Source organism: Mirounga leonina, unplaced genomic scaffold (assembly GCF_011800145.1).
Source record: "Mirounga leonina isolate KUSES-001 unplaced genomic scaffold, KU_Mleo_1.0 Mir_170, whole genome shotgun sequence".
Classification (NCBI taxonomy): domain Eukaryota; kingdom Metazoa; phylum Chordata; class Mammalia; order Carnivora; family Phocidae; genus Mirounga; species Mirounga leonina.
Genome location: NW_023270433.1, coordinates 42,491,756 through 42,635,934, shown reverse-complemented (window position 1 = coordinate 42,635,934; position 144,179 = coordinate 42,491,756). Strand labels below are relative to the sequence as shown.

Below are 144,179 nucleotides of genomic sequence, written 5' to 3'. Positions count from 1 at the left end.
AAAGACCCTTCGATTTGCCTGGTTGTTGGCACAAACTGGCTACCCAGGCTGGTCCAAATCACTGACTCTGTCATTCCAAATAAATTTAGATCAATTCTGGTTTTTATCTACAGAATTATTTGTGTAACCAACACTTCTGCTTCTCTTCTGGGAGGGGAGCAAACACCCAAAACTTCAAATCCTTTAAAAATAAAGTGGGCGAGTCATAGCAAAACGCAAAAACAGACGAGGCATTATAATATTATTGCAAAGCAAAGGCTTACTTTCCATTCAGAGGAAATGTCATCACCGCCTGTCATATTTCCGGTTGAAGGCTACATGGGTCTAGTCAGAATGATGCCACCAAGACAAAGAGCAAGGAGAAAGGCAGGCCGAAAGACAGGGAAGGAAGCTCAAGCCGAATATAATGAAAAAGGGAATAACCTTACAGCTAAACAGTTTACTTTTCAAAGGCAGCACAAGGGCAAAATGCCTTGTGCAAAGAGAAAATTAGTTTCCAAAGTGTATGTATTCTACAAAGAGCCAAGTTAATTATTCAAAGCAGAGGCCCATGAATTCCCACAATTTAGTCATTCCATTCTGACACATTCAGGCCCAGCGAGCTGCTTCTTATCACTAAGACTTTGATAATTGGCTTAGACATATCAAATAAACTTTCTGGAGAATTCAGTCGTAAGCAGGTATGACATCCTAATAGGGGTTTTATTAGGCCTTTCTCTGTGCAGTAATGTATTAGCAATCACTGTGACATTTTCTGCTCTGGGGGTTTTTGGCCTTGCTCATTTTTTACACTTGCTAGAAAATAAATTTATTCACGGTAGAGATCTAATCCAGTACACTACTCTGTTTACCCTGGTTTCTAAAGGAACAGGCCTCTCAGAATTAATGAAAAGTGACATATACATCATAGAAGAAAATGCACTGTCTTCAGCCAGGCATAACTGAATAGCGAGAATCCCTTCTGATTCTACAAACTTGGGAGTCAGTCAGTCCAGCTTTCGTGTCCCTTTCCCTGATCACACTTCTCCCTCCCATTTCATCCAGGAAAACAAAACAAAACACATAACCAATAGCAGGGGTAGATTAAAGTCCTCCTTTTTAGCAGCCATTGTAGTTTAAAAAAAAATAATTCCCTGAGAAAATGTCTATTGGATATTCTCTGGGATGTGGCAATTTGCTCCTTTGCATTTAATATTCCTGATAACAAAACAAACAAACAAAAAAAAGTCTTAGTGCTGTATATTTACATACTGAAAGTGTAGTTACTATTTGGGTGGAAATCAGTGTGGAATAAAAATGGAGCCTACCTGCCAGTAAGGGATGAGCAGGCAGAACGGAAGGAAACATTCGGCTTCTTTCTACATTCTTTCATTCTCTTTTGTATGAGAACATTCCTAATGGGAAGACACATAAAGCACCATCAAAGTAGTCATACGTAGTTTGCTCAGAGTGAAGAACATGATGAGATAATATTAAATACTTTTATCACATAACAAAGAAGCATCAACAAGGGTCATCTATGTGAAATCAAGGTATTCTAATGCTAGATATTTTACCACCAACTTCCCACTTTCCCCATTGATGAGGATAAAGTTGATAAGGAAAATTGATAAGGACACAGGAACTCTAAGTAACTCAATCACTGGTCTTCTTTCTCCTTATCTAAGCTCTTATTGGCCTGACATATGTTCCAATTCAGAAACACTGGCAAGATCTAGGGGCATCTGAGTGGCTCAGTCAGTTGAGTGTCTGCCTTCGGCTCAGGCCATGATCCCAGGATCCTGGGATCGAGCCTCGCATCAGGCTCCCTGCCCAGCGAGGAGTCTGCTTCTCCCTCTCTCTCTGCCCCTCCCCCATACTCATGTTCTCTCTCACTCTCTCTCAAATAAATAAAATCTTTTTTTAAAAAAAGAAACATTGTCAAGGTCTACTATCTTCCTCAAAATACCTCCTCTACCTTCTGGATGATGCCTGAAATTTCCTAGTTAAACCTTTAACATGATGCTTTGTTCAATGTGAAAATTCAAGTATTTCTGTGAAATGCACTACATTAAAGTCTGGTCAGTTATTTGTGTCTTCATTCATTCTATCCAGACCCCTCCCCATTCCAAAAGCCTGACTCAGTAGGCCTGGAGGAAGACCTAAGAAGTGTTTTTTTAAACAAACTTTCTAAATGATTCTGCAGTACCCTAGATTTTGAGAACTAATTCCTTGGTATGAATGAGTTGTAGAGCTTTCATGTAAATAGGCTTTGAGGAAAGGAAGTGAACTGAAGTCAACCAATGACTTGCTATACATCAGGAACTGCTCTAGGCAATAAACACATGCTGTGTCATTTCATCTTTTCATCTTCTATGAAGAGGGTTTTATTATTCCCATTTTACAGATGAGAAACTTAATCGCAAAAAAAAAAATTAATAGCCAACCAATGATTGCATGGCTAGGAAGGCTGGCATTAGAATCCATATCTTTAGTAACAGAAGCAATGGTTACAATATTCATAGGCTTTCAGGGATGAAAAGAATGGTGATGATGTCATCTTACTGAAGATATATTCTTAGCTAGACCCTGTTAGGCATTTCCCATGTATGGCCTTACTAAATTCTTACAACTACCCTTAGAGATAAATAATATGAATTTCATTTTATATATGAGGAAACGATCTTAAAGAAGTTCTGTACCTTGTCAAAGTATGCATAGTCATTCAGTGTATATACTATGTGTAAGTGGAGCAGCTGAATTTTGAATCCAAAGCTTGTGTTCATTCCCACAGACGCTGCAGTACGAGCCCTTAGCATCTGAGAGGTAAACATGGTATCTGTGGTAGTCAGAATAATGCTGCCCCCCCAAGATGTCTACATACCTACTCTTCAGACCTGAGAATATGTTAGGTTTCATGGAAAAGGTCAACTAAAGTTGCAGGTGAAACTGAGTTTGCCAGTCAGATGACCTTGAGATGGGAGATTATCCTGGATCATCCAATGGGCCCAATGTAATCACAAGGGTATTACCAGAAGAGGGAAGCAGAAAAAAAGAGAAGCAGAGAGAGAGCAGCGTGAGAAGAATGCTGTCTGATGTTACTGGCTTTGAACATGGCCACAAGCCAAGGAATGCAGCCTCTAGAAGCTGGAGAAGAGCAGGAAACTGGTTCTTCTCTAGAGCCTCCAGAAGGAATGCAGCACAGCGGACACCTTGATCTTAGCCCAATGAGACTCATTTCAGATTTCAGACTTCCAGAACCATAAGATATTAAATTTATGTTGTTTTAAGCTGCTAGGTTTGTAATGATTTGTTACAGTGGCCATAGGAAACCAAGCAGAATCACTCCAGATTAGAGAAAGAATGCAGACTTGCTTCACAATTATGCTAGGGTTGTGCCAGATTTAACTGTGAGACTGGTCATCATTTGTAGCAGAACCCTTGGTCATTCCTCCCCTTCTCCCTTGCTTTACAGACCCTCAGTTGAGGTTGGTTCTCAGGCAACTGGGTGCTTCTGGGCCACTCCCAAGGCTCAGAGAATGGCTCAATTAATCTTAGCTAATTGTGTCAGTTCTCCTCTTACCAGTTAATGGTTGAGAAGAGGGACTTCAACACAACCCTGGACATGAGTCAGGACGGAAAGTCTGAAAGGGGGTTGCTGGAAAAGTTTTCCTTACTCTTTAAAAGGTCTATGAAGAAATTGGACAGCCACATGCAGAAGAATGAAACTGGACCATTTCCTTACACCACACACAAAAATAGACTCCAAATGGTTGAAAGACCTCAATGTGAGACAGGAGTCCATCAAAATCCTAAAGGAGAACACAGGCAGCAACTTCTCTGACCTCAGCCACAGCAACTTCTTCCTAGAAACATTGCCAAAGGCAAGGGAAGCAAGGGCAAAAATGACCTCTTGGGACTTCATCAAGATAAAAAGCTTTTGCACAGCAAAAGAAACAGTCAACAAAACCAAAAGACAACCGACAGATTGGGAGAAGATATTTGCAAATGACATATCAGATAAAGGGCTAGTATCCAAAATCTATAAAGAACTCATCAAACTCAACACCCAAAGAACAAAGAATCCAATCAAGAAATGGGCAGAAGACATGAACAGACATTTGTCCAAAGAAGACATCCAAATGGCCAACAGACACATGAAAAAGTGCGCAACATCGCTCGGCATCAGGGAAATCCAAATCAAAACCTCAATGAGATACCACCTCATGCCAGTCAGAATGGCTAAAATTAACAAGTCAGGAAATGACAGATGTTGGCAGGGATGCGGAGAAAGGGGAACCCTCCTACACTGTGGGTGGGAATGCAAGCTGGTGCAGCCACTCTGGAAAACAGTATGGAGGTTCCTCAAAAAGTTGAAAATAGAGCTACCATACAATCCATCAATTGCACTACTGGGTATTTACCCCAAAGATACAAATGTAGGGATCCGAAGGGGTACGTGCACCCCGATGTTTATAGCAGCAATGTCCACAATAGCCAAACTGTGGAAAGAGCCAAGATGTCCATCGACAGATGAATGGGATAAAGAAGAGGTGGTGTATATATATACAATGGAATATTATGCAGCCATCAAAAGGAATGAGATCTTGCCATTTGCAACGACGTGGATGGAACTGAAGGGTATTATGCTGAGTGAAATAAGTCAAACAGAGAAAGACATGTATCATATGACCTCACTGATATGAGGAATTCTTAATCGCAGGAAACAAACTGAGGGTTGCTGGAGTGGGGGTTGGGGTGGGAGGGATGGGGTGACTGGGTGATAGACACTGGGGAGGGTATGTGCTCTGGTAAGCGCTGTGAATTGTGCAAGACTGTTGAATCTCAGATCTGTACCTCTGAAACAAATAATGCAATATATGTTAAGAAAAAAAAAAGAAGAAGATAGCAGGAGGGGAAGAATGAAGGGGGGAAATCGGAGGGGGAGACGAACCATGAGAGATAATGGACTCTGAAAAACAAACTGAGGGTTCTGGGGGGGGGGGGTGGGAGGATGGGTTAGCCCAGTGATGGGTATTAAAGAGGGCACGTTCTGCATGGAGCACTGGGTGTTGTGCACAATGAATCATGGAATACTACATCTAAAACTAATGATGTAATGTATGGTGATTAACATAACAATAAAAAATAATTAAAAAAAATACCATATGATCCAGAATTCCACTACTGGACATTTACCCAAAGAAAATACAAATACTAATTCAGAAAAAAATAAATAAATAAAATAAAATAAAAGGTCTATGAAGAAGGACTCTTTCTCTTATGGCCTATGGATACTGTTCTGTGTTTGAATTGGTTGTAGAAACCTGGCATATATTAGCAGACAAGCTTGACAATGTAAGTTAACACACTGGGAGCAACCGAGTAGAAAAAAGAAAGATCTGAGTCTTTGATGATGTCATTGAGCCACTGAACTAGCCAACTCTGGACATGCCTAATTCTAAACTTTTTTTATCAGATAATAAATGGCTTATTGTTTAAGTCATTTGAGTTTGGGTTCTCTATTACTTACAATAGAAAGCAACCCAAATGACATAATGGAAAGTAAATTAGTCACCAGTCTTTGTGTAAATTACTGTATGTGGTTTGGTCCTTTTCTGTTCCAGCCAACAGTGACTCCAAGCTGTTCCCAGTGGATGGAAGCATTATAGGTGACCTGCTTAAAAGATCAGTGGTGGTAGGATTATTCAATTCCTGGGTTAAAGAAGCTTCCTCCCTAAGATTTTTTACCCTTAAGAAATCTTACCCTTAGATTCATTCAGTAATTGCAGAAGCCCAACTTCATTGCTGCCAATGTCTATTAGAAGTAAGAAGGAGATTTGGGTGCCATTAGATAACATTTAATCAAGGAACCAAGAATATCCAACTCTTACCCACCTTTCTCTTAGGTGTTGAGGTTATGTGTGCTCGAGCACCAATGATAAAGAAAATGCAATTTCATACTCCTTTATTCATTGGGCTTGGGCCCCAACCCCCAAGATACAACTCTTTGATAAACTCAGTAGGAACCCCTTGGCTTGGGTACAGAGGCCTAGAAGAAATCCTCAAAGTTGAATCTCATCTCTAGCCTTCCATCTGGGGGGGGGGGGGGGAATGAGTTCAGTGGCCCCCGGTACACACAGATGGGAGAAAAGAAGTGAATACTGGGTGTCTTGGGCTTCTGCCAGCAGAGGGTAGCTTAGCCATCTTGCCCAGACGCCACATAGGAGAAAGCAGAAGAGAGTCACCCCTATGTGCTTGATCCTATGTGCTTGATCTAAAGAGGTCCACTGGCCTCATCTGTACATGAAATCTGAACAATAAGATCAGCAATTCCTCTTCCAAAGGAAGGCACAAGCAAATGTGAAGTGGGATCTGGAAAAATATAAGTAAAGTTCCTTCTCAGTATCTAGTCTTTCACCCTCTAAGGCTTTCCTTTTATAAGATAGTCAATATTGCAGTACTCTTAACACTTAATGCCAGTTTCACTCATAACTGACTCTTACTTTCCCCTGTAGCTTGAGCCTTCTCTTGTGAACTATTATATTTATTATTTTTTTTTAAGAGAGAGTAAGAGCACAGGCACGTGAGCAGGGGTGTGGGAGGGAGGGGCAGAGGGAGAGAGAGAATCCCAAGCAGGCTCCACGCCCACCGCAGAGCCCGACATGGGGCTCAATTTCACAATCCTGAGAGCATGACCTGAGCTGAAATCAACAGTCGGACGCTTAACTGATTAAGCCACCCAGGTGCCCCGAATTATTATATTTATAAGCATTTATTTCCCATGGCTCTACTAAAAAGTGAAAAATCATAATCACAACCCAATCCAGACAACATGTGGAATAATAACGCACTTAAAAATCCTTACCAGAGTGCTACCTCATTATACACAGATGGTGTCTATGTGGTGGTTAGCATAGTCATGGGATGAAACAGCTGGTCTTACTGATTTTTTGGCAAAAATTCACTTTAGGGGATTTGGCAGGAACTTTTTGGCCTCTACAAATTCAGCTACCCCGGAGTTCACCAGTGTGCAGTTTGAGCTCTATCCTAATCCACAAAAGACACCATGGACATCCATTCTCCTCCCTCAGATCTTATCAGCCGTGCCAGGCTCTTTTACCAATGTCCATGAAAGCTCATTTTCTCATTCCCACTCTTCATTACAGTCTTTTCATAGGTGAACAGCTAAAATGAACATTCGCCACCTTGGCCTGCAAGTCCTTCCTCAATCTTGTTCTAACTTACCTTTCTAGAGCTAGATCCTATTTCTGAAGACTCTGCTCCTGCAAAGTGATTTTTCTTAACATAGTCTATTATATCCCACAAACAGCTTCTGTGTTCTCACTTCCACACTTTTCCTCGCTCTATTCTTTGTAATGCCTAGCACACTAGCAATGGAAACATCCTTGCAGATGACTCACTCCAAATGATTCATTTTCATCTGTGAAAACTTAGTTCCAGAATTACTGGAACCAGAGAACATATTGTATCAGTTAGCCTTTGCTTTTTAACAAAACCACCCAAAACTTAGCGAATAATGACTTAGTATTTTTTATGATTATGTGGGTTGGTGGGCAGTTCATCTGATGATTGTTGCCTAGGTCCATCATTCAGCTGCAGAGTCAGCTAGACTAGAAGGTCTAAGAGGACCTCACACCCGTGTGGAAGTTGGTATTGCTGTGGGAGGGGTGTCTTGGTCTCCTCTAATGGCTCATCTTTCTGCAGGCTTCCTTATATGGTAGTCTCAGGGCAGTGGTCCATGAAGATGAAAGATGGAAGCTACCAGGACTCTTGTGATCTCGACTGGTATCACACACTATCATTCCCACTACATTCTACTGGCCAGAGCAAGTAACAATGCCAGCACAGATTCAAAGGTATGGAGAAACAGACTCCAACTCTGGATGAGAGAAGCAGCAAAGTCAAATGGCAAAGTGGAATACATACCAGGGTGGGAGGAATTATGGCCATTAAACAATCTTTCACACAAAACAAGGGAGGGACCAGTTGTCGGGTTGCAGTGATACAGAATTCCTGGAATTCTGGTCAAGGACTCCTTAGAAAGTTTCTACCTAGGGTAGAATGGGATGAGTAGGATGGGATCCAGGGCCTAATATAGATAAGCATATCAAGAAGCAGCCAACCAGATCATTACAAAGCTGCCCTGCCATTGCTGAATATGGTTCTGGTGCACTTTGAAAGGGAAAACCACAAGATAACGCTATTACTGAGGGAAGGGCAGGGAGTTAGCTATACAGACGGCCCCCCAGCAGTGCTGGCAGTCTAAGTAAGAGCAGCCCCCATGCTCCTGAGTCTGGTCATCTGCTTTTTACTCCTCCAAACTCAATTGTCAATATGCCAAGAGATGATTAGTACCCTCGAGCCTGGACCATGCTAATCAAACCCATGAGTGGCTCTTGTGTGAAGAAGATTGCCCTAATTTGCAAAGATAAAGAGTCCATTAGAGGGTTTGGCTGCTTGAGTTCCTGCTGTAAAGCCACATGAAAATCCAACTCGTATTAAAAAAATGACTGAGTAACAATAGCATTCCAGTCAGGGGAGCCATGGGGTAGAATGAAAAGACGATGGGCTGGGTTTTAAACCGCATCCCTGCCAACTACTAGTTCTAGGACCTTTGGCAACCTCTCTCTTTAGAGAAAAGTTTTCCATCTCCAATCCTCAGTTCCCCATCTGTGAAGTAAGTATACTTACACCTGGGAAAGTTGCTATAAAAAATAGAAAAGTTCCTAGGACATAGTAGTGTGCAATAAATAGTAATTATTTAAAATAATTATAATGTGCTCAATACTATTCTAAGTTATTACTAAATATGTACTTTATTTCACATAACACCAAGATCTAACTGCCAGGTCAAACAGTGAGAACACCTTGTCCCTTGGACTCTCATGGGACTGTTAACATGTTTAGAGAAATCCAGATCAATATTTAAAATTTAGCATGAGTGCCACCATCTCTGTCAAACCTTCCTGGGTTCTCCCATGTTTCTATTCTCCTACTACCACATATTTGTAAAAATCTTGGAAGCAGAGGCAGAAATGTACTAGAAGTGCAAATCAGTCTCACAATTTTCCATGACCTGGATAAAATGTATTCACCGAGGTGTAAGAAACAATTCAGCTAATCTCCCAAGGATGAAGATGTCACTAATGAAGTTTTATTGTATAAAGCTATAACTGCACTCTTAATAACAACCACATTGGAGGCAATTTGCCCATCTTAACACTAACACACTGCAATTAAGAATTTAGATTAATTTCCCACCATGATTCCAGAGAAGGAGGACCGATGCTCTGTCAAATAAAATGGCAATATAAAGCGAGGGTGAGGCAGACAAATACATAATTCTCTTTAAAATAAAAAAGACTTGTCTAAAATAACATTTCAAGTATAGTTATTTTATTTACCCCATTTTTTTCTAAAGTAATTAGATAACGTATCATCCCTTCTTTATCAACTCTTTCAACAGTTCCCCTCGCTTATATTCTTGCTGAAATAGCAGACCACGCCAATCATCTTACCACTAGCTAATAGAAAATGTGGTCTTTTTCATTTTGTATTTATCCACTCAAACAGATACCTTCCACAAGGAGAGGGGATATACATCTGTACGTCTTTCTTTCAGGGAAACTTCCCGTAATTCTCAAAATATTGATCATAAATGAGCCTGGCTCTGAGACATACTGGAAATTCCCCTGATCAAGAGATTAACCAAGACCAGGTGACACAGAATGAGGAAAAACTCACCAGTCAGCAAAACTCACCAGATCACAGAATCAAAGTGCACCCCGATGTTTATAGCAGCAATGTCCACAATAGCCAAACTGTGGAAAGAGCCAAGATGTCCATCGACAGATGAATGGATAAAGAAGATGTGGTATATATATACAATGGAATATTATGCAGCCATCAAAAGGAATGAGATCTTGCCATTTGCAACGACGTGGATGGAACTGAAGGGTATTATGCTGAGTGAAATAAGTCAAACAGAGAAAGACATGTATCATATGATCTCACTGATATGAGGAATTCTTAATCGCAGGAAACAAACTGAGTGTTGTTGGAGTGGGGGGTGGGGTGGGAGGGATGGGGTGACTGGGTGATAGACACTGGGGAGGGTATGTGCTCTGGTAAGCGCTGTGAATTGTGCAAGACTGTTGAATCTCAGATCTGTACCTCTGAAACAAATAATGCAATATATGTTAAGAAAAAAAAAAGAAGAAGAAGGTAGCGGGAGGGGAAGAATGAAGCGGGGGAAATCGGAGGGGTAGACGAACCATGAGAGACGATGGACTCTGAAAAACAAACAGGGTTCTAGAGGGGAGGGGGGTGGGAGGATGGGTTAGCTGGTGATGGGTATTGAGGAGGGCACATTCTGCATGGAGCACTGGGTGTTATGCACAAACAATGAATCATGGAACACTTCATCTAAAACTAATGATGTAATGTATGGGGATTAACATAAAAATAAAAAAATTTTTAAAAATTAAAAAAAAAAAAATGAAGGGATTTTGCTCCCTTCAGACCCGCATCCCTAACAGGAGGTCCCTGGCTTAGCCTGCTGAGGCTGCCATAACAAAATACCACAATTGGGTGACTTAACAAGAAAATTATTTTCTCACAATTCTGGAAGATGGAAATCCAAGATCAGGGTGTCAGCAGGGTCAGGTTTTGGTCAGGGTTCTCTTTCTGGCTTATAGATGGTGATCTTGCTGTGCCCTCACTTCTTGCTGGGTCTTATAAGGGCAACAACCCTATGAGATTAGGGCCCCACTTTTATTACCTGATTTAATTACCTCTTTAAAGACCCTATCTCCAAAGACAGTCAAATTTGGGGTTAAGGCTCCAACATGAGTTTGGGGGGGGAGGGAGAACACAATTGAAAGTGATGCTATTTAGTCAGGGATTATCTTTTATCTCTGTTTGCGAAACAGCTGGAAGTGTAGCTACTGAGACTTGATATTTGTCTTCCTGCACTTGACTGCCAAGCAAAATCATTTCATTTGTAATCAACAGAATGTACCTTCATGAATTAGCCAGAAAGAGAACACAATTAAGGCTCCAACACGAGTTTGGGGGGAGAGGGAGAACACAAGTCCATAGCAATACTCAATAAATATTTAAGGAAGTAATTGACAAGCAATTCAAGGTATGAGCAAAGGCATAAAAGCATGGAATAATGGAACAACAAATAATCCAGTTTAACTGGCATATAGGCTACTTAAGGGGAATAGTGAAAGGTATGATTGGAAGGCTAGGTTGAGACCAGATGGAGAAGGACCTTGAGTATCATGATAAGCACTTTTACTTTACCCCACAGGTAACAGATAAAGGTTTTTGAGCAGATGAGCCAAGGTTAATGTTTCACTTTAGAAAAAGTATCACGGCAAAAGTCTAGAGAATGGCTTTGCAAGGTGGAGATCAAAGGAAGGAAGACTGATTAACGTCACTGCAGTGGTCCAGTGAAGAATTACTTAGAGTGATTGGTCTTTACAGTGTATCGAAGATGGATATGGCAGATTCTTCTCTCCTTGGCAGATGAGGAAAACGAGCCTCTGCCTCCAAAAGGCTCAGTCTCCACATTAAGAGACTTAGTCATGATCATGTGGATCAGATTGCAGAACAAGGATGCCTAACTCCCAGTCTAATCCCTTCATATAAATATTTTCCAAGTCAAGAGTAAAATTGGTAATTTACACATGGTTTCCATGTCTCTTGGAGGGCAATCTCCACAATGGTTAAGGGTGTGGTTTCCATCAGGTAGCTGGGACCAAATCCTGGCTAAGCCCTGTGCTAGTGTGATTCCATAAGCCTCATTCTTCTTATCTATAAGATGGGAGAGTTTTAGAACATACAATGAGATAATTCATGAAAAGTGCCGGCTGCATATCAAATATCCAATAAATATAAGCCAGAGTAATTAAATGTGTTCTCTCTGATACTCTTTTTTTTTTTTTTAAGATTTTGTTTACTTATTTGAGAGAGAGAGAGCACAAGTGGGGAGGAGAGGGAGAAGCAGGCTCTCCACTGAGCAGGGAGCCCAATGCGGGGCTCGATCCCAGGACCCTGGGATCGTGACCCAAGCCAAAGGCAGTTGATTAACCAACTGAGCCACCGAGGCACCCCTCTATCTGATATTCTTAACTATATATCAAATAGGAAAACATATTTTAATTGTTTAAGTAGCACAAATTTGTTGAGCAGAGTTCTTGCTGATCTCTAGAATCAAATGTGTCTCATAACTGGAAGAATAAAAGTCACCTGTTGCCAGGGAGAGGCAAGGAGGCTTACTTTAAACAATGAAAAAGGAAAATACTACTCTGAGAGTTCTGGGCTAATTTCAAATATAGAATCAGAGAGGGAAAGAAAATTCTGTCTATCCAAAAAAAAAAGATCATATACTATATCTACTAGAAGGTCAAGCTTGTAGATTCAGTTTTTCAATGGTATATGTTTATGCTAATTCATGAAGGTACATTCTGTTGATTACAAATGAAATGATTTTGCTTGGCAGTCAAGTGCAGGAAGACAAATATCAAGTCTCAGTAGCTACACTTCCAGCTGTTTCGCAAACAGAGATAAAAGATAATCCCTGACTAAATAGCATCACTTTCAAGATAAAAATCAACTTTCAAGTGCACTGTATCGAATAGGGGAAGCCAGGTTTACTCTAAAAGTTTCCAATAATTGGGGTTGAATAATATTTATTAGAAGAACTTGTGTACTATGTTGAAATTGACAGGAGTGGTGCTTTTTGGCACAGCGTGATGCTAATATCTGTAATTAAGGAAAAGCTTAAAGAGCATCTGCAAAGTGAGTGCTTAGTTTGACAAATCTCTCTGCAAGTAAATTTACTGCACTTCATTATTTGTTTCCAACCAAAGGCACATAAAAAAATGTAAAGGTCATGGGGCATCACGTCACTTCATAAAGCCCCACCACCACTTTGGGAGTTATTGATATCATCACCATCACTTTCTCCACCCCCCCAACATCCTCACTTCCAACGCTAGTTCTACTCCCACCTCACCATCTCTACCCCTACAACCTCCACTACTACCTCAACCACCGCAAACACCACCAGCTCTACCACCAATATGAGCAGTTGGACCACTAATGTTTCCAACTCCACCACCATCCTATATCCATCTCCATCCACATTTCCCTCACCATCTTTACCAGCCCCCTACACACCGACCAGCACACCATGTCCACCATCCCCTCAGCTCTAGCACTCCATCTCTCCATACTTCCACCATCACCGTCACTGTCACCACCATAGTTCTTTGCAGACCTCTAGTTGTATGATATGCTACAGACTCTTGTGATTTACCCTTCCTTCAAGCCAAATTGTCTAACCGGGACAAGTGGGAATATCGCAATCTAATCATTAAGCAGTTAAACAACTTATATTCCTATGGTAAGCCCAAACTCAATTTCTGCAGAACTGCTCACAATTTAAGGTAGAGAATAATGTGCAAATAAGCAGGACATTTTTATTTTTATTTATCTAGCCACTTTACTACTGTCTTTTGATAGTGTGGACTTTTTTTTTTTAAATGCAGCTACCAATTCACCCATCCCTCACCGTCATTCTACAATATATCCCTGAGAGTGAGGTTCAGCAAGAGTATATGGCTCAAGTCTAGGACAAAACTAGTTTACACATTTGGTAATATTTTTTTAATAAAAGCAGAGAGTTTAATTCGTTTAATACATTATCCAAATAATTTTTTTCTGATGACAAAGAACACAAGCTCACATATAAAATGTTTTCATGTCATTTAGAATTCCCCAACTCAAGCTTGTCCATATGGAAAGGTTTGATTTGACTAATATTTCTCAGGTCAATCACCACACTCATCGTTACAACCAAAAATACTCTAACTTACAGACTCAATAACAACTCAATGTGTTGCATTATAAAAAGATATTTTCTGATTTAAGAAAATGGGGAGAAAAATTTTTGGTCAATCTAAAGAACAATTATGCTGCTATCCTTCATTAACTTTCCCTATTCCCAGTCTATTCCCTACTTTTTGTTCTGTGTCTCAGGAAATTGAAACTTGCTGATCGCATCAGCTGGCCTTTCTAGCCAACTGGGTTCTAATTGGGTACAGCCAATGGGAGACAGTGGAAAGGGAAGCTGAGCTCTCTCTTCCTACTCCTTCACAGCTTCAGTCTCTGTTTCTGTGTCCTTCCACTATCACAGCTAAAGCCAGGCAGCTTCTCCTCATGGCTCTAGTGGTTACTTGACTAAACACAGCACTGTTTCCTTCCCTTGTCCTTTAGGTGCTTTGATTGGCAACAATTTCCCATTGTTGCCAGTGCCTGGGTGCCTCAACTCTTCTAAACCTGAAAGTAACCACTCCACTGGGGTTCCTCCATTTGAGCCATCTAGGCTGAATTCTACCTCCTGCTAGCAACCTGATTAAAACAGCAATGAAGAGAAGGAGATATGATCCTTATGCTGCTCTTATAATCACCTTGAGCAGAGATCATCACCAAAATCTAGTATATAGATAAAACAGCTCAGTAGTCTGCTTCAAATTAGCATTAAGGAAAATAGTCAGGCAAGGTATTTTTTCCCAGATACATCTTTTTCTCCACTTTCAGCTCCACTCCCTGGCCCTGAACTTACAGAAGACAGATAAACGGAAACATTATATCCTAATTTACTCAATGCAAGCTACAAGGATAGGAGGCAGAAATTCTGGGTAGGGTTCTTTCTAGGCAGAGAATAGTATATAATTAGAATATCCTTAAGATATTCCCAAACCTCAGAGCATCTGGGTGGCTTAATCAGTTAAGCATCCAACTTTTGATTTCAGTTCAGGTCATGATCTCAGAGTCATGGGATCGAGCCCCGCATTGGGCTCTGCACTCAGTGGGGAATCTGCTTGAGACCCCCTCCCCACCACTCACTCATGCACTCTCTAAAATAAATAAATCTTTAAAAAAAAAAAAAAAAAAGATATTCCCAAACCTCTTGAGAACCTAGGCATGACAGAAGGTACAGAAGCGAGTCTCCATAATATTAATACTCTCTTACATTTTTACAGTACTATAGTTTCCAAAATGCTTTCACATTCTTCATATTATTTGACTTGAATATTGCATAATTAGGGAATCAAACTCTTAACAATCTGAATGGAGAAGATAAATCTAAGACGATAAAGGTAAACAATCTGAATGGAGAAGGTAAACCTAAGAGGATAAAGAGAACACTGAAAAATAGCTGTATTGTAAAGAGTAACATTTGGAGAGTAGGTATTCAGGTATACAGGGCAACCTCATCTAATGCAATTGTCCCAATTCTTGTAAAAAAAAAAATTGACCATAAAGCAATTTTCTTTTAATCAAAACCTATTTTTTCATTGACTTACATTATAAAACCAAAGATTTGTTCCCCACAGGAAATATTTTAGCCCTAAGTCTAAATAAAAATCACATTAACAATGCAACAAACCCCTCTAAAGTCAATTAACTAAAGGAAAAGCTATAGTTTCCTGACACAACAATAATCACATTCAAAATAATTCAAAAAATACGAATAAAGGCTCTGGAACAACATTCTTTTAAGGATAGATCCACAGAGAAGCAAAATCATCCACAGAGGCTTTAACAAAAAGCAGCCTGGGGCGCCTGGGTGGCTCAGTCGGTTGAGCGACTGCCTTCGGCTCAGGTCATGATCCTGGAGTCCCGGGATCGAGTCCCTCATTGGGCTCCCTGCTCGGCGGGGAGTCTGCTTCTCCCTCTGACCCTCCCCCCTCTCATGTGCTCTCTCTCATTCTCGCTCTCTCAAATAAATAAATAAATAAATCTTTAAAAAAAAAAAAAAAGAAAGCAGCCTGTGATGTTGTGATGTAGAGTAAGAAATACTTGGTCTTCCTCCCATTCCTGGCACAGTTACTAAAACCCTTAGATTTTCCGTTGGAGGAGGTAAGCGGGAGGCCGTGACCGCGCGTTGACCCACCGGTGAGCCCCAGGCTGTCAGGGGCTCCGCACCGGCCCTGGAATGTGCGTTCTCCCCACCGTTCCCGCAGTTGGGCCACTTTCAAGGACACAGCCCTGAGGGAGCACTGCGTTGTTGAGATCATCTGGACGGTACCTGTGGCCCAACCCAGTTAAGGCCTCTGTGTAAACTTGTAAGCCTCTGGCAAGCAGGTGCGGGGACATCCTCGCCTCGTGGCCCAAGACGCCCCGTAAACTCCCTTGCTTTTTAAAACATCTACCTCCCTCCACCTACCTGGACTGGTCACCTTTTTCTTCGTTCTCTCCTTGCTTCCCGCCCCGCTCCCACCCCAAGCCAGTAGCTCGCATTACCAGGCCAGTTTGCAAACCAGCGATTTCCTAAAGGTTAAGAGGAATATAGGTGAAAGGGAGCGTTTTTTGTTACTCGTAAGAAGCCCCTTTCAACCACAGCTGAGTGTGTGTTAATGAGGTAACTTTTGGACAACCCCTAAGGGCGGGGGGGCTAGTTGCCAGGGGAACCTGCATGGTGATTGGACAGATGGAACTTCCAGCCCCGCCTCCACGCCCCCTTCCCTCCTTGGGCATAGTTTGAAGGACTCCGGGAAGGTGCCACTCAAAACTTTCCTACAGCGCTGTCTGGCGTTTCGTTCCCGGGGACTTACTCCTTTGGCTTAAATACTTCTCCCAGAGTCTCCTTTAAACTGGAAATAGCCACGTGTTATACCTTTGAAGCAATGTTCTCCAAACTGTAATCTCTGCGCCATCTACATCAGAATCACCACGAATGCTTATATTACCCCCACCCCAGCCCTTCCGAATCAGTATCCCAGAGATGGGTTAGGGAGTCTGGATCTTAACAAGCTCCCAGGGGCATGTTAACATTTGAAAACCACTACTTGGTGTGAATAAGGTCATCAAACCCTTTGCCTCAGCACTGTTGCAGAAAGGGAAAGGATATTATCCTATCCTGTGCATATTTTGTACCCGGTGCACAAGTGTTCCTTATTCTCCGAGACGCTAGAGCCCTTGGAGGGTACAATCGCAATATCCTCCAGCTGTAGAAGCTTTGCAGTTTGTAAAGCACGTTTTTATGGACTCTCTTTTTTAATCTTCACAGCGGTCCCGTAAGGATTATTTTTATACCAATTTCTTATATGAAAAAAAATGGATTTTCAGAGAAATTAAGTCTCTTTCTCAAGGTTACACAGAGCTGAGATTCAACACCAGATTTTCTAATGCTAATTCTCATGTCTGAGTCTGGCTTGTAGCTCTTGAAAAGTTAAATAGCCCTTAAAAGAAAGAGGAAAAAAAAAAAGAGGGTAAATGGGACTTAGATTGAAATCTCAAATAATCAAAAGATGAGAGCACAGAATGGGATTAAAAAATTCTTACGTTGGACATTTACAATTCAAAGTAAATTGCCCTGACTCTCCACAGCGCGGTCAGACCTAATACCACGAAAACACTTGACTCTAATCAAAGGTCAACAGAACACTGGTTGTTCTCAGTCATTTGATTTTACACTAAGCTCTAAGGATCTTTTCTCTGTCTAAAGTGGAATTTTATATGTTTTGCGATGGACAGAGCACAGTGAAGCAGGCTATATTTTGGCTCAGAAAAATATAATCGTTTTAATCTAATTTTTATTAGGCAAAATTTTAAGCATGCACAAGGCAGAGAGAATAGTATAATGATCCCACATGTACCCATCACCCAGCTTCAACAATTATCAAGATTCTGCCATTCTTGGGGGAAAATAGTTTTAAAAAAAAGTCTTAAAATCATATAACAATGTATAAATTCAGAATTCTCCACTGCAAAACTCAAAATATTTTCAAATAAAGAAGCAAATATGTATATTGACAAATAAATTTATACATCCGCACATATTTTAAAGGAGAATGAATTGTTTCCCTTGTGGGGATGCATACAAAATGCCTGCTTACAGCTCAAAAATGTGTGCGTTTTCACAATCTGTTTGATGGCAGGCACTAATGGTCAGAAAAAATAAAATTTAGTCCTTACAGTCTGTCCTGTCTGTAAGCAAAATGCGTGCCATTTACTTGGGAGCTATATAACAGATGTGGATTTAAAAGGAAGAGACCAGTGATAAAGCACTGGGGGGAAGCTGTGCAGATGTCCCTGTTTTTAATGTGTTACTATGCGGGGCCAATTTATCTCACTGCAAGTGATCTAGGACTTCATGAAACAGCTCCAGCTTACAGATCACCAACACCGTTAAAGGCCTTACATTGTTTAAAAAAAAAAAAAAAAAAAAAGGCATCCTTAAACCTGGCCATTAAGGCACACAGGGTGGTGTCCCGGACACATTAAATCTGATGAATAAGATGGAAGGACGGAAATGTTTGGGGATATATAATACAAAGGCATGTATGGACAGGTCTTAGCCCTTTGTGGGGAGGCAATTTCTAAGCTCTCCTCGCAGAAAAGAGCGTTAGATGGTTCATCACACCAGAAGCCTGAAATAGCGTCATTATTAGGAGGGTGAAAAATTATTCTTGTTGCTCTCCTAGAGCTGTAGCTTTCTATAGATCCAGTAGTATGACAAATTAAGTGATTGTTTTGTGCCAAGCACTCTACTAGATCCTTTAAAGGATACAAGATTATCTCACTTAATTTAAGTGAGGTAAGTGTTGCTAATAGATTTCAGAGATGAGGAAGCTGAAATTCAGGTATAAGTAACTTGAGATAGAAAGTGTCTGATTCAGGATCTGCCTTTGGTTCTTTCCGATTCCAAAGTCTTTTCTGGAGTTCTCATAAATGATGGCAGTTGAAATAATCTTTAGGATACTCTAGCAATATGTAACCCCTTGCTTGTTTGATTTGGCTACTTCCTTTCTAGAAATTCAACCTGTGGGAATAATTGAACAAGATTCCAAAGCAGTACACACAAAGAGATCTATTGCAATGTTGGTTATGATACAAAAAATTGGCAACCACCAAAGTGTCCGTTGAGACTGAAAAAACTAATTTTGATAAATCCACATACGGAGATGGTATATACCTATTTAGAAGGTTCCAAGGTAGGGTGCCCAGGTGGCTCAGTAGGTTAAGCATCCAGCTCTTGAATTCAGCTCAGGTCATGATCTCAGGGTCATGATCTCAGGGTCGTGGAGCCCCGAGTGGGGCTCCATACTCAGCAGGGAGTCTGAGATTCTTTCCTTCTGCTCCTCCCCCTACTCCTGTACGCATGTATACTCTCTCTTTCTCCTTAAAAATAAATAAATAAATCTTTTAATAAATAAAGTTCAAGGTAAGGTATATATTGGTATATAACCTCTTTATTTTGAGATGGAAGAAGCAAATTATAGAAGACAATTATAATAGAAATGTGCATGTGTATGCATATACGTGTGTGTTGGGGGAGAAAGACACACAGCAAACTTACCAGTGGTTTCATTCTCTTCAAATTACTTAAATTTTTAAACAACTATAGAGATAAGTATCAGATAAAAAAGTTAAAACTTTTCTGTGTGAGACACTAAGTCCCTGCTCTTTTCCCCTGAAAAGCCAAACTCCTGGTGCAATCCGGCCCAGCTTTTGACAGTGACATCAAGGGATATTTGTGAGAGATGAGGGGTTTGTCTTTATTCAGATTTGCAGATCTAATTGGCAAAGTCTTCCCTGACCACCGGAAGCAGAAATAGATGCTTCCTCTCTGGGCTTCTGGGACATCTTGAGTACATTCCTCCTTGTAGGTTAGTTATCTCACTACTCTAAACATTTAGGTTACATGTCTGTTACCCTCACTTGACTCTGAAATCCTCTGATGAATGAGTGAGGTAAGGAGGGACGGAAGGAAGGAACCAATGGTTCATGGATGATGTTTAACTTCAAAAAGCTGGTGATGTGTTCAAAGTCCCCATCAGATAACCATTGTATTATGAATCAATTAATCAAAGCCTGAGCTAAAGGTGCTGCTGTAGAGAGAGTCCTGGGTCATGAATGTCGGGATAGGCAATGGATGTAAAACCTGGATTTTCTACCTAGAGGTTTTGTGAGAAAGTCTCTTCATCTGAGTTTTAGATTCACCGTCTGTAAAGCTGACAGGATAATACTGACACAGGAGGACAAAATTAGATAAAATATGCAAAATGCCTGGCACATAGCAGACATTCAATTAGTATTTGCTGTCGCCATTACTACAGAGCTTATTAAGTGAAGTTAGTGTACTACAGTGGCTTACGGGAGCATGAAAGTACAAAATTAAGAATTGTTTTTAAGCTACTGCTAATTCACTTCAGATCTAACACCAGTCAGTGCCTGCAATAGTATTGTCCCCATATCCTCCAAGGGCTCAGATGGATCTCCTGGGTAATCTGCCTTGAAAGGCATCTACTAGACCATTTTGACTCTGGGGCAAGAAAGAATGACACAGATGTAATGTGTCTCCCAAAAATGGAAAGTTGAAGTCTCTGGTGACCTTTTGGTTTCATGTAATCAAAGGAATTTTCTGATTTAGAAAACAGCCAAGCAAACAGAAGTGAAGATATTAGGGACTCAGATACATTACTAGTGGGAGTAAAACCTGAAAAAAGGTTCTTGGGGGAGGGAGAGGGGCAAACTGACAGTATCCATAAACATGTAATGTGTGCATTACCCTTTGATCCAGCAATTGTTCTTCCAAGAGTTTATCCTGTAAAAATACCCACACAAGTGTGCAGTTCTAGATGAACAGTGTGAAATACTGTTTGCAGGAGTGAAAAATCAGCAACAACCCAAATCAATAGGGAAATGGCTAAATAAATTATGATACATCCCTCCAGTGGTATATACTGCAGCTGTTAGAATGAAATTGATCTCTGTATATTTCCATGATAAAAATGTGCCAGATGTATGAATAAGTGAAAAAAGCAAATCACAGGGCAATAGGAGCCCAATTTTGAAGAAAAAAATAGTAAAAATAACCTTTGCATATACATAGAAAAAACCTAGAAAATGTATTCAAAATTATTCTATTTTAGGGGTGATATCAGGGGCTTTCACTTTCTACTATATGCAGTGCCTTATCTTTAGATATTATAAATGAGCACGCCATTAATTATTTTGGTGATTAAAAACCAAAAATGTTATTTTTAAAATTCCAGTTATTAATGGGAAGGAAGGTAAAATATGGGACAAAGAATAACTTTGTTAAAAATCTTAAACTATTCTTTCTGATGATTCTTGTCCCCAAGGCCCTTTGACCGTTAGCCGGAAAACTGGCCATGCCCTATAACTCTGTTAACTAACCTGATAGGTCTGACTGATGGTAAAGGGGACAGGGACCATCTAGAATGGTCTTTTTTTTTTTTTTTTTTTTTTTTTCAAAATGAACAAAAGCCTAATATACAGCCTGGCTGTGAAATATGTAATTGGAAAAAGTATTGCCCCTTGGTTAAAGAAGTGACCTCCAATGGGCAATAATTCCTCTAGATTGAACATTTCGTTACAATTGTCCACAGAAACTTAAAGAGGTTATTTCCTTGATCTGCAGGGCATTCATTTTCTACTATAAGCATCCCACAGTGTAATGTATATACCCTACATATAGAAGATTAATAGCATTTCTTTAGAGCTTTTCCCCTGAACTTCTCAATACAAGTGGTGCTCATGAAAATGATTTGCTCTGAATCACTTTTGAGCCCCAGCATTCAAGCATTCCTAGCTGTTCTTCCCTCTTATTTCCACCACTGTTGCATATTATTTCTTTTAAAAAAAAAATCACCCAACTCACTTAAAATTTTTTTTAAAAAATGCAAATAAAAAATATTTTCCACCTACCATATTGACAAAGATTGAAGAAATAGGCAAAATTCAGGGTTGGTGAGTGCATACTCAGGCACCATCTTGGGTTTGTAAATCAGTATACTTCTCCCAGGAGATAATTTGGTAATTTGTATATCAAAATGGAAAATGTGAATCCTTTTGACCCAGCCATCTCCCACAGGAGTGAAAAGATGTATGCTTCATGAAAAACTATTCTGTCGGTAGTACAGAACAGGTTTAAAAACTGGAATATTCAGACAATAGAACATTAGTTCTGAGATAGTTAACAAAGGGATACTATAGTAAATGGAATAGTGCCCTCCAAAAATTCATATCCACCTCAAACCTCAGAATGTAACCTTATTTGGAAATAGGATATTTGCAGATGTAGTTAAGGGTCTCAAGATGAAATCATCCTGAGTTTTCGGGTGGGCTCTAAATCCAATGACTGGTGTCCTTATAAGAAAAGAAGGTATTGAGAGATACACAGACACACACAGGGAAGAAAGCCATGTGGTGACAGAGACAGAGATTGGGGTTATTGTAGCTATAAAATAAAGAATGCCAAGCATTACCAGCTACCACAGGAAGTAAGGAGAGAGGCATGGAACACATTCTCCCTCAAAGCCTCCAGAAGAAATTAGTCAACACCTTGATTTCAGACTTCTGGTCTCCTGAATGTGAGAAAGTAAATTTCTGTTATTTTAAGCCACTCAGTTTGTGGTCATTTGTTATGGTGACTCCAGAAAACAAATACAGATACAATGTTGGGATTTGTTTAAAAATGATCCATGATGAGGGGGAGGGGGTTGGAGAGAGGTATTGATGAGACAAAATTAAGATAATAATACATGGGAGTTATACAATATTCTGAATGCTTTGTATATATTTGAAGTTTTCCATCACAATGAAAGGTAAAAGGAAATACTATGTAGATTTAAGTTTATTGATGGGGAAAGATATCTGTGAACAGATAGTTGAGTAGAATAAAATAGGTCACCAAACATGTTGGCTCTTATGATTTATCCTAAAGAGAGATTCCAGAATGATCTTTATCAAGATGTTAGTCAGTCATTTCTGGATAGTATTATTTGAGTTGATTTCTTCATGTTTTTTGTAGCGTTGGAATTTTTTATATTAAGGATGATTGATTTTTATTTTTAAAAATAAGCTATTTTCAACAACAGCAGTAATAGTAATAATAATAATAATAATAACAATGTCCTCTTAAAATTACACCATAACAAAAATTTCTTTCTTTACCCCATAACAAATATTTCCTTCTTCACCCCCTCCCCTGCGCACACTTATTCACAGGGAATCCAAAGATGCTTGACTCTCTCCTAACTATAGAAATGCTCAGTAATGTCATCTGTTGAGCCAGTGTCCACTATTTGCATTTACAAACTCTCATCCTCACAACAGCTCTGCAGGGTAGATATTATTATCCTCATTTTAGTCATGAGAAAATAAAATTCCAAGAGGCTGAAGTATGAAGACCAGGAAATAGTCTTTACGGGGTAGAAATGGGATTTAAACTTAGGTGTCTGTGAGTCCATGTGCTTTACAGCATGCCAGCCCCCTCTGAAAAGGTAAAAAATACGCATGTCAGTTTGTATGAACAGGAACACTCACAGGGACACACATATATATATAGCATATATATATGATAGATATATGGGCATGTACCCAGCAAAGGCCAAAAACCATATAGTTCCTGAGGAGGACACCAGCATTTCAATGAATTACCACAACTAACCAGTAATGGACGTCATTAACACACTGACTACAGGCACAGAAATGGAAGACAGTGGCTTCTGATCATAGGAAATGCTCTCCGAAGCATTTGATTCAAGGGACTCAAATCAGGAAACTTCTCGTTTGTACACCTTCTCCACTGCTTATACAACAAGCAAGAACCTAATCCTCTTATTTGAAGATCTCAGAGAGCAAGCAGTGTATGAAATCACTTCAACAAAGCAGCAACAGGAATATTTCCGCCGCTTGGTCGTGGTTTGGTCACTGCTTTCTTCTAAGTTATTGTGAACCTAGGGACTGCCAGTCGAAGTGGGAAAGACAGAGAGGAAACAAAGAGAACTGAACATCACCGGCTGACTTTGGAGGATGCGAGATGGGCGACAAGACTCACTTCATCAGTCCAAAGGCCTCTAAGAGTAAAAAAAAAAAAAAAAGAAACAACTAAGGAAACTAGACCAGTTTGATTCAAAGGTACTGCAAAATGAAAAACAAAACAAAACACTTTGCATCAAATAAGAGCTTTCTTCCCAGAATAAATGCCGCAGAGGAGTTAATCACCTAAAATTAAAACACACGGTTCTCATATTTAGTTTTTTTGTATTGTCAACATGTTCCAGTGTTCAAGTTGAAGCCAAAGATTAAATATCCTTCTATTTTTGTTGTGATTTTACTGCCAAATGAAATGTCTAAGTGTAAGGAAGTCATTACTCTCCCGCTGTTGTGGTCTGATTAATTCTCACAATATTAGCCAGCAATTCATTTTATCCCTTGGCATCACAAGTCCAGTTGAAGGAGATAAGTGGCTGATAAAAGATCTCTGAGAAGAGTTATAAATGATTCACTTTAAAAGAATAATAAAGCAGCCACTGGATAAGCGCAGCTGAGTAAACCGTCCGTACATTGCCCAAAACTAATTTAGTTTAAAAAACTTCAGCAAATTATAGTCAATAATCTTCACTGTCACCCTGCCGTTCACAAAACTTTTGAGAAGAAACTTAATGCTGAAATGCAAATATTTAATTAGATTTTAATGGTGAGGTTTATTTTTCCTAAATTTGGTCATCTGTCTCAATTATGTTCCCCATTTTTTACAGTCAACCAAGAATTGTCATCCCCATGGGGCTTCAGGGGATGTTTTCTCTTTCCTAATTCCTGTTTAGCATCTGCTTTTTCACAAGCGTAGTTCTCGAGGAAAAGGGTTCGGTTTGTTCTTTTCTCTTTTGGAAAATAGAAACATTGGGGGAAAAAAGAAAGCTCATGTTCTGAGCAATGCTTTTAAAGCTAATTGTTTTTCCTACCTCACTGCACAGGGCAATTAATATGCATTTTTATTGTTTAAGACCCAATTAAAGCATATACGTGAAAATTCTAAAGCTATGGTTCTTCCAAACCTACTCTGTAGTTTAGATTTTACATTAATTTGCAGAAATTAGTGAAACGTGGAAATTCATGCCCCTTTCAACAAAACCAGTATTAAAATCGGTCATAAAACTCTTCGGAGGGGCGCCTGGGTGGCTCAGTCGTTAAGCGTCTGCCTTCGGCTCAGGTCATGATCCCAGGGTCCTGGGATCGAGCCCCGCATCGGGCCCCCTGCTCCGCGGGAAGCCTGCTTCTCCCTCTCCCACTCCCCCTGCTTGTGTTCCCTCTCTCGTTGTGGGTCTCTGTCTGTCAAATAAATAAATAAAATCTTAAAAAAAAAAACTCTTCGGAACTGTTACAGGGGGTGAAATATTGAAACTGTGTTCCTGAACTCCTCTTCTTTGTTCCAGCCAAAGAGCTCTGTCTCCTGCTTCAGACCCATCTTTGTACCCTGGGCTTTGTGACTTTGGGGCTGGAGCCCTGAGCCTCCTTCCTCCTTCGCCACGGCTGGGCGACTCCGCCAGCAGGGGGCGCGAAGGGAGACCGGGGCTCCGGGGAGGAAAGGACTTGTCGTCCCGCCTGCGGCCAGTTCTTGTGAGCAACACCCCAGCCGCTTCCAGTAGCAGCAGCCCATCCCAGATTGCAGTTTCTCCAACACAGGCGGAAACAGCCTCATCTGACACTGTCAGACACACCAGCCCCAGGCGGCAGGGCACCTCCCCAAAGATCAGGTTCCAGCACCGGGGGCGGGGCTTCCTTCAAACCCCTAGGTTTGATCATTCTATCCCCTTTGCTTTGTTCCCCCAATCTGGTGGCTGGTCACTGTTTCCTGCAGCTGCTATTTCTGTAATACCTTAATGTTCACTTTTTGTATTTTCAATTATTCAGTACCTTTTATACAATTTTAAATATTGAATTCTGAAAATTAATGGGTGTGCCTTCTGTCTCCTGGCAGCACCCTCCTGGGCACGCCTCGCTTCTTTTCAAATCAGAGAGACCACTTAGGAGCTGTGTGACCTTGGCAAATGACTTAAACTCTCCCTGAGTTTTCCGTACTCGTTATTCAAAATGGGTATAATATCCTAGAGTTGTTAGGATTCATGACATAATTCATGTCAAGTGACATACATAATAAGGGGCAAAAAAGCCGATTCCCTTCCCCTTCACCTTCTATAGTTTCAAGGTCTCTCTCATTTACAACAGATAAAAGTTATGCTCTTTCCTTATTGAGAATAAATTCGTTCTTTATCCTTCTTGACAACTTATATTGTGCAATTGTACTTCTAAAATCACCCATTAGCTCCTCCACGATCCCTTAATTCCAGGTGCAATCATCACAATAACTCCTTCGATCCTGTCAATATGGTGGGTTTTTTTTAACCTAGATCTCATCCCTTTTTTTTTTTTTTTAGCATTTTTTTTAAAGGTTTTTTAATTTATTTGACAGAGAGAGAGAGAGAGCACAAGTAGGCAGACCGGCAGGCAGAGGGAGAGGGAGAAGCAGACTCTCCGCTGAGCAGGGAGCCCCACGCGGGGCAGGACCCCAGGATCATGACCTGAGCCAAAGGCAGACGCTTAACCGACTGAGCCACCCAGGCGCCCCCTGTCAATACGTTTTTATGTTAACCATATTCTTTCCCACTGTCTTCTGTCAGCCTGTCTTCCAGTTATTTTGCCAATGCTCGTGACATTTTTCTTTAAGACACTCCTGCATCTCTTGTTCTCTCCCCATATGGTTTCTGGAGCTGTCCCTCTTTCCCTTATCCTTCCCTGCCACACAGCCTCGCTTCACCCCTCAGTCCCCACACTTACCCCATTGCTCCCTAGAAATTTCATATATTGGTAAAATAACTGCACATCAGGTCATATATGTCTTTTGTAAATATGAAATTCCTCTTTGCCCATAGCTTTTCCTTTGTGAAGCTTTTAGACTATGGTTCATAATAGGCTCTTGATAAATATCCACTGAGTGAAAAAATTAATGAAATCTCCATTTATCCCAATCATCAATGTTTTATGTTCTACCCTTTCCAAATGCCTTGGCTTTTACCTTTTGAAAGCTGCTATTTTCTCACTCGGAGCAAGGAAGAATAAACTCTGGTCACAGTCCCCACTCTGTTCTACTCTCTCCATTAATATTATAATACAAAAACGAAACTTCAAAGACGCAAAGGGATATGAGATATTTAAAGATCTAAGGCAGTGTGTCCTTATGTCTAATCTTCTTTCACTCAAAAAAACACTCAAAATTTTTTTTTGTAGAATCTATTGTTTGATAAGGCACTTAGGCACAGTCTCTGCATGGACAAGCCATATTAGGTTATTGATATCCAATTATAGCTTCTGTAGCCATGTGCTTGTGTGTAGATATATAAAATATTTGGTGAGTTGCACTCATTTTTTTAAAAAAATCTACTTATTTACTTATATCTACCTTATTGTAGGTTGTAAGACAAGCAGACACTGTTGAAATGGACACACTTTCCATAAGACTATTTTTTAGGGACGCCTGGGTGGCTCAGTCAATTGAGTGTCTGACTCTTGATTTCAGCTCAAGTCATGACCTCAGGGTCCTGGGATTGAGCCCCATATCAGACTCCACTCTCAATGTGGAGTCTGCTTAAGATTTTCTCTTTCCTCTCCCTCTGCCCTTCCCAACCACCACCTCCCAACAGCACACAGGTCTGTGTGCAGTCGCTCTTTCTAAAATAAATAAATAAAATCTTTAAATATACATATATTAAATTGTTCAATGTGACAGATCTCTTTTCCTATGGTTAGGTCACACTGAATCTAAAGTTTCACAGTTTAATATTTCTGTATTAATATTCCTACTAAAATATTATGGCATCTTTGGTTCCTAGTGTTTCACCCTCAATCCCTCATCTTAAAATAGAATCCTCATATCATGGATTTATTATCTGGTTTTTCCACAAAACTCTATTTTTAAATCTTCAGCAATGAATTCCCCAGACACTTGATGAATTCGTTGTTGACCTTAATTGTTTCAAGGCTCGAATGAGACAATGGAAACCATTTGTGTAATGGCCCTCCTTCACCACCATTCTAAGAAAATGGAATCAAGGCGGGGTGCCTGGGTGACGCAGTTGGTTAGGCATCCAAATCTTGGTTTCGGCTCAGGTCATGATCTCAGGGTTGTGAGATTACGCCCCTAGTCTGCTCCACGCTCATCGCAGAGTCTACTTGAGATTCTCTCTCCCTCTGCCCCTGCCATTCCTGCTCTCTCTCCCTCTCTCTCTAAAATAAATAAATAAATCTTAAAAAAAAAAAAAAGTAAAGAAAGAAAAGAAAATAGAACCAAGGCAGAGAGGGCTGATACAAGTTGGCCAATTTACAAAGCAGGAATGGCAGAACTGAGAAGTTTAGATTCCCTGAAGGTCAAGCCAATATGCTTTTTTTTTTTTTTTAAGATTTTATTTATTTATTTGAGAGAGAGAATGAGAGACAGAGAGCACATGAGAGGGGGGAGGGTCAGAGGGAGAAGCAGGCTCCCTGCCGAGCAGGGAGCCCGATGCGGGACTTGATCCCAGGACTCCAGGATCATGACCTGAGCCGAAGGCAGTCGCTTAACCAACTGAGCCACCCAGGCGCCCAAGCCAATATGCTTTCTCTTCACTTTTATCTTGTCACTTCTTTGGCAATCGCTAAGGCTTCTTTCAAATCGTGAATATCTGGAGGGAACTGTTTTATTGTTTCTAATCTCTCTTCATTCCACCTTGATATATAATTTTTCTATATTTCTTTCCACCTCATAATATCTACATAAAAGCATGAATATATCCATGCTCCTCAGCACCACACTGCCCTACCACTGCCACTGTGCCCAGCCTTCTTAACTGAGAGGCAACCTGAGTGAAAGGAAGAAAACTAAGATGTTAAACACATTTATAAGCCTGGGACTTCCAGTTTCAAGGTGATGGACTGAACACATTTCCCTTAATGAATCAAAAGAATAAAGGTTTTCAAAACAAACATAGAGGGGCACCTGGGTGGCTCAGTCGGTTAAGCATCTGCCTTCAGCTCAGGTCATGATCTCAGGTCCTGGGAGCGAGCCCCGTGTTGGGAGCCCTGCATGCTTCCCTGTCTCCTTCTCCCTCTGTGCTCTCTCTCTCTCTCTCTCTCAAATAAATAAAATCTTTAAATAAAATAAATATAGAATGGATGTATATAGATTGCTTGAAAAGAAAAGAGGAACTTTTAACAGAGCATAATGTAGAAAATCCCTCAAATATACAAAGCTTCTGGGAAGCTACAGAGAAATTCTGTATGCCCTTACAATACCTCATTAATTACCTCATGACTAAACCGCACCACACTCCATTATATTATTTGACTTTTGGCTTGGAGCTAAAAGGAATGAGAAAGGAAATAATATTTATATATTATTTCATTTAATCCACAAAATAACTATAAAATTGGTGTTATCATCCCTACTTTGCAGATGAGGAAATTGAGTTCCAGAGAAGTTAAGTAACCAAAGTCTTCATAGCTAATACATGACAGAATGGGAATGGGAACACAGGTGTTTCTGTAATTTCCATTACACCAAGACATCCCCCCACATTACCATACAACAGGCGTGGGACCAGGTGCAAAATTATTCATGACACTGCACTGTGCAGGTAGTTTGCTTTGAGTAAGGAATTTCCAGGAAGAATTTGAGTAAGACAAAGATGGTTAATCCAGTTTATAGTAAGAAACCCTGAGGAATGTAGAGGACACATCAGTTCCTTGGGTCACAGAAGTCACAAGTGGGGACTCCAAGAATGGAAGTCATCTTATCACCAGTTAACAGTCACTACCCACCGTCTCTTCTAGTCCCAGCTTGGACCCAGAGTGCACATTTGTGAGATGACCAACCCGAGATTAGAATGGCAGGCTATGGCTCTGGGACTGACTCAAGATCAAGTCCATGGTCTTGTTCTCATTAGCACATGCCCTAACACTCTGGGTGCTCTCAGACATAAGCTACTTTTATTTCCTTGAAGCCTTCAAATCATCACTGAGGGAACTATGAAAGTCCTGTGGGAAAAGCAAACCAAGAGAAACAAATGCCCATCATTCTCCCACCTTCCAGAAATCTTAGCAGCCTTCATAGAGGTTGACCGTGCGTGCATCAGTCGCTGGCTTCAAGCTCAGATTTCCAATAGGTGGGTCTTCAGGAGCTCTTGAGAGATTTCAATACGCAGTTTTTTCCCTGTTGTGATTCATCCTGTGAGCTTGACTTTCTGCTGTAGCAACAGATTCTTATTTTAAGGTCCTCTCTTCAGAGAAAGAGCTCAGCAACATAGAAAAAAGAAGGAAGAAATTAATTAACATTTATTTAATGTCTACTATGTACTGGACCCAGCAGGAAGTGCTTTAACTATGTTATCTCATTTAATTGGTACAAAAACCCCATAAGATAAGGTGAGTGTCTCATTTTGGCAGGTGTTGAAACTGAAGATGTCTGAGACTAAGAAATGTACTCAGGTTCACAGTTAGTAAGGTTGTGAACCCGAGATTCAAGCATGGGTCTATCTGATAATGAAATCTATGTTCTTTTCATTAAATTACCTTCTATAAAAGAGAGTAACTATGAATGTATTCTATACAACAGCCTATCCTATACATCCATGGACTTATATGTAAAAGAAAATACCATTAGGTAACTATCCTTACTCTTTTGCTAACTTCTGCTCAGAAATAATTTGATTTAAAGTATCATTTGCCTCTTTTTTGGTGGGAAGGGGAGTATTTCTGTCTAAATACAGAAAATATTGCACCATTACCTAGTAAATTGTTTTTTTACGTACCATAGTTTATCATCTGCAGATACTGTCAGGGCCTGATGTTTGAGTCATTATGCTTATGGGATTTAATTTTTAATGATGCAAAAATTATGCACAATATACCATCATTTCTCTCCCAAACCCAGAATCTGATAGCTAATAATTGCTCCTTACTTAGTTTGCTGACACTCCGTGATATTAATTAGAATGCAACTGGATTCAGAAAAGTGACTCTCTGAAAATGGCCTTTATGGATTCTGGGCTCATTTTCTTCCAATAACTTCAAGATTAGAGTTGTTGGGTACACACATCAACAATTTTTTCTCCCTGACAGACTCTTCTACAAGCAAGTTATAAGATCTGGAAAAGCTAGTTGGTGACCTTCCCACTTCTTGGGAGTGCAAAGAACTCTACAGTCATATTAGTGTAATACTAGCTAGTTAGTTTTGTTTAAAAAAAAAAACTGCTTAATGGAAATTATTTTAATATTGAAGGACTGGTACAATAAAAAACATGAAAATCTATTTTAATGTTGAAAAATATCTTCCCTGTAACAAATTGCAACTCCTGTCTCCCATTTGCAGGCTGCCCCTCTCTACCACATACCATGAACAATAATGCCACTCTTAGACCCAGCAAGAGGGGTCTGCCCTGGGTCCCAGGCTTAAAAGACACCACTCCATGGTCCTTCTCCAGCCACACCCCTTCCCATGAGGTGAGAAGTCTACATGGCCAAGAAGACCTGCCCACCAAAAACCAATACCTTCCTTCTTACTGCACCACCAGGATGCACAGCCCTAGGCCTAAGAGGTGACTACAGAGAGGGTAATTATTTACGGAGTTCATGGAAGAGCTTGCACAGATAGCCTGGGATGTACTCATGGGTGCCTCTGAAGGCTCTTGAAGTGCAGGAGTATGTGAAGGAGGGAAGAGGGGGGACTGCCCTCCAAGAACTAGGCCTGCCGTCCTTGTACTCACCCATTCTACAGTGGAGCTCCACAGAGTCCAAGAAGTCTAGATGCAAACCCGGTCTTCCATGTCATTATAAAGACATATTTGTAAAATAGGATGATAGAACATATTTAATAGTTTGCTAGCTAGACTTACAACTTTAGATATTTAGACATATGGTATCTAGGCCTCTACTTATACTTGGCCCTGAGCCTCACAAATATTTGGGAAAGGCTGCCATACCAAAGAAAAAGACAAGAATAGAGGGAAAAATGTATTCTCTCACAGCTCATCATCACTTTTTCTGTTCACCAATCTTCAAAGAAAACAACTCACATTCTCCAAATGTCTCCATCAAATAAATGATTTCCTAAAGGTGAAAGTGATTTCATTTGCTGACTACATTTCAATATTTGCTTAGAGCAAGTAATCATTAAATTTGGACATGGTAAGGAGGTTTGATGAAGCACACCGAAGACCTCCCCAGAGCCCCCTTTTGTAGTTAGTTAGGCATTCCACCAATGCTATCCCGGGACCATGCGCACTGGTCATACCCACAACTGCTTCTGCCACAAACAGCCACATTGTCTCTGTGGTATTGAAGTCCAGGTGAATAAGAGTGTGCAACCACAGCTCTAAAATCACATTTCCTGGAAGTTCACTGCTGAAGGTGCATTTCTGAGTAATTCTGAGAGACAGTTTTGGACACGGGGAAGGCCACGAATTTTCACATCAGATAGATTTAGAGTTGAGGTTTAGCTTTGAGTCATTAGAACCTTACTCATCAAGTACACCAACTTTCTGAACCCCAGATTCCTTACCTGTAAGATAATACGATCTAGTTCATCAGGCTACCTTCCAGGTCAAATGAAAAAATGGGTCACACGCCCAGTGGAATCTCTGGCACATAGCAAGTGTACAATAAATGTTGGTTTTCACTTTTCCCTTTTTTCTCTCTGTGGCTGAGTTTGATTCTTACCTGGATTCACTATCTGTGACAAACAAATTGAGTTTAGTTCTTCAATCTGCAACTAATATTTGGCTCCCGAATATTTCTGTCCTCTGACCTATTTTGGATCTCATCACGTTTTTTCAGTTCCTTCTCTGTGTTTCATATCCACCCTCCCACAAAAGTCAGCAAAGCAAGGGAGGAAGAATAAAGAATGGGAGGAAGGTCACTCATCCTTCATCACTGCCATGTCCAAATTGCCATCAAGAGTTCCTGACAACCCCTCAGATCAACATGAGTGTCCACCCTCCTCGAATTTGGTACATGCTTGCAAATTCACATATGACAGGAGCTCTATAAATTTTATTCTTCCTATAACCAAGGTAATTTGCATAACAATTACAGCTACCAGGAGACATTTGACTCTGCAACACGCACCATTTGCAAATGCCTGCAATGGAGAATCACCCTTGCACTTGATGGAAAGGAGAAGGTGGGGGAGTTGGTCATTTACCATAATGACTTTTTCATGATAAGCAGCCGGCATCTGTGATTATTTCCAAAGGCAGTGAATAGGTTCAAAGTCTTACATTATTGGACTTTAATTAGGAGTCCAGTTTGCACGCATTTTAAATGTTAATCACTGTTCAGTGAGCCGGTGAACTCAGATAGGTCACCCACAACCTACTCTCTCCATAAAGAACATATCCTCTTTTCCTTTGTTTGAGATCTAAAGGGCTGTGAGGCAGTGGCACAAGATTCTATTTCTCAAAAGAAAATAGCAAAGGACAGGAAGAGTTCAGAATGATGACTCTGAGGTTTGCAAATCTCACACCACTTTCAGCTACAGTCTTATAACACTCCTCCTTCCTCCCCCAAATGTGGAACAGTCCATATTGCCTATAAATTGTATTGATTTTGAACACTATTTGAGGACCTCTGGACAAAATTTCAGGCCCAGTGGCATATACGGAAACAAAGAGTCAAATATTTTTGGCCTAAAATTAGTCTGAGCTGGATTTGAGCAAGTCACCTGAACAGGGAACGCTAAACCTAGTCCATGACACAATTCCACCTCCTGGTAAATGAGACTAATACAACAACTGTATTTTCTTGGATAAAATAGTCCATTATTATAAAATTATCTCCTTATTTTTTTGGTATTAAAATGTCTCTTTTATGAAATTTGTTCTTAGTAGATGGTAGTCATGTTTGTTTGTATTTTAATATGTCCTTGCTTAGTAAACTTAAAAGTTGGTGGGTCTCCTAAATTTAAAAGAAGAAGAACAACAACAACAACAAGAATCATCATCATCATCATCCTCCCTGGTAGATGGGTGAAATTCTCAAATCTGCAGAAGGCTGAATTAGTTGTACCCCAAGTTCCAGGACTCATCAGGCAAGAAACCAGCATGCACAGGTCTGCTAAAGACCAGTATCCTGGCTTTGACTCTGCTATTTTGTGATCTTTCTTTTCCATCTAAACAATGCTTAAAAGTCAATATTTCTCCATTTCCTGCCTCTCCTTCTTAATGAGAAAGGACAAACACTTGAAAACAAAAATGTACGCAAGGTGCTTGAAGATAGAAATTATTTCCTCAAAGTGCTTTAATCATGCTGTTGAAAACCACTTCCTCCAGTGGCCTAATCACATAAATCATAGTAAAAGGTTAAAGACAAAGTTCAATTGTACCAATTGCCTGCGATGGTTTCTCAGAAATGGATTACTTGCTATTAAAAGGTAAAGTCATTCTGTTACACATTAGTATGCTCAGGGGGTCTCTATATTGTAACTATGCATTTCCTATCTAGATTATGCACATGAATGTTTGGTTTGGAGATGTTGGGAAGGAAAAATTTTTCCTCTACCCTTCACGATTGTTTGGCTGGTTTAATAATCAAATTAACATGAGACAGACTAACAGGAGAAAAACAAATTTAATTTTGTATGTATGGGCACCCCACATACATGAGAGGTTCAAAGACAGAAAGATCAAAGGAGATATATATGCCTTCCTGAGCTAAGGAAAGGGATAAAGTCCTGGGGCTTCAAAGAAGTGGAGGGCATATCACAGAGTGATAAGAAGAGCAAATATTTGGCAATTAGATGTCTGTCTGTCCATACAGATTGGTCACTCAGATAAATTTTACCTCTGATAATAACTTCTACTCTATGTTACGTTTCAAGTAGTACCCAAAATTCCAGCTACTTTACTACATTTTTATCACAAATCAGGATACGGAGTTAAAACTATATAAATCAATCCATCTGTTTGTCTTAGATTTATTATATATCCCATAATCTCCTCTGTGACTACGTATCTGTCAGTTCACCAGGCACTGACTGTTCTTTCCACATCAGAATCTTTACTTGTTTTCCAAGACATGTTTCATCATCCTCATTTTGGAGAGAAAGCACATAAAGCAGAGTTTCTTTAATTTCCTCCAAGCTCTCTTACTCAACAGGCAATGAATATTCATACCATACAATCCAGCAATCCCACTTCTGGGTATATATCCAAAGGAAATGAAAACAGAATATTGAGATATCTTCACTGTCATGTTCATTGCAGCATTATTCACAATAGTCAAGATATGAAAACGACTGAAGTGACAATCAACAGATGAATGGAAAAAGTAGATGTGAGATATATATATATACAATGGCATATTATTCAGCCATGAGAAAGGATATCCTGCTATTTGTGACAACATGAATGGACCTTGAGAATATTATGCTAAGTGAAATAAGACAAAGACAAATACTGCATAGTATCATTTATATATAGAATCAAACTCCTATGTAGAGTCAAACTTACAGAAACAGAGACTAGAAAAGTGGTTGCCAGGGGCTGGGGGTAGGGAAATAGGAAGAGGTTGGTGAAAGGCACAAACTTTCAGCTATAAGATGAGTAACATCTCTGAAGATCTAATGGATAGCGTGATGATGATAGTTCATAACATTGTATTGTGTAATTGAAATTTGCTAAGAGAGTAAAATTTGAATGATCTCACACACAAACAAAAAAAAAGATAAATATGTGAGGTAATGGATGTGTTAATTAATTAGATGAGAGGACTCCCTTCACAACGTATATATATCTCAAATCATCATGATGTGCACTTTAAAGATTTATTTTTATTTATTTGACAGAGAGAGAGATAGCGAGAGCAGGAACACAAGCAGGGGGAGTAGGAGAGGGAGAAGCAGGCTTCCCGCCAAGCAGGGAGCCCGATGCGGGGCTAGATCCCAGGACCCTGGATTCATGACCTGAGCCGAAGGCAGACACTTAACGACCAAGCCAACCAGGCGCCCCATGATGTGCACTTTAAATATCTAACAATTTTGTCAATTATACCTCAATAAAGCTGAAAAAAAAAAAAGACTACTCTGTATGAACCACCTCATTAAGAACTGTAAATGATATTAAGATGTAAAAGGGACAGAACATTGCCCTTGAGGGGCTTAGCATCTACCGGCCAATCTAACTAGACAAGCTGACTTTAATTCTCCCATAAAGAGAGGAAATTAACCACATTATTTTAAAAAGGGATTCTTCATTTTACAAAAAGATTCACTACATATTTTCCTAAATGGCAATAGGCCATTTGAAAAGTGAGTTGATGTACCTACAACTATTGGGGAAACATATTTGTTACTCTCACAATATTGGCAACAGTTTGGTAGGGTCTTTTTCTGTTTTCCAACAGTAAGAATTAAGTTTTACATAAATTCTTGAATACTATTTGTTTGTAGGCAAAAAGTGGCCTTGAAAATAGGCTGTGTATTTACTGTGAACTTGATGAACGACATCAAGAAAAATATCTACTTTTCCTTTTCCCACAGACTCTCTTTTTAATATGCTTTTTAAATATTTGCTAAAATGTGCATTTGCATTATAGACTATCAATTTAATATGACCATTTCCATATAAGCTGTAAAAACTACAACACTATTATCAGAATCAATATGATATCAAGAAACAAAAACGAGATCTAATTACACTTTACTGTAGTCATATATCCTCTTAATAACATTCATAAGTTACCAGTTACATAATTAAATGCCAGAGGTGTTATCAAAGATACATTTTAAGGTCTAATTAACTGATAATAATTATGGTTCAATGCTAAGTCTACATGGTAATTAGTGAGACATTAGCAGAGAAAGTCTGCTAATCTGAAAATTATGAAGCTATTTCTCACCTGTTGCATCACAGATGGAATTCTGCCGCCACGGAAATGACTTCCCAGGTTGGACTCAGAAAGAAAAGATGTGGTTTTATGTGCTGCTGGAATAAAATAATATTTATTGTTCCTGGACTCTTCCCTTTTTAATTTTTAATTGTGATAACATACATATAAAATTTACCATGCAAGCCATTTTTAAGTGTATAGTTCAATGGCATTAAGCATATTCATTGTTGTGCAATGCAACCAGTCTCCAGAATTTCTTCACCTTGCAAAACAGAAAGTCTGTATTCATTAAACAACAACTCTTTATTCTCCCTGCCCCTAGCCTCTGGCAAATCATTCAACTTTCTGTCACCGTGGCTTTGACTGCCTAGTTACGCCATATGAGTAGAATTGCACAGTATTTGTCTTTTGTGACTGGTTTACTTCACTTAGCATAATGTCCCCCAGGTTCATCCATGTTGTAGCATGTGTCAGAATGTCCTTCTTTTTATGGCTGAAAAATATTCCATTGTAGGCATGGCCCCCATTTTGTTTATTTATTCACCTGTCGATGGACGCTTGAGATGCTTTCACCTTTTGGTTATGTGAATACTGCTCTTGAACATGGGATCTTCCGTTGATTTGCTACAAACAGACACATTTTCTGGGTCAAAAATTTGACCTTTACTTCACCTTCCAATTGCTTCAATTGCACTAGCAATGCCTACCCCTGTGATTATGAACCAGCCTTCTCCTTGAGACTGATGAGCTTTCTCCTAGGAGGGAGGTGGGGAAAGATCAAATATTTACTGTGTCCGATATGTATCAGGCTCTGTGAAGTGTGCTTTTATTTCTATTTTTAATAAACCTTTCAAGTAGATATTAACCTCTCCATTTTACAGATGTGGAAATCGAGGCTGAGAGTTTAATAATTTGCTCAAGATCTCAAAGTATCAGGGAGAAAAAACTTTTCCTCCATCCTCTTAGGTTCACTGTATGAGGGCCTATAAATTAAACAAAAGATAGACTAACAGGAGAACAGGCACACAATTTTTATTAATATGTACATGCCCAGGAGTTCACACAGTGAAACTCAAAGAAGCAGGCAGCCTCTGGGGCTTATATACCATGGTGACAAAGGAAAGGGTCTTCAAGAGATAATAAGTTGTGGTGAAGTGACTAGGAAATGTATGGAGGAACTAAAGGAAGACAAAGGTTATTTTAGTAAGGTCTGTTTACGCAAGCTTGTCTCAGGGCTGACTCTCCATTTCTGGTAATAGGAGTGCTCTCCCCTTCCTGGTAGAAGGAGGACACTCTCACGAAGGGAAATCTAGGCCCTGCTTTTAGACAACTTGCAGAGAGGGCAGAGAACCCTTCCTGCACCTGTTGATTCTCAGTTACCTTCAACTCAAAATAATCCTTACACACAAGTGGGATATTTTGGGGTGGCACGTTCTAAGCCTCTTCAGTAGTAAACAGTGAAATGAAATTCAAATCCAAGTCTTTGGAGCTCTAAATCCCATGTACCTTCCCACTACAGAGATAGTAAATAGGAACAGCATTCTTAGATATAAATTATACCGTTTTGGGGGGGTGGGGGTCATCCTGCAGGCCAGATGTGGCAGTCACCCCCGTTACCTGCCTAGCCCCTTCCTTGGCACAATGGGATGCTGAGGTATAAGATGAGGTCATTCCTCTAAGAAACTCACAGACTACCTGGGAAGAAACATAAAAAAAAAAAAAAAATTCGAGGGGGGCACCTGGGTGGCTCAATTGGTTGAGCGTCCAACACTTGATTTTGGCTCAGGTCATGATCTCGGGGTCCTGGGATCGAGCCCTGTGTTGGGCTCTGCCCTCAGCACAAAGTCTGCTTGAGATTCTCTCTCCCTCTTCCTCTGCCCCCAGCTTATGAATGCTTGCACTCTCTCTCTCTCAAAAAAATAAATAAAATCTTTAAAAAATTTTTCAAGGGAGTGAGTCTCTACAGACACATTAGAAAGTCAATGAGGATATATGAATTGTGATCCCGGTGCTGTCCACCACTAGTCCTCTGCTGGACACTTCACCCCTCAGCCTCTATGGAAAATGAGGGCACCGGATTGGATTTCCTTTAAACCCTAAATTTCTTTCTTTCTTTTTTTTTTTTTTTAAGATTTTATTCATTTATTTGAGAGAGAAAGAGTGAGGGCGAGAGAGCAGCAGAGGGAGAGGGAGAAGCAGACGCTCCACTGAGTAAGGAGTCCGATATGGGGCTCGATCCCAGGACTCTGAGATCATGACCTGAGCTGAAGGCAGCCATTTAACCAACTGAGCCACTCAGGCACCCCTAAACACTAAATTTCTGATATGTCATTACATATGTACAAACAGGTGCATTACCATGTGACTGAAGACAAGTTGCATAAGCTCTTGATGCCTTAGTGTCCTCATTTCTAAAATGGAATACCTGCCTTGCAAGATTTGGGGGAAATTGAATGCAATATTTCTAAAAGAATACCAAGAATATTCTTTGTATAATCAGTGGTAGCTGGTCTTACTCTAGATCTGCATGGTATACTAAACACATCAAGAACAAAGATAGTGATGTAACAAAGTACCTAAGGTGTAATTTGGGGACTTCTGTTTCCCCTCATGGACAAAAACAACCCATTAGTAGGTATAGTTCCATTACCATTCTGACTCCTTTTGTGAGAATTAGATAGTGAGCCACTCATAAAATTCTGTTTTCCATCTGCCAGGGAAATATCCAAGGACTTCACAGATGCCCATGGGTAGCAGGGGTAACTGAGTTTTATCCAATTGCGAAGTGGGAAAAGACCTTGAAAATCATGGAGAGGGCATTCTATGATCCCCAAGCCCAGCTTGTCACCAGAATTACCCAGGGTACTTATAAAAAATACAGACTGCTAGCCCAGCTCCCAGAAAGTTTCTGATTCGGTAGGCAGTTCTCCAATTACATCTGGGCTCCAACCCTCTCACATCTTCCTTCTACCTCATGGTAAGCTACAGCTATACTTTAAAAAGTAGTTTTCTGAGCAATTCCACTTCCAGGTGAATACTCCCCAAAAGTGAAAGTCGTCACTTGAGCAGATATTTGTGCATCCATATTCATAATAGCAGCATTATTCATGTAGCCAAAAGGTGGAAGCAACTCAAGTGTCCATCGACAAGACAAAGGGATAAACAAAATGGACTATATACTACAATGGAGTATTATTCAGCCTTAAAATGGAAGGAAATTCTGACACATACTAAAACATGGATGAACATTGAGGACGTTAAAATAAGTGAAGTAAACCAGTCACGAAAAGACAAATATTGTATAGTTTCCATTATATGAATCATCTAGAATATTCAGACTCACAGAAACAGAAAATAGAATGGTAGTTGCCAGAGACTGAGTGGAAGGAGGAATGGAAAATTATTCTTTAATGGGTATGAAGTTTCAGTTGAGAAAGATGAGTGAGTTCTGGAGATCCATAGTGGTGATGGTCACACAACAACAGGAATGTACTTAACAACACTAAACTATATGCTTAAAAAATGATTAAGATGGTAAATTTTAGAGGTGCCTCACTGGCTCAGTAGGTAGAGCATGCAGCTCTTGATCCCTGGGGTGTGAGTTCAAGCCCCATGTTGGGTGTAAAGATTGCTTAAATAAATAAACTTTTCAAAAAAAGAAAGATGATAAATTTTATGTTATATATACTTTACTGCAAAGAAAAACAGAAATAAACTAAAGCAGTAAAACAACAAATACAACAACAACAACAAAAAGCTTTTCTGGCTGGGGGAGGAGAAAGATTTGTTTTGAGCATCCACCATGAACCAGGTTCTCTTCTAAGCACTGGGGGAATGATTCCTTCCATCAGAGAACCCATGTACCTCTAGAGAAAGGGGCTGGAATGTATCAATGAATCCCACCTAACTGGAAAAACCACTCCCATGGCAGCCTGCAAAAGGTTTCTGTGGAGTTAAACTCTGTGGGGAGCAATCAACTCTTCCAGAGAAAGCTGGGATGGGTACGGTGGGGGACAGTTGAAGGCTCCTCAGGGAAAGTAACAGATACTGTGAGTCTCCACCAAAAGTCTGGCTCTGCTTCAACACCGCCCACCCCAGCTTTTCCAGAATCCACATTACATGCTCCCTTGCTCCAGCCACTGCACCAACTCCTCTGTTTTCAGGATTTTTGCCTTGTGTCCTAAAGTTCCAACCTGAACTTCACCAGCATTAGTTGACTGATATTTTACAGAAGGCTTGGAAATTCTTTATCAGTGAGGAGTCAGGTTGAAGTCTTTTTCTTATACCTAATATTCTGAAGCTATTGTTGTTTTGCTTTGCTTTTTTGTTGTCATCCATATATATCTATCATAGAAAAATGTAAAAGCAGATAATAAAAAAGAAATGAGAAATAAAAATCACCTATAATCCTACCACCTACCTGCAGAAACACTAACAGTGTGCCTGTATGGACATGCACGCACACCCACACCTGCACACATTTTTCAGGGTGACCCTCTGCTGTCATCTGCTTTTTCCACTTCCCTATGTTTTATTTTGGGTGATGATTCCTCTAGGTATTTGTGGTTGGGGAGAGCATGGAAGCCAGATTCCAACATTCACCATTCTTCATGCAGACATGCAATTCCTGCTGAGGTTTTCTAAAGGGCTTCACCCCTAAACCAAGGTCTGCTGAGGTAAGGGGCCAGGAGCCTGAAACTGGAGGCAATGCCAGCAAAAGCAACTTCCTGCCGCTCTTCTCCTTCCAGGCTCCCCCCTTCCCCAGACCTCACAGCCGTCCCTCCAAACACAGTGCACTGAAACCCCAGCCCTTTGGAGCAGGCCTGCCCTGCCAAGAATTGGGCACCGAGCCATCCCAGCAGATGGACTGGAAAATAGGTAGTCAACGTTGATTTCCGTGGACAAATAGGAGTATCAAGTGTGGATGTTGAAAACAGGACTCCTAGGTAGGAATTTATCCTTCAACACTCAAATCGAGACAGACAGTCAGAAATCTAGCGGAGGGACAAATTCACTCTGACCCAAGAGGAACACCTGTCAGGTCTTGGGGAAAGCAATACTGAGGAGCGTTCTGGACAGTGAGGCCAAGGAGCTCTCTGGTGGGTTCCCCTCACTTTCTGCAGAATCCCTCTTCCAGCCCAAACAAGCTTGCAGGCCCAGCCGGCGCCTGGTTAAGCGTGCCCTTAGGATGCAGAGCCGCACTCCACAGGCTCTCCAGATACATGAAGAGTCCATAACATTTGGGCTGCAGCCCTGACTCCTTATTTGCTATGAAAGTTTATGCAGTCACAAAATTAAACAGGAAAAGCACGTTAGGGAAACGTTGGAAACCTACTTAACTCCTGCCTGACAATAGCAGAAGACCCCAGTGTAGCTGTCAGCTTAGTACTTCTTCCCGCTTGAAGTCACAGCTAGTCCTTCCGGGGAAGTTCCACACGACAGGCCTCTCACACATCGTCAGGCCTGTGTCCTGTGGCCTGGGACCTCCCAGACAGAGGTGAGCTGGCCATGCCTGTAGCAGCCCACTCCCCTCAAGACCCCGTTAGGGCCCTCTCCTGCAGCTGCCCCTTCGCCAAAGTCTCAGGCTGATTTCTACAGGCTCCCATGGGTCGTTTTAAGGTCTGAAAATCCTCACTGAGCCACAGATACCGTCTTCCTACAAGATCTTTTCTTTTACAAAATCATGGCTCAGCGAACTGTGGCCCCAAGGCCAACTTCAGCCCCCCACCTGGCTTTTAAATAAAGTTTTATTGCAACACAGCCACATTCTCGTTTACATATTGTCTATGGCTACTTTCGTCCGATCTGGCCAGAGTCGAAAGGCTGCAACAGAGTCTGCATGGCCAATAAAAGTGGAAACATTCATTAATCTGGCCCTTCACAGGAAAAGTCTGCCAACTCCTCCACTAAACCATTATTTGTATCAACTTGTATTTGTTGTTGTTATGGAAGAATTACTTGCATGTGGCAGAAAAGACCTGAAAGCAGTGGTTATTTGGGGGACAGAAGAATTATGGATAATTTTATTTTCTTCCTTTTACATATGTGTATTTTCTGCAAATGCTATGTGTTTTTTGTAGCTTAGGGGAGAAAAACTTATTTAAGAAAAAGGTGAATGGATACTTTTGCTATGGAGAAAACAGTCTGAGGGAATGGTTGTAGTTGTACAGATGATATAAAACCAGACCCAATTTTCCATTTTCTTCCATGGAGAGAGGTGAATTTCTTAGGGTACCAAATATAGGTTGCAAATCAATGCAGCTCATCAAGAAGCAGTATCCAAGACATGGGTCATGCTTATGAGAAAAAATGAAGAAAAGCTGGGTGAGACTGGTTCTACACGTCTTACCCTCAGTGAGAGAGGAAAAGGAAGAAAGGAGGAATGGATAGAAGTATTGGGGAATGCAGTGCAGTTCTAAGCAAAGTTCAGCAAGGCGGAGGGGGAGTTCTTGAGCCAGTTGCTCATGAGCAGAGCCAGGCACCTCCCAGTGATGGGTGCGCTTTGTTTCCTAGCCACCTCCCCCCCACCGCCTCCCCAGTCACTGGCTGGGAGCAGGTGGGGTCGGGGTGGGGAGGGCATGGCCTCACGAAAATGCAGGGATGGATTTCCAAGGCCAGCATTTGGGGCCTTGAACCACTACACACCTTACGGTCGGAGAAAGGAGAGCTGTGTCATCATGGTCACCCCAAGGAAAACCATAAAGATTACACACACAAAAGTGGTGATTCTATGAGATAAGTCATTTTAGTTTTTTTACTATTTTGTTTAAGTAGGCTCCACACCCAGCATGGAGCCCAAAACAGGGCTTGAACTCACAACTCTGAGATCTAGACCTGAGCTGAGATCAAGAACCCGATGCTCAACTGACTGAACCACCCAGGTGCCGCAAGATAGGTCATTAAAAAAACCCAATTCAGCATATAAATGAGGTTCCAAAGAGACACTGACTTTTTGGAAACAGCATGAGAGCTCACTAATTCAACCTCCTTATTTTATAGATACGAAGAACGTATTTCAAACAATCCACCCTATAGAAAATAGCCCAATGTCCTATTTCTCAGCAGAGTACATCCTGTATTCTAAGTTATCACTTATTTTAGAGCTTCAGATATTCTGGCATTGGCTAAAGCCATGAGCAGAGAGAAAGAGGTTCAGAGTGAAAAATGGCTCTCAAATGTTGGCATCATTCTTTAGGCATGGGCCCAGATTCATCATGATAAGATGTTCCGGCAGAAGTCAGATGAAAACCCCATCTTTGACTTCTTAGAGGCATACACAATATCAGATGAAAGCTAGATTTTAAAGCTGTGTAGTCTAAACCTTCCGGTTTACCAGATAAAGTCACCGAAGCCAAGGAAATAATGAAGTAACATTTGCTGAGCAGCTACTATACAGAGTAATACTACTCAAAGTATCAGGAGTCCACCAGTGGAAGTCAGTCCTAGCAGCAGAATGAAGGCTGGTCTGGGGGTAGAGAAATCAGTTAAGTGGTTACTATAACCATCCGGCAATGATAGCAGGAACTGGGAATGAAGGGAGACACGTGTTTCCTCGTCAAACAAGAAAGTGCAGAATTCAGGATTTAGGGAACTTAGCAAAGGAAGAAAAAGGTGTTCCCAGACTGAGGAGTCAGAAGAAGGTGAGGCCTTTAGCCAAGAGGGTCAGTAAGAACAGAGTAGGTGAGGACAGAAGATGGAGAGAGAAGAGTAGCTAATGAGCAAAACTGGACTTATCTGGTTTGTGAGGCTGGGGGGACACTGGTGTGGAGCCATGTGGTGAGTGGGTGAAAATTCAAGTCAGATCTCATTAGCAGAGACGGAAGCTAGACAAGAATGGGAGCCTGGGAAATGACAGTGTTTCTAGGGCGGGTGGAGGCACAGGATCCAGCACAGCGCAGTGGGAAAGAAGCAGGAAAGCCTGGTGCTGAAGGAGCCGGAAGAGAAGAGAGCTTCCAGATTGCCGCACCTGGGCAATAGCGCTCACGCTACGGAGAGCTCAAGTCGAGCTCAAGTCTGAGGAATAATCTGGAGAGATCCCAGAGGCTGCTCCGAACCCAGGCAGGAAGAGCAAAAGTCATAGTGCAGAGCTGGAAGCAAGCAGATTGTGAGGAAGCAGAGCCTAGCAGTGACAGGAGAGAGCAGTAGAATTGTGCAATAACCACTGGAGAGGTGAGGGTTATAATTGGCCAACCTTGAGTGCTTCTCAACGGATTTTGTTGTTAGGTGCTCAGATTCTTGGGTCTCATCCCCTTATTTCTGCATTCACTCTCATTCCTGACACTTAAGTTTGCCTAATCTGGTCTCTAGGTGACTGCACCCCATAGAATTTGACTGCATTAAGGATTAAATAGGATTTTGTGAGCAAGCCTCAGCACAACTATTTGTAATAACCCGCTCCAAAGAAAGCTAAATTATTCAGGACGTGGTCTGGTTCTGCTTCCGTTCACAAAGGCTTAATTTATGTCTTTTCTGAGCCTGTGCCTTAGAGAAAGGAAGGGATTGCAGTTAAAAGTCTTGTCTATGAGAAAAAAATATATATTTTTAAAGTTATTAGTAAATTGACCTGTAAGTATAGTCATATCTCGGAACTCTGTTGTGTGTGTGGCGGGGGGGGTCTGTGTGTGTGGGTGTATGTGTCTCTCGCTTTCTCTGTCTCTGTCTCTATCTCTTTGACACCCAGGCACCCACACAGTAGATGTTATAAAAGTTATACGAGTTTTTCTGGCTCTTAGACCATCATTATTAAGGAGTAATAATATGGTTTCCAAAACATTTTTGTGTTGGCTGTGTAACAAATCTTAACTGTAAAGATGTTAAGCAGTAACCATTATATTACAAATAAAACTTACACCTGTCTCTGTCTAAAATGTTACAGTTTATTATTATTGTTGTTGTTCTAAGGAAAGGAAAAAGCAACCCTATAGGTATAACCCTTCACAAAAGAAAAATATCATGCTGGCAACTCATTATTTCAGGTTGTTATTATGTTAGATGGTAGCTTCTAGGTATGAGGCACATACCGATAATGACCACATTAAGGCAGAACCTCATTAATAATAGATGAGATCTGATTATATCCATTCCTGATGTTAGTTTAATAACCTGTGGCATTTTTGCAACAACAAATAATTTGAACTTTTTTTGCTTTTTAAAAAAAATCATTCCTGGCACATCTTCGTACCAAGCTGGAGAAAATAGGCTGCTTTTGAATCAAGGAATAATCCCTGACATGGGTCTTTCTAATGCCTTTCAACAGTAAGAATTGATATTTCAAAGAAATAATAATCATCATCTTAGACTGAATTTCTGGCCCCTTAAAGATATTGGGAGAAGGGGTTTGATAATTTTTCACTGTTGTGTGTCATGATTTTGTTGTTGTTGTTTAAGATTTATTTTTTATTTTAGAGAGAGAGAGGGAGAGAGAGAGCACGAGTAGGGAGGAGGGGCAGAAGGAGAGGAGAGAGAGAATTTTGAGCAGACTCCCCACTGAGTGTGGAGCCGGATGTGGGGCTCGATCCCACAGCCCTGAGATCATGACCTGAGCTGAAATCAAGAGCTAGACGCTTAACTGACTGAGCCACCCAGATGCCCCGTGATTTTGTTTTTTATAATAGAATACATCAGCTTCTGTATTCACGCCAGACCCAAATGCCTTGTATTTCCTGCCAGGGCACTTGGTCCAGTACAGTTAAATTCTGTAAGAATTGAACAGATATTCTGCATAAAGTACTTGGTTTGTTATTTCACATTACCAGAAACTTGGTTGCTTTTTTTCTTGCTCAGTTTTTATTTAGTTCTTCACCTCTTAATAAACTCTGTGTGTTAGGCTGAATGACAGCCTCCCACTTAAAGATGTCCATATGTTACCTTAGATGACAAAATGGACTTTGCAGGTATGAATAAGGATCTTGAGATGGGGAGATAATGGCAGATTATCCAGGCATGTCTCCTTCTATGGTGAACGAAGTGCCGGAAGCAGACTGGAATCATGGGCTTTGAAGATGGAGAAGGAGCCACAAAGCAAGGTATACAGGCAGCCCCCAAAAAGCTGAAAAAAAACCCACAAAGAAATGGATTCTCCCTTCACATTCTCCAAAGAACCAGCCCTTCCCACACCTTGAGTTGAGCTCTTTAAGACTCATTTCAAGACTTCTCATCTCCAGAACTGTAAGAGAATACATTTGTGTGGTTTTAAGCCACTAAACTTGTTACTTGTTACAGCAGCAATTAGAAACTAATACAGCCCACATCTGCTCTCCTTTCAAAAGAGAGAGGGGCAGATTGTATGGAACAAAGAAATAAATAAATAAAATCTTAAAAAAAGGAAAAGGAAAATCAATAGGTATTATTACAATCCATGTTTGCTCAAACAAGAAAAGATGGCTTTTGTAAACTATAATTTTCCTGTTGAAAGATAATGCTTGCCTATATAGAAAGTTGAAAATGCAGAACAAAAAGGAAAAATAAACAGCCACTACTGACATTCTGTTCTTTTTCCTTCCAGTCTCTTTTCTATGTATATTTGTATATACTTGAGCTTCTGTTATCAGAATGTGGGAAATAACCACAAGAGACAGATATCTGTTGCTCATTTTGTAAAGAAGGAAACTGAGGACCAGAGAGGTTAAAGTCATTTTGCTCAGTCATACTGCTCATGAGAGTCTGGATTCCAGAGATCTCGTTAACAACACCCCTCTTCTACCCCAGCATATGCTGTGAAGTTACGAAGTGGGAGTAAAACTATAGGGGGGGCGGGGAAGATCCATCCATTTTGATGGAGGCTTTAAAAATCCAATCCTGCTTAAGGGAACCCACAAGGGAACCAGAAGCTTTGGAATGTGGTGCTGATGAACCTCCCCTGCATGAGCCAGTCTTCCTTTTTTCTAAGCTGATTCTCCTAACAAGCCAAAGGCTGGGAAAACATTAGTTAGATGTAACTGTTACTAAGATGAGATGCATAAATTAAAATCCCCTTTCATACCAGCAGCCAAACTGCCCCCATTCATAGAGCTGAAGGGAATAGAGTCTTGTCTTTTTCTTTTAGAGAGGGTGGAGAGGGGCAGAGGGAGAGGGAGAAAGAGAATCACAAGCAGACTCCCTGCTGAGCACGAAGCCTGATCTCACAGCGCTTCAATCATGACCTGAGCTGAAAACAAGAATCAGATGCTTAACCGACTGAGCGGCCCAGATGCCTCCCTTCCTTCCCTCCCTCCTTCCCTCCTTCCCTCCTTCCTTCCTTTCTTCCTTCCCTCCCTCCCTCCTTCCTTCCTTCTTCTCTTGAAATTCTCCAGATAAAACCTTTCACATTCATGCATTTTATCTGTTGTGTTAATAATACTATACTACTCTATTTTGTTCCACTTAAATATATTTGCTTTGTCTTTTCAAAAAGAACTTAGACAGGGGCGCCTGGGTGGCTCAGTTAAGCGTCTGCCTTTGGCTCAGGTCATGATCCCAGGGTCCTGGGATCAAGTCCCGCATTGGGTTCCCTACTCAGTGGGGAGCCTGCTTCTCCCTCTGCCCCTTCCCCCTGCTTGTGCTCTCCCTCTCTCTCATGCTCTCTCTCTCAAATAAATAAATAAAATCTTTAAAAAAAAAAAGAACTTAGAAAGGAAGAAAGAGGAGGCAGGGAGGGGAGGAGAGAAGAAGGGAGAGAGGGAGGGAGAAAGAGAAAAAGAAGGCTCATTGAGCTCTATGCAATGAGAAAAATTGATTAACATGCTCTCATAATTTTTGCATATTGGTTTCATCCATAGGCTCCTTTTTTATTCTTATTCATTAAACATTTCTATTTGTGCCAAGCAATTGGGAATTGCTTGCATTTAACAGTTTCATGCCTCGTGCAGTCAGTGATGTAGGAAAAGTAATGTAAATGAAAATAAATTGGGTATTATGCCCAGTAGGAAAGCACCCCAGCCTGTATCCCACCTCTAATGCACTGCCTAAGCCGCAGTGCAGAACTTCTAATGCACTGTAATTTCCTCTTCATAACGTGCAAAATACAGCCTCCACTAATGGTCAATTTGAAGGCTATTTCATAAACGGAGAGAATATCCGCATCCCGTGAACTCCTTGGGAAGCTGGTGTCCTCTATGAGTTCTGGCCACGACATTCATCCTGAAGGCAGTTTGGAGAGAGAGACAATAGCCAATAAAGCTAAATCACTCAAGAGACAGCAGAGAGCTCTCCTCTGTGCCTGGGTGGTGGAGCTGGGCCGTAGCCAAAGCTGTTCTATCTATTCAGAGTGCAGTTGGCCCTCCTTCAAGATCATTTCCCCAGTAAAGCGGGGAAGGGGATATGGGATTGGAACTGAGCTGAGATCCCTGACCCCTTTCACACAGAGTCGATAGCCACAGAAATGTGCTGCCCACATTTCTCTTTATTCCATGTATCTATTGCTCACAGTCCCAGGGCTTGCCTGTTTCAGAACAATCTAACTACATGGTTATATAGTACATGAGAGATTTGCTCATTCTTATGTTAGGACCCAAACCCAGTGATGATATGGTGGCGATGGCAGAAGCTAGCTTTGACCGAACACTTGCCACACACCAAGCACTACTGAAAAAGCTACGTATCTTCTCTCTCACTTAATTCTCAGATCAACCCTAAGAGGTAGACACTATTTACAACCCCTGTTAGCTATACTAGAAAACTGAGGCACAGGGGGGATAAAGAACTTCCCCGAGACAACAGTAGCTATTACATGGAGGAGCCAGGATTTGAACCCCAGTTGTCTGCCTCCAGAGTCATCAGCCAGCCTCCCTACTGCCTCTTTGACACCTAGTTTTGCTAATTCTCACAGCAACCCCCAGGACAGGTTATACACGATGAAGACACATGGCCTTGGCCAAGCTCACTCAGTCTCACATTTGTTTACAATTCCACGGGGCACTGGTTTTGCAAACATTTTTCTTCTGCTGAAGTCTTCCTAGAAGTGAAAATTTATAGGAAGCTTGGGGCCAAATAAAACTTTTCAGATTGGTGTGAGAAAAGGGAGAACCCTGCCACTCTCTGCACCCCCACTTCGACAGGGGGACAACATCCTCTTTGTTCCTGTCAAAGCATTTATCATAATTGCCAATTATCTTATGTCACAATTTGATACTTATTCATTGACTATTGGCATAACCAGCCTGTAAGTGCTATGAGGGCAAAAACTCAGTCTATCTCACCCGCCACTGTACGTCGAGCACCCGGCCACGCTCCAGGCACATGGTCAGCATTCAGTAAATAATTACTGAGGGGCACCTGGGTGACACAGCTGGTTAACCATCCGACTTTTGGTTTCGGCTCAGGCCCTGATCTCAGGGTCTTGGGATCGAGCCCCGTGTCCAGCTCTGCACTCGGCGCGTAGTCTGCTGGAGATTCTCTCTCCCTCTCGCTCTGCTCCTCCCCCTGCTCGCTTGCTGTCTCTCTCTTTCTCTCTCTCTAAAATAAATAAATAAAATATTTAAAATAAATAACTAAATAAATAATTAATTACTGGGATGTACAGGTGAGGTCATAGTTTTTTCCCCAAATCTCATTATGGAGCAAATCAGGACAAAACAGAACTTCCAAAAACTGGAGAGCAGCGGGAAATGTTAAATGAGGTTTTCAACTGATTGAGGCTTTCGTCGATTTCTATTGCTATAAATCACTTCCCGGGGCCCTGGGTCTAAACTGTTGCCGCTGCCACTGCAGGGGGGAGAGAGAGAGTCGGTGAGGCCAGGGTGTGGCTCGGCTCTCGGCCCACTGGAGCCCCGAGGAGCAGGAAGAGAGGATGAGCCATGAGCCCAATGAGCGTCTTTTAGGGAGGTCGACAACTACGCTGATGCACAGAGGGGTTGTTTACTTCTTTTAATTTGAAAAGTCTACCCACAGCCTACCTGGTGAATTCCCAAGAGAAACTAAAGTAGCATGTACTGAGACATTTCCGTGTTCCAAAGGTTTCTATCGGGAAGTTCTTCTAAAAAAGTAGAGGAACCATTAGAGTAAAAGTCAATAAATTTGGCTAGATCAAATAAAGACGTAAAATAGTCCAAATAAAGTGAAAAAAGAAATTAAAAAAATATTTTTAACAAGTTTGACAGACGATATTAAAAGATCACCCCGATTAATAGAAAAAAGGCTCAGAGTCCATAGACAATTCTGCAATGGGATGAAAAGACAATTCTCCAAAGAAGGAATACAAATGGCAAATAAATATAAAGCTGTTCAATTTCACTGCAAAAGAACTGTGACTTAAAACCACAAGGCAATGTCATTTTTAAAGTCAGGTTTATTGAAGTATAATTTATGTACAGTAAAATTCACCCTTTTCAAATGTATAGTTCAGTGAGTTTTGACAAATGTATAGTCGTGAAAGCACCAGCAAAATCGAGATATAGAACATTTCCATCAGCCCTAAGAAATTCCCTCAGATCTCTCTCCTGTCAATCCTTCTCACACCCAAACCCCAATCCAACTTTTTTCCCTGATAGTTTTTCCTTCTCTGGGATGTCACGGAAATAGAACCATACAGTAAGCTGCCTTTTGAGTCTGGCTCAATGTCTTTTTCAGTCTATCACATTTGTTAAGATGTGAAAGGTAACATTACTGGTGGTGAGCATGCTCTGACAGAGCTAGTGTGTGGATAACTGGTATAACCTCTCTCGGGTGCAAACTGGCAATGTGTATCAAGATCCCAACAATATCAATGCGCTTCAATCACTAATTCCATTTCTTTCTTACTTGCCTATGCTTCCAGTGTTAAGACACCCCCTGACAAATGTCCAGACTCGTGTTACAACTTGATTCTAGAGCAAAGAGAGATGGTTCCATCCCCTGCATCAGGAAGTGCTCTTTTGTTGGCCTTTCTCCACAGAGTAGGACCTTCAAAGAAACCCAGCAGAAAGCACTCGAGCTTCTAGGTTAACATTCTAGGAAACGTTACAGAAAACTTCGGAGGCAGAAAAACAGCAAATATTTTTTCCAACAAAGAGGAGTTTGCTCATTATCTTCCCTTTTTTATTTTTTTCCTTGTCCTTTGCACTATCTACCAGAAGCTCTTCTACTGCATGCACAACATATAAATTCTAGCCATCCCAATGATCCTCTGGAAGAGGAAAATAAGGGAAGAAAATTTTCTTTTAGATAGAATTGTCCTTGTTTTGCTTCAGGCACATTAGTCATTAGCCCAATGATGTCACTAGCTAGATCGCTGGGCTGAGCAGCATAAAATGACCACACAAGTTCAATGAAGGCAGATAGCAAACCCCCATGTTAATTATCAACCATCCCAAAGAGAGAGTTGAAGAGAAACTCATGTCAAGGAAAGGGGAGGCCCGATGCACATCATTAGTGCTCAGGGAGGAATTAGGCCCATGTAACTGCTTTCAGCGGGAGATAGGACAGCTCTCTCCCTTTCAATATACATATTCAACATCCATAATCTTCAGGATTCCTGAACACTCCTTCAAGAATCCCAGTTATTTCAGCAATAATTGCCAAACATCACAGCTTTTGCCAACACTCTGGCCCCGGTTTAGGGAAACACTGTTGTCGAATTTAGATTCTCACTCCTTCTCATCTTCACACTTTTCTCGGGAGCACAGTTCACAGGAGGTTCACTTATAAATGTGTATGGAAAGTCACAATGGACTGACAAAGTCAACAACATCCCTACAAGTGGCCGAGCTCAGCAGAAGCTTTCACCCGTCATCTATGGTCATCTCTTCTTCCTAATGAGAGCATGGGAGGTAGAAAATGTAATCCAGGCTGGGAAACACCAGTCACAATAGAGGTTGTGACATACCTGTTCTTAGAGATGATAAGAATACAAACGAGGCCCATCCATCTTGGATTGCTTTGAGGCTTTCCTGTTTTAACCATGGGGTTGGTTTTGAGAGTTTGCTCATGCCTATGATTTTACATAAGGTAAGTTTGGGTTACTCTGAAGAAATTGTCCTAAGTAACCAACTAGACAATGTGTCCCATTCATGTGATGGGATTATTCAATCCTAGAGACAATTGTCCATGTAGAATAGGAAGCCTATGAGGTGAAAAACATAGCATCTGTTCATGAATCTTCTTTCCTTAATACTGAGGACCCACTGGACCTTCTGAATGAATATGTCTCATTTCATTTCAACTCAGCCAACCTACCTTGGCCCCGAGCAGAACCCATAAATCCACCTATAATTTATTAAAGACCTTCATGGCACTCCATTCAACCAGTTCACTCAGCAGGCTCTTTTAAAAAATGGTCCCGTCACTGGAAATGAGAAAATACAAGTCAGGGCCACACTAGGTTTAGAGTGACTGAGTTTAAATGTTTATGGACTTAAATTCGAAGTGCATCTTGTCTTGATACTGAAAGGGTGAATAGCTCTGCATTTAGCCACAACTGATGGAGTAGGTGTCCATGGATATTTCTAAAGGAAGGCTGAACAGAATTTCATTCACAACTTTCCCTTCATTCAAGGAGCCCTCAACTTCTAGAGTAAAGTTAAAAGCAATAAACGCTCAGGTTTTTGGTAAAATTGCAGTCTTTATTAGCACTTTTTTTTTTTTTTTTTGGTATCTTGAATCCCTTTAGAAAGAAATGCTTCATGAGCACACCACGTGGAAACAACCCCACTGTTAATGTGTTGCTACTATTCTGTGTGTAATATATTTTTACCCAGGGCCAGCAAAAGAAGAAATGATGCACAGATCTCTTTAGGGGAAGGAGGAAGGAGGGAAACACTGAGAAGACACAATTTCCCATAAAAAAATTCTCATCTAGTACCTGTAGATAACTGAGAAGAGTGTCTAACAATATGGGGAAAAAGTCTGAACCTTCACTGAACTTGGTATCTTCCAACCTTATCAGGGTAGCCAATGACAGAAGTAGAGGGGCCCCTCAGATTGAGAGTCAATGCACTATATACTAGGCACTGTGCTAGATGTTATCACATCCATCATGGCCACATGCAAAGGGCCCACACCTTTGTAGAAAGAAGACTTGGCTACCCTTTGCTAAGCAGAGAATGCCACAGGACCTAAGGTGAGAGGCCCCCAGGATTGGGAGGCAAAGTGTCAGAGACCAGGTACCCAACAGTGCAGCTAGCACTGGCTGCTAATTTAGAGCAATCCCTGATATTCAGAAGAATTTCCAATGGCTACAGAAGTTCAAAGAGATGAAATGCAAGCTCAAGTTCGAGGAGAGCTTTTGAGGCAGACCACACATGGTTACTAAGGTCTTCTCGACACTTCCTTAGTATGATATTCCTTACCTTAACAGTATTACTGTGGTCCCTCGCAGGACAAAGCCAGAAATTAAAATTTGTCAGGATCCTGAGAATGAATCCACATCTTACCTGAAACAAGCTAAAGAAAATAATATATCAAACTGAAATGCCAATTTTTTTTTCACAATGAGAAATTAATATCAAAGGGAATGTATAAGGTCCATTCAATCATTGCTTTCTGACTCTGTACAGAGATCTTTATGAATAATCTACTAAAATATACCTAAAAACAAGTAATAGTGGGGTGCCTGGGTGGTTGAGTTGGTTGAGCATCTGACTGGTTTCAGCTCAGGTCATGATCTCAGGGTTGTGAGACTGAGCCCTGCATTGGGCTCTGCGCTGGGTGTGGAGCCTGCTTAGGATTCTCTCTCTCCCTCTCTCTGCCCCTTTCTGCTCCCCGCTCGAGCACTCTCCCCACCCCCCAAGAAAAAGAAAAAAAAAAACCAATTTGGTTAAACAATAAAGAGAATTTATTGACCCAAGAACTCAAAAGGACTGTGGTAGGGAGTGTTCCAGGTAAGGCTTGATCCAGCAGTTTAATCACCAAGGATTAAATTCCTTTCCATCTATTTGCTCTATTTTTCATCATACTGGCACCCTCCTAGGATTACTTCTCATGGCTACAAAATGGCTGCTTGCAGCAATAAGATGTATGCATATTTTTAAAAATTCAACTTCAGTAAAAGAAGGATGGCTTCTCTCTCCAGCTATCAAACAAAGGTCCTAGACTTCATTTTGATTGGGCCAACTTAGGTAAATACCTGTCCATGAATATCACTGTAGCCAGAGGATTGGTTTAGGCCTAGGTCAGTGTCCATCCCTGAGTCAATCACTGTGACAGAGAGTATGGGTTTATGAGAATTGGTTTATGGTTGATCTCTGGAGTTAAAGGATGGTAATACCACCCAAACTACAATACAATGCTAATCAGTATATACGGGATGGGATGGATGCTTGGTGGGCAACTAATTGTATCCACTGTAAGAAGCCGTACCATACTCAAAGGTTTGATTTGTGACATGGAATCAGAATGAAGAAAAACAGATACACAAATGCTTGATGGTATCAAGATAAATAGTAGGATTCACCCAACTTTCTACATGGATTTCCCTTTTCTTTTTTTAAATTAAAGATTTTATTTTTTAAGTAATCTCTATACCCAGTGGGGGTCTCAGACTCATGACCCTGAGATTAAGAGTCACATGTTCCACTGACTGAGCCAGCCAGGCAGCCCTCCACATGGATTTCCTTACTAAGGATTCTAGAACATCTTCTGACTAACTTATGATTCTATCAAAGAATGAGTGGAACAAAGAGGCAAATACTGTATGATTCCACAGACACGAGGTATCTAGAGTAGTCAAATTTATAGACACAGAAAGCAGAATGGTGGTTGCCAGGGGCTGAGGAGAGGGAATGGGGAGTTATTCTTTAGTGGGTATAGAGTCTCGGTTTCGCAAGATGAACAAAGTAATTCTGGAGATGGATGGTGGTGATGGTTTCACAACAGTATGAATGTCCTGAATACCATTGAACCATACACTTAAAAATGGGAAAGATGTTGGGCGCCTGGGTGGCTCAGTTGGTTAAGCGACTGCCTTCAGCTCAGGTCATGATCCTGGAGTCCCTGGACTGAGTCCCGCATCGGGCTCCCTGCTCGGCAGGGAGCCTGCTTCTGCCTCTGACCCTCCCCCCTCTCATGTGCTCCCTCTCTCTCATTCTCTCTGTCTCAAATAAATAAATAAAATCTTTAAAAAAAAATGGGAAAGATGTAAATTTTGTTATGTGTATTTTACCACAATTTAAAAAAAAAAGGAATAAATGGATCCATCAGATGAGTTATGAGCATCTCTTGCAGGCCTTGGGGTTGAATTTAGGTATCTCCACTCTAAAGTGTTATGTGCTTGTTTTTAAGTCAAATTATGAAAAAAACAAGTAGTATTTCTCTGTTGCAAAAGAGGGTCAAACACTACAATGACACATAACGATGAAAATGTCAACCTTTGGGCTCAAGGACCAGGTTGGAGGCAGTCCCCTAGTCTCTGGCCATTCCGAGATTTCAGCTAAGTGTGTCCTGCTTCAACTGGCATAGCTGGAGACAATTTAAGTTGTGTTCTAGGAGAAAGACCCCCACCCCCACCCCCAGTGCTCTGCCACCTCATCATTCAATAATAGCTGGGAGGTGACAGAGATCCCCTGGCCCAGATGCTCTGAACACAAAGCCCAGCTTCACCAGTGTGAACAACATTCCATCCTCAGTGGCCGTCTTCTGCGAAGTTTGCATCATGAGCATCAGTGCCAAGCAGCAGAACCTCTGGCTCTCTCTGCGAGGCCAGCTCATTACTGGACTACCTGCGAGGAAGTTGCTGGAGGCATCCAGTAGAGAAGCTAGTTTGTCTCTCCTCATAATCTTACATCCAAGTGCTTAGAGGAAGCTCACGATAGTCCCTGAGCACCGGCTGAAAACAGATTGTATTTCAGAAACAAAATAAGAGGATGGAGCAAAACCAATCCTCCGTGGCAGAAGCTGCACTTCCAGGGGCCTGGGAAGAGAGCTGGGGGCGGGAGAGGAGGGAAAGGGAGAAGGAAGTCTGCGGAGTGCGAGGGCCCGATAAGGTGTGAAAGCCACGTGACACTGCAGTGGGCCTTCAGTCACCTCAGATTGGGGAATGGGGTTCTGCAGAGCTCTTGATTACATGGACTCTGATTTCTTTACACCATGTGATTCCCGCATATCTGATCACTGAACTCTAAAGACGCTATGCGGGTACTCAGTTGGAGTTCAAAAGCAACCACAGATACTCCCTTCAGAGAATATTTCTACCTAAAGGATAAATTTATGACTAAAGGATACATATTTCACTGGCTTAGTCATTCCTTTCTTTTTTTTAAGATTTTATTTATTTGAGAGAGAGAGAATGAGAGACAGAGAGCATGAGAGGGAGGAGGGTCAGAGGGAGAAGGAGACTCCCTGCTGAGCAGGGAGCCCGATGTGGGACTCGATCCCGGGACTCCAGGATCATGACCTGAGCTGAAGGAGGTCGCTTAACCAACTGAGCCACCCAGGTGCCCCTAAGCTGGCTTAGTCATTCCTATAGAATTAAATACCATCGTCTGTCGGTGGGTTAGCATTTCCTAAAGGAAGGAACAAGTCCCCAGAGAACAGCAAGACATCAGCTAGGGATGAGTTCCTGTTTTGTTTAGGTTTCATAATGAGTGAGCAGCTTAACACCTATTATGGGGGTGGTTATATATTATTATTTGTGATGTGGTAACAGTGTTTTGGGACTCTATTAAGTGTAGGACATTGTGGTAAACTCTATATATACATCGGCTCCTCTAACCCTTAAAACACAGTATGGTCAGTATCACGCCCAGTCTACAGACAAAGATATCAAACTCAAAGTATTGTAATTTGTCCAAGATCACATAGTTAAGAAACAGTAGATCTTCTGTCTGAGCCAAAAACAAAACAAAACAAAACAAACCCCTCATATTTGTAATGATTGTGGTTAAATAGACCTCTGTCTTTGTTGGACCAATGAAGCTTTGGTGGGCATTCTATACTTTTAATACTTCTCCCAGACAAAGATGAATGATGGAGAAACAAAATTTATTCTTTAGGCAAAACAGACCAAAACTTGAGGTTGCATAATGTCCCCTGTGAATGGTGATAGCCTGTCTCTTCAGGAGAGGAAAGGGATGTATTCTGAGAAGTAAATGAGTTTCCCTGTTTTCAATTTTGCTTGTGAAGCCTACTTCAAAGGACTATTGCTGGCATAACATCAAGATTAAGCAGGGGTGGCGCACCTGGGTGGTTCAGTCCATTAAGCCTCTGACTTTGGCTCAGGGCATGATCTTGGGGTTGTGGGATCGAGCCCTGCCTTTGGTTCCATGCTCAACAGGTAGTCTGCTTGTCCCTCTCCCTCTGCCATTCCCCCTGCTCGTGCTCTCTCTGTCTCAAATAAATAAATAAAAATCTTAAAAAAAAAAAAAAAAGATTAAGCAGGGGTTAGCAGACCCAGGTTCAAATTCAACTTCTACCACTTCATAGCTGGTCAACCTTGGTCAAGTCACTTAATTCCGAGAGCCTCAGTTTTCTCATCTATAAAATGGGCATCATAATAATGAAAAATTATTAGCTTCCTTTTAATGTTAGCTATTTGAATAAGCATGCCATTGCTCTTTTAATTTTCACTTCTCTAATGACTACTGATGTTGAGTATCTTTTGATGTGCTTATTTGCCACTGGACATCTTCTTTGGAAAATTATCTATTGAAATCTTTTACTCATTTTTAAAAATCAGGTTGTTGGTCTTCTTAGTATTAAGTTTTGAAAATTTTCTAAAAATAAATTCTGGATACATACCAGGTAGAGGTGAGGTATGGAACAATTGGAACTCTGATACATCACTGGTGGGAATGTAAAATGTTACAACCACTTTGGAAAACTGCTTGGCCAGTTCTGAAAAAAATTAAATACATACCCACAATATGACCCAGCCATTCTAGTCCTAGGTTTTTACCCAAGCAAAATGAAAACATACGTCTAAGCAAAGACTTGTGCATGAATTTTCATAGCAGGTTTATTGGTAATAGCTCTGAACCAGAAGCAACCTAAAAGTCCATGAAGAAGTGAAAGGATAAATGAACTGTGGTATATCCATACCATGGAATATTACACGTCCAGGAGTGAAGTACTGATATATGCTCCAACATGAATGAATCTCAAAATAATGATGCCAAGTGAAAAAAGCCAGACAAGAAATAGTATATATTATACAATCCCATTTATACACAATTCTAGAAAATGCAAATTAATCTATAGTGAAAGAGGCAGATCAGTGATTGCCTGAGAACAGGTGGAGGGGCATGGAGAGGTAGAAGGGAGAAAATACAAAGGAGCACAAAAACATTTTCCAGGATGGAGCGCCTGGATGGCTCAGTCGGTTAAGTGTCTGCCTTCAGCTCAGGTCATGATCCCAGGGTCCTGGAATCGAGTCCCACATCGGGCTCCCTGCTCGGCGGGAAGCCTGCTTCTCCCTCTCCTCCCTGCCTCATGCTCTCTCTCACCATCTCTGTTTGTCTCTCTCACAAATAAATAATAAATAAAATCTAAAAAAAAAAAAAAAAGAAACTTTCCCGGATGATGGATATATTCACTATTTTCATCACAGTTATAGTTTTCCAGATAAATATATGTATACAACATAATTGTATATAATTTTATGTATCTACCAAAATGTATCCAAATATGTGTAGTTTATTATATGACAATTACGCCTCATTAAAGCCTTAAAAATGTCTTCGCTCCCAATATTCCCCTGGCCTTGTTGCCCCTGACACAGAGGAGGGGCCTCCAGCAACCACGTGTATACCACACAACCCGACCTTCCTGGCCAGAGCTGGTCCATCTGACACTGCAGGTCACTAAAAATGAGAAATATGAATGTTTCTAGACAAAAGGTCCATGATTTTCTTTTTCTGAGGTCCCTGGAGTTGCCTGGATCTGGCCCATCCAAAGACTGGTTATTTTAATTCTTAGATTTCAGGACTCAAGTGTCCCATCAATAAATTCCTTTCATGCTAGCTAGCTGGGGTTGATTTCTGCTTTCTGCAACCCTGGGGAAGAAATGAAATTGACATTTAACTCGTGGCACTGATATTTCTTATACTTTCAATCACAAATAGCCACACTGCTATTTTATAAAAATAGGGTGTTGAACTGGCCGTGAGTCATTCGTCCATCCCTTCATTTCACAGACTTTTATTTGATGGCATACTACATGCCAGGTGCACAGTACCAACCATTTTCACATCTTCAAATTATGTAACAGCCTGTATAACAATCTCATTTTACAGTTGAGAAGCTCAAGTTCAGAGGGACTCAGTTACTTGCTTAAAGTCAAAGAATCCTTAATAGGCACTGGATCCAATCATTTTGAGTCCAGGCCTGTCTAATTTCAAAGGCCACACTCTGCCACATTCATTACCCAGCTCTGTTCCCTGGTTGTGGTCAGCCCCAACATCAACAGTGTGCCCGTGTCCAGGCACCAGCTAGTGACTTTTGGAACCAGGGACCCAAGATGCTTCCCTGATCCTCTCATGGCCAACAACAGTGTCAAGGCATGGGAGCTCTGGGCGGGCCTTGCCCCTGCGGGCCTCAGTGTCTTCGGAACAGATGAATGATCTACTCTAAAAGGCAGGAATAATCGGGAGATCCTTTTTTCCCCGGTGTTGCTCTCTGTTACCTAGTCATGAAACTGACTCCTCAGTAACAAACGAGCAGCCAAATCCTGAAAATAAAAATGGTCATCCACAACTACAGGAAATGTCCAAGGAATGGCACCCCTGTCCACAAATCAAAAGATAACGGGGCTAGGATATTCTTCCTGAGAACCCATGGGAACTTTGCACACGTAAAAAAAGCTCAGGTTTGAAGCTGAGCTTTTTTTATACCATTGCTGGAAACACCCCTCATAATTTCAGGAGCACAGGTTCAAGCTAAAACCAGAGACCTCATGATACTTTCTTTTCCTCAGGGAAGTAAGTCTACCAGAGTAGGAGAAGATTTTCATTTTCAATTTGAGAGATTTCAGTATAGTTTAAATGTGTTGCTCTTGAATTTAAAAATACAGTAAAAGATGTCTCAATAAAAAAAATAATAAAAGGGGAAAATCCATAGATCTTCACCTTATATATTCTTCCTTGTCATCAACCTGTAGAAATATGAAAGCTGCCCAGAGCTCATGTGCACTGGAAATCATCATGGTGACATCTGGAAGAGGGAAAATGGATGCAAGCATTCAATAACCTGGTAGTATGAACATAGCTTTTGTTATCATATCCATATGGTAAAAATTATACACACGTTAAACATATTTCAAACACTAATAACATAGGGTAATATTTACAATTTGTTAAATTATAAAAATAGAGTACAAAGACAGGTATTCAGTTTGATCCTGACGTGTGTGGTGTGTGTTTACGTGTGTGTGTCATGAAGAAATATACCAAAATATTAACAGCAGTGATATCCGAGTGTGGGTAAAATGCCTTTCTTCTTTTATGTAGTATCATTATTAAAATACATATATGCTAGGGCGCCTGGGTGGCTCAGTTGGTTAAGTGACCGCCTTCGGCTCAGGTTATGATCCTGGAGTCTCTGGATCGAGTCCCGCATCGGGCTCCCTGCTCAGCGGGGAGTCTGCTTTGCCCTCTGACCCTATCCCCTCTCATGTGTTCTCTCTCTCAAAATAAATAAATAAAATCTTTAAAAAAAACCCAAAAAACAAACAAACAAAAAATACATATATGCTAAATGTAATGTGGTATTGTCAGCAGATAGGATCCTGGAACAGAGAAAGCATTAATGGAAAAACTTGTGAAATCTCAGTAAGTCTGTACCCTAGTGAACAGTAAGGTGCCAGTGGCAATATCTTGCCTCGATAATTGTACCATAGTTATGAAGGATGTTAACACTATGGAAAGCTGAGTATATCTCTGTACTATCATGCAGTTCTTTTATTAATAAAATTATTTTTTAAAATAAAAAGCTTTTAAAAATATATATATGGCAAGACAAGAGGAACAACGGTGACAGACAAGCCATTCTTCTTTGTTAGGACTGCATAATTTAGTATGTATAAAATGTTTTATTTTCCAGATGTGTCTTGTTCTTCCATCTAGACTGTAACTTTTTATGGCCAGTGCTCTCCCGGCTCCTCTGGATCCCCCAGACAGCACTGAGACCAGCGCTGGGCTATGGATGTGCAACCAAGATCAACAGGTTCGTTGACTAGTTGACTTGCCCTGAGAAAAGACACTAAAAGGGACACCAAAAACCCACTGTGAATGCTGCTTTTTTCCCATTTTGGCAAGTGCTGATAGCTCAGTTCCAAGTGCATTTTTGATGAACAAGAGAAAATATTAATAAACTAATTAGTTTGAAACATATGAAATGGCATTTTTAGCTAAAGATATCTCATATCTGCATTCATATGTTCAACTTAAATAATAAGTCTTTTACATTAGTCATTGAGGGAGGGCATCAGAGACAATACCTAACAAGTCACAGTGCACACTTTAACGCAATCATTATTTCCATGAGTTCCTCTCCTACAGGGCTTGCTACTTTGCACTCTCAACTCATACATTCTCTTCTTCTCCAAAAGTTACATGAGCAACAAAATTCTCCCCAGGAGTTTGGGATAAATTTCTAAAACACCAATTCAGGAACGCCTGGGTGCCTCATTTGGTTATGCGTCTGCCTTCTGCTCAGGTCATGATCTCAGGATCCTGGGATCGAGCCCTGAGTTCTGAGATAGGCAGCAAGTAACTCATTACTATTTTTTTAAACCTCAGATTTATAATTGGTTTATCTTTTGCTTTTGACTGTAAATGAGAACAGATTCGAGGTAACCCTTCTAAAGGCCTTACATTCACACTCACTCACTCCCTTGCATCCGCAAATGGTCTCTTGAGTGGGGGAGAAAGAAGCACAGGAAGAGCCAGGGCTATGGGACCACGCGCAGTGCTGGCTGTGTTCACGTGGGACACATCAGCAGAGCATCAGCCTGTGCGCACCTGCAGACAAAAGGAGGTTGAGAACCACTGTTACGAAGGCTTAGCAACTGCCATGTGTCCCAAATTCAGAACTCAAGAGTCTGTTTAACTATTTCACCACACACAAGACGTTTATTTGACAGGTATATGCAACCTGAGATCTGTAAGGGTATCTCTTGTGCTATGGCCATATTCACTGAAAGCAATGCTTTTTAAACTTTTTTTGTTACTAGAGAATGTTTTTTCTCCAAACCCAATCTTACAAAAATTCTCCCTGAGTGCCTACTGTGTGCCAGGAAGAGCTATATTACAGTCATTAATAACACAGATGCTGTCCCCATGCACAAGAAATTAGTTGTGTAGACAAACAATAAGTCAGGCAGAGAGTAAAGAATTATCAAGCGCAAAGCGTCATGAGAGAAATGAAGAGGATACCAGGCCAGGGGGAAATCTAATCAGATAGGGAGATCAGGGAGGGTTTCTCTGAAGCTTTAAGTTTAGGCTGAGACCTAAAGGCCGAGGAGAAGTCAGCCAGGCAAAGAACAGGAGATGGTGCACGAGGCCAAGGACAGTTCTTGAGGTTGGCAAACGAAAGTGTGACCTGGTGCTGATCTGCAGAACTGGGCATTTTCTCCCTGGTAATGCTGAGAGGCCCAGGTAAACATTACAGAGGGCCTACTTTGGACTGACAGAGAATTGGAAATTCTGGGCAGTGGGTGTCACTGAGGGTCTAGGAGGTAGGGGAGATGAAGGTACTTTGAGAAATATGAAGATGTTAACATTCTGTAAGAGATCGGAGAGACCCCATGTTTACCAATGCAGACACTTTATTGTGTTTCCTCCTCTGATGTCTTTGCAGAGATCTGAATGCCTCTGATCCATCACAGGGACTCGGAAATGTTGAGCAGATTTCGCTAAAATCTGGAGGTGCCTGGAATAGAAGTGCAAGTTCACATCATCAGGATTATATCATTTCTTAGAAGACAACCATCATCTATATAACAACAAACGGAGCCTAAAGCAGCACTTTATTCCAGTACTTTTCTATGATTCCATCCCTCAACTCGGGGAGTATTGTAAAATCTGTGATAACTTGCCATGTCCCACATACTATCCACCATTACAATAAATCAAGGTTTCATGTTTGTAATTTATGTCTCAGCACTTAGAGAATACCTTGCTAGTTATTTTAAATAGATAAATCAAATCAAAACTTTGTTAATAAAATATTAGAAATGTCATAAGAGCTCTGATTTATTTAAAGATGTCTAACATTCTTGATCTCCATTTATTTCAAGTTTTAAGAAGAAAAATGGTTAGCTGGATCATCCTGCTCTTATTTTTATTCCTTAATTTAGGAGATTACATCTCAGCTCTAAAATCATTTTTAATAATGAGATATGCAATTTTTAACTGTGATGTTTTTTAAAAGAATAAACATGATTAAGATTAATTCATGCAGTCCCAGATATACTTGAATAATGGATTAGTCTGTATAGCACATTTGATTCATGTCTGATAGTCAAGCTTTTTTATTTTAGTTGCATCCATATACACAGAAATTTACTCCTTTGTTTGCTTAAAAGCCAGAACTGCTTATGTAATAGAAGGAAATGAATATAGACTGAACACTCCTGGGAGTACATTCCAATTTCCCAGATTACCAATTGTATATATTCACAGAGAATGATAAGGATACACCAAGTTAACATTATAAAACAAAGAGCGGAAGGTATTCATGGATTACAGAAAGGTTCTTTTCAGAAGTAGAGTACCAGAAGGTAAGAATTAAATAAATGAGAAAAAGTAAGTAAAGAGGGCAGCAGAAAACTTTTCAAAGTGATGGATGGCATAGAATGTGGTGATGGTTTCACAGGTGTATACTTATCCCCAAACTCCTCAAGCTGCATACATTAAATATGTACAGTTTTTGAATGTCAATCATCCTTCAATAAAGGGGTTTTTAACAACAACAAGTGAAAGAATTAAATAAATGGAAGGCAATGAAAGGAAAAGACAAAATCTGGATAAGCATACAGGAGAGGAATGAAAGGGATACTTTCCTTTTCTAGCAAAGAGTTACGTCCATACCAGATCTCAAGACAGAAATCAATTATGCATTTTTGGTGCCAACTTACTTATATTTTCCATCAGGGAGTATGAGGGGCAAATTTTTGTCATTGACCTTGGAAATAATCACCAACATTCTTCACTTACTACTTGAATGATTTTTGTCCTCTTTGCATTATTGAACATATATATTTTTGATGCTGATGAAAACTCAGGCAAAACAACATAATGGAGCTAGTCACTGTTTTTACAACTTCAAAAGGGCCAGCAAAAAGACCTAGTCTGGCATCATCTTGGTGGGCCTGTTGATTTTTTAGTATTTGCCAAATAACCCTATTAAGTGACAACAACGTTGAATATAAAATTAACACTTATTGTAAATTGAGAAATAATCCATGATAGGAAGTTTTTAAAAAGGCAAAAGAAAGCTAGCAGTTCCTAAGGATATTCCTTAGTATTGGCTAGACTTAACAAAGCATAAGAATTGGGGGAAAAAACTTACCTAGGCTCAGCAACCAATAGCCATGTGATCTAGAAAAACTCAGGAGCTTCAGTTTTATCATGTACAAGGTAAGAGTATTAAACAGTGTGATCTCTTAGGTCCTGTTTTAGCTGTGAAGTCCACTATGATTGACCACCCGCCACGACACTGTTGCCTTCCATTGAGTACAGAGCCTTATAACTTCCAAGTGTGCTTAAATGACAAATTACGGGCTAGTTTAAGAAAACACCACCCTTTCTAGCCTAGGTCTTGCTACCCTGGAGAAATACCGAACATTAACATTTAAAAGGATCCTTATACTAGTTATCTGTGTAAACTCAAGATTAAAGCAACATCCTCCTTTCAATTTCACTTCTATTCCTTACGTGATTTGTTCAAAACCAAAGGAGGTAGGACACTGTTTTCTCCTCTCATTGATGGCAGTTCACCAATACTCCATTGCACACACATTACTCACTGTACTCACCCTATTTGCACACACATTATAGAACTATCAAACAGTAATAAGAATCATATAGTCAAGGAACAGATGCTGCAGACAGACTGCAGGTTACGTGAGTGTCCATTTTTAAAGCTGTATGTATTTTAAAGGTGAATTGAAAAAGAGAAAGAATTGTTTACTATGCCCGAAGAGGCATACGTGGGGACAATTGGCAAAAAGCAGAAGAGTAACGAGGATTCTCAGTAATACCTAATACACAGCAAAGCCACTTAAGAAAAGTAAATAGGAAAAAATGGTTAACACTTAAACTGGGAAAAGACCAAGTTGCCAAAAACAATTTTAAACAATGGCATATAGGATTAGATGATCTACTGTTGAGTCTCCCCCGCCCCCCTTTTTCAGATCCTCAATTTCTGTGACTGACCTTCCAGTGAGGGAGACTATACCATACAATGGTAACGAGTAAAACAAACGAGCAACCAAAAGCTAAAAGAATGAGGGAAGTCTCTGTATTGCTACAGGTCAAAGTCAAGATTCAAAGTCTCCACTCCCTAGCCTGTTCAAAAGGATAAAAGAAAAACATTCAGATCCTTGAATTTAGTCCCCAAAGAGAAGCCACCCCCTTAAATAAAGCACTTCACAGCTCTCCTCTCACTGAAGCTATTGTCTTGAGCTGTTTCCACCCATGTTCCCATTAACACAGTAACATAGCTGCCCTTGGCATACGTTTGAAAAATGTAATAGCACCTTGATCCTGCATTTCTAGTTGCAGGGATGGTAGAGAGGGTTGCCGTGCGATGTTACGTGTTCTTGCACGGGAACGCTAAGGCTTTACCTACAGAGTGTGAAGAGGTAGTATGTTGGAATGAATAGTCAGGCAACTAGGATGTGGAAGATCTCACTTTGCCTAATGACCTAAAGGCAAAACCACACATGCCTTACAATTTCCTGGGACCAGAAAGACAGGAGACTCACTCTGCCTCTCCCAATTCCTGGACAATTCTGGGAATCTCACGTCTTGGACATCTCTTTGTTCTGTTTGATGGGATCTGGGGCATTACGTGTGGCCCTGAAGAGGCCCCCAAACACTGTATCTAAAATACAAGGAGGAATGTGTTCTAGGGAGAAAGGGAAGTGTCCTACTCCCCAGCTCTAGCCAGGGCTCCCTCGTGGTGCCCAGGGATTCAGTATGATGGAAGCAGACGCATTAGAACTTAGTGGTTTATGACAATGGCTTTTCACACTAACACTCAAGAAAGAAGAACCTCAAACTACCCTAAGCTCAAAGAGTATAGAGGCCTAAAAACAGAGGTAGGTCTCAGCCCTTCTCTGACATGTAAAGGCATCAATATGATAGTCATGCCTGATCAACTTAACCTGTCTGCAATTGAGGCATCCTTCCTCAACTCACAGTTATTTCTCTTTCAAATCCAGGTTTCTCTTGGGCCACTAACTGCTTTCAAAAGTATTTCAGGCAATTCCTAGATTTCTACTAAGGGTGAAAGGGCTATAAGGACATCAGTTAATGTTAACACAGGGTCCAGTACATGAGGCAGAAGAGGCCGGGATTGGCAGCAAGCCAGTTACATGCGCCTGACATGAATGGGTTTGTATATGAATAAACTGCCAACCCATGAGGCTTTTTGGTAGAGCAAGAAAGAAAATAAGCTTATGATCTGGTAAAATATTCTAAGAAGTATGCTAAGTTTGACCACAAAGTGAAAAGGCCCGCGCTTACAAAGTATTCTTTCTTAGGAAACTGAACCACAGTCTTCTTAAGCTCTCACATCTAACTATCACCTAAAACAAATATAGTAGATAAACACAGTAGTTGAGGCTACCTTGAAGAAACCACCAACCTTAGAAATGTTGGACATTTTACAGAAATTGACATGGTTTCATCAACAAATTGATGGCATTAAGAAACGTGTGTGTGTGTGCGCGCACTGTGTAGAATGAAACTTTAATGATGTTAACAACCAACTGCAATGTGTAGATTGTATTTGGATCCTAACTTGCACAAAGTAAATGTGAAAAGTCACTCTGGTGATAATCAGGGAAATTTAAACATAGACTATTAGAGGACACTGGGTAAAGTCCTTATCAGTTACAAGTCTATCCTAATGCAATGACAAGATACTTGGAAATTTTCTTTAACATTCTCAAGAAAAAAGTGGGGGAGTCGCTGAGACAACATGAGGAAAATGTTGATTTTCGTTGAAGCGGAGTGACAGATAGATGCAGGTCCCTTCTAGTCTCCTGTGACTATGTCACAATTTCCACAATAAAAAAGGTTTAGAAGCCATTATATTACCATTAATCTTAAAAAGCACATAAATATCATTATTATAACATAATTTATCTCAGCGCAAAATGGAAATAACCTCAAAGTTCTGCAGTAGGAAAAAAACTTTTAAAACTATGATAAATCCATCTGACAAAAATTATGCAGCCATTAAGATGACAATACAGAGTACAGCAACAAAGAAAGTGTTTATGGAATTATTTTTAGAATAAAGATTATATCCACATTATGATCTTAACTCTTTAAAATATGTGTGAAGATAAACTGAGCAGAAGAGTATATAAGGAAAAATAAAAAAGCAAGTTGATGTGTTATAAAGTGTGGTGGAATGTTTTTCTTTTCGGTGAGACAACACTGTTTCTCAAAGTAAAGAGCTGACATGAACAAAACAACAAAAATTGCCCTGGGCCTCCGTGTGCTGAAATGCAACACAGGGCAGCAGGAACAGCACCAGCCTTGCAGTTGGACAATCTGGGGACTTATTTACACAACCTGAGAATCGGTCTCCTCAACTCTAAAATTAATATAAAATATCTACCCTGGACGCTGCAAGGATCAGCAGTATAAGGAAATATCTATCACAATCACCTGGCATGCACTAAACCTTCTGTAAGCAGAACTACTTACTACTGTTGTATTAAAGGGGGGAGGTTTTGAATTGTGGAAAGAGCCAAGATGTCCATCAACAGATGAATGGATAAAGAAGATGTGGTATATATATACAATGGAATATTATGCAGCCATCAAAAGGAATGAGATCTTGCCATTTGCAGCAACGTGAATATAACTGGAGAGTGTTATGCTGAGCGAAATAAGTCAGTCAGAGAAAGACATGTATCATATGACCTCACTGATATGAGGAATTCTTAATCTCAGGAAACAAACTGAGGGTTGCTGGAGTGGTGGGGGGTGGGAGGGATGGAGTGGCTGGGTGACAGACATTGGGGAGGGTATGTGCTATGATGAGCGCTGTGAATTGTGCAAGACTGCTGAATCTCAGATCTGTACCTCTGAAACAAATAATGCAATATATGTTAAGAAAAAAAAGAAGAAGAAGATAGCAGGAGGGGAAGAATGAAGGGGGGGGAATTGGAGGGGGAGACAAACCATGAGAGACTATGGACTCTGAGAAATAAACAGAGGGTTCTAGAGGGGAGGGGGGTGGGAGGGTGGGTTAGCCTGGTGATGGGTATTAAAGAGGGCACGTACTGCATGGAGCACTGGGTGTTATACACAAACAATGAATCATGGAACAATACATCAAAAACTAATGACGTAATGTATGGTGATTAACATAACATAATAAAAAAATTAAAAAATAAATAAAGAGGGGGAGGTTCTGGAAAGGAGAAAAAAAGGAGGTGTGCTGATGGTGAAGCGGCTGCAGATGTTCATGGTAATACGGCTTTTGCACAAAAAATGAAGACAGGGCATTTTGCCATGAGGCCCTAAAATCTTACCTGGGCCAGCTGCAGATAAAGGCTAGTTGGAGAGGTGCTAAGTCTCGTCTGGTGCAATGAGGCAGAGGTGGGCAGTGGGGAGGGGAATAAGGTCACCCTATAGAAGAATGGGAGAGCCATATAATACTATGTTCAACCTATCCTGCAGCTCCAGGGCAAAACTTACAGGTCTAAAGGAAGGGGAAGATAGAGCTTGACTAGAGGACACTAAGAAAAAGAACCTAGAGGACCCCAAATCTGAATAAGGTACAAGAAATGTTCGGGTGCCTTTATATGGGGCTAGAGAGATGAGCCTTCCTGGCAGTGACGGACCATCCGTGACGGCCATTGTTATGATGGATGATAGGGTGTCAGAGCTTGAAGGACCTGAAAGTCATGTAAGACTATTTCGTCCTCTCTCTCTGTTCTACAAGATGAGAAAATTAAGCCCAGAAAGGGGAGGCTCCAGGGACTATGGCCAGGTTCTGTGGCAAAATTCTGCCTAGAACTCTGCCAGTGAACTTGTGCTTCATTATGCCATCCTCCAAGATGGTTTGCCCCATAACCACCATATCAATTATTTTTACCCATACTTCTTTTTTTAAAAAAAGGTTTTATTTATTTGGCATACAGAGAGAGAGCGAGAGAGTACAAGCAGGGGAAGTGGCAGGCAGAGGGAGAAGCAGACTCCCCGCTGAGCAGGGAGCCCTACTCGATCCTAGGACCCCAGGATCATGACCTGAGCCGAAGGCAGATGCTTAACCGACTGAGCCACCCATGTTCCCCTTTATCCATATGTCTTAAATATATGTTGCTCTCCCAGTCTTAGAGCAAACAATAAAATATAAGCTCTTACTCATTTCACGAATCTCTTTCACATCAAACACTCCCTGCTAACTTCGGATTATTTTGTTGCATTATTTTGTAACAAAAGAGAATGTACTGAACATTCAGTAAATGTTCCAGCAGCGCCCATAAAAATGAATGGCGCAGACCCCCGTGGTCAAGGAGCCACCAACCCAGTGAAGAAGACAAGCATGCCTACAAATATGCTTCATCCTGCAAGTACACTCTGTAATGCTCAATGTGCTGGGTCACCAGACAGAGAGAGAGAGAGGGAAAAGAAAACCTCCCTGACAGGTGATGCTGGAGGAGACCCTGAGACAGAAGAGCTAGCAGGGACAAGAAGGCAGCCAGTTCCAGGATGTGCCCGGCACGATAGCTCAGGGAAAGGTGGTGAGGGCTGAAATCACAAGAATCCCCAGAAAACATGGCAAGCAAATGGAGGAGTGGGAGTTGGGTTGGGCTTGCGCAGAGAAAAATCCATCAGGCAACTTGGCAGCAGAGTCGAGACCAAAGTAAAAACCGACCTCTTTTAAGTTGTAAGGAAATACTTTTAAAAAGAGAGAGGGGGGTGGCGCCTGGGTGGCTCAGTCGTTAAGCGTCTGCCTTCGGCTCAGGTCATGATCTCAGGGTCCTGGGATCGAGCTCCACATTGGGCTCCCTGCTCTGCGGGAAGTCTGCTTCTCCCACTCCCACTCCCCCAGTTTGTGTTCCCTCTCTCGCTGTGTCTCTCTCTGTCAAATAAATAAATAAAATCTTTTTAAAAAGAGAGAGAGAGAGAGAAGAAACGTATGTCTTGTCTCTGAGCTCTAACTCTAATCAGGTGATTAAAAGTGAACCACTGCAGGGCGCCTGGGTGGCTCAGTTGGTTAAGCGACTGCCTTCGGCTCAGGTCATGATCCTGGAGTCCCGGGATCAAGTCCCGCATCGGGCTCCCTGCTCGGCAGGGAGTCTGCTTCTCCCTCTGACCCTCCTCCCTCTCATGTGCTCTCTCTCATTCTCTCTCTCTCAAATAAATAAATAAAATCTAAAAAAAAAAAAAAAAAAGTGAACCACTGCAAAAAAAAAAAGGGGGGGGGGGAATCATCGTCACATGAAGTATAAGGAAACTCCAGGAACAGAACTAAAACTGGTCTTGGACAGATTCTGGCAGCTGTGACCAAACCTACATTTAAGGGTGTTAGTCCTGGGGCGAGCATACCCATTCCTGGCAAAACACTGCTTTTTCTTTCCTTTTATTTTTGGAATCATGCCTCTTTTCTTCTGGCTTTTACTTTCTCACTGTAGAAATCAGTTGTGGTATTTAGATGAGAAATTTCGGGACACCTGGGTGGCTCAGTCGTTAAGCATCTGCCTTCGGCTCAGGTCATGATCCCAGGGTCCTAGGATCGAGCCCCATGTGGGGCTCCCTGCTCAGCGGGGAGCCTGCTTCTCCCTCTGCTTGCTGCTTGTGTGCGCAGTCTCTCTCTCTCTCTGACAAATAAAATCTTTAATTAAAAAAAAAAAGAAAATTCAATGAAAAATACTCGTCTCCGTGATGTAGTCTCTCTGGACCTGTATAGCCTCTAACAAATGATCCTTCAAAACCACCCTGTGAGGAGGTGCTGATTGACAGCCTTCGAGAAGCAGCCCCTCCTTCTCTACAGAACAACCTCTATGGGTGTCAAATGATAGGGACATATTATTACAAGAGGGAACTATCATTACATCTTCAAATTCAAAGTCGACTCTGAGGAAACTTCCATGAGTGCTGCAAAATACGTTGTGAGCCACACAGGAAGGTCAAGCAAAGGTCGCTGTAGAAAGGGGCCCCTCAGAAGCAAAAAGAGCGGGAAGCCAACATTGCTTGTGGTCCTCCTTTGTGCGAGGCACCACCGCAAGTCCTTTATGTGTTTTTTAATGGTTGCCTTTCCTTCTTCCACTCAGATTTATTCTTCCAAGTATCTCACAGTAGCCTGTACACATTATATCATTTCTACTGAGGATGAACTTGGAGATGATTTGAGCAAGGAGACTGCCAGTGTCAGAATCAGAGACAAACCTATTTCTTCAAACTCCCAGAATATATATTCTTTGTAAGAGTTCCTACTAGTTTTCAGATGACAGAGCACTGAAGGATACACACTGACATGAACATTAGGTATTTCTTAAATACACTGTGGGCATAAAGAATGCTAAACACTCTGTGGGTTTCTGCCTTGTGTTGGCACATCCCTCTATGCAAAATTAGTACATTTTCTGAACCTGGGTGCTGATACGAGGGTGAACCCAGGAAGAAGAAAGCTGTAGGAGGACCTCACTCTCCCACTGGGCAGACTCTCTTCGAGGTGGCCCTGCACCGCTGACCACTGATTTACATTCTTCTCTGCTGCATGCTTGCCTGTGCCTATTAGACTATTAAAATATTAATAGGGTCTTGGTATCTGTCATTATTAATTTTAGAGAGTAACAAGGACATGCCAAGCCCTAGTATTGATAGATTTGCAGAATATGTTAATCATAGCACTCATTACTCAGCTAAGTTACTCTTTTTTCAAATGGTTTTTCTCCACTAATCATTTCTGATATTTAACAATTTGTCATTTCCAACTACGCATGCTTCTTAGAGGTATTCATATATGTATTTTTATAATGTCTTTATAGCAACAATTTATTAAACAATTGTGCCTCATCATGTAATGACAAAATCTTCTGACAAATACCTAGAGAATTCAGTTAAGAAATGAGTAGATTATTAAACCTGGCAGAAAATAATATGTTCCTGCTTTTGAAATGAGAAAGCTGAAGCAAAAAGTTAAATGACTTTTTAACAACTAACATGCATGAAGATCTAATATTTTCTCATTCTCGAAGCTTGAGATTTAGATTTGGGGTGTGCACTTAACAAAGGCAGACTCAAGTACTTCCCTTAGAGCATAGGACTCAAATATAATTGCAAAGGTAACTAAGAAGTATCTTTTTCTTGTCACCCAAAACCTTCAACACAAATTATGTTCAGAGGAAAAGAACAAATCATGCAGGCCTTAAGAAATAATTGCAAATCCTGTCTTCAGGTAATGATTCTTTTTTCTTTTTTTTTTAATATTTTATTTATTTATTTGAGAGAGAGAGATAGAGCACAAGCAGGGGAGAGGTAGAGGGAGGGGAAGAAGCAGGCTCCCCACTGAGTAGGGAGCCCAATGCGAGGCTCGATGTGGGGCTTGATCCCAGGACCTGGAGATCATAACCTGAGCCAAGGCAGATGCTTAACCGACTGAGCCACCCAGGCGCCCCTCCAGGTAACGATTCTTATCCCACTTTATGGTCAACGCCATCACACACACGTCTTTTTATTCTCCTCGATCTATTCCCACTATCATTTCTAAGAGATCAGCACGTTACCTGCCCCCAAAATGGGATGATGGTGGCAAAATGTATAAACCCCAGTCTTAAGTTAGGGAAGCTTATGCATCATACCCCATTACATACAGCACAATCCATACCTCAACGCTCGAGATGAATCAGTGCACACACCCTCCTTCAGATAACTGTGTTACTACATAATTACTTACCATAGTATCTTCACCCTCCAGGAAGAGGACTGATGAAAGGGTGAGGAATGCAGATGGAACCAGAAAATAATTTGGCTGGTTGCATGATCACTGTTACTATTTATTAAACACCTCTCAATGAGGCTTCAGGCAGAAGCAGAAATGTTTTCAATTTAGAGGCTGACATAGCCCCAGTTGTGCTTTATCTAAGGCTATCTCTATCACAGATCAGATAGTGATACATCTCTTTTTAACATGACTAGCATGGCTTTTCATGGCTCAGACTCACAAGATGACAAGTTAAACAATAGGCTGCTTTGCTTGTTCCTCTTAGGCCACAACTAAAATGCAAAATGAAACAAAAAACAAAAACAAAAAAACAACCCCCCAACAAACCAACCAACCTCTGGGGGAGGTGTTTTCAATTTTCGGTAATGTGTAGTTCATGCTTCAATTGATAATTCAGATCTCTTCTAACGACCTTGAAGAAGCTTACAGTTTTCCTACTATAAAGTGGAAATCTCAGTCCACCTCCCAAAAGCATTCAATAATGAATAATTCTGTAAAAGAAAACATTACATAAAACGGGATGCTCTGAAAAGAGAGGGCTGTAATGAACCCATGATTCCCCACAAACTCCTTACTTTCACTCCGGTCATTAGAAATCTTCTGAAAATTAGTTCTCTCTTTGGTATTTAGAATATAACTGAAAACTTCTTGGTGAATGAAGCTCTCCTGTGGGCCAATTCATCATTCTGAAATCAGTGATTAGTCCCTGTTAACCGTAAAGGTAGAAAGTACAGTAGAAAAGACAAGAGAATGTTGACACCATGAACATCCTAAAAGTTGTTACTTTTCTACTTAATCCCTGACCCAGCACTTTCTCCTGTGATCTCTCTCTCTTCAAGTCTAACCTGGGTGTGACAGGGTGTGGGCATGTGTAAAATAAAGGGATGAGAACAGACATTTGCTCCATCATGGACTGAACTACTGATACTCTTCATGTCAACCTTTTTGGCCAGACAGTGGCTCTCTTTGTCTCAGCCTTACTAACATTGCCACAGTAATACTATTGGGTGATGCTACGGACTGAATTGTGTCCCCCCCACCCCCCAATTCATATCGTGAAGCCCTAACCCACAATGTGATGGTGTTTGGAGACGGGGCCTTTGGGAGGTGTACAGGTTTAAATGAGGTCATGGGGGGGGGGGCTCATGGGAATCATGTCTTATCAAAAGACACACCCAAAAGCTTGCTTTCTCTCTCTCCAAAGAAGAGGTCATATGAGCACACACTGAGATGGCCAGCATCCGCAAAGCTGGCAAACCAGGTAGAGAAGTCTCACCAGAACCCGACCACGCTGGCCCCCTGGTCTTGGACTTCCAGCCTCCAGAATGGGGAGAAAATAAGTTTCTGTTCTTTAAGTCACCCAGTCTTCGGTATTTTGTTACCACAGTCTGAGCTGACTAAACCAGCTGGGGAGACAGAGATATTTTGGGAAGAGTCATTTCCATAAAAATAGAGTTGCTCTAAAAGCAATGGACAGTTATTTCCTCTCCTTCATGCTCACACTTTCGACATTTTCATTTAAACACACACCTTTTGACCAGTGCCCGGGGCTGCCACTCTAGAAAAGCAAACAAAAGCCTCAGAATTGGGGAAGAAGAGAGTGAATACAGCTCTTCTCAGAAGACAGGCGATCAGTTCCATTTTCTACAAATGATAACCTACTCCAATTGCAGCAGGTAAGAGCAAAGGCACTAGTGATCCCTGTGAAGGAGCTGGAGCCCTGACACAGAAGAGGTGAACGTCAGGGCAGAGTGTGGGCCAGGCTGTGTTTGCCAAGCAGCCCCCTGCACCTGCGCCCTCCCTGTGCCTTGTACCTTGCACCCCGCATTTCCTCAGTGGTATCTGGTAGGCTCAAGGGAGTTCATTTACGAGATTGCTGGCCTCCCACAGGGAATAACTTAAAAGGAGAGGACAACTGCTAAATCCCACTCCACAAGCCAGGTTTGTTCAGTTCTGACTTGCAAATCTGAAGCTTTCTATTTGACTCCATATGGTTGTGTTACATGAGGGCTCACACAAGCTGAGATACACAGCTAGGTTTGCCATCTGCATGGCCCAAAGTGAGGAAGTTCTCAGAGACAAATCAGTCTCTAATAAACTGCTTTCCCCTGCCTTAAAAAAAAAAAAGTTAGAATAAAATATCAACGCCATGCAGGCAAGTACAGAGATGGAAACGAAAGCTCTCTGCCTATCACTGAAGGCTTTATTTTTATTTTTAATAAAATTGGTTTGGATCAACTTGAGATAACTGCCAGGGGGATGCAAGGCTTTACTTTTGGATACGTCATTTGTTTTTGTTTCTGATCTGGGCTCAAAAGGAAGATTGCCAGTATTTTTCCAGTGGCACAAAGCAGTTCCAGAAGAGTTAAAATAAGAAACCCAACCTGCTTAATCTGCCAGGAAACACATGAGAGGAGCAATCAGTTCTGGGAAAAGTTGCTCAGAATGAGGTATGCCTGGCTGCTTTAGGCCATGCTGTTTGTCAGTCTTTCAAAATTCAAGTCATTACCAGATGCTGATCTACTATAATATTGTGATATTTTATCTGATTACACTTACCTGATTGTGCCTTATCTGCTATTTGCCTTCCCATTCTTCCATGTATATTAAATGCAGGTGCTTTTATTATTCTGAGAGCTGGAAAGTGTTGACTGCTCTGAATATAAATGGGGATATTATATCATTAACTTGCTCCGAAAGCAGGGCCATTCACTGTGTAAATCACATGCAAGGTACCTAGTGGAGACACAATAAAACCATAATGTCTTGAGAAAGAAAGCAATGAGGAATGGATAAGGAGATAAAAATATAAGGCATTGTTAAAGAAAAGTAATCTTCAAAATCCTATTTGGTTCTTTCAAACTAGCATTTGTTGATAATATAACCTTTATATTAGAAACTTTTCTAAGTTCATAAAAAAAAAAACTTTGGGGGGAGGCAATGATAATATGTAATGTTATCGCTCATAGGATTGCATAAAAACACGATCACTACCATTCTATGGCTTATCTAAGTTAGGAGAACCAGTCTAATCTTTTAGAAAAGTACACTATGCTTTGGCAAATATATTCTTACCCTCCTCAGATGTACAGCTTAAACAAGGTGAACAAATGGCCAAATGCTTTACGTTATTTCCAGACATTAAAAGGTGAATAGTGTAGAATCTGGCTGCAAATCTCAAAGGAAGTAAGATGCAGTGAATTAAGGCAGAACCGTGACAATGCGCGCCTGCCCAACAGTCTGGGGTTATATGCTCTGCTTAGTTTCCAGTATGTTGGCCTCCCTGAAAGTGAATCCACAGTTATTTAAGTGGAAAGTTTCAGAAAATCCATTTCTGGAGCAAATGTTATGTGAGAGTTGAAATGAGCCACTGCCCCGTGTTGCATGGAATATCAGATGGCCCGTGCACTGAGGAGTGTGTCAGATTCCTCTTGCGAGGGAACAGCTGGCAGCCAGGCCCTGCAAAGGAACACAAGTGATTCTCTGCCTGAGGCAGTATGGCCAGAGTCGTCTTCCGACTCTCAGATCTGAACGTGTGGGGCAGAAGAAAACAAGTATGGAGACAAATGGGAACCCACAGAGTAAGGTTCTCTCTCCCGTCTAATCGAAGAGGACAGGGTTTCTGCTCTCCCCTTCTTCTCAGATTCCATACAGGGGGTGTAGGACTACTCCTCTCTCCCCACCATTCACCATTACGTACAAATGCATACAGCGGTCAATTTTCTTTTAACTCAACAAATATATGTTGAGAACACCTCTTTAATTCAGGGCTGATCTAGAATCAAAGAATCCATTCTTCTTCTTAAATTATGTGTTTGAAAACAAAACATGAACGGGCGCCTGCCTGGCTGGCTCAGTCAGTAGACCACGGGACTCTTGATCTTGGGGTTGTGGGTTCAAGCCCCATGCTGGGTGTAGAGATTACTTAAAAATAAAATCTTATTAAAAAAAACATGAATGTGGAAGATGGTCTGATCTTTTCAATTATTCCACATTTGCACATATTTTTTCAGGGAAGCCATTGTGATAGGTTTCTCCTAACATGATTCAGCTTCATTTATTTGTTTATGTATAAAAGTAACATTAACTGGGCATTACTTTTTTTTAGAAGATCTAGTCTTGAAAACTTGTGAAAAGGCAAAATAAATATCCCACATATAAAAGGTAAAACTCTAAGGCTTTCTAAAGAGAATGTATAAAAGAATGTGTTTATGACTTAAAGATAGCCAAGATTTCTTAGGTCATAGAAAGAAATAACCTTAAAAATAGACTTCATCAAAAAATTTAAAACTGCTTCTCATCAAAAGACACCATTAGGAAAATAAACAGGCAAGCTATAGACTTGAAGGAAGCATCGGCGAAACCTGTATCTGACAAAGGACTGTTATCCAGGATCTACAAAGAACTGTGACAATTTAACAACAGAAAGACAAACACACCAATTAAAAATGGGCAAAAGATTTAAAGAGTCAAAAAGTATATACACGAGAATGGCCAACAAGCACAAGAAAAAATACCCAATGTCATTTGTCATCAAGGAAATGCAAATTAAAACCACAAGGAGATGCCACTATACTGACGCCCCCCCCAATCCTCCAGAATGACTATATAGAGACTGACTCCACCAATCAAGGACAAGGTGACAGACCTGGTACAACGTGGTTGATGGCAGGGTAAAATGACACAACCATACTGGGCCAAGGTCTGGAGGTTTCTTCTACCCAATGGCCAGCAGTCCTACACACAAGTATTTATGCAATATAAAAGAAAATACATCCACAAGACTTGTAATATTCGTAGCTGCTTTATTCATATAGCCCAAAATAGGAACAGGCCCAGTGTCCATCAACTGGGGAAGAGATAAATAAACAGTGGTGAGCAATGAAACTAACAACACAAAAGTGCAAGAGTTCATGTAGTTCACTGATCTAAAACTTAGTTGGGCATCAGAGTTGCCTGAGAGTTTCCTAAAAAATACAGGTTTCTTTTTTTTTATTTATTTATTTCAGAGAGAAAGAGAGAGAGAGTACAATCCATGATCCTGTTCATCTTTCAACTACTTCAAACAGATATTCCAAAAAGACAAGGGAAATATCTTTTATTCTGCTTCTTCTATATACCATGTACTGTTCATGCTATCCCATTTAGATTGCTCTACTCTCAGAGTTCTCCAAGTGAACATCCCAAACCGAATACTGCTTTTTCCTCTTACAAAAAAATAAGTCTTTAGTACTTGACTGTTAAAATACCTGCCTAGCTGCCTACAGAATTTTTGGTCAAGGTCAACAGTTGAGATTGCCATCCTGGACTGCTGAAGTGGCTGTTTGGGCTTTAGTTCTCTCATGCTGCCTTTAGATTTGGAGGGGATGCTCCTTACAGACAATATAGCTTCACACACACACACACACACATTTTTATTAAGATTTCCATGTTCCCTATTATTGCACATTATAGTCAGAGTCTTTTGTTAGGAGACGTTGGGATTAGGAATCAGGTGTTCAGCATAAACAATCCCTGTCCTTCGTTATGTGATTTGACAATGGGGATGTGGAACATCCTGAATGTTCTAGACCTCAGTGCTCCCCTCTTTGTGGTGGAGTCCTAAGACATCCTGTTGCATATCCTTTTCAGAAGAGGCCCACATCTCTTGGCCATACACACTCTATTTGCAGCCTAAAAGATCAAATCTTCCCATACCTGATTCCTTTCTAGTGCCCAATTTTCCTTTTATTCTAGATACCTCCTTCTATGGAGGCATTGCTGTGCACATAATTACTTACTATGACACATTAAAAAAAATTAAGTCTTAATATGCTAATCACAGCCTATCTGATTTTTTCATTAGCAAATAGGAGAAATGCTTAAGTAACAAAAATGGATGTGTCTTCAACCTTCCTGAGCTTCAGATTCCCCAACTGGAGAAAACAAGGAAGTAGATTCCATGAGCTCTACAACTCTTCCAGTTATAACGTTTTCATATTAGACCAAAACAGGACTGGTTGGTTTTGAGAGGGTTCTAACTCACTTGGTCTTTAGCAGAAAGAGTGATACCAAGTGAAAATCAAGAAGCACTTTGAATAAACACTATCCTAAGTTGGGCAGAGGGTTAGGCCAGAGGGGTTGCATAAAACCCAGAATGTGCCTATACATAATACACACTCAAAACTCTCTTTTTATTAATCATAATTAATGTTTATTGAACATTTATAATGTGCCAAGCACTGCTCTCAGAACTTTACATGTATTAGCTTGTTTAAACTAACAACTCATCGAGGTAAATACTATTATCAACCCCATTTTACCACTGCGGGAACTGAAGCACAGAGGAATTTGAGGCCAAATGTTACAAACGTGGCACAGCCAGGATTAGAACCCAAGCAGTCAGGGCAGAATTAGTATTTGGTTATTAGTATGTGACTTCTCAATTCTCAGGATCAGTGTTTTGAGAAAACCACCTGGTATCTGAGGGTCTTTCTGGAATGTATTTTAATGACCTAACAAGATGTGGCAAACTCATGACTCACTGCTCCTTCTTGCACCTTTGGCAGAATCCAGGTTTGGGTCTCACAATCCATTTTAACATAGTGCTCAGAGCAGGCCTTACCATTATTTGGAGTTGACATGTGAGAAACATGCTATCCCTCATAAAAATTGACAAGTGACCCAAAGAGACCTACATACAGCCATCAATTCCCTGCCCTCGCTTTATTTCCCAATTAAGCAAGAATACCCACTTGGAACTCTCTCATGGACAGTGTATGGTAAGTGACCTCTATGCTATTGGACGAGAACAGCTAGAAAACATTGCCTCTATCAATGATTAAAGATGCTCTTACCCCTCCTTGCAGCTACTCAAGCAAGGAGATGCTGTTCCCTTGATATTCACAGAGAGGCACCAAGGGCATTCAGATACAAATGAGCAAAATCATCAATGGCCCATGGGTGCCACACTTTCCAGGGTGTTTTTCCAACCATCAGACAAGACCTCCTATCACTATCAAGGTATTTAGTTTGTTTATTTTCTATCATTGGCTCATAGCTGTATTATACATTAGAATTCATCCATGGTCTCAGAGCCAGGAAAACATTCGTATAGTATGTGAAGGAGTCTCCAGTTCCAGAATGAACTCTGTCACTCCATACTTCCAGGAAGCTGAAAAGAGTTCCTACTCTAAAATTATATCCTCTTGGGATGTCCAAAATTCCAATTATCGGCCATTCATAATAGCAAATCAGAACCCAAAGGCAAGAGGTTGGTTTTGCATCGCAGATGAAACTCGCTCTGCTGTTTTCCTGTGTGACTGTGGGCAATGGGGATAAGGATCACTTCTCATAAGGTTGCTTTCATGAGGGATGACAATGTATACAAAGCTCTTGCACAGTGCTTCACACACAGTAGGTAACCTTTACCGCTGGCATTGCCACTTCCCTTGGTCGTCTCCTAAAATGTCACTGCTTATGTGAGCCACACACAAAGTCCCTACTACCTTTGTGTACGTGAGAGTTCTTCCCTCTTTGGGGCCAGTAGAGATAGCACAAGTCCCTTCAGCAGAAAGGGCACTCTGAAAGAGGCAGTGGGTTGCCTGGAAGGCACCTGGCTTATTTCTAAGGTCATCCATCCCCAAATTAGTTAACACTCCCCAAACAACAGTTTTGTCTCTGCGAAGTGACCTACTGGAATAAAAACCCTTTTAAAAATACCTCAGTTTGTCTATAAGAAGCAGTACAATGAAGCAAACACTGTAGAAAGACTATTTAAAATGTGACATAATTTTTTAAATGGTTTTCGGACTTCTAAGCACCCTGCCTGCCCACACCTACCAAAACACCTAAGATGATAGCTGACGGCACCTCAGGGGACATTTCCAGACATTTCCTTCCGCTTCTTTCCTTGTCTACAGATGGATAAAGGACAGCTTGGGTTCCTATCTCACTCGAACGTTCAAATCATAGTCACTTGCTTTTCAATCATCTCCTTGTTCATTTATGGAGTAGGGAATGTTGGCAGGTTCAAAACAGGGAAGCAGGGGTTACTAAGCAACATACCTATCAGAGAGCTACAAGTTTACAGTCCCTGGGCACAGATACTAGAGAAACGTAGCAAGGGCTGGAAGTGTTTTTGGCTACCAAGGTTGTGCTTCTATAAAAGTTAAAATTGACATTTGAGGGGCACATGGGTGGCTTAGTTGATTAAGCGTCTGCCTTCAACTTAGGTCATGATCTCAGGGTCCTGGGATGGAGCCCGGTGGGGGGGCGGGCTCCCTGCTCAGCGGGGAGCCTGCTTCTCTCTCCTTCTCACCCTCCCCCCTCCACCCCACTCATGCTCACATGCTCTCTCTCTTTCTCTCAAATAAATAGTCTTTTAAAAAAAAGTTAATTGACATTTGACAAAATGGCAAAAATAACACATAACTCAGTCTTACAAATATGCCAAAAATAAAACAACTAGGCAGCAGAATTATTTTATTGGCAGGTTTTTGCTGATCATTGATGAAATCTCTACTTTTCATCCCATGACATCAGGGTCAAATCAACTCACTGACCAGTCATGGCAGATGTCCATAATACCAAGTTAAGGAGTAGAGTTCCTAAAAGCAGCATATGGGGGTCTCCCACTGAAATAAAAATGTACCTCCATACACCAGTACACAGTTGCTGACTTGTTAGTCTTTGTTGGTTTCTATAAAAATTACTTGATCTCTAGGGACTCGGTGAAATTCAAGGGTCTGGATCAGAAAGTGCATAGAACATTCTTAAAAGTCAAAAGAAGTTGAGTAGCTATTTGCTTATAGACCAACTCATCCATCTAGAGATTGATCTCTGCCAAATTCTTTGTGATTCTGTTACTCTGTTATTTATGAGGAGCTGTGGCATCACGTTTCAGAAATTACCAACCAGTTAGCACTGATGGGTATGTGTTTTTCTTGCTCACTCAGTGGCAAGACACATATATAATAAATTCTTAGGAATTTTCTCTCTTTCAGTTAGAGTCCAAGTAATTGCTGACTCAATGATTTGCTGCAAAACCTATTCCTGGAGAAAAGGGAGGGCCACCCTCTACAGAAAACAGGTATTCCAATACTTCAGCATTTCCAGCAAGAACAAAGAGGTATCAATGAGAAACAAAACAGGAAACTATGTTCCACAACTGAGAAATTTCTAAATATTTTATACCATTCTACATTTGTTCCCAACGAAAGATAGCAACAGATTAATTGCCCACATGCCATTTGATAAAAAAAATTTTTTTAAACAAATTTATTTTACTTTTATGGCTTCATATAGGAGTTATTAACCATCTGCCTTTGTATTATTTAAACATCACACAAATAAACATTATTTTACAACCAGAAAGCAATGATTCATAGAATTGTATATTTATTCCCCAGTAATTCTTCTTTGCCACTTTAATAAGGGCCTAAAGTTACCATTTCAACTATTTTTAAAATTCATTACCTACAATATTAAGAAAAACAGATTAAAATACAGTATTTTACTGTAAATGAAGAAGGTCTTAAAGAGATTTTTTTCAAATTTACTAGCAGCATCCATTACCGCCTTTTGAGGAAACAGTTACGAGGGGAAGATGACAATGGAAATCACAGCTGACACTGTTGAGCAAAACGAGGGTGACACGAATGACTAGCAGTTGCCAGTTCCACTAACCAAGCTCTCGCACAAGCAGTACCCTCTCGCAGAACAGAACGTGGATAAACAAATTAACATTTCCCTTCTTTACTTCTTCAAAACAGAAATGAGGATGCCTCCAGAATCAGACACTACATCATATAAGAGAAATAGAGAGTTCTTTCCTCTGTAGGCAGGGATGAGAGGAAAAGAGGAGTCAGTGGAGGTGGAGAGACAGGCTTAGGATGTCCTGAACAGAGTATGTTTTGACCCCAATTTATTAAGATTAAAGAAATACTGTAAACAACAAACCAGCCGAAGAAAAGTCTGCACTGAGAACAAACCCTGATGTACACTGTAAACCAGAGATGAGAAAGCAACAGAGGGAGAGAACTCTGGGGGGCTGCTGAGCGCCCCTTGAGTCTTCAGCCGAGGAGTGAACAAGGCAGGTGTGTGAGCCAACTACCAGGGCCAGGAAAGAATCACTGTAAGGACAGGAGGTGACAGTGCCTAGCACCCACATGGGGCTAGGAGCAGTGCCTATTCACAACAACTAGAATGGAAAACCTCACAATTTTCAGGTCATTAAGCACACCAACGGTGTTTTATCAGTTGTGGGGACTGATCAGCCCTAGAACGAGCTTGTTTCATTGGGATCCAACAAATCTTAAAAGCCAAAATGGAAAGAGTCAAACTGGTTGCAAGTAACTTAACTGTGTCTAAATAAAAAAAGGGCTCAAGACTATTTATACGAATAAAAAAATCCAGCCCCAACAAAGTAGAATTCACAGTGTCTGGCATTCAATCGAAAATTGCCAGGTCTATAAAGAAGCTGGAAAATACAAACCCATCATTAGGGGAAAAAAAAACCTCATCAAGTGAGACTTAACCAGAACTGACACAGAATGAATAGATGAGGACTTTAAAAAGTTACTATAACCATTTTCTATATGTTCAAAATGTTAAGCAAAGACATGGAAGACATAAAAAAGATGCAAATCAAACTTCTTAAATTGAAAATTACGATGTATAATATGAGAAATGTATTAGGTGGGATTAACAGCAGGTTAGATATTGGAGAATAAAAAAACAGTGAACTTGAAAAAGGGAATTAAAAAAAGGTGAATAGAAGCTTGATGAACTAGGGTAAAAACCTGAAGTATGCCATTGTGTGTAACTGGAATCCTCAAAGGAAGAAAAGAGCAATAAAAAAATATTTGAACAAATGATGGCTTATAATTTTCTAAATTTGACAAAAATTATAAACTCACGAATCTAATACCATGAACCCCCCCACACACACACACACACAAATGAAAACTACATTAAGCCACATAGTAGTTCAAAACTAGTAATGAAGAAAACCCTAAAAGCAGAGAAAGAATGTACAGAGGAACAATGATGACAGGAGATATCTCAGTGGAAAATGAGCAAATAAGAACACAGTAGGGCGCCTGGGTGGCTCAGTTGGTTAAGCGACTGCCTTCAGCTCGGGTCATGATCCTGGAGTCCCTGGATCGAGTCCCGCATCAGGCTCCCTGCTCGGCAGGGAGCCTGCTTCTGCCTCTGACCCTCCCCCCTCTCATGTGCTCTCTGTCTCTCTCATTCAGTCTCAGATAAATAAATAAAATCTAAAAAAAGAACACAGTGAAGCAACATCTTCAAAATAGTAAAAGAAAAAAGGCAAACGATACCAAGTGTTGCGAAGGAAATGGAATCCTTATACATTGCTGGTAGGAATGCCAAATGGTGCAGTCATTTGGGAAAAAGTTTGCAAGTTCTTCAAAAACTTAAACATAAAGTTCCCATATGACCTAGTAATCCCACTCCTAGGCATATATCCAAGAGAAATGAAAACATATGTCCACATAAAAACTTGTGCATAAATGTTCATAGCAGCATTATTCATAATAGCCCCAAACAGAAACAACCCAACAGTCAACCACCTGAAGAACAGATGGACAAAATGTGATGTATCCATACAAAAGAAAATTATTTGGCTGTAAAAAGAAATCAAGCACTGACCTATGCTATAACATGGATGAACCCTGAAAACAAAGAAGCCAGATACAAAAAGTTACGTATTGTACGATTCCATTTATATGAAATGTCTAGAATAGGCGAATCCCTAGACAGAAAGTATATTAATGGTTATCAGAGGCTGAGGAAAGGTGGGCATGGGGAGTACTGCTAATGGGTTTTACATTTCTTTTTGAAGTGATAAAAATGTTCTGGAATTAAGATAGTGTTAATGGATGTATAATTCTAAAAACCTCCAAAATGTATGCTTTAAAAGAGCAAGCTTTGGGGTGCCTGGGTGGTTGAGCATCCAACTCCTGATTTCAGCTCAGGTCATGAGCTCAGGGTTGTGGGACTGAGCCCTGCATTGGGCTCTGCACTGAGCGTGGAGCCTGCTTGAGGTTCTCTCTCCCTCACTCTCTGCCCCTCTGGCCCCCCACTCAAGTGCTCTGTATCAACAAAGCTGTCAAAAGAAGTGACAGAAATATTGTGGAAGATACCTCAAAGGTGCAAGAGTATTGCAAATGATATGCTATGTACAAATATTTTGCTTAAAAAATAAACTGTAAACAAATTTTTAAAAATGTAAATGGCCAGAATAAAAAGTAGAGACTACAATACTGGAAGAAGACCCAACCATATGCTGCCTCCAAGGTTGGAAAAGATACACTATACTAACACTAATCCGAAGAAAGCAGAAGTGGTTATCTACTACCAGAAAAAATAGATTTCAGAGCAAAGAGCACTACACCAGGGACAATAATGTTATTTCATAATGATAAAGAGATGAATTTTTAAAGAGGATATAATAATCCTAAACATTTATCTACCTAATAACAGCTTCAAAATATTTAAAGCAAAAATTATAGAATTACAGGGAGAAATAGACTAATCCACAGTACTGTGGAGATTTTAATATCTCTCTGTGGTGGACAGGATTCTAAGTGCATCCCCAAGATTCTCACCCCCTGCTACACATGCCCTGTATAATCCCTGGCAGAGACTTGTAAATAAAATGGAATTTCACTCCCATGATTAAGTTATGTTATACAGCAACAGTGATGAGATTTTAGAGATATAATTAAGGTCATTTATCATTAACTTTGAGTTTATTAGAGCAGAGATTATCCTGGGTGGGTCTGACCTCATCAGAGTCTAGAGACTAGAGATGGAAGTCAGAGACCTCGACCCTATTGGACTTAAAAAAACAGGCTACCACAAGCTCTACAGCTGCAAGGAAGTGAATTTTGCCAACAACCACATAAGTTTGGAACAAGTCCCCAAGCCTCAGACAATGCCACACCTGCAGCCAACACTTTGATGGCTGTCTCCTGAGACCCTGAGCAAAGAATCCAGCTAAGCTGCCCCCAGATTCCCCACTCACGAAAACTGTGAGCTAATAAATGCATGCTGCCTTAAGCCCAATTGGTGGTAATTTGTTATGCAGCACTACAAAACTAATGTGACCTCTCTCAATAAATAAAGAAGATACAGATGAAAAATCAGTCAGAATATAGAAGGTTTAGCATTGGATTAACTAATCAGAATTTAAATAAAAACTTGGGGAAAAAAGATTATAGAAGGTTTGAACAACACTATTAACCAACTTGACCTAACTGACATTTATATAACACCCCACCATACAATAAGCAGAATATGCATTTTAACTGTGCAAGGAATACTTACCAACATAGACCATATATTAGGCCATAATACAAATCTCAATAAGTATCAAAGGATTCAAGTCACACAAAAATATGTCCTATGAACACAAAAGAATTAAATTAAAAATCAATAATAAGAAAGATCTTTAGAAAATCCTCTAATATTAGCAAACTAAGTAACACATTTCTAAATAACTCATGAGTCAAAGAAAAAATTAAGAGGTAAACAAACCTATCAGAATATTGTAAAACACCACAAAGACTGAGCAATTACAGCTTCACAAAGTTTTAGGTAAATGAACAACCAAATGTAAACTTAATTATTGTCTTTAAATACTTTAAAATGCAACTACTATAGAAAACCATGAGCTTCTATTGTATAAACAGAAATAGGATTGTTATACTATCAAATATTTTTCCTATAAGCTGACAAAAAGAAGCTGTCTCTTAGCCTGATGGCAATGAAAGACAGAAGATGAATCATTGCTTGTGGAAACCAATTTACTTAGTCACTTCCAACGGCTGTTATTTATTACTTGTCAGCACATGCTGTTAGTTCAATTAAATATAAAACCTGAAGTTCTCTTTTCTTCCCCACCCCCATCTTTTAAAACAAAAAAGGAAGAAAAGACACAGATTTAAAACATTAAAAGGACATTTTAAGTTTATTGTGTTTCTATTATTTTACTTAGGCTTTGTTTATTAAACATTCTGCAACAAAGATTATTCATTTCTTTGGCTAGTTAAATTTAAAAATTTATAGGGACTAGATATGAAAATATAATTTGGAAGCTCTCCTTTCAGGATATTACAAACACAAAAATTTAAAACAAGGCACCAGAGAAAGTGTTCATCACAATACTGCACTGAATTGTGAGGAAGCCCGAGACAGTGAACCCCCAGCTAATAAAAAGTTTGATTTTTTTTTTTTTACTGTGGTGTAACTGAATTGTTTCAGATAAGTTATAATACTCATACTTGTTACATACAAAGTATAAGTCACTTTGACCATACCACAGGAGTCTCATCATTTAATTGCAATCAACCATAAAAAAAAAAAAATCTTGTTCATATTAAGCATCAGATATAGGAGCACATGTTGCCATGGGGAAAAAAAAAGATATTTGGAGAATCTGTCAAGAGAGTAACATTAGGCAATGTATGTTAAGTAAATGTGCCGCTTACCCCTGTCAGGCATAAAAGCCCGTTATCTCTAATTATGTTCCTCATTGAGTTTACATCTTTAAAGTGTCAAACACAGCCCACTAGTTCTGGGGCTAATTTCAACTTTCAGTGATAAACATATCTTATCTTCAAATGACATTAACTGGCCACCCACCACAAAGTACACAAGTACATTTTCTTTATTCTATTGTTTCAGTGAACAGAAATTATATATTTTCCAGCAATCTTAAAAATTCTGACTGTAGATAAGACTCAAAGCGAATGTATGTGGATATTATAGGGTGTTTTCAAATAGTTGCCCGAGGATGACACCTCATTTAACCAGTAAATCAAGAAAAGAAGTTGCCTATCTAGTGTTCTTACACCAAAACATTTTTTATACATTTTTTCCAACAAAACTTATTCGCACACAATTGCACAAGAAGCTCTGTCTTGCAGACTGAGATTCATTAGAAACATCAATTATTGTATTGTAAAGCAGTACTTACACAAAAACGGAGTGGGATACCATCTGCCCCTGCGCTAAATGGTATCCAAAGATCACACTCCCTCAGCTCCTTTCATTGGGTGCCGCCTTGCCCCATTGTATATGCCAGCCTCCACACATCTCCCAGCACTCACCCCTGCCTTCTCTGAGCCTGACGAATCAGCAACCATAGTTAATACACAATTCTAGGATACCGACACTTTGTGATTTCTTGATTATGTGTCTTAGATCTTGATATCTGAAGGGTATCAAATTTCATATTTGTACAAATCCTTTTCCTTCAGACTGTGTGCCTTTTAACTCCTTATACTCTTGCCAACCCGGAGTATCTCATGTAGTGTGTGTATGTGTGTGTTTACTGCTAATTTGATCAACACATGATTTTAAATTTTGGAGAACAAAGCAAAACGGCTAACAGATTACATCTAGAAAGATTTATGCGATCTGAAGAGAAACCAGAATACTATAGATTACATCTAGATAGTAGAGTTCCTCTCTATACTTTCCTCTTTTATGTAAGTTATTTGCAATCAATCTACAAATGCAATAAACCTGAAAATGAGAAATAAGAAATTAGGAAACAAAATTAAAAAAAAAAAAAAGGCTTTGTTCCAAATCTCCTACTGTTCATGTACTTTTTTTAAAAAAAGATTTTATTTTTAAGTAATTGCTACACCCAATGTGGGGCTCGAACTTACAACCCCAAGATCAAGAGTCGCATGTTCTACCAGCTGAGCCAGCCAGGCACCCCAAGTGTTTAGGTACTTTTGATGATTTAAACTGAAGTTGTGAGAGAAAGGTAGGAGGAAGAGAATTAATATTTTAGTGACATATGCATTGAAATTATTGTGGGAAATGAAGGAAGGAAGTGGCATGACCAAAAATTTTAATCTTTTTTTGTAAGAGAAAAACACTAAAAAAGAAATTTTTTTTGACAATCATATGTAATAAACATTCAATTTCTTGGTATTTAAAAAAATATATTTATTTTAGAGACCGAGTGCATGTGCGCACAAGTTGGCGGGGAGGAGCTGGGGAGAGGGAGAGAGAATCCTTAAGCCGACTCCCCACTGACTGTGGAGCCCCACGTGGGGCTCAATCCCAGGACCCTGAGATCATGACCTGAGCCGAAACCAAGAGTTGGGCTCTTAACCAACTGAGCCATCCAGGTGCCCCTCAATTTCTTGGTATTTTGAAATAGATCTTTAATATCCCATCCAACTGGAAATTCTGTTTCTCTGGTTTTCTATGATTATACAATTCTCAATTATCTACTCTAAAAATGAAAAACATGGGCCGCCTGGGTGGCTCAGTTGGTTGAGCGACTGCCTTCGGCTCAGGTCATGATCCTGGAGTCCCTGGATCGAGTCCCGCATCGGGCTCCCTGCTCGGCGGAGAGTCTGCTTCTCCCTCTGACCCTCCCCCCTCTCATGTACTCTCTCTCTCTCTCTCTCATTCTCGCTCTCTCAAATAAATAAAAATAATAATAATAATAAATAAAATAAAAATGAAAAACAGGTTATTAAGCAAAGTTTTTTGACATGTATTTTTATTTCTTTAAAGTGTATAGGTTGAGAAGACAACAAAGAATAAAAAAAGCTTTTGTCTCAAATACTGATTAAGGAAGAAAGTATAGGATAGGAAAATGGCAGAAGAGCAAAGGAAAGAGTTAATAGTGAGATGGAAGAGCAAAGGGGGAAGAAAGGACAAAAAAAGATTTAATAAGAGGGTTGGTCAGGTAGGGCTGGTTTCAAGGCAGGCGTATCAACAAAGCTAATGTGGGTAAACTATACCCCTCCACCTCCTCTCCATAAGCTTGTCAACTCCATTTTTCTACCAACCAAAACTCTATTTTCTATTACCATCCAGCTATTAAAGGCACATAATTTCATAAATTTCATAATAAAATGCGCTTGAGATTGAAAACTCATGATGTTTAAATACTTCGAGGAAGAGCTACAATTCAAAGGTTCCTGAATTCCAAATTAATGTACCTAATAAAGGCTCATTTTGGGTATTAAAAAAATATCAATGAAATGCTTATCTTTCACTATAGGCTGGCAGACTTTTTTTTTTTAATCAATTAACATTAATTAATATAGAAAGAGAAATGTGAAAACCAAGTTCTTATAGCTGTCTTATGTTGATACAAACATGTTCTACAAATGGAACTGATTTCACGTATTCAGCATGGAAAACACTAAGTTATCTAAGACTGATTTTTGCCGTAAGCTAAAATTCACATTAGGTTCCGACTAATGAGTCTACAGATTAGGTGGAAAAAGATATCTTAGGGTATATTTAAAAGAAAATACTAGGGTGCCTGTGTGGCTCAACTGGTTGAACAACCAACTCTTGAGTTTGGCTTAGGTCATGATCTCAGGGTCATGAGATTGAGCTCCGCACTGAGTGCTGGTGCTCAGCAGGATCTGCTTGAGATTCTCTCTCTGTCCCTCTCCCTTTGCCCCTCCCCCTCCTCTGTCTCTCAAATAAATAAATCTTAAAAAAGAGAGAGAGAGAATAGCTGATAGTAGGAATATACTTAAAAAATAAAACAAAACAAAAAACCAGGGATAATTACTTGTCTTCCACAGTCTCACAACCGTGCTGTATATATCGTGAACATCTCAGTTCCTTCTCCTGTGACTACAGCAGCAGTCTGATTAACCAGTGTGCAGCAAAAACCTTTTTGTAGGCTTCAGAATGCAAAACTATTCCCTTTACATATTTTAATGTTAATGGCAAGAAAGACCTATAAAACATGAAACTTGACCAGGAAAAAAAAATGTGGCATTTTAACATTTAAGTTTGGCTGTAAATAAGATAAACAAATGTAACACACTTTTTTCTCTTTTTACACACTGCAGATTTGCCCTAGAAATAAACATGAAGGCTGAAATAATCATGAGTAAGCCAAAGGGTTGCATAATCAGATTTTAATTTGGTATCTTAGGGTTCTTGATATTATACTCTCCTCTTCCATATTTACTAATAAAAAAAATCCCAGAATAAATAAGCTATTTACCACAGGTGTTCAATACCAAAATTGTTTTATAGCTCTCAACTACATCAAGCTTTCGTTTTCACTAAGGGACAGACACAAAAACTTTATATGACTGGGTACTCATCCTTTCTGAATCTCATCTTGGGCAGAGTGCTTTTTGTTTGTGTCCCTGTTATGATAGACTGATAAACATGACAGGCAATAATACCAAATTTTCATTAATCTGGTGATTTTAAATATCACAATTAAAGATAGAATCTTATTAAAAATCTTACATCAAATATATTTGGAGGGGAAAAAAAATCAGTTGTCAAAACATGCAGTTCTCTTTTGGACTTTGAGAAAATATGTTCCAGGCAGAGAAAATATATTAAAACAAGAGTAATGAATAAATATCAATTGTTCAAAGGAAGAAACAATTTATCTTTTAAAAAGTGACACAGTGAATTCAATTCTTCTATTCCCCAAATTTTAAAACATTGAAATATTGGTCCTTTAACTCTATCATGTCATCTTTTTATTTTTATATAAATGACTTTTAATCTTAACAGATTAAAAAAATCTTTCAACTGGCAATAACTATCAATTTTGAAAATATACCTAATAAAGCCAAATTCCTTTGCTATTAGGGAGCAATATTAACTTGTTTTTCCTTAGGCTGACAACTGCTTCTACCCAATAAGATAAACAGGCTTTGTTTTTAGAATAACTTTAAAAACTTAAGGAAAAAAAAAAAAAGAAAGACTTGTCAAACCTAATTCATTTTTTTAAAGTTTTTATTTACTATATTATACACCTGAAATATAACACTATATGTTAACTAACTGGAATTTAAATAAAAACTCTCATATCACTTTATATTTAAAAAAAAAAAGACTCGTCAAAATTCACCAAATAATTTTAAGAATACTTTGTAAATAATTCAGTAAGCTATTTTACATATAAATTAGTTTTCCTTAATATGAAATACAGAGTTCCTTAATCTCTTCAAGTCCCTACATAATACCAGGCTGATCAACAGAAAGAAAACCAAAAACCATAAAACAAAAGTATAGGTATCCTCACAACACCAAAATATAAGTAGGTTAGAACAAACCACTAACAAGTCATAAAACCAAAGTATCAACACTTCTGTGGGAGAAAGAGAAGGGAAACCATTTGGGAATCTAATAAACCTGACAGTAGGAAAAACTAAGTAGAAATCATGGCAAATCAACTTGAGACAGGAACTGAAACTGGAAGGTGAAAATATCAGGTGAATGCAAGGTATAAGGTCTGAAGAAGCTGGGAAAGTCTCACCCCTAAGAACTCTTAAAACTGATCAGCCAGGGCTCCCTTCTAGGACAGAGTTCCACACCAAGAAGAATGAATCAACTGGTTATGGAATCAAATTGAGCAAGCTAGAGAAAAATAACAGGATGAAAAGAAAAGTCCAGGTAAAAATGGAGGAGGGGAACAGAGCCAGGAAATCTCAGAAAGAAAGCCACCATAATTTGAATATTAGGGAAAAAGAAACAGTCAAAGGGCCATGACAGTAGAAAAGCTAATCTGAACCAGGTTCCTTCTAAATAAAGTTCCAAAAAATGAGCTTCACATAAAAAATGGGAAATAAAAATATCAAGGTCAAATCCTATGCAATACTGTTATAAATTAAAAGAGAATAAATAAGGGGCAGAATAAGATCCCTATAGACAATAAAAAGTTCACCAGAAAGACAGACACACAGAACACATCAAAACTATTACTTGCATTTAAAATGGCAGTCATTTAAAAACTGATAAAAGCCATAAAAGAATAACCATGAATCAGAATTAGATATGAGGTGACAGAATTCAGGGAAGAATTAGAAATTAAAAAAAAAAAAACATTTTGGACATGAAAACTAAACTAGAAGGAGCACAGGTGTGAATAAACACAAAAGATAACGCCTTAAATAGGTGAAAAGGGAAAAAAATTTAACTCAAAATGAAGATAACAATTCACAAAAAAGTGACATATATTGATGATAGACAAGAAGACCCAGTGCAAATAATAGAAAATCCAGAAGAAAACCAAAGCAAGGCAAAAGAACAAACAAAACAATAATTCAAGTAAATGTTCTTGAAATTAAAAAGAAAAGGGGGGCACCTAGGTAGTTCAGTCTGCTAAGTGTCCTTTCAGCTCAGGTCATGATCTCAGGGTTGTTAGATAAAGCCCTGCATCAGGCTCCACGCTCAGCACGGAGTCTGCTCGAGATTCTCTCCCTGTCCCTCTGGCCCTCCCTCCCCACCCTCACAAATAAATCTTTTTAAAAAAATAAAAGAGGGCGCCTGGGTGGCTCAGTTGGTTAAACGACTGCCTTCGGCTCAGGTCATGATCCCGGAGTCCTGGGATCGAGTCCTGCATCGGGCTCTCTGCTCAGCAAGGGGTCTGCTTCTCCCTTTGACCCTCTTCCCTCTCGTGCTCTCTGTCTCTCATTCTCTCTCTCTCAAATAAATAAATAAAATCTTAAAAAAAAAATAGCCATTGAGGGGTGAAAAGAATGGCGTGATCTTATAAAAAAAAGAAAAGAAAAAGAAAAAAAGAAAAGGATGTGAAATTACATAATGGAAGAGTACATTGCATGTCTGAGAACATGAATACTGAATAACACCAACACATACTCTAGTAAAAATTACTGGAGTGAAAGAAAGAAGGAAATATGGCCACCTTTAAGCAACAGTGTTCTTGCCAGCCTCAGGTTATCACTGATTCTAATCAACTGTCATCCTTGTATATTCTCTTTCTTACACCTTTCCACTTATAATCAGTTAAGATTCTACATTAATCTAAACATGGAATTTAGAAAAGAAAAAAAATTTACAGTCGACAAAGGTAAAAACATTAAAAAACCAAGCAGTATCTGCTTAAAGCATACTAAACAGATTTGTCATTGTGCCTTTATGAAAGTCCACTAAAATGACAAGTAGAGATTAAAAGCAGTAATCTATTCAGATAGTGGCAGAAAAGACAGAGATGGGTCAAGAAAATTTGGGAAGCTGGAATACAAATACATGAGTGGGATGGATTTAGCTGGTGAAGGTTGCAACCTATGGGCCTATAGACAAATGAAACTAAGAAGCCACTTGATTCTAAACACAAACCCAAGTAAAGCTCAGTAACAAAGAGAACAGCAGATGAAACATGAAAGTTGGTTTCCTCAGGACGTCCAGGTGGCTCAGTCGGTTTGGTGTCTGACTCTTGGTTTCCATTCAGGTCATGATCTCATGGGTCAACGGACTGAGCACTGCATCACGCTCTGCGCTCAGCGGGGAGTCTGCTTGAAGATTCTCCCTCTGCCCCTCCTCCCAACCACACGTCTTCTGTCTCTAAAATAAGTAAATCTTAAAAAAAAAAAGAAAGTTGGTCTCCTCACAAAAGTCAACCATTCATTCACCAACTTCACAGAAGACCTGAGCAAAGTTGAAGCATGAAATGATAAACTTGGGCATACCAAGTGGTTAACAGCAGGGTTAGCCTATCGAAATTGGGGGTTTAAGTAAAAAGTCTTGAGAGTGAACTGTGGATATCCTTAGCCAACCCAAGAGAAAAGTGAACTACACCCATTAAAGTGCCTCATCCATAAACAGAACTCCCAATCAGCTTTTTAGTGTCTTACTCTTACACATGAAAGCAGCCAAATATTACTAAAGATTTAAGGAAATCTGAGAAAACAGAGAACAAAACAAGAAAAACATTAACTTGAAGAAAACAGAAGACAAAAAGAAGAAAACTTGAAAACAACCACTAAAATTAATGAACATCTTCAGAGAGGTAAAATGTTACATCCACCAAAGGCCAACCTAGGGGTTCCCAAATTTAGTTGGTTAAAAAAAAAACAATGAGCTCTTTTTAGATTCAGGCAGGTTATTACTTACATAACAGTGAGAAAACAGTAGTCAAAGGTGCCAAGTCCTCATGGCCCTTGTGCAGGGAGACACCAAAGTAAAAGGGACCAGATGGTTCCAAAGAAACCAAGGTGGCAGATGGGAAGACTGATTCAAGACATCTTTCTGCAAGACAGGGAGCCTCCCTCAAGAAAGAAAGGTAAATTAAATGTTCTTGTGAGACTCTTCACAAGACTACCTGTCTGGCCATGTTCCTAGGAGGACTGCAGGTTGTCGCACCAAGACGTAGGCTGGCTGGAGGTTCAAGCTCTGCCTGCATGGCCTACCAGGATATGAGCAAGGTCACCTGGACACCAGGGTGCAGCCACTGCCCTACAGACACAAGAGCATAATGCTACTTTTAGGAGGGAATATTCAAAAAAATAAATAAAAAATAAACTGGAATATTCAGAGAGTAAAAAATAAAAAGATCTTTGAGATATTAAAAATATGATAGAAATTTTTTTAAAAATCAGTGGAAGAACTGGAAGAGAATACTGAGAAAATATACAAGAAAGTAGAAGAAAAAGATGAAAAACAGAAAATATGAGATAAAAAAATGTAATAACCAGGCTAGGTACCGGTATCTTAATAAAAGGAGCTCCAAAAATAGATTTTAGAAAAAAAAAAAAGAGGGAAGGAACTTACCTAAAGTAATATTTAAAAATTTCCCAGACCTGGGGCGCCTGGGTGGCTCAGTCGTTAAGCGTCTGCCTTCGGCTCAGGTCATGATCCCAGGGTCCTGCGATCGAGTCCCACATCGGGCTCCCTGCTCGGCGGGAAGCCTGCTTCTCCCTCTCCCACTCCCCCTGCTTGTGTTCCCTCTCTCGCTGTGTCTCTCTGTCAAATAAATAAAATCTTGAAAAAAAAAAAAAATTTCCCAGACCTGAATGACATTGAATTTTCCCATTAAAAAATTTCACCAGTGATTAACTCAATGGATGAAAAAGATCCATTCTCTGACACATCACCAAGAAATTTCAGAAGATCCTAATAGCTTCTGAAGAGAAACAAACAGAAGACACATTTAAGTATCAAGAATCAAAATGACAAATGACTTCTCAATAGCTTCAGTGGAAGTTGGAAGGCATGGGAGTAATCCTATAAAATTCAGGACAATGATTTCAGCCTAGACATCAGCACTCACATAATCTTTCAATGCAGTGTATAGATAGAACCGAGCCATGCGGAGTCACACCAATGAATCAAAACAATTTACTCTTCCTGCATTCTTTCACAGGAAGCTGCTAGAAAAGGTACACCACCAAAATGAGGGAATAAACTAAAAGATGAAGACAGAAGATTCAGGAAATTGGGATATCCAACATGAAAGAGGTGAAGAATAACCAGTCCAGATTAGCATAGAACAGAGTTCCAGGAGGAATGTCTTTAGAGAAAAAAAAAAAAAAAAGATAGGTTATATAATGTATTTGAGCCTACTGAGAAAAGATTTTTAATCCTGGAGGACAGTTAGGGTATAAGTTAATGTGTGCTACATAGAACACTGAGCTATTGAAATAATAAGGTAATTACATTAATTCCCCAAAACTTAAAACATAACTGGACCCAAAAAGAAAATGTAATTACAGATACCACACAACCCAGTTGTGAATAGTACTTACATAGTCAAAATAGTGTTAATATTGAATGTTATCAAAAAGTGTGATGTAACTGCACCATTTTGAAAGGATGGAGGAGGAAGGTATGTGTTTAGGGAAGAGGTAGAAGGAATAGATCTTCATCTTCATATTCCAAAATAGATCAATAAAACCTAAAACTGAACTATCAAGAAAGAGCATAATAATCATGTTACTTAGAAATACAGAGATAAATAGAAAAATCACTAAAAGATTTGAAAGTGGTTATCTCTTAGTAGCAAAAGCTGGTATAAAAAGAATGGGGGGGGGGGCGCCTGGGTGGCTCAGTTGGTTAAGCGACTGCCTTCGGCTCAGGTCATGATCCTGGAGTCCCGGGATCGAGTCCCACATCGGGCTCCCTGCTTGGCAGGGAGTCTGCTTCTCCCTCTGACCCTCCTCCCTCTCATGCTCTCTGTCTCTCATTCTCTCTCTCTCAAATAAATAAATAAAATCTTAAAAAAAAAAAAAAGAATAGGGAAGGAGAGTTTTCATTTTAAGCCTTGGGGAAAAAACCCTTTACTAACTTAAAATTATATACTTATTATCTTGAAATTAAATAAAACAGTAAATTAAAGATAACTTACATTTATGGGCCAATGTGAATAATTCTAGACAGTGTACTTACCAAAAAATCCTGACAATAAAGACTCTAACAGGCAAAAGGAAAAAAGTAAAAAACCAAAAACTGGATTGTTCATAGCCAGCAACACCGTAATACAAAAAAGGATTAAACAGACTGCTTCAGGAGCACCTGGGTGGCTCAGTTGGTTAACAGGCTGCCTTAGGCTCAGGTCATGATCCCAGGGTCTTCGGATCTCAGGCTCCCTTCTCAGTGGGGAGTCTGCTTCTCACTCTCCCTGTGCCCCTCCCCCCATGCTTGAGCGTGCGTGCGCTCTCTCTCAAATAAATAAAATCTCTAAAAAAAATAAACAGGCTGCTTCATTTTTGAATCAGGGAAAAGGGGAAGGGAAGTAAGAAATAAGTTTATCAAATTGTACAGCATTCTGTACTGAAATCACACAGTATTATAGCAGAAACAAATCTGATATATTATTGGCTAACAATTTATTTCATTTTACAGTTACTTTCCAGGGTAACACAGCTGGTTTGTGCAGAATCGAACCCTCTGCTCTTAACTCAAAGGCTTTTCACTTCATCACAATGCATTTTTAAAATGATTATCAAACAAATATATTTGCATTCCTATTGATAATATTCATTAGCTTTTTTTTGCTTTAAAAAGGGAATCTACTTGAAAGAAAACGTAGAGAGGCAATTGCAAATCCAACAAGGGCATCACATAGACAGGCTACATATGCCATTATGCCTTATTTCACTGACTGGAAATGTTCAAGAAAGGCATTTGATAGGGAAAAGATTAACATTAAAACAAGCAAATAACCTGTCCCCCCACCGAGTGTGTGAATTAGCAGGATCATCAAAAAGTGGCCCAAGGCCGAACGCAGAGGACCTGTTATTATCAGTTACCACCTATCATTCAAGTTCCTGATCAAATACCAGGATTACTTCAATTTGAATAAAAAATAAGGCTGTCAAAACCTTTTTTGATCTTCTAATTTACTAATTACACATTTCATAAAAATTCTCCTTACTTTGGCAAAAGGGAGAAGCATAAAAAGCAGTAGCACCTGTATCTTTACTATTACTCAGTCTATTCTGTGCTAAAATCTATACTGTAACATCCCTGAGTTTGAGATTCTGAACAAGACTAAACACCTCAGAGGTATTTAATAAATACCTAAGAGCTGACGATTTAAATGGCAACATTAGATCAATATATGGTATTCTCCCATTTACGTAGGCTTCCCTAAAACAAACATATTCCTATTCTCCAAAGCCATTCATTTTTCAAAAAGCTCTTGTGTCTTTCAACATTAAAAAAAAAAAAGAGAGAGAGAAGAGCTGATTTTCCAAGGTAGGAAACTAAGTGGCTTCTAATTTGTTAAGCTCATTCTACCTCACACATACCACTCTAGTCAAATGTCCTCTAGACCATTCTGCACAATGAACAGAGCAGACACACAATGCTTCATGAAGGTGGTAACTAGGCAGCTACAAAGCACTCAGACCCTTATCTACTGCTATATGTTTAATCACACAACTGTCATCTACTGCATTTTATAATTAGTAAGCAGCAATAGAGTTTGTTCCGTACTACTTTGTTATTATTTTAACTTCCAGTTGGAATAAAAAATTATTTTGCCATAATCAATGCTTTTTCATCTTGAAGCAGAACTCACTATTCGAATCCTACCCACATTCACCAGCCTAACAGAAGTACCCCAGATGACATAGGCCTGTGCTACATTAGAAAGATTCCCAGGGGGGGAGAAATATGACAGGATTATTTAAAGGCGTATTCAGAAACAACAAAAAAATAAATTTGTAACTTTGCAACTCTATGTTTCATAAACACTCTCTATTTCCACAAGAAACTCTCTAAAATTTACATATAATTAAGCCAGCTAATATAACACAATTCCAACAAGTTTTATGTATGAGGAAAATCCTCATACATTAGTAGAGCATGGTTTACGAATAAAATATAGTAATTTGTTAGCAAGTATAAAAACAGTGGTTTCAGATTTATATTTTAGAAAAAAATTAATTTATTTTAAGAGTCTCTACCTAAATTTCAGTATCAAACAACTACAATTAGTGATGGGGCAAAAAGCATCCATTATTGTGCAGGATGTTAATTTATTTACAAAAACTATACAAAATTAGATTAATTATAACATCGACTTATCAAAGCTTCCTGAAATTAATTTTACTTTTGGAAATGTATCAAAAGTCTTCAGATCCAGGATGATAGTCTTTATTATTTTTAATTCATGGAATTATAGCACATCAGATCTTCAAGCAAAAACATGATAAAAGCCTGTACAATAAAATATTCTTTTCCTAATAGCTTGGAATGTAAATGCAAATATGTTCCCTTTTTACTGAAGAAAAAAACTTGAACCAAGTGTCCAATAATATCAAATACCTGTTAGAATGGCTTGTCTGCTGGAATTAAAGTTGGGCAATTACTTCTACATTTTTAAAAATGGCCTTAAGTCCTTTTTTTTCTTTTATAAAAAACATTTTTCTCAGCCATTTCAGACCTCTAAGCCTTACAACAAAAAATGTTCTTCTGTTTTTACCAGTAAATTCACACCCACAGAAGGTGTCTCCAAGACAGACTTATTTTAAAAGTGCATATAAGCATGACTAAATTTCTTAAATTGTTAACAAATCTAAAAGCAATAATTTAATATTCTACCACAAAATATAGGTAACCTTAATAGCAACATGCTTGGTCAATCTTTCTTAAGCTTTTAGGTTTGATGCCAAAACATTTAAAAATGAAGGAAAAAATACAGTGACTCTTTGCTAATCGCTTTTCAGATATTAATTTGCAGACATAGCTAAATGCTCATCTAACAAAGTATCCAGGTTATCCAATGATATCTGCCATGAGTTCATAAAGCAATAACACATATATAAAAGTAACAACAGTAAAAAAAAAAAAAACCACAGGTATTTTAGGCCTAAAATGAGTTTATCTAATAAGGATTACATGAGAAATATCACATAAGACTCAAAATAAACTTCATATACAAAATTATATGATGGGGCTTTGCTCAAACACACCTAGAACTCAGATTCAAGTCAAATAACTAGGCTGGTTTTTTTATATCACCAGCCTTCATTAGGGCTTTAATAGCTCTCGCCCTCATCTCAAGTTCTAGCAGCTCCAGCTGCTGTGCGGAAGGCTGAACATCTTCTGTTGGAGGAACAGTCAGGGTGGCTGCTTTGGGTTCCTTTGGGCTAGACTCTGCCAGTCCCAGAATCTCATTCACACTTTTCTCAATGTCTTTCTCCAGGTCATCTATCTGACCAGCTTCACTTTGGACTGTATTTTCTGGGACCTCAGGAGCAGCAGCTTCTTCGTTGCATGGGCCTTCTATGTCGCTGTCATAAGCATCTGCATTTATACTGAGTACATCACTATCTTCCCCTTTGCCTGTAACAAACAAAAAAGGGGGAAAGAACCATGTAACCTAAATGCCCTCGTCAAAATTTCCTTTCTACTTATGATTAAAAGGCTTCTTTGACCCCACCTCCCACCATGGAGTCCCAAACACATTCCACAATCTCTATCCCATCCCCTTTTCCCCTGACTCCTCAACTTTGAAAACAGATATAATTTAATGTAAATTTTAATGTATTTTCATTCCAATTTAGTAGAATATGGAAGCATTGGAAAATTTATACCATCACATGGAGTTCCATGATCTCTTTCCCTAATTAAATTGTCCCAACACTTTATACCACAGGGAAGCTTCTACATTACAAAACGAAAGCTAATGTTGGAAACCCTGAGTAAAACACTGCTTATTAATGAAAAAGTAAAATTCCATCGTAGGAGGAATTTAAAATACTTTGCTTTATAAACTACAAAAAAGGAAAAATACCATTGGCAAGCTGGACACTATGTGCATTGCAATTATCCTAAATCTTTTCATATGCTTTTTCAAACACTTTGTTCTAAATCAATAAATTAAAGGAGAATGCCTAAGGCCAAGTTTTCATCAAGAGGATTTTAATTAATAAAGTTAGTACACTATAATTTTTAAAAATGCATTTGTTATAAAACCTCTGTAACTGATGCTAAAACCTTGAATATAGACAGATTATAGCCCCAACTACCTTGGCTTTGGACATTACTTAAGTCCAGATGTCATTTAAACTTTGGGTACTCACACCTCCAATGTATTTATCTTTTGAATTCTTAATTTCTTTTTAAAGTCATGAACCCCCAAATGTTAGCTTTGCTAGTCTTATATAAGAAAAAACTGACTGACTGACAGATGGAAAATTCAGATAATACAATGTATAGGGGAGGCCATAAACAATTCTACTCCACTGGTTTTATAATAACAATTTACTGAGCCTGACTGACCCTCCTACATCCTAATAATTAAAAAACTACTCCCTATTCCAAAATTAATGTGGAAAAATGAATCAATAAATTATATTTGTGCCTACAAAGAGAACTGGTAAAAAAAAAAAAAAAAAAAGGTTGCAATTTTAATTATTTGATGCCAAAGAATATTTTACGTATCTCCCCCAAAGCAACACATATCTCCAAACAGCTTAAAAAAAAAAAAAAAAAAAAAGAATATAGCCTTTTGTGTAAAGAAATAATGCTTTACATAAGTATTGCAATTTGAGACAAAAACAAATTAAGAAATAAAAGGCTAAGTTGTTCATAGTCTCAAAAAGTTCATTTTCATGCTTAGCCATCTTTAATTTAAAATTCTAAATCTGTACTCACTGATTCTGAGTGAAAATCTGCAGTCTGTTTAAAAGATTTTAAAACATAAATTTTTGAAAAACGGTGATTTGTTTTCCAACTAGAAGTCATTGCCTGATCATGAAGTAAGAGCAGAAGAATATAATGATAGGTGGGGAGAGAGGTGGTCTGAAAGTTGGGATACCTGAGTTCTAAACCTTACTCTGCTATTAAGTATGTGATTTTGGGCAAATCCCTTACCTTCCCAGAATTTCTCTCCTGTAAAAGTTAAGGCAAATTGTCCTAGGATATCTCTGAAGTACAAGGTCTAGTATTACAGTAAGTTAAGTCTATATAAAAGTTTATAAAATGCAATACTTTATTTTTCTTTTTCCCAAGATATGTTTGCCACTTATCTTTCACTTGATACATTCATCACTTGAATAATAATCCAAAAGAATTTCTTATTGATAGCAGTAGCCAATGAAAGATAAGTAACACATGTCAGTAAATCACATTCTACTTAAAATTTTTTCACTCAACAACCTTTTTTTATTTAAGATTTTATTTTAAGCAATCTCTATACCCAACATGGGGTTCAAACTCACAACCCTGAGATCAAGAGTCATACTCTACTTGACTGAGTCAGCCAGGTACCCCCGACCTTTTTGATACCAGATTTTCTAGAAAAAAGAAGTACATTTACAACATCCAGGCAATATAATCGAAGCTCACTTATTATCCTCGGTCCAGGGTTCAGTGTGTAATGATACAACTCTGGAATCCCTTATATGCTAAATCACAGTTTTTGAAGTAGCTGTACTTTTATGAAATTAATTTGCTTTGAATTTATATGTGAGTAAATAAACAGTAATAGAAAATCTTAGAGATATTTTTATTAAATAAGTGGAGAATCTACACTAGTAGATCCTTAAGTCATACACGGCAAATCTTCTAGCTAATTATCACTGTCATATACCATTAGCCTATATTTCTTACTGAAAGACTACAGGAATATCTATGAATGTGTACAAATATTTTTTAATGGAATGTACCTTATGTTCATATTATTTTTGTGTGTTTTTCCAAACACTTCAAATGGCCAAGAACCACTGAGCTACATATATTGTCACCTAATTTTTTAAGCCTATAAGCTTAAGAAGCAACCACACAGCTACAGAGCTCTTCTGCCCTGAGCTTGTAATAGTAAAATCCTTATTTTATAAGGTTACCAGCACCAAAGATTCAGAATCAAAGTGTTTATACACACTCCCCATGTTTCAAAAGAGGTAAATCTTGACAAGAATTTTTTTTCATCTATATATTCTTTGGGTCTGTTTCCATCTTTTTAGTGGGCAGAAGGTGGGCTTTGCTTTATTTCTTTATTTTAAACAGCTATACATATCCTGTGAGTGAAGAAATGGTGCTTCATAAATTTGGCATTCTCTGTTTTACATGTAAAATTATTGAAGGTTGGGGTGCTTGGCTGGCTTAGTTGGTAGAGCACACAGCTCTTGATCTCAGAGTTGTAAGTTCAAGCCCCATGTTGGATGTAAAGATTACTTAAAAAAAATTATCCAAAGTCTAAGTGATTGAGTTCTCCATAACACAGTATTGGTGAATGTATTCAGAGATTCCATCTGCCCATTATACCTGCACCATGGATGCCAAAGCTTTGTACAATTTGTATCTGAAATAACTTAGCATAAGCACTTCATTTCACAAATGTGAAAACAAGTCAAGTGACTCATACAATGTAACATGACAAATTATTTGAAGATCAAGGATCAAACTTCAAGTCTTTTCACTATTCCTTAATTTTCATCACCCTACTGACTTGTTTTTTAAAGCATCATTTGCAAAGAACACCTGACTATACTTCCAAAGATAATTACCTCATCCTTAGTATTAGGAAATTATAAAGTTTTTTCTCATCGATTATGATCCTCAAGGTGAAAGGGGTGACATTTGTACATTCTTTCTGAAAAAGTAACTTTACCCCAAAATGCCTCACTCAAAATCCTTAAAATATCAGTGTTGTCATGTTCTGTCCTTCACACCCCCATTCTGCATGCATGCATGTGTGTTTGCTTTTTGTTAAAATAAAAGTTTTAAATACCGGGCGCCTGGGTGGCTCAGTTGGTTAAGCGACTGCCTTCGGCTCAGGTCATGATCCTGGAGTCCCTGGATCGAGTCCCGCATCGGGCTCCCTGCTCTGCAGGGAGTCTGCTTCTCCCTCCGACCCTCCCCCCTCTCATGTGCTCTCTCTCATTCTCTCTCTCTCAAATAAATAAAAATCTTTAAAAAAAAAAAAAAAAGTTTTAAATACCCAACTGGAAGTACACAAACGTACAAGAATTATTAATCACAAAGATTTTTTTTTATCACAAAGGTTTTGAGGGATAAAATTTTAAAAGGATTTTTAAGTTATGCTAGTATATTTAAGCCTCAATAGAGCCTACATTCTACTTGCTAATAATTCAACTTAGAATAGTTTTAATGCGTAAAGTGGAAGTGTATCTAATGTTATGAGTGACTACATTCTTGTGAAACTTCTTGATACTGAATTATTAAATTAAACCAGGACACAAACCCTAGAACATGAAATAATTAAATATCTGTCTGAATTCCTGCTGAAGACAGCAAATTGAGCACACATACCTAATTCCCTTCCCTACCAAGAACCCACTGAAGTGACAGAAGACAGATACTTAAAAATACAATAATAGCACATAAAAACTGTAAAGTAACTGAGGATAAAACTAACACCAGTCCTACCTAAGTAAAACATAAAATGGAGAATCCATAAAGGAAAAAAAAATCAACAAATTTAGCTAAATAAATAGTAAGACCTCTGAGGAAAAAAAAAAAAGAAACATAAATAAAATAAGACAGAGGTACTCTATAAGCAACTATTAATGAAATACATTTTTTCATGGCAAATGTAAGAATACATACAATGTCTAGGTATCATTAAGAAATAACTAAAAACATGGGCAAAGGTAGAAACAAGTCAAGCATATCATAAAACATGAAATACAAATCATCAAAAAATACATTAAAAAATGCTCAACTAGGGACACATGGGTGGCTCAGTTGGTTAAGCATCTGCCTTTAGCTCAGGTCATGATCTCAGGGTCCTGGGATCGAGCCCCGCATCAGCCTCCCTGATCAGTGGGGAGCCTGCTTCTCCCTCTGCCTGCTACTCCCCCTGCTTGTGCTCTCTCTCTGACATAAATAAAATCTTTAAAAAAAAATGTTCAACTTAATTTCTAATCAAGAAATGCAAATTAAAACAATAAAATATTACTTTTAACTCATTAGTAAAAAGAGAAATTGTATACATCTGGAAAAAATGTAATAGATTCATAAGATGGAAAAATGATCAAGACATGATTAAGTCAACAAAGTAAGCTAACGAGTAATGATCATATTTATGTTAAAAATAACATAAGTAAATTATTAATAGTGGTTACTTCCAGAGAGGGAAGTTAAAGTTGTAGGGGAAGAGAAGAAAATGAGTGTTCCAATTTTGCTCTATGAACATATGTATATTTCTTCAACCATTTCCAAGAACGTAACCTTGTAAAAAGTTAAAAAAGAAATGAAACCATAATACTAGATGACAAAAAAGGGTATCATCTAAAAAGACATTTTGCCAGAGTCCTACAAAATGTAAACAAGCAGGATGAAATTGATAGAAAAATAAAAGCAAAGCAAAACCATAGCCAAAAGACACCACAAATAAACAGAATTCTTTCTTTGAGAGTCTTGGAAGCAAGGAAGAGTTGGCTGTGAAACACACAGCAAGATAATTAAATTAAATCCATTCAGAATAGTTGGGCCAACTGAACACTTCCTTCTTACCCTTCCGCTCCATGCCACAGGTCCAAGCACTCTACTGGGAGGCCCACTTCACTTAAATGAAAGAGCTCTCCTAGAGAAATATATCTAAACAGTTACTGATGAAACCCAAACCAGCTTCCAGAAAGACCCAGCTACAATAAATAAAGAACCAAGATGAACAAAGGAAGAATAAAGAAAATTTAGGGATCAGAAGATAATCTAATGGGGGAGAAGGAAGGGTGGAGGAGTCTACTTAGTATCCCTAGACTGAAGTGGACCCTGCAGCCATTAAGTACATGGTGTAGTGAAAGAAGACCAGAGAACAAGAAATGTTAGAATTTAAACATACAGTTATCAAAAGCAAACATTCAGTGGTTGCTGGAAGATAGTGAAAGAAAAGAAACACTCTAAATGTAGAGAAGAAATAAAATATATTTAAAATATACTATAAAAGGGGCGCCTGGGTGGCTCAGTCGGTTAAGTGTCTGCCTTCGCTCAGGTCATGATCCCAGGGTCCTGGGATCGAGTCCCACATCAGGCTCCCTGCTCAGCAGAGCGGGGAGCCTGCTTCTTTCTCCCTCTGCCTCTGCCACTCCCCCTGCTTGTGTTCTCTCTCTTGCTCACTCTCTCTCTCAAATAAATAAATAAAATCTTTAAAAAATATATACTATAAAAGTTAAGAGATCAAGATGAATGACCCATGAGTCCAACAACCTAATATAATTAATTCAGCAAATATTACTGAGCACCTACTATGTAGAAGACAGTATTTTAAACATTAAGGAAACAGCAGTGAATTAAAAAAAGTCCCTGCATTTATTTAAGTCATAGGAGACTCGATAAATACATATCAGGTGTTATAAAGAAAAATAAAACTAGAATAAGAAGACAGTAGCAGGATGCTTTCACAGAGATTGATCAATGTGATTTGATAAGGTAACATTTGAGCAGAAAATTGAATAAAGTGATAGAGTAAGTCACAAAACAAAAAAAGAGACAGTGGAGAGAGAAAATAAAGAAATACAAGGAAAAAAGTGATCTGAGGTGACGGTCTTCGCGTTGAAAAGGCTTGCCAACTGCAGTGTCTCATACCTGAGACACATCCTGTAAAAAATCAGAACTCAGGGGTAAAAAAAAAGTTACGAAGAATTCCCAGAGGAAAAAAACTAGATTACTAAACAACAGCTAGCCTCAAGATATCAAGAGCATTCCTATCAGCCACTGTGGACAAGATATCACAATGGCTATGAACGTGATCACAAAAAAGAGAAGTAATGGTGTATTATGTGCCTCAAGGACACAACATTGCTTCTAAAATATTGTCAAAAACTTGAACATGAATCTGAGTAAGCCTCTATACCTAACTACCAATTTACAGAATATTAAATAAAACAATGGGATGCAATCAGCAAAATTCAAACTGAGAAACTCTGACAACCCGGTTTCTTCAAGAAATAAACTGCAAAGAGAGGGAGGTAAAGGAGGATGGGATGAGAAGGACAAGCATACAGATGAAAAAGAAACTTAGTGTCAACCAATTGTAATGTAGGGAACTTATCTGGATCTCCATTCATACAAATAGAGTTTTAAAAATATTCTAAGACAGGGGTGCCTGGGTGGCTCAATTAGTTAAGCATCCGACTCTTGATTATCAGCTCAGGTTATGATCTCAGGATCCTGAGATCAATCGAGACCCATATCAGGCTACATGCTGGGCATGGAGCCTGCTGGGATCCTCTCCCTCTGTCCCTCAGCCCCCCACCCATCCCTCTCTCTCTCTCAAAAAAAAAAAAAAAATATATATATATATATATATGAGAGAGAGAGAGAGACAACCAGAGAAATTTGAACACTGGATATCTAGGGATTAAAAATATCACTATTCTGTAACCCTTAATGAAATATTGGATCTCAACAATAATTAATAGCTACTAAAACCATTAGGTGGTAGGGTGAGAATTCTTGTACCAATCCATCAATCTTAATATCACAATACTAACCAATGAGTAGTAGGTTAAATCTGAACACTTTCTGAATATCTGATATTAAGCAATGTTAACTTTTTAAGGCATTATGATCATGCTTAAAAAGAAATCTCTAGGGCGCCTGGGTGGCTCCGATGGTTGAGCGTCTGCCTTCGGCTCAGGTCGTGATCCCAGGGTCCTGGGATCGAGTCCCACATCGGGCTCCCTGCTCCTTGGGAGCCTGCTTCTCCCTCTGCTTCTCTCTCTCTCTCTCTGTCTCTCATGAATAAATAAAATCTTTAAAAAAAAAAAAAAAGAAATCTCTAATTTTTGAGATACAAACATATTTAAATATTTACAGATGAACTGAAAATGCTTAGAATTTGCTTTAAAACAATCTAGCAATATGAAGCGGGTAGTAGTATGGATGAAAAATTAGTCAGAGGGGGATAACTGAAGATGGAGAGGGGGTACATAGGAGTTAATGCTCCTGTTTTTTTGTTATTTTTGTTTGAAAATTTCCAAGATAAGAAGTTTTTTTTAAAGAGTTGATTACTATTCAGAAACCTAAAGTAACGTTTTTGAAATTATGTAAAAATATATATCCTGGAGGAGAACACAAGAAAATCAAAATCCAATATTCCTATTAGGCAACCCTATAGCTGGTTATCAAAAGGGTTAAACTATTTTGCTTTGTTTTCTCTTTCAGTTTTTTCCCATCTAATTTTAAGTTAATCACATTCAGTGGTTATGCCATTTAGAACAGCACATTTCACCATCCTTCCCTCTAGGTCCTTCCCTCTAGAATCTCAACTCTCCAAGGCTTCTAGTGTTATCAACCTGCTAGAATCTCATTAGTAACAAAGTCCATAGCTCACTGGACAGCAATGCTATGCCTCCATGGATTTCTTTCCTGAGACAACAAAAAACCTTGGTTTTACTAAATTTTAAGTGATAAGGAACACAATTCAGGGACAGAGAAAAAAACACCTACAGGTACCAAAAGAGAATGTGTCCACTATACAAATAGAGGGGCTGGTCTCAGTAACACAGAGTTCACCCATTTTGAGAGAAGAGACAGGGACTATATAATTTAAGGTCAGACACAGGTAGGTAGGAAAAATTAATTTACACATCTCTTTTCCTTTACTAGCGAAGTTCTTTCCAAGCCAGGCCATATTTTATTTAACTTTCTGGTGCCTAGCACAAAACTACAATTCATTTGTTGGAAGAAGGGATCAGCTTCAAAATCTGAACAAACATCATTTAGAAAAAGTATTAAATTCATTTTCCATAATCCAAAGGACACACAAGGACAAATGAGCAGAAGTTACATAATAGCAGCCTATGACTCAATATAGAGACCCTATTACCAATTAGAGACAGCAAGTAGGATATTGAGGGGATGAAGCAGAAAATTCTAATGACAACAATAACCATGGCAGAAATAATTATAACAAGAGCTGATATTTACTGTGCATCTACTAGGTACTGTTCACTTCTCTAAAGCGCTTTACATGTGTTAACTCATTTAATCCTTATGCCAACATATTGGAATAGGCATTCATATTTATTTATTTTTATTTTTTTTAAAGATTTTATTTATTTATTCATGAGAGACAGAAAGAGAGAGAGGCAGAGGGAGAAGCAGGCTCCCAAAGAGCAGGGAGCCTGATGCGGGACTCGATCCCAGGACGCTGGGATCATGACCTGAGCTGAAGGCAGATGCTTAACCATCTGAGCCACCCAGTTGCCCCAGGCATTCATATTTATTATCCCCATTTTACAAATGATGAAACTGAGGAACAGAGTTTAATCAATTGGCCCTATAGTTCACACAACTGAAGTGGCAGAACCAAAATCCAAACCCAAGTATATTTCAAAAATCTATGCATTTAAATATTCTATAGTGCCTCCCAGATCTTAACAGAACCAGAATGACCACTGAAGAAGCATCACAGATGAAAATGTTGGCTCAGACTGAATTTAACTTCTTCTCGTAGGTCCCTTAAGCCCACCTGAATAAATAAAATATATAAGAGACATGGAGCTAAAAAGTATGTATTATGAGAAATCATTAAGAGAAGGAAAAGACAAGACACAGACTGGGAGAAAATATTCACAAAACACACCTGGTTAAAGAACTCTTAAAACTCAAAAATTAGAAAACAACCCAAATAAAAAACGGGCAAAAGATCTGAAGAGACCAGTCACCAAAGAAGATACATGCATGGCAAAGAAGCACCTGAAAAGATACTCAACATCATATGTCATTAGGGTATTGCACAGTAAAACAATACGATGCCACTTACACATCCATGAGAATAGTCAAAATCCAAGTCACTGACAGCACCAAATGCTAGCAAGGATATGAAACAACAGAAATTCTCATTCACTGATGGCAGGATGTAAAATGATACAGCATTTTGAAGGACAGCTTGGCAGTTTCTTAAAAAATTGAACTTGGTGTTTATCCAGAGTTGAAAGCTTATATCCATACAAAAAACCTGCATACAAATGATGACAGCAGCTTTATTCATGATTGCTAAAATCTGGAAGCCAACTAAGATGTCCTTTAATAGGTGAATGGATAAGCAAACTGCAGTAAATCTATACAATGGAAGATTATTCAGCAATAAAAAGAAATGAGTTATCAAGCCACAAAAAGATATGAAAGAACCTCAAATGCATACTGCTAAGTGAAAGAAATCAATTTGAAAAAACTACATATTACGTTATGGTGTTGTAACCAAAACTTCTAATTAAAAGACTGTGGTATAGGATGTGCAAAAAGTTCAGAAACTGGTAACAAAATCTGATTTCAAGCCTAATATTTACTATCTTTCCTTTGGTAGGAGTACTTCTATATAAGGAGATACTTTCGCTAATCAGTTGGACAAGAACATAATTACTGAAAAGCACAGTGAATCCAAAGGGGATCCAAACATCCGTTGAAGGCCTGGACTACGTAACCTCCAGAGCAGACTATGTGTAGGATCCTGTGAAATACATCACAAGATAGAACGGATATAATTTAAAGAAACATGGAAACCAACATTTTCCTCATATACTAAATCAAATTCTTCATAATGTCATTCTTGATAAAACACACACAAAGCATTATGCATTCGAAAACCTTGCCAGTTTACTTTTTTTTTTTTAATCCAGAAAAGTTGCACAATTAAATGTAACAGAGGGGTCTTCAAAAGGAAAAAAGAAACAGTATGGGCTAATCTGCCACATAAAATGTAATTTTCACCCTTTCATTCAACTACTTCACACAGAAAGAGACAGATGAAAAGGTGGGAGGATCCTGTTTGGTGTCACTGCTGGTAATAACTTGTGAAAAAGCTCAAAGGAATGAAAAGAGAAATGTAAATTCTTAAGTCGCACTGATGTTTACACCATAAATCTCTTTTTACTTCACCAATTGCTGAACTGGACGTCATTTCTCCATAATGAGTTTCTAAAAATCCTTTAAAGAAGTTAACTCTTGTTAAGAAGCTGCATTCTGTGAATACTTATTTGTTAGAGCCAGTCAAGGAGATAATCAAGGGCTAGGAAAAAAGAAATTAGACTCAAACTTTGAGAACAAATCAGTTGTACATCTGCTTCTCTGTCTCCAACTCCAAACGACCTAAAACACTTTCTATCAGTTTCCCCTCAGCTCTCTCAGGCTCGTGCCTGCGATTTTGGTCTTGAAAGGAAGAGGCAACACAGAGTTCACTTGCCAATCCAGAGGTTTCTACAGCAATATGTACATATAAAACTCCTCCAAATGCTGCTTAATTAACTGATGATATTCATTCTCTCTTCCTTCACAAAGCAACAGAAGTCTCTGAGGGCATTTTTCTCATTATCTTCTTAACTTCTTATAACTTGTATGTATTCCTTCAGCTATGGTGAGGAAGTTCTTTTCAGCAAAACTCAACTCCATTTTAACTGCCAATTAAGTTCCTCATTCTTTTTTATTCTAGTCCCTCTACTTACCTCTGCTTCTCCTGGTACAGTACTACCTTAGAACAACAGTAACAATAACAGCAATAAGAGCACAAATCAGTTGAGGTTTTCCATTTATCCTTCACCTTAAGGACTCAAATGGTCTCATATTTTTAGAAGTAATAAATGTGACCATCATCGATTCTTTATTATAGTCTATTCATTACTTATATAAACATATCAGTGAAAATGTTTTTAAGTACCTGTTCCAGTATGTATTTTTATTTACTTATAATATGTAGTATTATAAGTTAGTATATACTAATACAATTATATGGAATCAGAAATTTTTAAGTGGAGAGACAAATACATAAGTTTATATATATTTATTTACTTCAGAAGTATTGGTATTCTTTTTCTTGCATTCTCTGGAAGTGTGTATAATTACACTTCGGTGACCACTAGTCTAAAAGGCTTAAAAAAAAAGCCCACAGAAAATATCTAAACTTCCATCATACAATTTAACCACTGATAAACATTTTTCCCCTATAAAAGTCTACCTTTCAACTTTTTGAAGCTCTTGTTAACAGGAGAATTCTTAAAGCTGTCCATCCTACACTAATTTGTGAACTGGAAGGTCAAGACATAGTTACATAAGGCAATTACATTATTTATTCGTTTTTTTACATTATTTTTTAAAAAACACAACAACAATGGCAGAATTTGAGCCTAACCACGGCAAAATTTGGTGTGTATTTTATGCGTGTTTGCATGCATGTCTTTCTCTAATAGCAAGGAAGAATAATTTTCTAATAGAATAAAAAATACAGAGAAAGATAAAGTGCAGACACTGCACTAAGCCCTGGTCTTTACAAAATCTAACAGAAACCAACTTCAAGATCAAGGCCAAAGATCCAAACAAACACTGCTTCAATCTGCTCTACAATAGAGCCACCAAGTGGTGGTTTACGTAACCTGTGTTCAAACACCCTTCAGCAAAAGGAAAGCAGCCCACTCATTTTCTGGTACTTCTGATTATTTGAGATAAATAAATTGAACCAAAATCTATCTAATGATAACTCTATCTACTGGCCCTATTTTTATTCTCAGAGGTAATACAGAACAAGCCTAATCACTCTTCCACTTGACAGCTCTTCAAATATTTTAAAGTGAGTGCTAAAAACCTCACGTCCTCTTCAACCTAAGTATCCAAATTTGACTTAGCTATTTCTCATGTATAGTTAAAAAAATTTCTCACGACCACTTCCAAGAAGAAATGCAAAACTAAGAGCTAAATTTTTAAGTTACAAAGGAGAATAATTTGCAAAATTAAACATAGCCCTGGTTGTAAACCTTAAAGCAATAATTTAAATATAGACCATTACTTAAATATTACTGAACGTCTGAAGCAAATTTATTTATAGATATATATAAAGTGAATTCATTAATATTAGCAGAGATCTGATATTTTAAAAAAAATTTTACCAATTAAATACCTCTAACAAACAGCAGTTTTCATTTTTTTAAACTACTGCACAAACGACCAATTTAGAAAATTTATATAAATAATTATTATTTTAGGAGCACCTGCGTGGCTCAGTTGGTTGAGCGACAGACTCTTGATTTCAGCTGGGTTGTGATCTCAGGGTTGGGGGATCCAGCCCCGCAGCAGGTTCTGCGCTCAGCAGACAGTCTGCCTGAGATTCTCTCCTCCTCTCCTTTTGCCCCTCTCCCCACTCCCACCCTGCTCACACGCTATCACACACTCTCTCTCTCTCTCAAATAAAGAAATCTTAAATAGAATGATTATTATTTTAAAAACTTAGCTAAACCTTTTCAATAATACAAGCCCTGAGATCCTCCAGGAAATTAATCAAAGATCTCAGGCTTGTACATGTATATGTGCTCATGTACACAAACATAGCTGTGTTGAAGATAAAGAGCCAAACTATAACTGATGTTTCTTATACAGCTGCCCTCTTGCTAAAAATGAGTTAGGAAACTAATCCCAACAGAAGAGTTCCTATTTTACTATAGTACCAATCAATCAACCAGTAGATTTTATTTACATTTAAATAATGTTTGCACAATGAAGGAAGATCTTCAGCTATTAGTCCATCATTAAAGTATGGTAGAAGTTAGCCCACAATCTGATACTCATCTTCAGCACAGCTTGTTTCATAAATGATATTTCCTATCAATAAGAGAGATGACATGGGAACTAGACAAAAAAAAGTAAATTTCAATTAACTAATTCACCATTAATATTTCTCAATATTTGAGTATTTTAGAAGCTGAGAAGCTGAAAAAATTGAAAGTGTAATTTAAATAACATGTCAGTATCATACACTATGAATAGGTCATATAATAAGACTTACTTTATTCAGAAAGAGCAAAGAGAAAATTCAATGTTGCTTTATATTTTGGTCTACTGAACAAAGGGTTACTTTAATTCTAAATAAGCTTCCATGAATTTTCTTAAATGGTCAAGCCATTAAACAAAACGACAATATATTCACGAGGAGCATTCTATTCTGTTTTTATTGAGCTCACTGTGAGCAAGAACAGCTAGCTATGCAAGAAAAGTTAGAGATAATATTAAATCAGTTTTGCAAGTTTTGCATATTAAAAATAGGCAACATTAGTTTATTCAGAAAAAAAGACACCAATCTTTATTGAGACTACTAGGATTTCTATTTCCTGGTGTACCTCAGCTTCTTGGGGAATTCCAACCAAGTTACTTACTATCTGGTTCAGATTTTAGCTATACTAATATTTAGTAGAAGATGTTCTACATAATTGAATATTTTAGAAAACTTATGTTCATTCCACTATGCAACAAAACATTTTATATTTTAACTATTTTTATAGACATTTTTCTGGAAGATTTTACCTATTTCCCTCTTTTCTTAAAAAAAAAAGTGCAACTTAATTTAACCATTTCCTACAGATTTAGTCACAACATGCACATGAACGGTACTGCATGATGGTACTGCTGTGCTGTGATGTTATGTTTACTCACCTCTGCTTGCTGTCCCTTATTGATGACAGTGTGTTCTTGGATGTTTCTGATGCCTACGTGAGAACCTCAGAGTGGTCTATATAGGCTCCTGAGCATAAAAGACTTGGGCTTTGTGGTATCTGGCTACTCTGAGTTCTTTTTCTCTCCCTCTTTGCCTCTATGGCTGGTTTTTAAATGACTGAAGTTACTATATAAAATCACAGCAAAATAGGTTTTTGACACTGGGAAGTGAGTTCTAAAGAGTTCCAAGTACCTGAACATGAGAGCAGAAAAAACCTCTTCCCTTAGAAGGCAGCACTGGCTAATTTGTACAATGAGGTCTCCATTCCTTTCTCCCTAGGAATCAACCATGTCAATTACATGACATTCTTCTCTCCATAGATGATCTAATAGCATACCCTCCACAATGTCTGCTCATTAGATGCAAAGAATAGAAACAAAGACAGAAAGAATAGCACAGTTGTCCAATTACCCACGGGGTACAAGAGTTATGTGAAAATGATGTGTGCTTAGCATTTATTTATATATGACAAATAAATGTAAATGAAACTATGACTCTGACTTTATGTCTTTGGTGGGTGCTCAGAAGTAGTCAGAATATAAAGATGTAATTTTTTTTTGTCTATTTAAGAGGCTAACACAAAAGGACTTCTGAAAAACAATGGAATTCTTGAAACCATCAGAAATATTTATAAAACCCCAGAATACATAAATTGGAATTACAAGAAATCTTGATTTTGTTCTCTCTCCACATACATTGAATGAATCACAAAATTAGTTACCCAATTTTTTTCACTGTCAATTAAGCATTAATAACACAGACCACAAGTAAAAAAAGAAATTCTGCCTAAATAAACTGATGACCTACTTCTCTGTACCAAGTAAGTTATGACTCAAGTTTTAGAGAAACTATTCTAAGCCAATCAAAGATTAGTTGCTTACATAATAAATAAAACAATCATTTTGGCTACAGCAGATTCTCATTGCTCTGAAGTAATTTTATCAGGAGAAAGGAAAAATGTGAGGTGGTCTTTGAGTAACTAATAAAAATTTATTTTATTTTCAATTTTCCCTACAAGAATGAGAAGAAACAAAAAAAAGACATGTGAAAGATCAAACCCATTGATCTACTTGGCCTGAATAAATTACAAATTACCACTTCAGTTCTGCTGGCTGGTAATGTCAAAAACTACTGATTTACAGAAAATAAATAAAGAAGAGAGTAATAACAAAGTATCTCTGCAGAAAAGACAAAGTCACCCCATAAAGCTTTTTTTGTTTTGTTTTTCCACATATAACCCAAAGCTATCCAGTTAATGTATCTCCAGTATCTGCAGCTGATGACATACAGTAGAGATTACTAAATTAACACTATTCAAGATGACTGCTTTCTGGTGACACTGTAACCATGTATCACTAACACAGAACTACTCCAGGGGCTAAAGGAGTCATGAAATAAAGAATATGTTCTTTACTCTTGTAATCTTGGACCAAATAAATTATTCTGTTCCCTTATCTGTAAAATGGGGGCAACCTGGAGCACTGAAAATTTATTACTGGTAAAATGTTTATAATCTTCAGGTAACGATATATAAAAATTAACTACTTGATTCATACCTTGTTTTAATTCTAAACCTTCAGGTTGCTTGTTCTCTCTCACAGTTGAAGTAGAATCTACACAGATGTCTTGTCTGAGGAATAAAAATAAATAAAACAATTTTTAAAACTATATTTGATCAAGTAATACTTACTGCTCAGGTTCCCAGAATTAAGTCACATACTTGGGAAGACACACTGAATTCTGAGCCCCCAGGACACCACTTAGTACACTTTGGAAACTCAGAAGCATGTATACAAGTGTCAAAAACAGTAGCTATAAACCACTACCAATTTAAGCAGTATATATCTTTGTAAAAATCAAGGAGCAAAAATGGAAGGAATATGGAGGTAACTTTTTCTCCTTTCCAATATCCTGCAGGATAGCTGGTGGGAGAAATCATAACTTACAGAGGAATCCAGTAACTTTTCAACTGTTAAATTTAATGAGCACTTTGGCATTCAAATTATTTTATATTCATCTAATTTCATACCCCAAATGCTTTGATGTCTACAGTGTATGCGAAATACATATTTTATATGTAATATACATATGTAATCAAAGTAAATGGATTAAAGTATAAGAGCATAAAAAAGTTTTGTTTCACCATGTTCTCTAACAGAGCCGCAAACTAATGTTGTTTCTTAGAGGGCATTATACCATCTAAATATTAATGTTACAAATACTTTTCAGCAAAAGAAATTAATTAGTTGCAAATATTCAAAATGACTACCTTCTTTATAAGTAAGTATACCTTCTGGAGAATTTCTATACACACCCTAAAACTAACATATGAGAAACATTTCAGGAATTTTCCTACTCACAAAATTATTTCTATCCACTTAATAACAAATCCTTCAAATAACCAAAGGATAAAGACTTTTTATCATTTCTTTGAGTTTACTATATTCTTTCCCATCAACATATTGGCACTCATGTGTTTGTTTTGTATTAAAATCTGACTAATGCAAGCACAAACTCAAATAGAGACCATAAAATTATTTGGATCTGATATTAGGACCTATAAAAAATTAAAATTGAGATATGTTTTATTCTTCTAATATCACCGACTTAGATTTTATTCTTTCACCAGAATGACTGGCAGATCCCAAGAAGATATCAACAAATATTCTTTGGCAATCCAGGGACAGATAAAATGCTAATATAGTATATTAAGAGCTTTGCAAGGAATAAAGTTAAAATGTGCTACCTCAAGCGTTACAGTCAAATTAGATTTTACCTACTGGGAGCATTAATCTATTTCTAAGTATCTTCCTTTAGAGAAAATGTTTGTTTGCTCTTACACATCCTTGAATGGGCACCTAATTCTTCTTCTAAGCACATATACCTAAATGACTTGAACAAAAACATAATGTAACATCACCATTAAAAGGGCCATGGGCGGGGTACCTGGCTGGCTCAGTCGAAAGAGTGTGCGACTCTTGATCTCAGGGTCATGAGTTCGAGCCCCATGTTGGGTGGAAAGATTACTTAAATAAACTTTGAAAGCGGTGGGGCGCGGGGGGGGGTAGTCATGGGCATATGTAATACCCTAAAGATACAACATCACCTATGCAATATTATAGCTGAGAATGTATGACCTATATCATGAAGAAATCATCAGTTAAACCCAAAATGGAAAAAAGTAATGTTCTATTAAAAGGGGGTGGGGAGTTAAATGTCAATGTTATAAAAGACCAAGAAGAGGTTGTGAAAATATTCCAGGTTAAAGGAGGCTAAAGAGCCATGACAATTAAATGTGATACTTGACATGACACTGTTGAACTGGAAGGGAAAAAATGTTATAAAGGACATTACTGAGTCCCAAATGACAAACTGAAATACCGATGGTAGACTGGATAAAAGTATCATACCAATGTTAAGTTTACTGAAGTTGACACTGTATTGTGGCTATATAAATAGAGCATCACTATCTTTAAAAAAGAAAGCACAAAATACTATTTAGGAATCAAGTGTCAAATGTTTTAAAATAGACACACACCTATATAAAGAGAGGTAAAGAGAGGGTGTGCAAATGGGATAAAATGTTAATAGTAGGTAAATCCAGGTAAAAGGTATATGGATGTTTCTTGTACTGCTCTTATTCTTTTTTTTTTTAAGATTTTATTTATTTATTTGAGAGAGAGAGAATGAGAGAGAGCACATGAGAGGGGGGAGGGTCAGAGGGAGAAGCAGACTCCCTGCCGAGCAGGGAGCCCGATGTGGGACTCGATCCAGGGACTCCAGGATCATGACCTGAGCCGAAGGCAGTCGCTTAACCAACTGAGCCACCCAGGTGCCCCAACTGCTCTTATTCTTATAACATTTTAATAACTGTGAAGTTATTGCCAAGTAAAAATTTTTAATAATGTAATAAAATACATTACTGTATGCATTATTTTATTTTCTCTGTGAAAGCCCCTTGGTTTCCCTTCAAATAAAACCGGACATCCCTATAAAGATTACCTGCTGCCATAAAGAATTTCTTTTAGTGCCCAAAGTGAACTTTTTTAATGTTTTATCTTAAGTTGGTTTGAACATGCTGTTGAAGAAAGTCACCAAACATAATTTCAGACAGTAGATGCAGTACAAGTACACCACCTTGTGGCTGAAAAATGAAATGCTAGATGCTTTTCCATCAGTAGTATCTAAGGTTGAAAAAATATTCCAGAAAATAGCTTGGAATTTTAAAATCTGTGTGAGCTCATTTTTCTAAGATTGTAGGCTTTGCAACTAAAATTATCATATACATACAGAGCTTTTTAATACAATTTAAAGATTTTCACCAAAGAGCATGAAAGAGAAGATACACACAAAAAGGAAATGTCTTAAAGTGTAAGAAAACTATGAGTACATATGATGTCTTTTTATTTCTAGTTTCATAAAAATAAAACATCTACTTCCAGGTAAGACATTCTAGTTGTCAGAGTTAGGAAAACTAAAGTGATTCTAATTTATATTTAAATGACATTTAAATATTTCTATCAAATACTTTAAGAATTTTATAACAACTGTAGGGTCGCCCGGGTGGCTCACTGGGTTAAGCTTCTGACTCTTGATTTCAGCTCAGGTCATGATCTCGGGGTTGTGAGTCTAGCCCTGCTTCAGGCTCCACAGTCAGTGGGGAGTTGGCTTGAGATGCTTGCTCTCTCTCTCTCTCCCCCTCTGCCCCCTCCCCTGCTCATGTACACACCCTCTCTCTAATAAATAAATCTTTTATAAAAAAGAATTTTATAACTGGAGAGAGAGAGAAGGCAAGAGAAAAAAGTGGGGGAGGGAGGGAACACACTGCTAAATCTGGTCTGGGTTAAGAATCTTGCAATGACTTTCGTATTTCTTTCATTAAGATGGAAATAAAAGCCCGTTTTTATTTTTCTAATTCCCTTCTCCCATCCACAGTACTCCTCCTTAAAGCAGCTTAATTTATGATCTTGGCTTTGAATTATAAGACAGCCATATACCCATCTCTGGGATTTAAGTCTTCAAGCCAGCATCAGTCTGACTTCCTTTCTTTTAACCCAAACACAATTCCACTCTTGATCTTTTCTTACAACAAAATAAAAAAATAAACTATCAGGACTACATCAAAATAAAAAAGCTTCTGCACAGCGAAGGAAACAAAACTAAAAGCGTACGAAATGGGAGAAGATATTTGCAAATGACATATCTGATAGAGGGTCAGTATCCAAAATGTACAAAGAACTTCTAACACTCAATGGATTTTTGTCTGTGTGTTTGTCTGTTTTCCAGAACTCAATGAATTTGTTGTTTAATTCAGAGTAATACACTAGGGAGATCTGTGGAACTTAAGAACAATTACACATGTGAATTACTAAAAGTTTAAAATATATTTCTAAAGAGAAAAAAAGTCAATTTCTTGTACAAATAAAAAATACAGAGAAGATACCTCAATGGAAGGATAAAGAAGATGCCAGCATCTTGCCATTTTGGCAAAAGTAACAAAAGGTAGGACTTTTGATTCTCCTCACTCTCCTGGGAATAAAGACGGGCTAAAAGAAGCCAGCCTATCACTCTATGAGCTTTCTACTATTAAAAATAAGAAACAAAGAAACTAGATTAGCCAAAACAACGTTGAAAAAGGATGCACATTATCAGATTACTATAAAGCTACAGTAATCAAGACACTATGATGTTGGAGAAAGGATAAGCTTACAGATGGATGGAACAGAAGAGAATCCAGAAATAAACTCACATATACATGATCAAATGAGTTTCAACAAAAGTGCAAAGACAATTCACTGGAACTGAACAAATGGTGCTGGTACACCTGGCATCCATAGGAATATAATTTCCAACCCGTATCTTGCACCATATACACAAACTAACTCAAAATGGTAACAGACCTAAAAAATGTAAACCTATAAAACCTCTAGAAGAAGATGCAGGAAAAATTCCTTTGTGACCTTATTAATAACCAAAGATTTCACCAAAAGCATGGTCTATAAATAAAAATAACTGATCAACTGGATTTCCCCCAAATAAAAAACATCTGCTTTTCCAAGGAAATGTTGAGAGCATAAAAGACTAGCGAGACTGGGAGAAAATATTTGCAAGCCACATATCTGATAAAGACCTGTATTCAGAGTATATTAAGAACTCTCAAATCACAATAATAAAAAAAACAAAGAACCCTATTTAAAAAACTGGTTCAAAAATTAAGTCACTTGACCAAGGAAAATGTACAGATGCAAATAAACGTAACAACAGACATGGTCAACGTCATTTGTTATTAAGGAAATGCAAATCTGGAACCACCACAATGCCATACCACTACACATATATTAAAATGGCTAGAATCAAAACAACAGACAAATGGAACTCTCAATTACAGTATCAGCAAGGATGCAGACATGCCTGTTAGCAACCCCCACTCATAGGTACTTGAGCAAGGACAATGAAAACTTGTGTTCCTATTGAAAACTTGTATGTGAACATTTATAGTGGCATTATTTTAAATCACCATAAACTGTAAACAACTGAAATGTCCCTTTATTAATTTTCTATTGCTGCCATAACAAATTACCACAAACTTAGTAGCTTAAAACAACATAAATGTATCATATTACAGTTCTGTAGGTCTGGTATGGGTCTGGTATGGATCTCACCGGACCAAATCAAAGTGTCCGCAGGCTGCATTCCTTTCTGGAGGCTCTAGGGGAGAATTCATTTCATGTTCATTTGGGCTGCTGGCAGAATTCTGTTCACTGAGGTTGTTGGACCAAAGTCCCTGACTCCTTGCTGGCTGTAAGCTGAGGATCATTCCCAGATTCTAGTCAAGTCTCATGTAAGATCTCTCTGACCTCTTCTGTCTTCCTCTTCAACTTTTAGGAACTCATGGAATTAAAGTGGGATAACCTGGGTAATCCAGGATAATCTTCCCACCTCAAAATCCTTAACCTTAAACAAATCTGCAAAGTCCCTTTTGTCAAATAAAGTAACATACTCTCAGGTTCTGAAGATCAGAGTGTAAACACCTTTGAAGGGTCATTATTTTGCTTACAAGATTACCTCAAGTGGGGAGTGGATAAATAAACTACAGTATGCCCACACAATGGAATACTAACTACTTAGTAATAAAAAGGAAGAATTATTGATATACACAACAATACGAATGAATCTCAAACACATTATCCTAAGTGAAAGAAGCCGACTCAAAAGGCTATATACTGTATTATTCCATTTATATGACACTCTAGAAAAGAAAAGGTATAAGGACAGAAATCAGATCAGTGGTTGTCAGAGATTGGGGATGGGAGGAGTGGACTACAAAAAGCCATGGGGGGGATTTTTAGTGTGATGGAACTATTCTATACTGTGATTGTGGCAGTAGATTAAATAAATCCATTTGTCCAAATTTATAGAACTATATAGCAAAAAAGGTGAACTAAATGATAGCTTAATTTTTAATTGAAACACCACAAAAGTCTTAGAGCAGACTCAAAAAAATGAAATCATATGGTGGTAAGATGTAACCTTCAAACACTAAGAAATGAGGCAAAACAATCTTAATTTTTTTCAAAGGGCTTTTCCAAAGAGCAAATAAATCCACATCTCCACTGTTTCCCTGAGCAACTTCCTTCTGCAAAAGATAGCAAAATGTAACTCTTATCTCCATTTCCTCTCCCCAAATATTATAATGCAAAGAATCACAGGTACCACACTCATTTTTCTCTGATCCATGATTCTCTAAGAACTCGTGTTTATTGTATAAACTGCTCCCCTGCAACTCTGTGTTTATGAACAGGCAATTCCTTAAATAGGGGGTTCTATTCTATACAAAATGACTAAAGGAAATCAAAGGGGTTTTTCTCTTTGTTTTATCCCTATAATCCTGCATTTTCAAGAAATTAGCAAGAGATCACTTTGTAGGTACATTTAAAGGTACAAACATATAGGATGTGCAAACATGCTACTTTGTGGAGTCTAAGCATTAGGTCACAATCTTGTCAATGATTAGTAATACTTTCTGTGAAGGTTTTCTGAAAAACCAATCCTTTCATTTCTGATAAACTTACCCTATTATGTAGAATAATCTACACCTAAGTATTATAGCCTAACAACAATTTATAAAGGACATGAGACCATAAATGGGGTACAGATACCCAATTTATTATTACCCTTTACCAGCCTAAAAGTACAGTCAGCTCTTTATAATTCATATGTTTAAAGGAACTGAGTTTATAAAGAGTAATGTCAACATAACAAATTGATCTCACTTGTGATAAAAATCCTTTTATGCTTGAAAACATATATATAATAGTTTTCTCCTAAACTTTTTTGTAATAAATGAAAAAATTAGACCCTTGTAAGCAATGAATTGTTTTTTAAAAAGCAACACAGTAAAGAACATTAAAAAACACAATGAATTATTTCACTTTCTTCAGGCTTTCATAAAAAAAAAAAATGTGGGGAAAATCCCCAATACTCATTAGCCTAAAGTGGAATTTTAGGAATAGTTATTATTACAGATTCAGAGTAAAAATCCCAAAGCAAATACAGTAATGTTTTTTTCGATGCTTACCATATTACAGGTACTATTCTAAGCACTTTATGATCCTTTTCTCACTTAATCATCACCACAGTCTTATAGGATATGTAATGGCATTACCCCTATTCTCCAGATGAGGAAACTGAGGCCCAGGAGGGTTTAAGTAACTTGCCAGGGGCACCTGGGTGGCTTAGACGGTTAAGCGTCGCCTTCGGCTCAGGTCATGATCCCAGCGTCCTGGGATCGAGCCCCGCATAGGGCTTCCTGCTCAGCGGGGAGCCTGCTTCTCCCTCTCCCTCTGCCTCTCTCCCTGCTCATGCTCTCTCCCTCTCTCTCTCTCTGTACCTCTGTGTCTCAAATGAATAAATAAAAAAACTTTAAAAAAAAACAAACAAACAATAAGTAACTTGCCAAACATCAGAGAGACAGCAAGCTGTGGAGTTATGATGGCAGGCATTAAATTTAAATTAAATTTGAAATGCAGACAGTTTAATTCTAGAACCTTCACTCTTCACATTTATTTGGACTTTCTATTACCTACAGAGATACTTCTCCAATTAGTAATACCTAAAAATTACATGTAGCCAGGCAACCCTCTCTCCCCTCCCTCTTCGAGAGCTTTGTACTATCGCTCAATAAACTTTGCTTTGCTGCCACCAAACAAAAACAAAAACAAAAAAAACATGTAGCCATAGCTATATACATATTCATAAGGCCATATATATCTCAAAGCATAAAGTCAGTTTTCATTCAGAATTTGACCTCACAGCCCCAGAGAAAAATTCTTCTTTCTAATTGGGTAAACTAAGATAAGCTATTAAAACATCCAGACAGAAATATTTTAAATGTTGAAAATTTCAATGAAAAGACAGACATAAGCAACAACAACGAAAGACCCATAATCCTCAAAAAAGGGCCCGAAAGGAATGGGAATGAAAAGGGAGGAAGGAAAACATTTCAAACTGTATACCTTTTTGTACTATTTTGTACAAATAGTAGTTTGAATTTTTTTTCCTCACTGAGGCATATTATTTGCACATACGTATTACATCCCTAGAAAAAGAATCCCAGGACTTTCCCCCGTGTGTCTTTGTCTTGCTTCTTCATGGTCCATGATGCCAGCTAAGGTTTTTTCAGCGCAGTAAAACCAAGTTGGTGGGATGGGAGCAGATTATTCTGCCATTTTTCTAGATCTCTGAGTTGTATATCAAATCTGGGGCTGATTGCTCCATACTTGATTAACCTGCCCATGAGGTTCATTACAATTTTCCCAGCTTTGTAATCATCAATGATTTCAAATTCGCCAATATAACCATGCTTCATCATCACAGTTAGAAACTGAACAATGACTTTGGAGCGTGGCCTAGTAAGAATTTGGTGTTTGCCTCTCTTTCTGGCACTATGGGGCTTTTTTGGTTTTTTGTTTGTTTGTTTTGACATTGTTAATGCTCTTGAGAGCATGTGCCAAGACATTCATGAGCACCATTATGGCAGCATGGAAAGATGGCAGAAAGAGTACTATTTGTGTTTTTTAAACCATGCCATTGTATTTGGCTATTAACTTTAAAAAAAACAGTTAATGAGCGGCTCCTGGGTGGCTCAGGTGCTTAAGCGTCCGCCTTCGACTCAGATCATGATCCCAGGGTCCTGGGATCGAGCCCCACATCGGGCTCCCTGCTCAGTGGGGAGCCTGCTTCTCCCTCTTCTGCTCCCCCTGCTTGTGCACTTGCTCTCTCTCTCTCTGTGTCAATTTTAGTATATGTGCTGCCAAAGCGAGCACTCTCTCTCTCTGTCAAATAAATAAAATCTTTAAGAACAAAACCAAAAAACGGTTAGGGGAAGTACAGATTCACACAAGTTTGTAACAGAAAACGAGGGGAATAAAAGGAAATAAACATACAGAAGATATTTACTGAATAACAGCAGTCTAATCAAGAGTTGTAAAAATCATATTCTAAGTGAATTCTTCATAGTTGTAAAGAAGAATATGGCAAAATGAAAATTAAAAGGGGATCTTAGAGCCCTACCTTAAAACTTAGACCAAACTAAATTTCAAACGAATCAAAGATTTAAACATCTAAAAAATCCATAGAGTACTAAAAGAAAATATGAAGAATACTTATTAACTTCAGAATAGAGGCCTTTTCTAAATATAAAATCCAGAAAACATAAAAGACTGCCAAATTAGACTACATAAACATAAAATATTTATGCATGCAAAAAAAAGGTAAAAGTACTTAAAGTATAAAAAAAGAGCAACAAGCAAAAAATAATTGCAACCTGTACCACCAACAGTGGACTAAAAAGACCAAAGTTGGGGCGCCTGGGTGGCTCAGTCGCTTAAGTGTCTGCCTCCAGCTCAGGTCATGAGCCCAGGGTCCTGGGATGGAGCCCCATGTGGGGTTCCCTGCTCGGCAGGGAGCCTGCTTCTCTCTCTCCCTCTGCCCCTCAGGGCCCTCTTCTTGTTTTCTCTCTCCCTCTCTGTCAAATAAATAAATAAAATCTTAAAAAAAAAAAGACCAAAGTTCCTCCAACTATATACACAAAGGGTAAATAAATGCCAGAGTTCACAGAAAACTCCACTAACTCCATAATATATATAAAGATGGTTAATTTCACTCATAGAGACTACAAATTAAAATTCCAATGAGATATTATTATCTTTTGGGTGAACAAGGGTCAAAATGTTAGATAACACTATATTAAGTAAAGTGTATGAACACATGTTCTCCACATTTAGAGGTACAAATCAATTTAAACTCTGTAAGTCAATTATGGCAAAATCTTTTATGCCTCAACAATTAACCTGTAGGTATTTATGCTACACATAATCACAGGGGAACAAGATTATATACAGAAATATTTATATCATTTGTGGTAACAAAAGAGTAAGCAACTTAAATGTCCATCAACAGACTTAATGTTTTGCTACATCCGATAACGGAATAGCATACAGGTATATATAGGAAGCCTTATATGTACTAGGTAGAATAAAACCCATTCTTTGTAATCAAGAAAAGACATACTATTATATGGAAAAAATTAAATGGAAAAGGTATGGAATAGTTTGCACAGTATGCTCAATAATGTGTGAAAAGAAAAAAATACACATACACATAAATTTGTAAACTATGTAATATCTCTGGGAGGATATACAAGAAACTGGCTTACTGTGGTTGCCTATAGGAAGGGCGAATGAGGAATAGGAAAAGGATTTATTTTTACTATATACTTTAAAAATTTTTGTACTATGTGCATGCATTTACCATTCAAATAAATAAGCTCTTAAATAACAGACACTAGATACATGGTTATGTGGGAAAATGTCCTTATTTTCTGGAAATTCAAACAAATATTCAGAATTAAGATATCTATAATTCACTTTATAATACTTTAAAAGATGAAACAAAAATGGAAAAATGAAAATTGCTATAATCAATAAATCTAGCCAACATGTATATGGGAGTGTCGTTACACTATTATTTTAATTTTCTATACCCTTGTCATTTTTCGTAATAAAAGTAAAAAAAAAGAAATTCTTTTACCTAACTCAGACAAGTAATGTCGTTTACCTGGAAAAAGTTCTTATTAACATAGGAAAACACCTTTAAAAGTTATATAATCTAAGCATTTTAGGTTAACATAAAACAGAAGTGTTACCTTCCTTCACCAATCTTTGGATCTGATGCCACAGCCTTACCTTTATTAGGAATCCATGGAAAACAGTTCCATTTCATCCTACTCACATAAACCATTTCTACTTTTGGCTTATTTAAAATACAAACATCTGAGTGCAAAAAAAATTACCCTTTAACGATGTTCCCCAAACTTTTATTGTTATCCCACAGCTAAATGACGACTTTTTAATAATTCCACTCTGAGTTTTTCCAAAGCAATCAACTTAATCAACTCTTTTCATATTGATATTTCATCTGTTTATATATTTCACTAAATTATGCAACTACAAAAACTGAACTGGAAACAACATAAATGACTCTTGGTAAGCAAGCACTTCAAATGGTGGTACAAGCTCACATGTGTATTAGAGGACAGTCTTTTTTTTTTTTTTTTTTTTTTTTTTTTATTTGAAGGGGAAAAAGACAGGGGGGGGAGAAGAACAGGGGGGGGGGGGGGTGGGAGAGGGAGAAGCAGGCTTCCCGCGGAGAAGGGAGCCCAATGCAGGGCTCGATCCCAGGACCCTGAGATCATGACCTGAGCCAAAGGCAGACGGTTAATGAATGAGCTACCCAGGTGCCCCCGAGAACAGTTTTTTTTGTTTTTGTTTTTGTTTTTTTTTAAAGATTTTATTTATTTATTTGAGAGAGAGAGAGTGAGAGAGAGCATGAGAGGGGAGAGGGTCAGAGGGAGAAGCAGACTCCCCACTGAGCGGGGAGCCCGATGTGGGACTCGATCCTAGGACTCCAGGATCACGACCTGAGCCGAAGGCAGTCGCTTAACCAACTGAGCCACCCAGGCGCCCCGAGAACAGTCTTTAACAACCGGTTTAGCACACTGTAAACATCAGTGAATTTCTTTTTTTTTTTTTTAAGATTTTATTTATTTATTTGAGAGACAGAGAGCAAATGGGGGGAGGGAGAGAGATAAGCAGACTCAGGGTTGAGCACAGAGCCTGAAATGGGGCTCAATCCCATGACCCCGAGATCATGACCTGAGCCAAAATCAAGAGTCCAACGTTCAACTGACTGAGCCATCCAGGAGTCCCGTGAATTTATTTTTCAAATGAACCAGAAAGGGCAATTAATACAACGAGAATCAGGTAAATGATTAAGAAAAACTTAACTTTTCAAAAACAGTGATAAGGAAATAGCAGAAAAGAAAAATACCTGCTGTCATCTAACCCAGGCTTCGAGCAGCAGGATAAGGCAGTAAACTGACTGACAGAAAAATCACAATAGATACAATTTAAAAATTAAGAAAACTAAGGCAGCTGCTAATCTCTGGCTTTTTATTAAATTAACACAGGATCACCATCACTGCCAAGGTTCAGCAACAGAAGAACGGTCATACAGTGCAGTTCTAGCTGTTGCTCTTAGTAAGACAACTGATCAAGCCAGAGTAATAGTTCAATATTTTCAAGAATAAACATCTTAATGCAAAGTAGTCATTTACTCACCTACATCTAAGCAATATGCTCTTCTTTTCATTCTATCTCACTAAAGTGCCTAACCCTACTATGAACAGCAGTAAATAGGAAGCTACTCCTATTTGGAAGGGTGAAATAGCTTTGTAGACTACTTAAAAAATATAATTATTACAATGTACTAAAACCTAGTACACTGTAACTAGTAACCACTACACTGTAAATAGTAACTAGTAGTAGATGACACCAACTTCTCTTTTCAACCACTTATATTTAATACCCATATATTCCATTTTGAACAAAAATATTCACATTTGAAATTCATAAAACAGATGATTAAATGGAGACTTAAAAATAATTCCTGCCAAAGAATTATTCACTTTGCAAAACAATTTCCTGTGAATTTTATTCACTAGTTAAATATTCTAGTGACTAAAAATGGTTCAACTTATATCTGTTATCTAAAATCTCTAAAGTCTATTTAGGAATCTCATTTTTTTAAAAAAAGTTAATCATCTAAAACTGGAATCCAATAATAGCTATTTATTTTTTTAAAGACTTTTTATTTATTTGACAGAGAGAGACACAGAGAGAGAGGGAACACAAGCTCAGGGAGTGGGAGAGGGAGAAGCAGGCTTCCTGCCGAGCGGGGCTCGATCCTAGGACCCTGGGATCATGACCTGAGCCGAAGGCAGATGCCTAACAACTAAGCCACCCAGGCGCCCCAAAACTGGAATCCAATAATAGCTACTTTAGAACATGACTGGGTGGCTCCGTTGGTTGGGCGACTGCCTTCGGCTCAGGTCATGATCCTGGAGTCCCGGGATCGAGTCCCGCATCGGGCTCCCTGCTTGGCGGGGAGTCTGCTTCTCCCTCTGACCCTCCCCCCGTCTCATGGGCTCTCTCTCTCTCAAATAAATAAAATCTTTAAAAAACAAACAAACAAAAAGAACATGACTATTATCTGCTAAGAAAGTAGCAATGACCAGGAACAGTATTTCCATAACACTCATACAGAAACTACTCTGCAGTATACCTTATTTTGAGAATCTGGATTTTTAAATTTCTTTATCTTCTAGAACTGTGCTATTATCTCAACAATGTTTATTATCTATAGGGAAACAGTTTCATTTCCATCAAATTCTCCCTCAATATCGCTCACTAAAAGCACATTAATTTAAAATTCATTAAAATATATTAGAGCAATTCTAAAATACTGCAAAGATCTCCCTAACGTATTTGTATTTTTCATATATAAAACCTCAATCCTGATTATTTTATTGCACTATTCAAGCTTTAAATATCATTACAAACATATTCTTTAGAGCCTAATCATCTTACATTAAAGGCCAAGCTAATACCTGGTCTCATTTTTAGTGCTCTTTTAGCTATAAAGCTTCTTTTCCAGCCCATTTCTAAACGGAGACAGCACTCTAATTCCAGGCCTCTATATTGACTTATTTATTGAAAATTGTTGTCCTTGTTAAGCAATTGTCATCATCTGTAACATTTGCAAATCCTGTCACTATACCTAACAGTTTTAAAACACTGCAAAATCATAGATGCTGAGGTTTTTAGACTATCTGTAACATAATATAAATTTGTTCATTTGCTTATCTAAGGTGAACTGAAGTGACAATCCCATCCCTCACGCTTTTGGAAACGAAGATATTTAGAAACTATGGATGTTTTATCTTTATAGTTCCTAAATCTCATTCTTATAAAATTTGTTCTAAGTTAACACTCATTAATTTCAAGTTTTAAAGTAGCACACTGTCAAAAATTTCTTATAACTAATGCTTCTGCTTTGTTATTTTTGGTAGTTAAATAAATTTCTGTTGTCTATAAACTAGTCTGTGGTATTTTGTTATGGCAGCCCCAACAGATTATTGACACATTAAGTCTTCACCAAATAGGGAGTTTTACTTTTTCCTTCAAATCTGTGTGACTTGTATTTCTTTTTCATGCTTTGTTAAACCTGTTGGGACTTCTAGTACATTGCTAAATAGGAGTGATGAGAGAAGATATTTCTGCTTGGCCCTATCTTAGAAAGAAACCATGCAGGTTTTTACCTTTAAGTATGCCATTAATTCTATGCATTTGCTTTTAAGTTTATTTTATTGTTCTTTTTTCCCCTAACTTCTTGAATATTCAGTTCACTTATTTTAATTATTTGCGGATCAGTAATTATATTTAAGGCTAAAATTTTCTTCTGAGTACTACGTTAGCTGTATCCCATAGAGCTGGTTAATTTTTTATTTATTGTTAGTTTTTAGACAGTTTATAATTCCTCTTCAACCTAAAAGCTGTTGAGCTTTAAAATATGTAGATAGTGAGGTTCCACAGCCTTTTTGTTCATTTTACTTTACTGCTCTAAAATCAGGACAATAGTTCTTTGAGAACTTTATCGACATTTTATGACCAAACTTATTACCAATTTTTGTGGATATTCCACAGGAGGTGAGTTCTGTTTTCAGAATACAGAATATGGTCTATACCAATCAATTCATTTAGGTCTTCCATATCTTTACTTATTTTTCATCCAGTTAATTTATCATGATAGATGAGAGAGATAAAATCAAGTTCCTACTACTCATGCACTTCTTGTTTCACATCATGATTCCCATAGTTTTTGCCTTATAAAAGCTATATAGAGGAAATACATAGATATATGGCACAGGTAAGGCATATATTCCTGTTAGATCATCTTTGTGGATTTCACATTATTGTAAATTGCCTTTAATTGTCTTGCATAAATCTTTTTTTTTTTTTTAAGATTTTATTTATTTATTTGACAGAGAGACACAGCGAGAGAGGGAACACAAGCAGGGGGAGTGGGAGGGAGAGAAGCAGGCTTCCTGCTGAGCAGGGAGGCAGATGCGGGGCTCGATCCCAGGACCCTGGGATCATGACCTGAGCCGAAGGCAGACCGAAGGCAGACGCTTAATGACTGAGCCGAAGGCAGACGTTTAATGACTGAGCCACCCAGGCGCCCGTCTTGCATAAATCTTTTTGCCCTGAATTCAACCTTCACTAATATTAGAATTGTTATACTTTGCTTGTAACTATTTCTTCCAGATCTTTTGTTTGGTTACTGACTTTATTTAAGACAAGTAATACTCAAAATTTCTTTCTTTTATGGTTTCTGGGTTTTTAGTCTTATTTAAGAACTTCACCAACCACCACAATAGATTACACAATTAAAGTACACTGTTTTTTTTCAGATCATGATTTTCTTGTCTTTTAGTAAAATGTTATGGTTTTCTTCAGAAGTTTCCTGTTAAATGTATTTGAAAGCATATCATAGTTTTTACAACTAGTATTAATAGAATTTTTTTTCTAGTTCCTGGTCACTGGGCTGAAGAATGCGAGTAAAGCATTATTTCTGTGTGTCTGTGAGGATGTTTCCTGAAGACATTAGCATTTAAATTGGTGAGCTGAGTAAAGCATATAGCCCTAGTGGGCAACATCTAATCTCTTGACTGGAATAAAAAAGGCAGAAGGGCAGGGCACCTGGGTGGCTCAGTCAGTTAAGGGACCAATTCTTGGTTTTGGCTCAGATCCTGATCTCAGGGTCCTGGGATCCAGCCCCACATCAGGCGCTGCGCTCAGTGCAGAGCCTGCTTGTCCCTCCCCCTCTGGCTACTCCCTGTGCTCTCTCTCTCAAGTAAAAAATCTTTAAAAAAAAAAAAAAAAGGCAGAAGGGCAAATTAACTCTGTCTGCTTGAGTTCAGAAATCCATCTGCGCTGTAACAGGGGCACTCCTGGTTTCTGGGCTTTTGCAGTTAGACTGGGACTTACACCACATTCCCTGGCCTTCAGACTAAGTCCGTGCTTTGCCACTGGCTTTCCTGGCTCTCCAGCTTACAGACAACAGACCAGCAGATCATGGGACTTCTTGGCATCCATAAGCACATGAGCCAATTCCTATAATAAATCTCTTTTATATACATATCCTACTGCTTCTGTCTCTCTGGAAAACCCTAATACATTCCCTTTATAGATGTTTCTGCTGTAAGAGAGAACAGATGCTAATTTCCTTATGCTTATATATTATTCCATCTTACCAATTCTAGGCTTTTTTAAAAAACCTAGAAGCTCTCAGCTATTCTAGGTTTATAACCTTATAAACTAAAAAGATTGTATAAAAATTAATTCTTCTCCACCACCCATCTTTCTTTTGGTCTAACTACATTTGCTAGAACCTCTAAGAAAATGTTTAAAATTAATGGCCATAACAGGCTTCCTGTCTAGTCCCTCGTTTTAATTCATTAAGTGGGTAGGTAAGTTTGGTCAAATGTCCTCATCATATCTGAGTAGTTTTCTCTGTTACCTTTTTTACCTATAGCTTATATTAGAAATGACTGCTGAATATTATCAAAGGCCTTCTTAGTACCTACTTATCTGACCATATAATTTTTCTTCTTTAATTTGCTGATACAAATTATGCTAATAGACTATCTAATTAAATTTCCTGTAAATTCCTGGAATAAATTCTACTTGGTCAGTGGTGTAACTATTCACATGATACACTGCTGGATTCTACATGCTAATATGTACTTATAATTTTTACATCTATATTCACAAGTGAGAACACCTATAATCCCCCATATGCTTTTTTCTCACTATTTATGAGATTTGGGGTATTAAAGCTATGCAGAAGTCATAAAGTAAATTGAAGACCTTTTCATCTTTTCCTAGGGCCTGGAATAATTTAAATAACACAGGTGTAATGTGTTTGAAAATAACAACAGATGGTATTAATATTTTATTAGATGTAAACACATTACATGCATTGACTCACGTTAAGTAATAATTCAGCTGTGAATCCACCTTGTCTTGGTGTTTTCTTCAATAGATCTCTATTCACCGTTCCAATTTCTTCTATGTTTAATCTCCAAGTTTTCTACTTTTGCAGAAAGTTGACTTGGTTTATTTGTATTTCAAAAAAAACCATCTATTTGCTAGTGTCAAGAATGTTTATACAACGCTGCATGTGGATTCATACCAGTCTATGATTATGTGATTATATCTCCTTTCTTCCTAATCTCAGTTATAATGTTTTCCATCTCCTTAATCAGATCCAAAAGGAGTTTCTCTATGATCTGAACTTTACAAAGACACGTTGTGGACTTATTCATTTCTATTTCTTTAGTTTTTTTTATTTCTTTAGTTTTAATGTTTACATTTGTTGTTTCATTTTTCCAACTTTCTTTTGGTTTCCTTGTTATTTTTTAAATTCCTTTAAAATGTGCACTGAGTTCCTGGACTAGACATTAAACCTATTATTTCTCATATTTAAACCTTCCCTTCAAACTCAGCTCTGTGATGCTAACAATCAAATGAAACACATGAACTCTAATTGAATCCTGGATCAGAATCAGTTTGTTAATTAAAATAAATACACTCTAAATATTTTGTTTTAGTAACTGGGGAAACTTTATATGGCAAATATATTAGAGGACATTATTGAATTACTGTTTATTTTCTTAAAAGTAATAGACTGTCATTTTTAGGAAATGCATACTGAATTGTTTAGGTATGAAATGTTATGACATCTGCATTTTTAAATGATTTATGGGCTGAACTATGTCTCCTCCCTAAAAAAATTCATAGGCTGAAGTCCTAACGCCAGTATCTCAGAATATGACTATTCTGGAGACAGGACCTTTAAAGAGGTAATTAAGTTAAAATGAGGTCACTATGGTAGACTCTGGTGTCTGACTGGTATCCTTATTAAAAGAGATTAGAACACAGGGAGAGGGCGCCTGGGTGGCTCAGTTGGTTAAGTGACTGCCTTCAGCTCAGGTCATGATCCTGGAATCCTGGGATCGAGTCCCGCATCGGGCTCCCTGCTCAGCGGGGAGTCTGCTTCTCCCTCTGACCCTCCCCCCTCTCATGTGCTCTCTCTCTCTCATTCTCTCTCTCAAATAAATAAATAAAATCTTAAAAAAAAAAAAAAAAAAAGAACACAGGGAGAGACACCAGGGGGCGCATACACAAAAGGGCAACCAAATCAAAAGGCAACAAGCAACAAGGGGCACCTGGGTGGCTCAGTCGGTTAAGTGTCCAACTCTTGGTTTCAGCTCAGGTTATGCATGGTCTCAGGGTCCTTGGATCGAGCCCCACATCTCCCATGTCAGGCTCCCTGCTCAGCAGATAGTCTGCTTGAACCTTCTCCAGTTCCGCCCTTCCCTCCCCCCACTTCTAAATAAGTCTTAAAAAAAAAAAAAGAGGCAGCAACAAGGTGGCCATCTGCAAGCCAAGAAGAGAGGCCTCAGAGGAAACCAACCTTGCCAGTACCTTGCTCTTGAACTTCCAGCCTCCAGAACTATGAGAAATTGAATTTCTGTTCTTTAAGTCAACCAGTCTATGGTATTTTGCTATGGCAGCCCTAGAAAGCTAAAACAAATAGCTCTGGGAGAAAAATGATAAATACAAAGAGAGAAAGCAAAAATAGCAAAATGTTAATGTTGCTGATTTCATTCTATGATTCTTTCAATTTTTAGATAAATTTGAAATTTTCCAAAATAAAAAGGTTTATATTAGCATCCCAAAACTCTGGACAGTTTTTATCATCACAATAGTCAAATTTTATGTACCTATATAAAATGAACCACCTTACTATCTCAGCTGTGAAATGAGACAATTATCAACCTGACATTAATAGATACTAGAGAATTTTAAGTGTTCTAAAACAATTAACATAATACCTGGTAGACTAAGTACTTAATAAATAATGAGTATCACTAGCAATAAATTCAAATTCCAAATGAGAGATGTGATTCTGCTTCAGGCTGGCATCATTGTTGTCAAAAATGTATGAGTAGTAGTTTAAGAAAATCATCTTAATCCTGAAAGCAATTAACTGTATTCTCATATATACCAAATGGACCAATCATTACAAGTAAACAAATCAATTCTACACTGTTGAATCATTTTATATAAGTACAATACAGAAAAACAAACACATTCTTGAGGTAAGAAATCATGGAAGGAACAACAAAGAAATTTTGAAATGTAAATGAAAGTTTTTAACTTACTGACTGACTAAATCAGATCCCATCTTAGTGCCATCATCTGCTTCCTCTTCCATATCAGAGTCCATACCATTGTCACCTTATAAATAAAATAAACTATTGAAAGCAGGCTTATAAAATGTCAGAACAATTTAATCATTACACAAAGTGCCATCTATAAAAGTGATGCAGATTCAAGAACTTTATAGTTGTTGAAAGATGAAATTATTAATTGCTTATATTTAAAATGAGTTCCTTTCAATGCCTTATTAGGTATTTCTCACTGTCTTCCCGTTACCTATTTTATAAACACACACACACACACACACACACAAAACGTGTCTGTGTGTATATGTGTGTGTATATATATACTTATAGGCTACACCCAGATGTATACATCTATTAGCAAAGTTACAAATTCCATTAAACCATTCTAATTTTTTTTAAAGATTTTATTTTTAAGTAATCTCTACACCCAACGTGGGGCTCAAACTCACAACCCTGAGATCAAAAGTCGCATGCTCTACCAAGTGAACCAGCCAAGCGTGCACATTAAACCATTTTACATTTAAAAGAGATATTATCTCTGGAAATCGAAAGTCTCCATTTTTTTGCTTCTTCTCTTGTAATGCTAATGTTAAAATCCTTGTACAGTTCCAAAAGAAAAAAAAAAGCCTGAAAATCTAAAATTCTGGGGCGCCTGGGTGGTTCAAATGGTTAAGCGTCTGCCTTTGGCTCAGGTCATCATCTCCAGGTCCTGGGATCGAGCCCCACATCAGGCTCCCGGCTCAGCGGAGAGTCTGCTTCTCCCTCTCCCCCTGCTCATGCTTTCTCTCTCTCTCTCCTCAAATGAATAAATTAAAAAAAAAAGAAAATCTAAAATTCTACAGGTAATAGTGTCACAAAGAAGAGTCACACTTTAGGCAGAGATAAATGTAGGCAAATTGCAAAAATTCTTCCAACTCTGCAGCCAGGTCTTATTAGAGCAAAAGTAGTATAGCAACAGGCAGTTACAAGCAATAGGGATGTAAAGCAGAAAATAAAAAATTGTTTTAAGAAAAGCCATCTCAATAATTAATACTTCTTTACAGCATTTTGGGTAAAATTTATTTCATTTTATTATTGTATACAAACTTATGCTCTTATCTTTGATTATATTTGATTTGAGAAAACGAAATACACATCAAAAAGTCTATTCTTGAAAGGCTCTTCTGCTATGTAAGCTATATTTCAAAGTACAAATAGAAAAATTACTCAGTGATTACCCAGTAATGAAATTAAATAATCAAGTAAAAAAAAAGAATAACTTAGGATTTATGATAGTTATATGTTAACTAGTAAAGTTACCAGAGTGCAGAAATACGTATTCTTACCCTCGAGAATCTTCAAGATTTTTTTTTCAGAGAGGAGCTCTAACTGTTCCTGGCACAGTTTTTTAATTTCTTCTATTGAACAGTTCTAAAGAAAATGACATTAAAAAAATACATTTATGTAATATAGTGCCAATTGAAACTAGAAAACAGTAATCATAAAAAATGTCTGGTTAGCAAACTCTCACATTAAAACAAATTAAAAGCCATATAAATCTTTCCATGAGATGAAATCTGTAAAACGGTCAATAACATGTAAACGTTATAATTTATAGACATTTGATGAAAATAAAGTCATGTATAGATGAGAATAAAGTCATGTTTATTATGGGGCGCCTGGGTGGCTCAGTCGTTAAGCGTCTGCCTTCGGCTCAGGTCATGATCCTGGAGTCCCTGGATAGAGTCCCGCATCAGGCTCCCTGCTCGGCAGGGAGCCTGCTTCTCCCTCTGATCCTCCCCCCTCTCATGTGCTCGCTCTCTCTCATTCTCTCTCTCTCAAATAAATAAAATCTTTAAAAATAAATAAATAAATAAATAAATAAAGTCATGTTTATTATGAAAGAACAAACTAAAGAGTAAGTCAGGTGTCCAGATATTCTTAATAGCAGTCTATTTGTTAGGTAATTCCTCTAAAGATTTACATACTCAAGTGCTGGTTCTATACATCTTAGATCTTCCATGCCCTATTTCCATAACTGTAAAATTAGAATACCATAAATAAATATATGAAAATATTTGTGAATTTAATGAAATGTAAGCTTTTACCAACCAATATTGTATACTGTTACATAGCAGAATATTATTTAAGACACCAGAGTCATTATACCGCTAATTTTGTTACTAAAATTGCCTGCATTTAATAGAATTATTTCCAAAAGGTTAATAAATTCTTTACCTAAACACAGTATACTGCTCCATTTTTTCTTGGCAAATTTTTAAATATACAAGGCCATTTATACTTCTCCAAGATCCCATTTTTTAATCTTTTTGATGTAGCTTGAGTTGAAAACATCCAATTATAATTTACATGAAGTAAAATGATTACTATAAAAAAGGTGTTTGTGAATTTCTATATATATATATAATCCAATAATATATGTAATGAAGTACCTTTAACACATCAGGAAGCATCTTCTGTAACTTTTTCTCGCCTATGATACAGAAACACTGCTGAAGCATTTCTTTTTTGTCTGATATATAGAAACTAACTGGTTTTAATGACACCGTCAGGTCCAGTCCCCCTTCTTCAAGGTCACTGTGCTCTGCCAAGAATAATTCTTTTTCCAAAGTCGGCAAAAGGTATTTGGTATCCTAAAATTAAGAGACAACCATTAAATAAAGGAGTATGCATATGATGTCATACATTTACATTTAATAACTACTTCTTCATTAAACATTTCCAAATTCTTTCTTTGCATATATTATTTACCTAAACCAGTGAAAATATATTTAATTGTTCAATATTCTTTGATCTTACTGTCTGTACTACAATTAACTTGATCAGTTGATATAAAGTGAAGATATTATCTCAGGACACACAAGTGAAAATATACTCAAAATTTAAAAAAAAAAGAAAATATACTCAGTATTGAGTGATCTACAATTTTAGACTTCTGAACAATTAGGATATTCCTCTAGCATGCCACTCAACCCAAAATTTTATGTATGCATTGTTATTCTTCTTAAATTCATAAAAAGAAATGGGATGGCAGCAAAAATGTTGAAGATCACAATTATGAAGTATTACTGCTTACCACTCATTTTTAAAACTGCTATGTAATTTAATCATATTCAAAGTAGCCAAGTCATTTAATACATTTCTGTCAATTTTACCTCCTATCTCCAAAATCTATCCAGTCTCTCCAAATCTACTTGCCATAATCCTGGTCCAAGGTACCATCATCTTTTGCCTAGATTATCTCAACAGCTACTTAACTGGATGTCTTGCATCTAATCTGAGGTCTCTCCAAAAATATACATATACTCATCCTTTTTTTTTTTTTTAAGATTTTATTTATTTGACAGAGAGAGATACAGCGAGAGAGAGACAGCACAAGCAGGGGGAGTGGGGAAGGAGAAGCAGACTCCCCGCTGAGCAGGGAGCCCAATGCAAGGGCTTGATCCCAGCCAAAGGCAGACGCTGAACAACTGAGCCACCCTGGCGCCCCTGTACTCATCCTCTTTATTTATAACCTTTCAACGACTTTGCACTAATCTTGGAGTAATAAAGCCTATCTGGGCCAAAATGTTCATTGTTTGTGCTACAAACACAACCACCTCTGAATTACTCAAATATAACCTGTTCTCCCTTCACCTCATTTAGGGAGGGCTTTTGTACGTACCACTCTGCCTCAGACAGCCTTTCCTCCCCATTCCCTCCCCAACGTTATACTCCTAAAATTAACAAATTCAGGTATCAATTCAAAAGTCATTTCTTTAAGAAAATCTTCCCTGACTATATAGTTCAGGTAAATTTCTTTATTATATTTTCTAATAAAACTGTTTTAGGGGCGCTTGGGTGACTCAGTCGGTTAAACGACTGCCTTCGGCTCGGGTCATGCTCCCAGGGTCCTGGGATCGAGCCCTCCATCGGGCTCCCTGCTCCGTGGGAAGCCTGCTTCTCCCTCTCCCACTCTCCCTGCTTGTGTTCCCTCTCTTGCTGTGTCTCTCTCTGTCAAATAAATAAATAAAATCTTTAAAAAAAAAAAAAACTGTTTTAAAAGTGGTCCATCAAGTGACAAATGGAAAAACCAACTGTGGTATAGCCATACAATGAAATATTACTCAATTCATATAAAATGTCCCGAACAGGGAAATCTATAAACTTATAGAGACAGGAAGTAGTGACTGCCTAGGGATGGAATGTGGTGGAGGTATTAGGGATGATAGCTGGAAGGTACACATCAGGTTTCTTTTGGGGGTAATGAAAATAAAACTGACTATAGTCATGACTGCACAACTCCATTAATATGCTCAAAACCAGTGAACTGTATACTTGAAATAGGTGAATTGTATGGTATATGAATTACATCTCTATAAAGCTGTTACCAAAAACAACAACAATAATAGGGAACACAGTACACACCAGATGTAATGGCACTCTCAGAATTCTGAGATGTTATCCACATGCCTAATATATAATGACTTCTTTTTTCCTTTATAAATTAGAACTAGGGTTTAGTTCTGCATGGAAATACTAATATTATTAATTAATTTTAAAAAATTTTAAGACCCACAGAGCTATACAGCCCAATAGTCCAGTTCTAATAAGAAAGTTCTTCAAGAAAAAGATAGCAACTATTCTGGAACACATCCCAAAAATGCAAAGCTTTCCAAATCAATCTATTAGGCTAGCATAATCTTGATACCAAAACCAGACAGGATAACTACAAAAATAAAAACCATAAGCTGATTTAACTTAGGAACATAGACACAAAAGGAAGAATACTGAATTCCAGCTGAGTACAATAACCAAACCAACAAACCAAACAGGATCTATCCCAAGACTGCAAGACAGTTTGACATGAGTTAATTTACCAATTTATTAAAAATTACATTGTCAGATTGAGGGAGGAAAATTATGTGATCATCTCAACAGAATGCCATAAAAGCATCTGATAAAACTCTACAACCCTCAATGAACTAGGAATTGAATAAAATGTCCTTAACTTGATCAGAAGTATCTTTCACAACCTTTGGCAAATATACTTTTGGATGGAACATTAGAAGGGTTCCCATTAAAAAACCAAACAAGAAAAAAATGCCTACTATCGGGCGCCTGGGTGGCTCAGTTGGTTAAGCGACTGCCTTCGGCTCAGGTCATGATCCTGGAGTCCTGGGATCGAGTCCCGCATCGGGCTCCCTGCTCGGCAGGGAGTCTGCTTCTCCCTTTGACCCTCCTCCCTATCATGCTCTCTCTCTCTCATTCTCTCTCTCTCAAATAAATAAATAAAAAATCTTAAAAAAAAAAAAAAAGCCTACTATCATTGCTTCTGTTCAACACTACACTAAAAGTCTTAGTTAATGTAAAAGTACAAAAAACAAGAAATATCAGTGCTGAAAAAAAAAGAGACAAAATCCCCTGTTAGCACAAATTTTTCTGAGTCAATTTTAAACTAGTAATTAATACTGTGGCTAAATACAAGAAAATACATAAAAATAAATGGCTTTCTGTGCTTCGACAACTCCCAATTTAGAGATGTAATGTTTAAAAATATTAGAAGAAAACAATAGTTTTAAGATAGGTTGGGAGTATGGAAAGATCTTTCTAAACACAAAATCCAGAAGGCAAAGAATAATATTATTAGTCCTGACCACAAAGAAATAAAAAACTTCAGTACACCATGGACAAAGTTACAGTAACATTTGCAATATACCTTACACACAGGATTAGAACCCAGACTTTATATAGATTCAGAACTTATCAGTAAAAAGCTCAAAACAACCAAAAAGAAAAATGGCCAGAGAATATATTTATGCAATTTACATAAGAAGGAATCAAATGGTAAATAAAAATATTAAAATGTTCGATTAATCAGTATATAAATCAAAACAAATGAAAAATTGATCTCACCCGCTGACAAACTTTTCAAAAATGGATATAGTGAGTATTTGCAGAAATGGGTATTCTTCTAATGTTTAGACTATAAATCAGTAAAATAGTTTTTGGAAAGCATTTGGTGGTACCTACCAAACCTTTTTAAATGCATAAACTTTGACCCAGCAATTTCACTTCTAAGAGTCTACCTGAAGTATTTGTTGGGCAATATATCCGTACAAAGGGTTCATTTTCACGTTCTCTGTAACAGCAAGAAAACTAAAAATCTAAATATTCATCAATAAAGATAAAATGGAATATCCCGCAGTCACTAAAAAATAAGACAATATCTAATTCAATGGGAGGTAATATCACAATAAGGCTTATGTGTAAGAACTTAAATACATATACTTGACAAGAGTTAATGAAGAGGCTGCGTAGCAAATAAAGGGGAGGTTTAAACAGATTCTCATGCTTTCTCCTTTATTTCTGTGTTGTATAACTATTATGTATTCATGCTTTCGTTTTATAATACAAGCAAACGGCTTTTTTTTTTTTTTTTTAAACGGCGGTATCTTGGTAGATCGATGGAGTGTAAAAAACATGGCTTTTATAGTCAGATACTGGATTCAAATTTAGGTCTCACTAACAAACTGTGACTGTGGGTAATCTCTCTGGGCTTCAATTTTCTCATCCTGTAAGGCGGAATTAATCATAAACTACTAAAAGGTGAAGATGAAGAAGTAAGTAAACCGTGGCTCTCAAGGGCGCTGAAGGCTAGTTCCCGACCCCTACTTTTCAGGTAGACTGCTACTGGAGTGGAAAGGGGCCAAGAGCAAGGAGGTAGATGATCAGCATATCCGGAAACTTTAAGTTAAAGGCATGGGAGTGTGCGGTTCACCGGTATTCAGTAACATGAACCTCAAGGAGGGGTGGAACCTTGGGATCGTAGCGCTAGGTGAGCTACAATAAGAGCCCCATCCGCCGCCACAGTCCGCTCCCCGCCAGTCTTCGTCGGAGAACACAGAGCAGCGAGAAGGGCGCGCACGCACCTGCTGCAGGGACCCGGAGACGCTGGAGGATGAGTCAGTGCTCCTCCGCTTCCGGCGCTCGCTGCGCTCCACGCTGCTGCCTCCCCAGCAGCTGCCTCCACTCCCGCCGCCGGTGACACTTCCACTGAAGCTGGTGTTACCACAGCAGGTGACGCTCCCGCAGCCGCTGGTACTCCCGCAGCCGCTGGTGCTTCCACTGCCGCTACTGGCTAGGGCGGGCGCCAAGTCCGGCGCCGTGAGCGCCACGGCCGCTTCCTGACCGCTTCGTTTGCGCCGCTTCTCCCGGGAAGACTTCTTCCCCGTCATGATCCCCTGCTGCAACCATCCGGCAAAAGCCGGCAGTCTCTGAAGCTACCTAAAACCCGCAGCGGCAGCGGCTACGGACGGCGAGCGCTGGCGTCGCAGCTTGTGCGTCACTTCCGGCCTCGTCGCAGAGGCCGGGAGGCGTTCCTGGAGGGCGTGACTGGCACCAACCGTGCTTCCTTGCGGAAGGTGGAGGTTGGCTTGAGTTTGGGGGAGCGTTAGCAGGTTGTCTTGAACGTTAAGGTTTCTGTGCTTTTCTGCAAAGGACAGAGGTGGAAGTTTACAGTAGCAGTTTGGCTTATTGATACTTCTTTTCAGATTTTGTCCTATACACATACGCAGTAAGCTATGGTGTAGTTTTTTTATTTGTCTTCCAGTGTTTGTTTATGACACTAAAATGTAACAGAACTTGGGGAAAATCTCATTAACATCATCAGCGGGGCACATTTTTTGAAGTGTATTTTAGGGAGTTACACAGGAATAGAGTTTTGTGCTTCCTTGTTTTTCCCCATTAACACTAATATTTAGGCATGTTTCCTTTTCACTTCTAAAGGCATTTGGGTCTAGTATTTCACCATATTTCTCTTAAATGCTGGCATTTAGGTTGTTGCCAGTCTTACATTTTACAATGTAAACAGCTATGAACAGCTTAAGAAAAAAAACTACATTATTTTCCTTATGGTATTTTGTCCCCCCCAAACAAATTGATCAGCACCTTCTTTTTCTTTTTTTTAAGATGTTATTTAGTTAGTTAGTTAGTTAGTTAGTTAGTTAGTTATTTGAGAGAGTGAGCGAGAGAGCACACGAGCAGGGGCAGAAG

General features: G+C 38.7%; 1 protein-coding gene and 1 long non-coding RNA gene across 3 annotated transcripts; both read right to left on the bottom strand.

Moving 5' to 3' along the window:
- Positions 1 to 50,400: 50,400 nt before the first annotated feature.
- LOC118018058 lies at positions 50,401 to 76,313 on the bottom strand. 2 transcript variants are annotated; one of them, XR_004681312.1, is made up of 10 exons: positions 74,346 to 76,313; positions 74,106 to 74,261; positions 63,385 to 63,501; positions 62,445 to 62,591; positions 60,699 to 60,783; positions 58,375 to 58,470; positions 56,358 to 56,464; positions 53,991 to 54,084; positions 52,879 to 52,987; positions 50,401 to 52,454 (listed from the first exon to the last, which is right to left on the bottom strand). It is a non-coding gene; the product is annotated as an uncharacterized LOC118018058 (long non-coding RNA). The 2 variants fall into 2 exon arrangements; XR_004681311.1 differs by lacking the exon at positions 56,358 to 56,464 and having other exon boundaries at positions 50,402 to 52,987.
- A 22,228-nt stretch (positions 76,314 to 98,541) lies between these two features.
- CAAP1 (caspase activity and apoptosis inhibitor 1) lies at positions 98,542 to 143,896 on the bottom strand. Its single transcript, XM_035016534.1, has 6 exons — positions 143,057 to 143,896; positions 138,578 to 138,778; positions 137,471 to 137,555; positions 136,122 to 136,197; positions 116,989 to 117,062; positions 98,542 to 101,328 (listed from the first exon to the last, which is right to left on the bottom strand). The coding sequence occupies exons 1-6, from the start codon at positions 143,360 to 143,362 to the stop codon at positions 100,982 to 100,984; spliced, it is 1,089 nt and encodes a 362-aa protein (XP_034872425.1). The 5' UTR covers positions 143,363 to 143,896; the 3' UTR covers positions 98,542 to 100,981.
- Positions 143,897 to 144,179: the final 283 nt, after the last annotated feature.

Excerpts from the sequence above, each read along its gene's own strand:
- CAAP1 (XM_035016534.1), bottom strand. The coding sequence starts at position 143,362 with ATGACGGGGAAGAAGTCTTCCCGGGAGAAGCGGCGCAAACGAAGCGGT. Across the intron at positions 138,779-143,056 it reads TCTCCGGGTCCCTGCAGCAG|GATACCAAATACCTTTTGCC; the intron begins GTGCGTGCGCGC and ends TCTTAATTTTAG. Across the intron at positions 136,198-137,470 it reads AATCTTGAAGATTCTCGAGG|GTGACAATGGTATGGACTCT; the intron begins GTAAGAATACGT and ends TTTATTTATAAG.